Here is a 135140-nt window from a genome sequence, read left to right on the forward strand (position 1 = left end):
ATTAGGAGAAGGAGAGATTAATTTCTACAGTATTTCCGACCAGGGCATTTCAGAGCTATGCCCCATTCGATATACCAGTCTTCTTTATTCATGGTCTCAAGATTCTGAATTGCAATTCCCATTATCCCTTTTTAAAGAAGAATCTTGACAACCACCTCTTGAACATGGTTTAATTGGTTCTCCTGCACATTTGACTAGATGATTCTTGTGGTCCTTTCCAATTCCCCAGTTGTTGGATTCTGTGATTCTATGTCAGCTTATGATGATGGAATTTGTAATTCAATATCAGGGGACCAAAGTTGAGGAAAATTTGTATATTCTAATCATAAACTCATTCTCTGATGTGGATCTTTTTGTAACTAAAGATATACTTCTATGCACAACAGGTATTAGGTAGGCTAAGGAAATGCTGACATTTGCAATACAAGACAAGGTCCTTGGGGAAAAATATTTAGGTCCTTGGAATGCTCACTCCGGTCCAGGGAAGATTAACCAAAAGGAAATTGAACCCTTTTGGGAATGGAATACTCCGAATATGCAAAAATCTGCAGGTATTTGTTCTGCTAACGGGTGGATTGGGTGGAGTGGAGATATTGAATTTTGAAATAATCCATTGGGAGTACTGAAGCAAAGCTGTTTCCAGGTTTATTTAATCCACTGTTTCTACAATTTATACAATTATTTGTCATTATTTCTTCTGCATATCTAAAAACAAATTACTATTCCTTTGCCTCATCCTCTTTTCCTAATCCATTTGAATCATAAAAAAAATATAAGCACCTCTTTTCGTTTTTCTCAGCTTGGTTTTCATTGCAGTGTGGAATATTCTTCTTTAGGATTTCAGCTAGGCAGCCTTATCCAATCCAATCCAGTCCAGTCCAGTCCAGTCCAGTCCAGTCCAATCCAGTCAAATCCCTCTTTCACACTGCAAGTGTCACTCACCATTGGTTGTTCTAGTTTCATTTTGCAACCCAAGGTTTTTGCAAATCTGAGGGTTCCCTCAAGCCATTTGATATCTTCCTTCCACATCTAGGAACTAGACGTGTAAAGTGTGTCCATGCATCTAATGTCACATATAGTTTGGCTATGACAAAGTTACATTTATACTTTGTTTTCCCAATCAGTAAAATGAGACGAATAGTGACCTGCCTCAGAAATTAGTAGTTAGGACAAATAGACACACGCATACAGAGTACAAAGTAAACTTAGGGATGGATAATAGTTCAATGACAGGAGATTGAACTGCTGCAAATGAATGAAAGTGACAATGGGAATTTGTGCTGTTCAAGCAGTGAAATTAGGACTTACTTGCTCAAACAACAAAGCAATGAATATCTTGTACATATAATCTTCTGGCAGAGGTAGCTTATCCTAGGATGATTTGTGAGCTGTTTGAAATGTGATATTTGCCATGTTATTTTATTCTTCTTTGAAGAATAATTATTAGGGTTTTGCTTATACATTTAAGTACAGAAGATCTGCAGCTCAGTCAAAGCATTATACTATAATGAATCAAGCAAACACATAACCTTTTTTCAGTCTTTGCATCAGTTTTGATTTATCTTGTCAGCGATGTCATCTTGAGTATATCACTTTATAATGGATCCAAGTCCTGTGGATTACGGGTGTGGTTTTCACAGGGATGTTCTTTGATTGGTATTGAGGTAGGAAGCTAAAGAATCTGAAACAATCCTTTTTTATAGAATTAGATAGTTATTCATGGCTGCGAAAGTGTTTTCTTTGGCTTCTCTGTACAGATCAATTGAACAAAGGCTTTTTCAAAAGAAAACTTGGTATATTTTTGTATTTTATTGGGGAAAACCTGCATATACGTGTGTACATATATTCTGCATATATATGTCTCCCTCCCTCTCTCCCTCTCTCTGTGTATATCTATATATTTATATCTATTTCTATATACTAACAGAAGAAAATCTGTGTTAGCTGAAGCAGAATAATTAGAAAAGAGTCCCAGAGACACTTGGCCTGAGTATAACCTGGACAGAGCAAAGAAGCAAACTGCGCATTAATGTATAATGTGCAGTGCTGTCTGTTAAAATGGACCTTACGATGTGAATTTACCACAGTGCTCTGAGCCGCTATGGAAAGTTAAATGGCTGCTCATAGCACTCTTTGCTCCTGCCTCAACTCCTAGCAGGTAATCCTGAGGGGAGCCATCAACCTACAAGTCCAGCAGAAGCCACTTTATGCAGCTCCCCTCTCAAATTTTGGATCCATCTCCCGTTGCCTGAAGCCTGCTCCTTTCTCCAGTTCTGCTTAGTTTCCATTCAGTTCCTCCAGTTGCTTCTTGTCTACTTTTCCTTTTCTTCAGTTGTATTTCCAACACTCTTTGTTAATGTTTATGGGTGACCAGGCAATAATTATTTTAAATTCATATATTAGCCTTCCCCTAACTTCCTCAGCTACTTATCTTTTTTCTTTGTGACCTGTCCCTTTTTCTATCTCTTATCTGTGTGGTTTTTCATTTTTAAAATTTTAATACATTTTACTTTTTATGTAGCTTCTTCTGTCCTCCATTTTTTCCTCACCGGAATTATTTGCAATTGTGTTTTTAATATCTATTTCTTTAGGAACTCTCATGCATCCTGAGCGTCTTTTCGCATCAGCTTTTCCTACCATGGTTTCTTACTTATCAGGGCAATGAGTTTATTAAAATCCATTTTTTAAAGCATAAGATATGCATTTCAGGAAACCCTGCTTTGATTATGTGCCATCAAGTCGGTTCTGACTCTTAGAGACCACATAGTTTCTTTTAAAATGAAGAGCTCCAGAATTACATGATCATTTTCCCAAAGTTCCTCCTACTTCTATTTCCTTGACTAAAGTGGGCTATGGATAAGAATTTAGGTAAGTATCAAGTCAAGGATAGCATGATGCATGAACCCAGTCAATATCTAGCCAGTAAGTCAAATCAACATTTTAGGATTCTTCTATGGCAAAACAATTCTTTTCTTAATTAAAAAAGAAAGCAGATTTCTACAGCTCATTTTTGCCAATTCAGGTTTTTATGCTTGTTGAGTTCAGTGCTTTTTGTAATTCATATTTGCCTCTCTAGCTGGACAACAGCCCTGTTTATTTACTTCCAACATATTAATTGGCCTAACATTCTTATTCATGTTATCTCTTCTGTCCCCAGAAAGATAAGCAGAGTTGTAATTGCTAATCAAGTAAATTTATGTTTCCCTGATTTACAGATTTTTTAAAAATTAAAATACAATCATTACTATTTTGACATATAGTTTTTTTTCCACTTTAGAATTTAAAATCATATATTGCAGGAAGAAGACAGGGTCAAACAAAATGCTTTTTAGAGCTACATCATTTACAGAAAAACAAGTAATAGGAACCATCCATCATATTAACTGATGCTGACATGTTTTATAGAATCATATTTTAAAAATAGTCCTTTTTTTTTTCTATTTAAAGCTTTCTCCACAATCTAAGGCCCAGGTGTTTACTAACACTTACCTCTATTTAGTACCAAGGATTTTGGAATGCCAAATTTTAATATGGATGACTGATTAAGCAGTTGGGTTGGAACCAGTTTTATGCTGGAACTTATTTTGATTAATAAATCTGAGTTTGAACTTTCCATTAATTTCACGGAATTTCCATCAAAATTAAGAGAACATGAATCATGAGTGACTTATCAAATGGCACAAAATTCCACTACCACTCAATCCAATATACTTCCTCAGACAGGAATGGTCAATTTGTAGTCCATGGTCTGCCCGCAGTTCCCAGAAGCTGTCTGTGAATAGTGATGTGAATCCTTCCATTTTCCCTGTGAAACCAGCCTTAGTCCTGGAATGAAGTAGATCCTTCACTGGGAAGAGGGGGGAACCAATGGATTCAGAGCAGCAAGAATGCAGTAATAGTAACATATCCCTTTGCTGGGAAGAAAGTGTCATGGCTTCCCTTTTGTCGTATTTAATTTTTAAAACTAAGGAGTGTGCATGACTATAGGACGAAGCATGTGCCAAATGTCATGGATTGGACATGTGCTAAGTGCTTTGTGTGCACAGTGCTGTGTATGCTCAAGGGCATATCTGAGAGGATTTGCTTGATGTCTGGGGCAGTTCTCTGGACCAAAACCTCTGCCCATCCCTTGCCTCAGGGAACCGAAACCCTGGGGAAATCATTCAATGGGGCAAATGGCTTTAACACAACAAGCACACAGTTATGCAGCCAGTGAGGAAACAAAGACTTTCTGTTCTTGTAACTAAATTACAAAATAAGAAATTATATATAAATAACATGATTCAAATCATTCTTTTAGAGCAGATTTCTCTTTCTAAATCAACCTTTTCTGCCTTCCAGTTATGGTAGACATTTGGAGAACACTGGATTGGGGAATGCTAATTTTAAGTTGACAGCAAAGCATTTTCTCATCTTTCAGGAAGACAATTTTTGAAATCTTTTTTTTTTTTTTGCCATTACAAACATAACATGCAATTAATTTCATGGTTGACTCTACATCTTCTCTTCCCTCTCGTTAACTTGGGAGGATACTACTTTCCCATCCACCATCTCTTCAACCACAGTCTTGATCCTCAGAACTTTATTCTTTTCTGGAAATAAAGGTAGATAAACTGTTTCAGTCAGCAAACAATAACATGATATCATTGTTGGCATGACTAATGTAGCATCATTTTTTTTTAACTTGTCCTTCAGAAGATTTCTGTTAATGTCATATCGTTATTATGGTTGGAATATAAAGGAATTGAAAGATGAGCCTCTGGAACAATGAGGTTCATGGCTAAATACAGATAATGGTCTGGGTATCCTACCTCTAAAACAGAGTTTTTCAACCTCAGCAACTTTAAAATGTGTGGACTTCAGCTGCCAGAATTCCCCAGCCAGAATTCTAGGAGTTGACATCCACACATCATAAAGTTGCTGAGGTTGAGAAACACTGCTGTAGAACATTCTTTCCACATTCATCTATGCTGTAGCTTCCTTGAAGCTATGCATGCTCTATTTCTCATCAAGTGAAGAATAATCTAATGTCAGTTTGATGCCTCCACATTTCAGTGCTCAGATAATTTGGCTGCTCACGTAAACAGATATTTCCAGAAATAACAACTTATTTACGATTGAACCATTGAGACCTTTCCTCTGAAGACCTGTGCTACATATCTGTCTCTTATATTTTTTGTGGGCTTCATATAAAGCAGAAGTGACCTTATGGTGGCTGGCAGTGAGCAGGATACACTTAACCACTTTGGGGAAGCCAGTATCACACATGATGGCAGGACTGTGATATTTTCAAGGTTCCTTAATTTTTATTCTTAATATGATACTATTTTAGAGTTTATGCTGCAGTTGTTTCATAGAACAGGATCCACCATCAAGACAGTATTATTCCTTCCAGTGAAATGTTCCTTCTGGTGGAAAAAACACAAAAGTGGTGAATCTTTCAATGAGGAAAGCAGGGTGGGGAGCATACCCTTACCTTTTTCAATTTCTTCTTTGCTCGTCTCTAAATCTGTAACAATCATTCTGTTAAAAAACAAAACAAAACAATATATATTGTCAGTCTCCTGGTCTAGTTTTAAGATAGCCTTTCCCAACCTGGTACTGTTCAGATATCTTGGACTACAGCTCCCAGAATGCCTGAGCATTATAGCACAATTCAAGAGGACATCAATTCAGCACAGATCATTTAAAGGAATTAAATGCCATATTTATTTGCTACATCCTAGTTCTTTGCTTCCATTTGCCTAGGAGTTTGACAGAGCAAATGCCACTGAACAAGTCAAGGTACACCATATTGCTTTTGGGATGAGCTATATGAGTTTCTTCAGTGGCCTGAAAATTGCTCACATAGAAAAGATGGCCTAGCATCATTTTCTAGCATATTGCAAATTGCTTTGTGACTGGCCACCTTAAACTTACCAGGTAGACCAGACAAGAAACATGGCCAGATAAACTAATTCTATTTTATTGTAAAGCTACATTAACAGAATCTTGCAAGTCTGAAAGTACAACTCTCCCACCATCACCTTTACAGCCTGAGAACCTCCTGAGCCTCTTGCTCTGCCCACTATGCAGCCGTGGGCTGTGTTCCCTCTTATCTGCCCGTTCCCTAGGCAGCAACTCTTCACCCAGTCTCACAGGGTAATTCCCACATACCATTACATAAATGTCTTTGGACTACCTTGTTGGAAACCAGCTTTCCCCATTCTGTTTGTAGCATCCTTTTCCCTGGATAATGGCCATCTGCTAACTTTCCCACTTAAGCTTCTTTGAACTGAATTATTTACCTCCAATCCTCCCCTTCCAGTAGACGGCGATAAGTGGCAATCTCTGCTTCTAGCTTGACTTTAACGTCCAAGAGGCTGCAGTATTCCATACTTTGTTGCTCCATGTCATTCCGCAGCTGCGTTAGTTGTGCCTCAAGATTTCCAATGGCCATTTGAATTTGAATCAATATTGTCTTGTAACGAGCTTCAGTTTCTGCCACCGCATTCTCTTGTTCAGTTTTCTAGAGGAAGGTATCAGATGTATAGTTGGGTTAATGGACAGGTACTGGTGCAAGCTAGAATTTGGCCTCCAGACTGAAAGATGTCAATTTGTGAAAAGCTTCATTAGAAGTTGCTTCCTCCTACCTGCTCAGCAACTATCCATGATCAAGGTAGATTTAACAATGCTACTCATTTTAAAATGAGTGGCAGTAAAAGTGTTGGACTCTGTTTCTTTGATCAGTACAAGCAGCATTACTCTCAGTCTAATAGGCTTTATTCAATCTTACTAATATCAGCATATCGCTAAATCTGGTTGCCTTAGTATATAATCCCTGATTCTCTGAAACTACTGAATAATCTAATAACAGTTTTTAACTTGCTTGCTGTTTTACCAGCTAACTTCAAATCAAGTAAACACTGGGGGAACCTACCTTTGTAGAAAGCTTCAGAAATCTGTGGTCTGCCCTAAATTATTACATAATGAATCAAATACATTTTTTAATACAAGGGGCACACAGCTTACAGACTTCCCAGTAGTTCTATGCTTTCCAAAAATTACCATTGAATAAATATAAAAGTTATAATTAGCTACCTGGGGAGAAATATATTGTTTTAAATTACACTTTACATTAAATTCAGAGGTCAAGTGTAACAACCAGCAAAAGGATCTGCAATCTTGTGTACTTTAATTATCAGGTTTTACCCAGCTCAGTTGAGATTGGAGTTCAATCTCCAGGCCTTGGAGTATACGCTTCCGGTCTGTAATCTCACTTCTGTGTGTTTCAAGTTGATGGGTAGTTGTGGTGACTTCCACGTTCAATTGTTCAATCTGAAGTGCAAAGAAATTTTTTTAAAAATCTAGGGAATAAGAGGTGAATGATATTGTAATACAGTATAAAAGGTTAAGCTGATTGATTAAATTATAGATTTAAAATACTTCAATTGATTTAGAAAGATGCTCCTGATTAAATATAATCTGAAATATACCTTGACTATATCTGCACACAAAATCTGTGTGTACACCACTGTAAGTACAGTAGGAGCTAGGGGCATATAAATTTAATAAATATTGCAGCTGCTACTACTATTACTATCACTTATAAGAACTGAAAGGGGCTATTCTAGTATTAGATTGTTAGTTTACCTCAGAATTCACAAAATTCAAATATTTCAAATGCCTCTAGTTTTAACATCACTATTCTAACCTTATTCTGAAATATATCTATGGATACAAGCAAATGCTATGATCACAGACATATTTTTGCTCCTCCACTCATTCCTTAAACCTGAAGAAAAATGCTGTATAAATAAAAAATATTGTATCTGAATTTCAAATGTGTTGGTCCAAATAAAGAAGCTGGTCTGCATTTTTCTGTGTGGGGCCAATGTGCCTAATAAGGCTTCAGGGGTTCTTAGCTTGAATTTCCAGTTTGTGGAGTAGAACAGTTAACGGCTTCTTTTACAGTGTTGCAGGAAGAAACACAAACAAAATTGTAATATAGTTTTTGCAGTTTGTAAAGTAATATAATAACAAACATCACCAGTTTATCAAACCGATTCTTAGCCTCTTGACGGTTCTTTTCAGCCATGACTTCATATTGCTGGCGCATGTTTTCCATCAGCTGGGCCAGATCAACGCCTGGAGCAGCATCTACCTCTACAGACACATTCCCGCTTAGCTGTCGGTTTAATCTTCCTGTTTCCTGTAAATGTTAACAATAATGATTAATTAAGTCTATTGTCAATTCAAGAAATACATTCTTATCAGTTCCTATATTCCATTAAAATGTCCTGGGCTGTAAATTTAGCCTATTAATCAAATAAGTATGCCTTTGATTTGTGGCAATTCAGCCATCACATAGAATTCCTAAAGAAACTGGGATTGATATAAACCTTAGATTCCTTCTTAATCTCAACAGCTTGGTTAAAAGAAATAATGAAATAAGCAAAGAAGAGAAGAAATAGAGGCAATATAATTGAATTATGAATGTAAAGCAGATTTCAGAACCTGCTCCCTTCCAGATGTTGGAACCTTAACTCTCACATCCTAGGTCATTAGCCATGCTGGCTGGAGGAAGATGAAAATTGAGGACTTCTCAGAAACACAAGGAAGTTAATCCTGTTATAAGGTATCCCAATTTTAAGGAGGACAGTCCTTTTTTGAAGGGCATTCAGTCCTGTATATGCTTTATTTGAAGGGATGTCCAGTCCAAGATGAAGAACCATGTAAAAAGAGAGGCAAGGCTTTGAAATCTAAAGTTGGTCCATCTAGAGTTAGTCTATGAAGAGCAGGCTGAGGAAACTCAAAGGTCACCTAGTCTGAATCAAAGTTCCCCATTATTGTGAGAGAATATTATTTCTGATGGCTAAATACTGTTTTTTATTCCAATATGTTTTCCTGTCTGTGGCCTATAAAAGCTAGCGGTTCCTATCTGCATCTACAACCCTTCTTCATCCATTGGGCCAGGCTAGTATATTAGGCTAGTTTGGGCTGCAAAAATTCAGACACCAACTAGCTCATAGCAAAGTTTTTATATCATTCTGCTGTCATCTGGATTTGATCATCTCGATTTTTGCAGCTCAGATCTGATAGTCCTCATGCATGGAATGGTGCTTTCTGGTGATTCTGGTTAACATAGCTCTGTGTCTGTGTGTGCTTTTTCTTTTTTCCTGGCTTAGTTCTGCAATGTCTATTACAACAGAGAAATTTGTGGCTTCTACAGATCTGTAGTTCATAATAAACATTTGGTTCAGTAGGAAAATTCATAAGTTTGATTCAATGGGTGATGTTTCCTTACCTCCTCATGATTTTTCTTGAGGTAAGCCAGTTCCTCTTTCAGACCTTCAATTTGCTGCTCCAAATCAGTCCTAACTAGTGTGAGCTCATCAATTAGTCTCTGCAGTCCTGTGATGTCATTTTCCACATTTAGTCGCAGCCCCAGCTCACATTCATATCTATTCATTTTTAGAAAAATGTATAACAAGTCAGGATTATTACAAAGGAATCAATTCCTTCACCATTTCCACTTTATGTTTTACATACTACTGGTTTCTTAATGATAGGTTAGCTCTAAATTCTGTTTTCTGATGACTTTGAAATAGATTCTCCCAAACACCTGCCACTTCCTAAAGAGGAATTCTTTGTGTAAGACTGTATAATCTTGTAATCAATTTGTAGTCATTAAGGAGCCACAAAATACATTATTTTAATTGTCACTAAGTTTTGGTCAAGAGCCGGTTTTTGTGTAGTGGTTAAGGCATCAGGCTAGAAGCTGGGCGACTGTGAGCTCTAATCCTGCCTAGGCACAAAGTCAGCTGGGTGACCTTGGGCCAATGAATTTCTCTCAGCCCTAGGAAGGAGGCAGTGGCAAACCACTTCTGAAAAACCTTGCCAAGAAAATTGCAGGGACTTGTCCAGGCAGTCTCCAAGAATCAGACACGAATGAATGGATAGGAAAAAAAAAGTTTTGGCCATGGGCTTCAGAAGCAGCAGTCACTAACATAAAAATGGTGGGTGTGACTAGGCAGTTAAAGCCCTGTTCCTTTTAACAACAATCACCTGGTCACACCTGCCATTTTGATGTTGTTGATCAACTTTGCAGATGCTCCTGCTTACAGTGCAGTTAATCTGTTGCAGGAGAGCGTTACCACATATTCCAATGTGAACTCAGCTTTGGAGCCTTTGTTAAGTTCTTTCCCAAATGACCAAGCTAGATTGAGCAAGACACAAAAAACTCCAAGCATATAACTTATTTTAACATTGGACCACACCCATGGCAATATCTAGAGCAGTGTTTCTCAACCTTGGCAACTTTAAGATGTGTGGACTTCAACTCCCAGAATTCCCCAGCCAGCCATGCTGGCTGGGGAATTCTGAGAGCTGAAGTCCACACATCTTAAAGTTGCCAAGGTTGAGAAACACTGATCTAGATGCACTTTGCTGAAAGGCAGCATTGGTAAAACCTGTCATAATGTGTTTTCTTTAGACTGTTCTTTGGGCACATCAAGTCTTGAGTTCATTTCAGATTCATTTTTTAAAATATTCTTCAAAGTCTGGAAGGCAAACTTTGTGACATCTTTGAAGCTAGGAGATACAAGGACAACAATTCCCACAATACACTATGGTACATTTTGGGCAGAAATAACAAAGCCTGCAAAACTAGCTTTGTTTGTTAAGTCATACCAGAAGACAATGATTTGGATTTGAAAAAATATTGAGTAGTTGACTTGGAGTGCTTTATCCTTCCACACTAATCGTTGAAGGCCCTTTCCCCATGACCTACTTAAAGTACTCTCCACCCATCCTTAAAGAGGAAGAAAGCTATATTGGCATACTATCTGCTGCTGCTTCCTATCCTGCCTCTATAACCTCTGTTCTAGTATGCTGCTGAATGGTAGTGACCCAATCTGTGCTGTGCTGCACTTGTTAAACACAGTCATTGATTTAAACCAGTGTTTTTCAAACTTGGCAACTTTAAGATGTTGGCTGGCTGGGGAATTCTGGGAGTTGAAGTCCATGCATCTTAAAGTTTGAAAAACACTGGTTTAAACTTTCTGGCTTTGTTGCCCTTTTCCTTATGAATGTCACCAGCTAGCAGGAAATCATCTACTGACCCCATCACTACTGTGATTGGAGGACGATTTCCACAGATGGCTGGACCTGCAAATTTAGCCATCTGTCAAAACCCTTGTTTCCCCAAGCCCTGCTTAGCTACTGGGATGCCTGGAGAACTGGGAAAGCCTGCCTCTTTCAAACCTGCCATCTCCTGGAGCCCATGGACCAGCTGTACGGTAACCTTATTTTGAGCCCAGGTAACCTGCTGTTAATAGAAGCCTGCTGGACAGCTGAGGACCTGGGGGAGGAGCGGTCTGATGAAGTGGAAGTAGTTCTCTCGAAACTGTGTGAAGCGTTCCAGCTTTACTGCATGTTTGGCACACTTCCAAATACAGTGGCAGCTGTGCCCTATTCTTTCCCTCCTGGGAAAAAGAAGGAGGGGCAAAGACTGGATGAAATAGATGTGTACATGGCAGCACAAAGTGACCAACAAGGGCCAGGCTCATCTTGCCCCCTTTTGGTCATCTCATTGTGCTGCTACCAACGCTGGCAGTGATGCTCAGCAGATTGTACACACTAAAACTGTCACTGGTTGTTGTTGGGTTGAGAAGAAAACTACTGGAATACCAGCACAGTTCACCATGACTGAAATTATCTGCTCCATGGGCTGAGTATGAGATGAAGGCAATGGCATGGGAATGTTTGTAGCATCCTAAGAAAGGCTCTGAGACACTATCCCTCTGTACTGGTTTTTAGTTACTCTTCTACCTTTATAGCTTTAGGGAAAGGAGAGCTGCAGTTATATAGAACAGCTGAAGAAAAAGGGAAGAACCGATTGTCATTCCTAAATGCTCCTTCCAATGGTGCTCCTGTTTAAAGTTTTTGTATGAAACATAGCTTCCACTTGCTTTCATGATAGCATTTGGTAATTAAATCTTGCTGAAGATATTGAATGCTTTCTGTAGTTTTTGTTTTGTTTTTTTAATTTTTAGAGTACGTACTTTACTCTGAAATCGTCAGCAGCCAGCTTGGAATTGTCAATCTGCAAGATGATCTTGGTGTTGTCTAGTCGGGCTTTAGTAATCTGAGGAACAACAAAATATAAACAAAAAGCAAGGCATTACTCTTTGGCTTGGAGTCTGCAGAATAAACTCAGAAGTTAAATGCTTGAGAATAATACTTGAATAGGAAAACTGTGTGTTAGGAACCCAGCCACTTTTCCAAATGGTATTTGAGACTGGGGTTTCAAGCTTTATCCAAAAAGCAGCAGCTTCCATTTCAAGTTGAGTGCTTGGACACTCAGTTGGAAATAGATGGAAGTATCCTTAAATACCATGGTTTTGAAGATGTACTATTACTTGACCATTGATCTTATGTACCCAGTTCATGGAGTAAAATGAAATGGAGAAAGTCTTACAGGCCATCTAATCTAGCTCAATATTCAGTGCAAGAACTGAGATGTCAGAAAATGATTTGCTACCTAAGGTGAAAAGCAAGATAGTACCCTGTCAAATTCTGTATGCATTTGTGATGGAACAATATTTTCCACTGCACTTGAAGGCAATAGTTTAGCTTAAGAGGCACAAAGCTAGCACTGTTTGCTGCCTGAGGTAAATGCTGAATGGTGCCTAATTGTAGGACGGGTCCTGACAGCTGGAGTATCTGAAGTAAAAGCTTGTTCAGCATTTGTCTGAAGTCACCTACCTAGTTCCCAGCTCTCAGAGGGCCCAGAGCCCAATATAATATCCCACATATATGTAAAATAACAGTCCCCATTGAAACAAAGCCTTTGGTAGTGCTCACATATTTAACAGTCAGTGAAAGAAGGTTTCTTAAATTATGTTGTTGTAATTGGGGTGCCCTCTTATTCAATCCATTCCACTCTGATTAAAATGTATAATATGTATATTGTGCCATCGCTGTAAACCAGGAGTGATGAACTTCTGATAGCATGCCGCGCTTGTTATTCCCCACCTAGTCATCCTCATGTCAGAAAAATGTCATGGGCCATCCCTGTGAATGGAACATCCATCCATCCATCCATCCATCCATCCATCCATCCATCCATCCATCCATCCATCCTCCATTAAGCATACCTATCTGTGTACTGTAAATCTCAAAGCAGTTTGTAACACATACTATAAATTATTTCTATAAAATAGGACAATCTAATAAAAGGATTTAAAAAGTCTAAGAGGGATGAAGGAGAGATGATAGGATCTTCCAGCTTAGGTACCAGCTTCACCTACCCCTGGTTTCTGGCAATAAATCTCTCTAGCTCTTTAGAGGTCTTTGGCTGGGTTCTCTTCCTGTCTGCACAAAACTTTGAACCAGTGTGTCTCTTCTACTCCACTACCTCTTTCTTGTTTCAAATATTTCTTGCTCTAGATAGCCAAACTGCAGATTTAAAGTAAATTTGATCTTCCATTTCTTAGCATCTTGACAGGAATTCTACTTTCCTTGCTGAAAGTAGTGCAAGAGTGTGTATGCTAAAGGTCAAATCAGATTTGTTATTTCAACTAGTTTCTCCCAATAGTGATGAAATCATCATGGCTGTAGAAACTGTAGTAATACATAACTACCCCTCCCACCACATCACTAAATGGCACCCACCCAGGTAGCTACCTACAATATGTTTACTTTTATTCAAATATAATGTCATGACGGAGATTAGAATAGCTGCAGACTGATAATAAGAAAGGTGGAATGAATTAATTAAAAATCTCACACGTAAGGTATTTCTCATCAGCTTTTGGACTTTCAAAACCATTTGATGGGTGAAAAGAAACACGAGAAGAACAAGTGTCATGGGAGTACTATAGAACAACAACAGAACAATTGTCAGGCCCAGCGCAAGAACAACGATGAAACAGTCCAGCCGAGTATAGTTCCTTTATTTGCTTACACCTCAAAGACAGAATCTTGCCAAATCTATACTACTGCAACTTATGATATAACCTGGGAGATTCTAGGGAGTGGCGACCCTGAACCTCTTACCCTTCCCACGCTCCCTCTGCGGACTGTGTGTCTTTTGTCTCCTTTCCCCTGCTGAAATGCACCCCCTCCTTCCTGATAGCCTTGATCTCCCACATCAATTATGGTAGGCAATAATATACAGGTAGTCCCCAGTTTAAGAACGAGTTCCATTCCCAAGGTCTGTCCTTAAGTCGAATTTGTATGTAAGCCGGAACAGTAATGTATATGGTATTTTTTCCTGAAATTAATATATATAGGATTATACAAGGAACTGTATGAGTTTCTGGAATGACACATAGATTTTCAACATTTCTCACTCTGGATTTTGACCTAGTTATGGGGCCAAGATTATATTTAGAAAAGCTAACGTAGTGAAATAAAAAGTCTTCCACACAATATTTAATATAGTGCTATATTATCATATGATGTTATCCTTGATCAAGGATGTTTTTCTTGCTCAGTAATATCCCGTCCAGTGTTGAATTGTAACAAGTAACTTGCATTGTAATGCTAGCTTCACTCTTTATTATAATGGAGTATCTGCTATTGCCTGTTGAATAATCAGGTGCCGCTTAATATGAGTTCCTGGCATTATTTTTTGTTATCCTAATACATTATTTTTCTAATTATCACTAATAATTTCATTTTTAGATCAGTATTTTTCCCTTAAAAGTATATATTAATTACAGCATCTCTGCAAAAATGTTCTTGCCAACCCGCTGATGGATTGGCACTGCAAATGGATTTAATTTTTTTTGAAAAGATAACACTGAGAATAATGTAATAGCCTGGCAAAAATGTCTGGATGGGCCACAAAGCAAGCAAGCAAGCAAAATGGTTCCATGTCAAGGTTGATCAACAGCAACTAAGAATAGAAGAGTTGCGAATGTGCTGAATGCCCTCACCCACATCTCAGCAGTTCACCATCTTTAGAAAGACTTTGAGATGGTGATAATGCCAGATAATTAGAAAATGAAATGTTTGATATTTGCCAGGACTAGGTCAGCCCTAGTATAACTAGATGCTAAACTACTTGGGTGCCAGACCCTCTGCTCCCTTTGCTTTTTTCTGCACAATTGGTAGGCAACTGACAACTCTACAGTATTCAGTTCCAGAAAGGCACTTATCGTAGCTTCGTGATGTCAACCGTGTATGTGACAACTCCTGAAAAATTTTGTAATGTTATTGTTAGAAGAAAATGATTTTATTAACTGACCAGTTCTTGATCAGGGTTAAACAACTTTAGAAACAGTACATTGTCCACTCTTAACGGCCTCCTACAGTAAGTTGTTCAGAAACGAAAGAGAATCTTACCTCATTTTGGAGTTCTTCAATTTTTCTAAAGTAGGCACTGTAGTCTTGCTTAGCAACAGGGGAACTGTTTTCGTACCACTCCCGGATCTGGTTTTCAAGAACAGAGTTTGAATTTTCTAAGGCGCGCACCTTTTCCAGGTATGCAGCCAAACGGTCATTCAGATTCTGCATGGTACTTTTCTCATTGGTGGCAAACAGCAGTTCATTTATGGAAGTGCTGCGTTGCAAACCACTGCCAAAGGAGCTGCCGTGGTTACTGCCAAATGAAATTCGGGTGCCAGAGCCACCAGCTCCTCCATGGACGCTGGGTGTCCGGTATTTTTTGAGGGATGACTTCCTATAGATGGAAGTACCTCCAGCTGATCCAGTACTTTCGAAAAAGGCATTTTTTAAGTTGATACTGCCAGGTCGAGACATTGGTAGTGGGTATGTGTGTCTAAAGGATGAAATATCTGAACCACTTTTGCAGAGACTGTTGCAGAGAATGCCGCATAGGGCAGTCTTGGACCTTTATATTTGTGTGTAAAAAGGAGGAGGGTTGACAGGGCTGAACTTCACCTCTCCTGATAACAGTTAAGGGAATATTGGCATTCTTATTATTTTATCCCATCCCATGGCTTGGCAGTGAAAGAGACTTTAATCAGCACTTGTGTTTCAGTCCAAAGTCCAGAGAAGATCTTTGTGTTTATTTCATTATATTTGTCCCTTACGCCTGCCATAGTTTGTATAATGGGGCCTCTCCCTCAAGACAAACTAAGGAAAGTGTCAGTAGGAAGGCTAAAGTTTCTGTCATGCTCCTATTTAAACAAAAGTTGCTTTGAATTCCTGCCTAGTTCTATCCTTAATTTTCACATGACCTCCATAGGAATAGAATTCTTCTGAAGTAGTGAATCCGCCTCATTCATTTGCAAGGAAAGCAAATGTCAGTAAGTACAACTAAGGTAAGTTGGGCAAAATACATTTTTCATAAGGATGCAAGTTTGTGGGTCATTGATCAGCTCCATTATTAATTGACATTGGTACAGTAATTCATTGCTCATTAGATTTTGCATTCATATTTATATAGGAAAAATTAGCAATGGACTCATATGGTAGGCTAATATAACTTTCTCCCAGACCCTAGACAATATTAAAAAAGCATTGCTCTTAAAATATTTTTGGCTGAAACATTCCTGGTTTACAGAATGATTCCATTTCACAAAGTCATAGACTTGGGGGGGAAAAACCCTCAAAGATCATTAAGCTTAACTCTCTCCCAATGGAGGAATTGTGGCCTGCATCTTGCATGTACAGTAGTCCCTAATCCTTTCCTTCTGGCCTTCACCCATCCCTCTGCTGAGATGTAATACCATTTTATTTTTTAAAAAATTCCCCCATATGCCAAAATAGAAAAAAGAAGAAAATGCCAGATCCATCTCTTAAGTGACATTAACCTAATGCTAAACTATGTTTAATCCACTTGACAATGTTAAACTCTGTGGTCTGTATCCATAATAGTTTTGCAATTCTCCTTAGTGCTAATCCTCTCCTTGCTGCATCATCACAGTGTTCCAGAAAATTCTTTAATTCCCAGAAAGACTGCAGTGGGAAAAGAGGGATTGGTGAAAACCAGGGATTGCTCTATTGAAAAATTGCCTTTACATGCAATCATTTAAACAATTTGCTTTGCTTTGCTTTGCTTTGCTTTGCTTTCCTTTCTGACTGCTGCCAGACTTTTCTTGAGATTGAGTGCCAACCCTATAAGGTAGACCAGATCAGGAAACTGACTCCGCAAGAAGACTAGAACTATATTTTATTGACGCAGGCTGCAAGTCTGTCTGTATTTTCCCTTCCCTCTCTCTTATACCTAGGGCAGTATTTCTCAACCTCAGCAACTTTTAAGAGGTATGGACTTCAACTCCCAGAATTCCCTAGCCAGCATGCTGGCTGGGGAATTCTGGGAGTTGAAGTCCACATATCTTAAAGCAGGCTGGCTGGGGAATTCTGGGAATTGAAGACTACATGTCTAAAAAAGAGTTGAAGGAAAAAAAGAGAAGCTCTATCTGGAGAGAAGAAGTTGGGTTTCACCCCTTCTACTTCTCCAGGCAGTCACCAGGAATCAAGACTGACCTGAAGGCATGCAACAAACATTCTCACTAGATTTTAATTATAGATTTTTGTATTTATTTGTATTCGTTTAATCAAGACTGGAGAGAGTGAGAGATTGTGTGTTTATGTCTTTACTAAGTACTATTTTAAAGGAGGAACCAAAATGTACTCTCAGTGAGGATTTACAATGATCATATATTAAACAGTGGCATCTTATCTCCATTGATCTGTTTTACTCAGGAGAGTAGGTCTTTCCCCACTCTGAGCTAAAGTGCTATCCACCCATCTTTGGCTTGGCAGAAAATTTTACTGGCAGAAAATGTGTGGTCATGCTTGCAAATCCGTATCTTTAAGCATTGCTTCTGTTTTGGCTTTTAGCTGCATGGTTCCTTCTGGATTCTGAATGTACAGAGTGCGTGGAGCAAAACGAGTGGCAAAACCTCCTGGCTTTGCTGCCCTTCTGCATTCTGAATGTCACCTGCTAGAAGGAAATCATCTGCCAGTCAGGACAGTGATGTGGGGGTGGGGTGGGGGCTTGGGGAGATGCCAAGTTTTGAAAGATGGCTGACTCTCCTCCCCTGCTTTACCATGCACATCAGAACAGGAGAATGCACCTATCAAAATGGGGGAGATGCTCATTAAAGCAAGAGAGCAAACCCGAGCAGCTGCTAAACCTTCACTTGGCCATTTGGCAAGCTGGGGAAGTTGTATGATAAACTGGGAGTTGTCCTCCTGCTTTACTGGGCAGCTCCCCAGTCTATTAAACAGCTGCTTAATAGGCTGTGGGAAACCATCACGTAGAGCTGGGCTGGCAGCTGGCCCAGCTTGTCTCTTTTTTTTTTAGATTTTTTATCTCGCATTTTATTATTTTACAACTCAAGGTGGCGAACCTACCAAATACTTCTTCCTCCTCCTATTTTCCCCACCACAACAGCCCTGTGAGGTGAGCTGAGCTGGGCTGAGAGAGCGTGACCGACCCAAGTCACCCAACCGGCTTTCACGCCTAAGGTGGGACTGGAACTCCCAGTGTCCTGCTTTCTAGCCTGGAGCCTGAACCACTAGACCAGACTGCCTCTCTTTCTCCATGAGGGGAGGAGGGGAAGAATGGCAGCTGAGGACAATGTCCAGGGCCTGAAAAGAAGGGTGTGCCTGGGCTAGTCCATGTTTGCCAAGAGGCACCAGGCTGTTCCTGTCCCCTGTGAATCATCTGACAGAGCCACCAACAGAAGTCAGGAAAGCCTGTCAGCTTTTACATGCCTGGAAACTGCCATGGTGTGAGAGGCTGTGGGGAGAGAATGTCGGCCCTAAACAACCAGTGGAGTGAAGAAGAGTTCATGAGCAGCTCCTCTAATAAATAGCAGCTAGCTCCAGATGCCCCCCCCAAAAAAAAATCAGGAAAAAAGATTCAAAATGTACAAAGAAACTCTCTCTTAGCAAACTCATTAATAAATGATAGCTGGCAGTTCCTATGGCACTTTCCAAGATTCTGTACTTCACACCAATCCTTGAAAGAAAACACCTTATGGTAGTTTGTAGAATTTTTGTTTCCTTGATTGTGCTCTGTGGTGAGGGGCTTGGGAAAATATATATATAGGATAGCGGCTGGATAGCGTAGTGGTTAGAACACTGCCTTTGATGCAGGAGACTGGGGTTCAAATCCTGGCTGGTACCTACCTTACCAGTAGGGGTCCTTGGGCAAAGACCCCCTAACGCTTCACCTGCCTACCTCAAAAATATGAGAGTGACACAAACTAAGAGAGTCATGCCGGCTCAGACGTCGCCCAGATTAACAAGGTCTGCGTCAGATGTTGGGGAACCAGGACAATCTGATGTTAAGTGGGCTACTGGAACAAACTATACATGGACGAGACAAGAGAACTTGGAAATGATGGAATGCTACTACAACAGCAGACCTAATGAGAGGGGACATATGAAATGTATGAGGGAACTATGGATAGACAGAAGGCCTACATCCACACTAACTGAGAAACAACTAGTTACCCAGCGCTTCAACATAGTGAAGAGGAAGCTGCTTTCACAACTTGAGATAGACCAACTCCACATTACAACCCGGACTCAAGCAGACCTGGAAGAACAAGCAGATGTGCAGCCAACACCTGAAGCTGGAATGTCACTGCCACCCCTTCCATTACAGAGCACAGCAGCTGATATGAGGCATAAAATCATGGATAAACTAGCTACAGTCAACCTTCGAGTCCGATTACCAAGGCTCAGTGGAGAAGTACCATCAGATAGTATGCTAGAAGATGCCAACAGAGCCCTCCAGACAATCCCTACTACCACCATAACTGAAACCAATGAATTGGTATATGCTACAGCCGCTGTAATCCTGGAAATGCTTGGCTACACGATCAAGAAGAACAGCAGTACATACCCACCCTGGAAAATGAGATTGGAGGCTAAGATCAAGGCAACTCGGAGAGAAGTCAGTCAGCTGGTGGAACTACAGAAGCGTGTGGAGATTAAGGATAAGACTTGGCTACTGAAAAAATACATGGGCCTGACTCCATCTGAAGCCCTAGAGACTGCTAAACAAAGGCTCACAGCACTGGCTACCAGGCTAAGGAGATACACTAGAGAAGCAGAGGCCAAGAAGATAAATGCCCTGTTCTCCAAAGAACCATCCAAAGTGTACTCCCAACTGCAGTGCAACCACAGAGTAACAGCTGAGCCCCCAGCAGCGGAAACTGAACAGTACTGGAAGAACATATGGGAGAAAGAGAAGATACATAACACCAGTGCAAAGTGGCTGCAGGACCTGAAAGCAGACCACAGCAATCTCCCAGAACAGGAACCAGTCACCATCACAGTAGCAGACATCCAACAGCGGGTCAAGAACATGAAAAGCTGGACAGCACCTGGCCCGGACATGATCCACACCTACTGGCTAAAGAAACTAACAGCAGTACATGAATGCCTGGCAGCACAGATGAACCAACTGCTAGCAGCAGGCTCCCACCCAGACTGGCTAAGACAAGACCATATGGGCCAGTACATGAGCACAGCTCAGAAGGGCATTGGGAACAACACCAGAGGCTCAAAACACCAGTTACTCATAGATAGGGCAGTCACCCGAGACTCAAGGTCTAGGCAGACCAATCTGAGCACAGCCTGGATTGACTACAGGAAAGCCTATGACTCAATGCCACACACATGGATCTGTGAATGCCTGGCACTATACAAAGTCAACAGGACACTAAGGACCTTCCTCAAGAACTCAATGGGACTGTGGAAGACAACACTGGAAGTGAACTCAAGACAGCTCGCACAAGTGGCCATCAAGTGCGGCATATACCCAGGTGATGCACTGTCCCCACTGCTGTTCTGCATAGGCTTAAACCCCCTCAGCCAGATAATCACAAGGTCTGGATATGGGTACAAGTTCAAGAGTGGAATCACCATCAGCCACCTCCTCTACATGGATGACATCAAGCTGTATGCTAAGAGTGAACGAGACATCGACTCACTGATCCACCTGACACGGATCTACAGTGAGGACATTGGGATGTCATTCAGATTGGAGAAGTGTGGCAGGATGATAGTAAAGAGAGGGAAGGCAGTTAAGACCGATGGAGTGGAACTACCAGTGGGCCACATAGCAGACATAGAGACCAGCTATAAATACCTTGGTGTCCCACAGTCACACGGGAACCATGAGGAGGAGGCAAGGAAGACAGCAACATCCAAGTACCACCAAAGGATAAGACAGGTCCTGAAGAGCCAGCTCAATGGGAAGAACAAGATCCATGCCATCAACATGAATGCCCTGCCAGTCATCAGATACCCTGCCGGTATAGTGAGCTGGCCAAAGGAAGACATGGAGGCTGCCGATGTGAAGACCCAGAAGCTCCTCACAATGTACGGAGGTTTCCACCCCAAGTCCAACACGGGAACCATGTAGACTGTACACTCCCAGAGACTGTACAGCAGCCGCAAAGAGGGCAGGCAGGGTCTGATGAGTGTCAAAGCCACTGTCCTGGACGAAACCCGGAGTGTCCAGGAGTACATCAGTAAGATGGCACCCAAAGATGAGCTGCTGAGCGAATGCCTCAGGCAGCAGCAGACAAGGCAGGAGGTTCAAGCAGAGGAAGTACCATGGCAAGACAAGCCCCTGCATGGGATGTACCATAGACAGATAGCTGAGGTGGCTGACATTGGGAAATCCTATCAGTGGCTGGAAAGGGCCGGACTAAAAGACAGCACTGAGGCACTGATCATACCAGCACAAGAACAGGCACTAAGCACCAGATCCATAGAAGCAGGGGTCTACCACACTAGACAGGACCCAAGGTACAGCTTGTGCAAAGAGGCCTCAGAGACAGTCCAACACATAGTGGCAGAGTGTAAGATGCAGGCAGGAACAGCATACACTGAACGGCACAACCAAGTAGCTGGCATTGTGTACAGGAACATCTGCACAGCATATGGGCTAGACCCCCCCAAGTCCAGATGGGAGATTCCACAGAAGGTCGTGGAGAATAACAGGGCTAAGATCCTGTGGGACTTCCAGATCCAGACGGACAGGCAGGTACTGGCTAATCAACCAGACATCGTGGTAGTAGACAAAGACCAGACAGCGGTAGTGATAGATGTAGCAGTGCCAAGTGACAGCAACATCAGGAAGAAGGAGCATGAGAAGCTGGAGAAGTACCAGGGCCTGAAGGAGGAAATAGAGAGGATGTGGAAAGTAAAGGCCAAAGTGGTCCCAGTGGTGGTAGGAGCACTCGGGGCCGTGACTCCTAAGCTGGGAGAATCGCTCCAACAGATCCCAGGAACAACATCAGAGCTCTCTGTGCAGAAGTGTGCAGTGCTAGGAACAGCTAAGATACTGCGCAGAACCCTCAAACTCCCAGGCCTCTGGTAGAGGACCCGAGATTGAGGAAGACACGTACCACCCATAGGTGTGAGAGGGGATTTTTTTTTTTATATATATAATTTTATTAAAGAAGTTTTCATTAATAAAAAAAATTGGCACAGATGACACCAAAACAAGCAGCCACTTGTTAACCCAAACCCCACACCCCCCACACACCCCCACACGCCCCACACACCCCCTAACCCTACCACCACACCCCCCATTCCCCGCCCCTTCAGATCTCTATAAATACCCACAAAGGGTCACATCATCCTGGGCACAAAGAGAACTTCTCCTGTCTGTGCTCCTGCTCTCTGAACATGCGGGTCACAGATGCTGGCGAAACGTTAGGAAACAAAACTTCCAGAACACGGCCACTCAGCCCGGAAGACCCACACCAGCCATCGTATTCCGGCTGTGAAAGCCTTCGACAATACAGAGCTTGGATTGTTTCTGATGGCACGTCATAGCTAGGTTTGCTTTGTACACTCCATAAACCCTAAATCTGAATTCTAAAATTGTGGGGAACGGCAGCTGCAGCTGCTTGTTTACAAAGGAAAAGATTTATTTGCAAAATCTTTGAGGCACTCTAATATTATCTGACTTTCATTGCTACTCAAGAATGATCTCCTATGACTGTATGGACTTGAGTGAGTTAGTTACAGTATTGCTGCACTTAGCATTCTTCCTTTGCAAAAAAAGTCAGTGTCATCTAAGTAGTGTCAAGGTCACTGCTATACATGCAACGTCAGGGAGGGAATTTGACTGGGGCATTGCACCTGTCAAACCATAATGGAGGTGTGTCCTAAGGCAGGTTCAGGGAGGACAGAACCCTCCCACTGAGCAGAAGGACAAAAGCTTGCTTGATCTTGATTTTTACTATATGCATATTGGATTTGCCATTTAATTTATAGCTTGTCTCAGAGCTTACTCTTACTCTTAGCAGAAGTAACCTTTTTTCTTGGACTTCCTGTTTTCCAAAAACTGAATTTTATCAGGCAAGATGCCAAATATACAATTTATACCTTGATTATTCAGAAGTTAACAAGTACCTGAATTCTGATAACATCAACAGACTATCTTGCCACTATTATCATTATCATATCAATCCTTGTCAAGCGGCATGTATGAGATATTTTATAAACTGAATTTGGTTAATCCTAACTACTATAAAATCATAATCATTGCAATGAAGATGGTATCTAGACAGTATATTACTTCTTCACTTTCTATTCTTCATTCACATATAAATTCAACACAACTGAAATGCTGCATTTGATTTCCAAGTAATCACTGAGATTTTTTCACATTTTTGTTTTTTTCAAGGTTTGTGTTATGGTTTCTGCAGCCAACAATTTATTAATTCAACAGAACACCTGATATTTTCAGTAATTTAATTTGCTTCTTGTTTTGGACCAAAGCTTTCATAAAACTGAATAATTCCAGCAAATATTCTACCTTCACTCCTGTTTTGTTATCCTTACTTCCTCCTTACATTTGGTTTGTACTGGGCCTACTGTTGTCCAGCATGCTATTCTTGCTGGGTTTACAGACTCTATACCTAGTTCTATGGGATAAATATAGATAGATAGATAGATAGATAGATAGATAGATAGATAGATAGATAGATAGATAGACAGACAGACAGACAGACAGACAGACAGACAGACAGACAGACAGACAGACAGACTTTTTTCCTTTTAGCATTCAATTGTCATTTGTAGCAACTGGGCATGCTTAGACCTCATTACATTGTTTTGGGATTACGCATTTACTTTTTTTTCCCCACAGAAAGATATTTTGTTCTTTATGTGAGTTCATCACTGCTATCAAGCGAGGTGTTATTTCTTTCTTCTATGTGGGTGGCATTCTTCTGATTACATATATTCTGGCTCTCAGTTAAGTACAGAGATATTCAAATGCCAGGATGTAGCTATGCCTATAAAGATCAGAATCATGCAGACAATGGATTTCCCTGTGACACCCAATGGAAATGGAAGTTGGACTTTGAAGAACCAGAATGGAAAGACTGTAATGCTTTTCGTGTTGGAGAAGACTCCTGAGAATACCATGGAGAGCCAAGAAAACAAATAGATCAAACAAATCAACTCAGAGTTCTCACTCAAGGCACAAATGACCAGGCTTAAATTATCATACTTTGGACACATTGTGCAAAGACATCTCTGGAGCAGTCTATAATGCTGGGAAAAATGGAAGGAAAGTGAAGAAAAGGGCAACGATGGCAACATGAATGGACACAGTGGTGATGTGTGCCAATGCCACCAACACCCAAACAAACATCCCACAAGGGGTCCATCAGGAGGACCTGAAGGACCAAGTTGGAGTCAGATCCTCCTGAAGATAAATCTATGTGGTTATTGCGAGTTGACACCAATGTGGTGACACATAATCAATCAATCTGAAGCACAGATATTTATATGATATGGCCTTTTAACTATAGCTAGCAATTTAGTACAAGCCTGAGTTCCATACTTGTATTCAAAATCATGTATCTATGTTGAAACCTACTGTACTTGTGACAGAGGACACAAGGACAGGACATGTCCTCCTTTTGCTGGATATTTGATAACCCTAATTACACTGGCAATAGCATGCTCCACTACCTCAAATAATAAAATAAGATCAAAAATACCTCCAAGAGAAATATGAAAAAAAACCCTGAAGAACCTTAAAACTAAGAGGAGAGAGTGGGAAGGGGGAGGAGGAGACAATTTCTAAGAAACTGTAAAGCAGATTTCTGCATGACATTAGTCCATCAAACCCATTTAAGTTGGACTTGGAAGTTGTGGAGTTGGAATAATTTACCTGGGTCGGTGAAAGTTCAGTCATGGGAGGTCTTGGAATGTGGGTGTAACTGGTTGATGGATGTGATAGTCAAATCTCTTAGATAAGGTAGGAAGCCAGCAATATGTCTTTTATTTGTTTATGAATAAACTTTGATATTGGGCAAAAGTGAAGGGAAAGTAGGTGAGGCCTTTCCATTTAGATTACTAATGCAGCTTTACATTAAGGTTGTTAGGAACCATTTTATGGTACTGAATCTAGTCCTTAAATGGTAATGCTCAAAGATCCTACCATCAGGAATGTGTTCAATGTACCATTTCAATGTGCTATGGTTTCTGTCATTGTTATGTACATGACAGACTGCACGTCAGCTTTCTTTGTGAGACTGCAGTTCTCCGAATCTTGCTAGTATTTGAAATCTGTGTTTGTACAAAAAGCCCCACATTCACACAGTCGTGGTCTACCTTAGATAGATAGATAGAATTACAGATATAATTTCCTAATGAAGATTGGCTATTTCCCAGATGTAATGGAAGTAATTTGTCTTAATCATATTTTATTTCTATCCCATTAAGGTGCTGCTCTCACAATTGTAAACTGTCTCCTTTTTACAAAGGCAGAGATAATTGACAGATCAGTCTATTTCCAAGCCGTGTATTCACTCATCAGCCAATTCAATTTTTTCCTCATTACAAAAAAGTCCATCTCCAATTTGCATTTAAATACATATTGGGCTGTACGTTCACTCACAAAAAAACACTTGTTTAAATCTGTTTTCTCCGAAAACACTAATTTTAAATGCATTTTTAGAGTTCTCTAAGAAATTATTGCAAAACGTTCAATATTCACCTTGCCTTTCCATTAAAAATAATGTGTAGGGTGTTATTTCATACATTAATGTTGATATGGGATCAGCTCAGTTAATACCACAAAGATCAGATTCCCACACTATTTCTATCCACATCCATCCTCGACCGTTCCAGTCACAGTTCTCTGAAAATCTTCATTTTAGGGAGTGAACCTAAGAGGTGTGATCTTGGGAGACTGAGGGAACTGCAAAAACAGTCTGAAGGTAATGTCGCTTCGTTTGTAAGAGTGTTCAGTCCTAGGAATTGGTTTTGTTGCTGACAGCAGACAAGGTACTTCTTGCAGCAGTCGGCTTTAACACACACACATACTGTACAAACATCCAAAACAAACAGCAAAATCTCAACCACCTCATATTTCAAGTTAAGATCGTCTCTCAGCATTGTCAGAATTCACCCCAGGATTATCACCCTGAAGTATAATGCAGAAAGAAAGGAAGAAAAAAGGATTCAGTGTTAGAATTAAAAAAAATAAAATAAAAAGCATTCCTGAAAGTTAGGGGTTTGGATATGGAAGAATGGAATCTAATTGCAAGCTCCAGAAATTCAGACTTTCAGTTCAGCGCAATTGGCAATAAAGAAACAGCTTCACCTTTGTGGCTGTACATGCTCTGACTTCCACATGGGCTAGGTAGCAAAAGACACACATATTTTTGGAGGACTCAGCATGGACTTAACTGAGCCCAATATTCCTACAGTAGCCTTTTTCAGGTAAGGGAAATATTGTTTGTTGTAGTAGTTGTTGTTTTGTTATTACTGTTTGATTTAAAAGGATGTCTATCATTTAGGTCAGAGAGGTTCTCCAGATGAAGCACAGTCCTGCTAGTGGCATGAGATGAGCACTCCTGTTGATCACAAGATGCAATCAGAGAACTTGCGGTCCAACATGCCCCTGTGCCAATCATATTTTATCTGTAGATGAGGAAATGCACTTCCAGGTGGAAGATCCTGCTCCAATTATGGCTGTGGGTTTCTGCCTGATGCCTGAAGGAATGTTCTGTGCTCACTAAAAGGGATTCTTGTTTCAGCCTGTCTCCCAGCTCCTAGGGCATTCTTGTAAATCAATATCATGATAGAAGTTAGAACTTCTCTTTCCCACATGCCAATTTTCCTTTATTTTTAAATTAAAAGGATCTAGAAAATAATTAAAGTTAGGTGGATGGGAAGCTTCCAAAGGTCTTTAGAAATTTCAGTGTTACTCTTCGTATCCATTTTTATTAATTTTATTAGAGAATCTTCCATCTGCTCTAATCTTGTATGTTGAATACACGTCTAAATCTACAGATTTATCTTTGGAGCCCATGATTATGAGAGTGTGAGCCACATGCCTACAAGGTGACAAGGACCAAGGGAGATGTCTGTAGGGTTATAATGATATTTGGAATCGATTAGGAACTGGAGGAAAGGTAATAATGATTTTTGGGAAGCCACAAAGGACTTGATTAAAGTTTCAGACCCAGAAAACAACATTGTCTACTTTTGCTAGGCTTGACATTAAGACAAAATGTAGTCTTAATGGAGAATTTATGAAGGATTATACAAATGGTTACCTATGTTTCCAGCATAGATGCCATGCACCTTAAGTCATAGGTATGTGCTCTTCCTATTAAGTGTTCTTAACCCAGCATTGTTTACTTTTTCCTGCACAGTGTATATCTGTGTGCATTCTCCTTTTTCACTAGAGGTCGCCATCTCCCTGCTTTTTGCTTGCACATTGACTAATGCAAACCTTTCCTGCAGAAAGAATTTCATCCATTTTTTTCCTCTGTCTCTGCCTTTGTTATTAACTTTGATATTACTGCCTTTGATATTAACTTCTGGCTGCTTTATTGCTGTTAAAGAGAAAATTGGTAGAAAAGCATTTGAAATGTGAAATATGCCTGGCTCTCCACTCCCCAAATCAACAAAAGGCCCACAATTTTTATTTTAAGAATACCTTGATTTCATAATTGCCAACATTTCAGAGACACAGTCAGGGACATGGTAATTTAAATGTCCCTCAAATTGCACAATACTCAACATGCTTTTGCTCCTCCCTCCTTCTTCTAAGCTGGCATTCTATCTCTCCAGCCAAAAAGGGATGGTCAAGTCAATCAGAACAGACATCCAAACAATTATGTTTTTATTTTTGTTTAATTATGTTTGTACCAGAAGTAGAGAACATTTTACAATCCAATTCTGGGAAAGGTTTTGAGGGCCACATTCCAGGTTTGACAGAGCCAAAGTTAAAATGGATAGAAAAGGGAAGGGAAGGGAGACTTCTGAAATAAGCAAAGACATTTTTGTACACACCTTTATCCTGATGGCCCAAAGAGCCTGCCCTAAACTGAGATGGGAGGAAATTGGCTGAACTTAACATAAATAGACTACTTTTGTTCTCAGCTGGTTGCAAAGATCACCCTTCCAGCAATAGGAGGAAGATAAACCCTCCATTGATAACATGGGCATCAGGTGAGCATGCCCAGAGAAAGTAGGCTGGCAAAGGCAACAGCCTGGAAGGAACAATGTGAAGCAATGAAATATAACATGTTGATTTCAGCTGTTTGGGGTCCAATTTTTTCTGAGGTAGGGCTTTATTGCAGGACAACACTTTGGAAAATGGTGATCTTCAGCACTTCCTGAGGGAGTAAATATGGGATCTGCAGCAGCTGGGCAGTTCTTTCACATCCATTATGCTTAGGCAACCTGGGGAGGCCCCTGAAGCAGTTTTGTCAAGCGTTTGGGAGGACGTGGCTGCCTCTTGGTTTTGAGGAAAAATATTTCACTTGCACCTTTGAATGCAGTGCCTATCAGATGTCAGAAGTAGAAGTGAAAAATGCCTTATTAAGGTACCTCTGGAAGCTTGTCAAATTAGTTGGTATCTAATTTCCTTCCAGCCTTGGCTAATATAGCCAACTTAGGTAGAAGTGAAGTACAGTCGTAACACCTCTTAAGCTCAAGAGTCAGCATTATGTGGGGGGAAAATAATGTTCCTGATAGTCAATGATGGGAGTTATCAGCAAAATGCAGATGGCTACTTCCACACTGCATCTCCTGAGAGGCAAGGCTGGCGTTTTAGCCCAACTGCTGCCAAGGAAGGAGAGGGTAGACCTTGAGGTGAGGCTGCTGGCAATTCTTTATTGGATCATTTGGGCCATAGCAACATGCTGGCCTGTTTCTTCCTCTTGGGGTGGAAGACGATGATGGGTTTGTAAGCATTAGCGTTGGGGGAGTAGGATTCTAAGACTGGAGGCTCATTTGTTGTGTGTTATTTGTTATGTGTTTGTTCCTTAGACCTCATTGTTGACTGAATTCTTATTTTCCTCCTCTGGCATGTCTTCTGATACCTACTTTCTGTGTAATATAATCATACACAGTCACATCTCTTCTTGACTCATCACAGCCAGTCCCCACACAGCCAGGATTAGAGAGGTCAGATGATGTGTCTTCCTTCTAAGAAAATTCACCCTCTGGCATCTCTGTTTTGTAAAATTACAATACAACCACCAGGATATGTTAGGAGCTATTCTTGGCACTGAAGTGTTACTGTCTGATTTACAGTGAACAGTTTTGGGGGTCAAATGGTAATGAATATATGACTTTGGTTAGTTTTTCAATTACAGTGGTAACTCTAGTTACGAACGCCCCTCCTTATGAATTTTTTGAGATACGACCAGCTCTGGCCCCAAAAATTTACCTCGACTTGCGAACCGGATCCGTGGCCATTTTCCGCCCATTCCACATGGTCCGTGGCCATTTTTCCGCCCGTGCCACGTGGTCCGTGGCCATTTTCTGCCCATTCCACATGGTCCGCAGCCATTTTTCTGCCCATTCCACGTGGTCCGCAGCCATTTTTCCGCCCGTTCCACGTGGTCCGCGGCCATTTTTCCGCCCTGCCGCGTGGTCCGCGGCCATTTTCCGCCCCTGACACGTGGTCTGGGACCATTTTTCTGCCCCTGACACGTGGTCCGCAGCCATTTTTCCACCCTGCCGCGTGGTCCGTGGCCATTTTTCCGCCCCTGCCGCGTGGTCCACGGACGCTGGAATGGATTAATGGTAATTACATTGAACCTTATGGGAAAATTTGCCTCGTGTTGCGACCAATTCGAGTTGCAACCAGAGTCACGGAATGGATTAAATTCGTAACTTGAGGTTCCACTGTATCTTATGACCCGATTCTCTGCTGTCCTGTCTCTCACATTGTTAGGGTTGCTAGGTTACAAAGCAATCCCCAGAGTATCCAGATTTCTCTGGGTCCCAGGATGGAGAGAGGAGCAAGACAAGTGTATTTACAGTCCCATCATTTGCCTTTGCCTTCCACCTCTTAACGAGTAGTTTATAGAAACTGGGAGAAGGAGCAACTGAGAGGAGACAAAACGGCTCTGTTTCTACTAGCTCAGGGAATCAAATTAAGATTGACAGAGATACTGTGCCAGTGTTGACAGTTGAAAGAATTTTAGGGCATGTTTGCACACACAAGTTTTCACAGCAGCAATTGTGAAATGTGAAAGTAGGTTCTTACTGGCTATGTCTCCATCAGTCCCTCTGCTGCACCATCTATACCAGGGGTCTATCTTCAGAGAGGACCTTGCTGTACACCAAAGGCCGCCTCCCTTGTACTTTGGAATGGAAGGGCTTACAACTGTCTCTCCTTCACAGGCATAATTCCTCTTAACAAACACATTGTGGTAGGGTTGGCCAAGGAAGAGATAGTGAGTCCTATTTGTCCCCTCCATACAGTGGTATCATCAGGACAGTATTTTGAGGCAGAAGGTAAGGGCCACACGCACAGAATGAGCAACACAGCACACAGTTTCAAGTTAATCAAGTTGTGTCCCAGAGAGGGGAGAGGGTTACCTAACTGTAGCACAGCCTCCATACAATCAATTTTGTGAAATCAGAAATAAACTAATGAGAACTATAGCTGCTAGCTACCAGTGGGTTGACTGGAATATAAAAAGGTGCTTTGCAATATGCCGGAAAGGATTACATATGAAGCACCTCTTCATGAATCATTAAAATAGCTGCATCTTTTTCCAAGTTCATTCTATAGTACCACTTGTCTTGGAAATGGACTGATCAGCCTGTTCCTAAATCAAAAATTCATATGAATATTACCTATATGGATTCTCTTGACAGCAAGAGCTGGTATTGTAAGTAATCTGTTTCAGTCTTTTGAGTACAGGGCTGGCTTTTGCCCAGTGAATAATTACATTATGACTTCCTGAATTTGCTTTTCATTCAAATAAGCTTGAATCAATATTTACATTTTAATGTAATATTGACAATTATCTGAAAGTGTGAGAAAACAACATAACTTGTTAGAAAAAGAATGTTAAGTTTCTTTCCTTGGAGATAAAAGTGGCTAAGGACAGAGGATGTTTTTTTAGGAAATTAGTTGTCATCTGCAAGAAAAATTGTGATGTGTGATGTACACACATTCTAAAATACAGGTTGTTCACAGGTTTTACAGGTATTTGCAAAACTTGTTTAACTAGACACAACAGTAAGCAGAAAAACAAAGTGCCCACCCTTGGAAACAATGCTTTTATCAGATCTTTTTATGAGAGCTCATTCAGCATGCTTTATCTTTTTCTTGTGAGAAAATGTGAAAGAAAAAAGAAAATGATATTAGTGACTTGTATATAGACCCCATTTCTTATAGTATACAGTGGGGCAAAAAAGTATTTAGTCAGCCACCAATTGTGCAAGTTCTCCCACTTAAAAAGATGAGAGAGGCCTGTAATTTTCATCATAGGTATACCTCAACTATGAGAGACAAAATGGGGAAAAAAATCCAGAAAATCACATTGTCTGATTTTTAAAGAATTTATTTGCAAATCATGGTGGAAAATAAGTATTTGGTCAATATCAAAAGTTCATCTCAATACTTTGTTATATATCCTTTGTTGGCAATGACAGAGGTCAAACATTTTCTGTAAGTCTTCACAAGGTTTTCACACACTGTTGCTGGTATTTTGGCCCATTCCTCCATCTCCTCTAGAGCAGTGATGTTTTGGGGCTGTCGCTGGGCAACACAGACTTTCAACTCCCTCCAAAGGTTTTCCATGGGGTTGAGATCTGGAGACTGGCTAGGCCGCTCCAGGACCTTGAAATGCTTCTTACGAAGCCACTCCTTCGTTGCCCGGGCGGTGTGTTTGGGATCATTGTCATGCTGAAAGACCCAGCCATGTTTCATCTTCAATGCCCTTGCTGATGGAAGGAGGTGTTCACTCAAAATCTCACGATACATGGCCCCATTCATTCTTTCCTTTACACGGATCAGTCGTCCTGGTCCCTTTGCAGAAAAACAGCCCCAAAGCATGATGTTTCCACCCCCATGCTTCACAGTAGGTATGGTATTCTTTGGATGCAACTCAGCATTCTCTCTCCTCCAAACACAACGAGTTGAGTTTAGACCAAAACGTTCTACTTTGGTTTCATCTGACCATATGACATTTTCCCAATCCTCTTCTGGATCATCCAAATGCTCTCTAGCAAACTTCAGATGGGCCCAGACATGTACTGGCTTAAGCAGGGGGACACATCTGGCACTGCAGGATTTGAGTCCCTGGCAGCATAGTGTGTTACTGATGGTAGCCTTCGTTACTTTGGTCCCAGCTCTCTGCAGGTCATTCACTAGGTCACCCCGTGTGGTTCTGGGATTTTTGCTCACCATTCTTGTGATCATTTTGACCCCACGGGAGATCTTGCATGGAGCCCCAGATCGAGGGAGATTATCAATGGTCTTGTATGTCTTCCATTTTCTAATTATTGCTCCCACAGTTGATTTCTTCACACCAAGCTGCTTGCCTATTGCAGATTCAGTCTTCCCAGCCTGGTGCAGGTCTACAATTTTGTTTCTGGTGTCCTTCAACAGCTCTTTGGTCTTGGCCATAGTGGAGTTTGGAGTGTGACTTTGAGGTTGTGGACAGGTGTCTTTTATACTGATAACAAGGTCACACAGGTCCCATTACTACAGGTAACGAGTGGAGGACAGAGGAGCCTCTTAAAGAAGTAGTTACAGGTCTGTGAGAGCCAGACATCTTGCTTGTTTGTAGGTGATCAAATACTTATTTTCCACCATGATTTGCAAATAAATTCTTTAAAAATCAGACAATGTGATTTTCTGGATTTTTTTTTTCTCATTTTGTCTCTCATAGTAGAGGTATACCTATGATGAAAATTACAGGCCTCTCTCACCTTTTTAAGTGGGAGAACTTGCACAATTGGTGGCTGACTAAATACTTTTTTGCCCCACTGTAAATCAATCATCTCCAGCCTGGTTTTATCCAGATGTGTTAGGACTGCAACTTCCAGAATTCCCAAGTAAGATTAACCAGCCAGGTTTTGGGAGTTAAAATCTCAGTGTAACTGGAGGTCACTAGGCTAGGGAAAACTGCCATACGGGAGGCAATAATTGGTCTCTTTCTGGATTAATTTATTGTGATAACCCCTGTCCCAAACCTCTTTTGGCCTTTTCAGTGTTCTTGTGTCTGTGTGTTTTCACATCCCTTCCATTTCCTATGCAACTAATGAAACAAGCTATGATCCACAAAGGCTTAGGTGATAATAAATGTGCTAATCTTTAAGGTGCTGCAAATTATTAATCTTTTTAATAACTGGATTGCCTTGCCTAACTCAGAATGTATCAGCATTTTCAAAATTCTATTGTGTCTTCAGTATTTCATCTTCTTCACATTTTGCAGTTGATAAAACCCCCAGGACCATCTCATCAGCGCCACTGAAACTGAGAAAGGTGTCAAGCAAGGCTATCCATTGGACCCACTCTTATTCAACTTCTATATCAACTCCATGGTGGGCCATCTCCTCAACATGAACGTTCACTCCCCAAAACTTGCTAGGAGACACATCTCTATTCTACTCTATACAGACAATGCAGCAATACTTTCAAGTATGCCAATTGACCTTAAAAGAGCACTGAGAGCATTAACACAGTACTACAAGAAAGACCAGTTACAACTCAATGATCAAAACACTAAAATCATGGCATTTGCCAAAAGGCCCAAGAGTCACTCCTGGAGCATAGATGGCCACAAGACAGAGCAGGTCTCCTATTTCAAATACCTGGGAGTAGTCCTTCATTCTGCCAGCAGTAGGAAAGCCCATGGGGACTACATTGCTGAAAATGCACAGAGGACCTCATCTGCCATCCTTAAATTCCTCAAGATAAGAGGTGGTCATTATGTTCCTGCAGCACTCAAATTATTTGAAGCCAAGCCAATAGCACAACTTCTTTATGGTGCCCAGCTGGGCCTCTCCTCCAATTTTGCACCATTAGAACTTGTACAATCCAAATTCAGCCCTTCAAGTCCCAAAATGTGTCTCTAATGCTACCCTGCAACTACAGACAGACCTCATGAAAGCGGAGGCTAGAGTGTGGGTAATCATACTCAACTATTGGCTCAGACTATTCTTTTTTCCCCTTGGCCTCCCCCATTAACTCTGATGATTTTCAATCCACATGGAAACAGGCAGTGGCAACTAAAATCTCATCCTTGGGCTTCTCTCCAGGTCTTCCACTCAGCATGGGATGTGATCAGCCCAAAGTACTTATTAAACAGCATGTAGCAGACCCAGAGCACCAGTTGGATCGAGCCAGGACCTCAACCTTTATTGCCAGTGAATCCAACAAGTACTCTGCCTCTCCTATGGCATACTTAACTAAACTGAAGTACCTAAACACCAGAGGGCCTTCACTCTGGCATGATGTCATGCCCTCCCCTCAGCTGTCCTTGAAGGCCGATACAGGAAGAATCCTTACCCGGAGAAACAATGCCCCTGTGACTCTGGACACACAGAAACAACAGAGTGTGTGCCTGTATCACAGAGACATTTATACTAGCCTCATCTCACCATTACTGCATCAACACCCAGAGCGCACAGGACAATTCTACACCTCCCTGCTGCTTTCAGATACCAACCCTGCTACAACATATAGTGTTGCCAGGTTCTGTGCAGCAGCGATTAAAATTCGTCAGATGATGACTTGTGCCATAAACCAGTCTTAATGAGCATCTAGTTCATCATACTAGACTGGTCTGTAATTTGTAATTTGCTATATACTAACCACCCCTACACCCATCTAACGCTCCTACCCTTCCATTTAGATTCCTTTTAGATATATATTTTCTATTTTATAACTTTTGGCTTTTTATAATAATAATAATAGTAATAGTTATATTAACTATTACTAAATATTTATTAACTAGCTACTAAATAATAATTATTATTATTTAGACTCTGATGTATTTTCAATTGACTGTTGCTTTTTAATTGACTGTACCTCACCCTCCTTATTCTGGTCTTTAACTGTAATAAAGATCTGATCTGATTTGATTTGATTTGATTCAGTTGATACATCCCAAAGTCGTCTTTGTGAGTCATCCATATGATTTACACATGTGAGCAGAACCTGGCCAAAAAAAAAAGATTTGGAGCCTGATATGTCAGATTCTTGAGAGGGATTACAAAAGAAGCAAATCATGATGCAGTGAATATTGGGTTCAATGAACATTGCGTTAGTATGTTGCATTCCACAAACTGTTTTGGGGGGAGGGTGTTGAAAGAAACTCGTGACTCAGTAATTGAACCTGAAACCTACAGTATATTATTGTTGTTTTTTTTAATTCTACCTTAACTGCTTCCGGTCCTATAGTGTTATTAAGAAACTCAATGATTGTTTTGTTCCTTCCATTTCCATCCATTCTCATATAAACAGGCACACCCTCTGTATTTCTTTAGCTCTTGTTAATTTGATGTCTCGTTTCTGAGTACCTGTCTCCCTCCATTACATTGGTGTCTTAACAACTAATGAAAGCTGGTAACTGGCTGAATTGTTGTACCAGGTTCTTTCCTACTCCATCACTGAGAAATTGCCTTTATTAAAAAACAAAACAAAACCTTGTTATTTTGCCCTGTCCATTAGAATCTCTCTATCATTATCTAATGATAATGTCTAGAGAATGCCAAAATGTTGTTGCAGGTCAGTAAGGGATTGTATAGTTTGCTGCATAGACCAATATGGATGTTACTGTATAGTGTTTTTAACTTAATAATTTTAAGAGTCATGTATTATATGTTTCATGCCTGGCCATAAATAAGAGTTGCTGGGAGTCGGGCGGCATATAAATCTCTGCTTTTTGTGAAGTCTCTCTGTGTGCACATGTGTGTGTGCGCTGTAGGCAGCCAGGCGTTGTCTCAAAATTTCATAGAATGTTTTTGTGTGTGCTCGTGCATCTTTTCCTTGTTGCAATTTAGACCAATGCTCTTTTAAAATCCAACTCTTTATATCCTTTTTGTTTCACTTTTGCTTACATCTATCTGGATTCGAATGTGTGTTTTTTAATTGTTAGTTTGGTCACCTTCTTCTGTATCTACCCCCATCATGGCCCTAGTAGAATTCAATTTAATTTTAGTAAAGACAGTCAATTTCATTAGTAGGGAGAGTCATGCACCTCTGCTTGTCCCCACCATACACAGAACGTAATAATGGATACATCAAATGGTCTTTCATATATCAGTGAAGTGTTACACCCCATCCTCCTGCTTCATCAAGCTCAAGTGTTTTTTATTCATAAACCCTAGCCCCTTCATCTGCTTCTTAAGTTTTATTGGGGATATACTCAAGCACATCTCCATATTGAATTTCTTCATATTAATTTTAAGTAGGTAATACATTTAGTTTTCCCTTCCAGATCTTGCCCCTGAAATGTGGTGATGTTTTAGTGTGAAAATTATAAGCAAAATAATTGCATTGAGCCACCACTGGGCTTAAGGCACATATTCTGCTTAAAAACAAATGCTCCTGAAGCCATACCCTCAAAAATGTCCCACATTTCAACATTGTCCCCCCAGTAATTTCCTTGCATGATTGCAACAGTCTACAATTCTAGTCCCAAAGCAGTCTGGGGTCCATGCTTCAATTAGGAAACGTTTCCCATGAGACTGTATAGCTCTCTCTGCAATTAATTGTTGCATTATTTCCTGGGAACAGAGCAGCCATCTGCTTGCACAAGTCTCTTGAGAGCTTTGTTTGTGAATGAGCCCTATATTGTGATTAGGACACAGGGAGATCCTTAGCAACTGCTTTGAATGATGAACCAGCCAGCACAGAAAGATTAGCGAATCGAACCAAAGCTGCAGCGCACATGTGTTTTTGTAATAGGATGAAAGACCTGCTTATGAATCCATTGTCACTTCAAACAAATAAGCTTTACTTATTTAGTACACCAACTGGTTAGTAATTAGTTACTTAGGGTCTTAATTATTTGAGCATATAGAACTTGGTAGACTGTACTTCACTGTGCTAAGTGTGCTATGCTACCCTATTGCTAAGTATCAAAATATAGGTCAAGAGTTCAAACGTGTGTTGCTTTCTGCTTCCTATTTTGGAGATCAAATTATATAAGCATTTGGTGAGAGGAACGATCAGAATCTGTCAGGCCTAGCCCAAGGAACTCCAAGAGACCGTGTAAATTCAGTCCAGCAATGTTTATTAGCTACAAGCTCTAGCAAGAATCTTCCCAGACTGAACCCCCAGCTCCCAAGCAATGCCAGCCACAACATTGTGAATTCCTCAGGGAGGTGCCAGCCTCATCCTCTTATCTCTCCCCCGCGACTCAGGAGATGAAAGAAAATGTTTTTCTCCCTGAGTCTGGCCTTCATGCTTCCATTCCATCACAGAATCTATGTTCTAAAGATACAAGTCTCCTTCTCACCAAGAGCATTGTTAGTAATAGGCTGGTGTGAGGGAGCTGCATTTTGCTTCTATTGTTGTTGTTGTTCCATTGTTAAGTCGTGCCCGACTCTTCGTGACCCTGTGGACCGTATCGCGCCAGGCCTTCCTGTCCTTCACCGCCTCCCTGAGTTTGCTCAGTTTCATGCTCAATTTTGCTTCTATAGACCACTTTATACCTCAGACTTGATTCATCTCAGTGAACACAGTGAGTTGTAAGGCACAGCAGAAACCTCTTCTAGCTACTAGACAGGCCAGAGAAGGCCTCAAAAGCAGTGTGAAACAGCACAGTAGCAGCTGCATTTAGTTCTTTATAAGATGAGACTGTGTTGCTTCATGAAGCGGCTTTGAGAGAGATGCTTCACGGGAAGCTTCATCAGAGCAAAGCATCTGTTTGTAACTGATCGGAGTACTTTTGCTGGTAGCTATTTCCCATAGCTGACACACAACAATAATGCAACATGTAGGCAAGTAGTCAGATTGTGTCCTCTCCTACATAGGCGTTTGTTCCAAAGGGGATGTTCAGGGTAAAAGGAACATGGTCTTGAAACTGGAGTCAGGTTGTAATTCAGTGGTAGAGCACTTGTTTCGCATTTCAGGATTGTACTCCCAATGCTAAAGGATAATGTCCAGGGGCCTCTTTTGTAGGACTGGATTATACCATTGAGAACTCCAGATCTGGCCTAAACATACCAGTTCTGGACTCCCAATATAGAAGAGAGTTTGCCTGTCATTTTAGGTAAATCACATTACCTTCTACTTCCCTGTGGAAATATGAATATATCAGGCTTTTTGCTGAAATTCTGTCTTGATGTTTAATCCTAGCTTGAGCTGAAAAGGATTGAGATCCATTAAGGAGACATAAAAGGTCTCAACTTAGATGCCTCTCATATGGAAACATACATTATGTTATTATGTGGCTTCCCCTCCTGTCCTTTTGGTAATTGTTTTGCTGATGGTGGTTAACTCCTAATAAATGCAGGTTAGCTGGGAATTAATGTATGGACAGCAGCTTGTTGAAGTTTCATAATGCCTGCAATGCTTTAACTACAGCAGAGCAGAAATTTAAATACACATAAAAAAGGGTTGGAAGTGCATTCCCAGTCTCAAGGAGACCATAGAAACCATAGGGGAGATTTTTGTTTTTTCAGAAAGCGGGTAAGTTCTTTGATACCAATTTTGAAGTATTTATAATCCTGTTAACATTGGGGATACAGTGCTAGGCAGAGTGGAGGTGTGAGTATATTCCACACCAAAAATACACACCAGCGTTAGAGAGATTTAAAGAATGCAATGTCTTTATCTTGTTCTCCAAATAAATCCAGCCAGAAGTTATAAAACATATCTGGTTGTTTATTGAGAAAAATAAAACTACATAAAACACAAGTTTCATGCAAAATATATAAAAATCACTTCTTCTGTTTTATGTGACATCCAAGACTTAAAAAAATTTATCCAATACCCAAGTTCAACTCCAAAGTCTTTAGCCAAAAACTCTCAGAGAAGAGGTACACTACTTAGTTATTAGTTACAACTACATAACCTGTAAAATGATTACATGATGACTAAAACCTACTAGTACTGAAGCATACAATCACCCACAAATTATTGAAACTATGCACCTCCCCTTAGGTAACTAGCATGAAGACGCCAATAGGTGGTAGTAAATAGCAGTATACGTGCAAACTAGAAGGCCAATACAGGTGGCGTGATTTCTGTAGCCATAACCATTTGTTTGAAGATAAGCGATTTGCTCTTCTTCCCATGAGAACATCCTAACATACAAATGTGAAATCATTTGTTATCCATGCAACATGTTTTCTGCTACTGAACTACAGCCTGACTTTCAATATAAGAAACCATCAAATAGTTTCCTATATCCTGAACATTTCCTTTGAAACAACAGCCTAGATGGTAGAACCCACAACTTCCTTAGGGGCTTGCATTATTGTTATATATCAGTCAAATGCACTGCAATATCACCCTGTTGGATCATGACAGCCAAGTAATCACAGTTAGTTAGTTTTCTCTAACTAGCAAGAGTCTTCCACACCAGAACTGGGGAAAAAGAAAAAAAAAGTTGTAGCAAAATAAACTAATGGAAATGCATGGAAAATATGTGCTTGGAAGTTTCTGATTTAAATCTCATATCAGTCATGAATTAACTGTGGTTTCAGTAATGTGCTATTTCTCGGGTTTAGGGTTTCCCTTCCCACAAAAGGGGTAATAATCCTGGCTTAATGTACAGGGGTTTTGTAATGATTACTCAGACAATCTACTTGTTGGCAGACCTTAAATTCCTCAAGTATAAACGGTTTGTCATCTCAAGCATTTGCTCTGAGGTCTGTAAAAAACTTGGGGCTTTCCACGTAATACAAAATGAGCATGTAAATTCCCTCCCTGATCAACTGTTTGTAGAACACAGGCATGGATACTATCAGGGCTAAGCATGAGTAAGGTGTGAGGTATGAGAGTCAATTAATTGCAGTTCTTCTGCAAGGCACGGGGGTTGTTGAAACTGCTCTGGGTGAGACTGAGAAAGTTTTGCATTCACAGTAGGGAGGTAAAATCATTTTAGATCTAGATTTGATGGTTTTACTGATTTCATCCCTCCTGAAATGATAATCCATATTAGTCTACATATTTCTGATTGTGTTAAACCAGTGTTCCTGCATTTGTAGCATGCCTCTTAACTGTACTGTATGGTGCCCAAATGCCTACCTTGGAGTCCTGCCATGATAGCACTACTCTGTTCCTGCTAGATGTTATGTAATTATTGGAGCAAAGTAGACTCTGCAACAATTAATTGAACTGTAAATGGGTATCCAGAAAACAGCCACGAGTATCTGTTCTCTAGCTGGAGAATTAAAGGGAGTTGTTCATTCCTAGTTCTATGTTTATTCTTCGGTTTCTCCAATTAAGGCAAATTAAATTGAGGTATCAGGCTAGGGAAAGTTGAGGTGGATTGCATTGGAGTGGATAATTGATTTGACTAATGTTGGACTCTGTAATTCAAGAATATATATCAGTTCCCCACCAGTCGTTGCACTGGAAACAGAATTTGCTATTCAACAGCTTCTGCTTTGTTATAAAATATATACAGTATATATAACCTTTGAACATTGTACAAAGTCTTTATCTCACAACTAACATGTCAACACATCAGATACCCCAGTAAAGCACGGTGAAACATCATATAAAGATTTGGTCACTGTGTAAATATCTTACCTCAGTTCCCTCAAAACAGTTTCTGATGAGTAGTGAATTTTGTTGTGGGAAGAATGAAAATAAGAAGTAGATAATGAGTGATATTGTTCCATCTCTGGAAGTTTTAGTTCTGTTAGGGCTAGACAGAGCTGGGAATATTAATTTTCAGGATTCAGTATACTCCCCAAAAACAGTAATGCTTAAATGAGGGCAAACTCTGGATTACCTATTTCTGTGACTGATCCTTTTTTACTATCAGCTTGGTAATACTTTCTCACCTTCCTGCACACCTGATCCCTTTTCTTTAGAGTATAGCTACTTTGAAAACTCATAAAATATAGACTGAGGGTCATGGCATGATTTGTTGATTTGGTTTAAGAAATACATAACAGTTATCTATTAACATGGAGACATCTTAAGGTGAGGAATTAACCAAGAGCTGATTATTTCTGGTATATGAAGGTTTCATTTTATTTATTTTTAAGTCCATTCCACCCTATTTTCATATCAATTGGAGTAAACGTGTTATTTATTTATTTAAACCATTTGCATGGCCGCCCGTCTTGCTGTAATGACTCTAGGCAGTTAACAGTCAATAAAACCCAAAACTCCAAACTGATTTACAACAATGGTCAATGTACAATGAACCAGAAGTCCAAATAAATCACTTCCATCTTACGGATCAGTAACAGACTGACGACCACAGGCAGCTAATCAAGACTCACCCAATAAGTCCCTGCGCCCCTCCAATCCCAATGCATGAGGGAAAAGCTAGCTTTTTAACACCTTACAGAAGGCACACAGGGTCAGGACCATGTGGATTTTTGCGGGGCAGAGGGGCAGGAGACCTTGCTCCAGAAGACAGGCACTGTGACAGAGAGGGCACTGCTTAATAGAAGGGACCTGGAGAACGCTCATCCTGTTGGATCTGGTGGGGTGAGCAGAAACAATTGGAGACAGGCAGCCCTGCGCTGTGTAGGGCATTGTAGCTGCTAACCAGCACCTTGAATTGTACCCAGAAGGCCAATGGGACCCAGTGTAGCTTGCCAAGGAGTAATGTTACATGAATGTATCACAACATGCTCAACACTGCCTGCATTGCCACATTCTGGACCAGTTACACTGATTAATTTTCCAATGCAGTTTACCAATTTTAAATTGTAAAGAGTCATTTGTTATATATATATATATATATATATATAACAAATATATATATATATTTGTACAAAGCTTACATATACATACATACATACATACATACATGTACATATGAGTAAGATCTGTACAAAAATGCACATATTCATAAAAAATTATGTAACCTGTGTTATATTAGGGGGAATCGTTTTCAAAGCCTATTTAGGGAAAATTACAAACAAGATGTGTATGTTTGGAGGAATTCACACCCAAATTCATTAAAAAAAAAAAAAAAGAACAAAGTGATTTGAAAAGAAAAATCTCTAGCTTGATAAACCAGATTTGCAAAAATCAGAAACTGGAGAAAATAAAAAATAAGTTTGACAATCTCTCCTTAAGATAACTTTCTGTAGCCTAATCACTCCATATGTCATCACTCCAGTATTATAGCCAATATAAAGTTGTTGGGTCACCCTTCCTCGATTTGGGTTCTCTCCAGAAGTGTGGACTTCATCTCCCAGAATTATTGGCAATGGCCAGCTTTGACTTTTTTTTTAGATTTTTTTTTATCCTGCCTTTATTATTTTTATAAATAACTCAAAGTGGCGAACTTACCTAATATTCTTTCCTCCTCCTGTTTTCTCCACAACAACAACCCTGTGAGGTGGGTTGGGCTGAGACAGAGTGACTGGCCCAAAGTCACCCAGCCAGCTTTCATGCCTAAAGTGGGACTAGAACTCACAGTCTCTTGGTTTCTAGCCTGATGCCTTAACCACTAGACCAAACGGGCTCTCAATTCTGGGAGGTGAAGTACATACACCTAGAGGTGCTAAGGTTGGGAACGGCTGTGGTAGGCAATCTAACTCTGTGATCATTTGCCTTGTACTTTCATGTCCTTTCTCTGCCGTTATTATTTCCTTAAATAGTATGTGTATAGGTGTATGAATAATGTTACAGCTTTAGGAAGCCAGGCCCATTTTAATTTATCAAGGAGCACTGAGTGCCAGATGGACCTGAATGGGTTGGCTCTGGATGTTAATCTGAAAGAATACATCAATTCATGCAGTGTTATCTATCTGGTATTACCAGTTCTCCCCAGAAAACATTAGGTAATCCATTCAAGGCTTTTTGGAATCTTCCTTATGCAACCAGAAGTTGCAGTCATGAACTGGTCTTGACATGCTCAGTGAAAGAACTGGTTTATGGAAATACATTATGCTGTCCTTTTATGGGCAGCTTTAAAAAACATAAACCAGCTTTCATGGAACCCTGGTTTTCTCCCTTCCAAACTCTGGGAGGGCACAAAGATGATTTCACTCTATAGCATGTTAAAACTGGAAGGAACGAAAAAGACACATTTCCCAAACCAACACTAGAAAAGGTGATCTGTTTTCACACTAGGCTCACCAAAGATCAAGCTAGGCATGTATCAGTTCATGGGTCAGGGTAGTTTCTCTCCCAAGTAGGACTTTGTGCTGATACTTGGGAAAATAAAATTTGTTTTGGCTATTCAGAAGTCCTCTAAAATGTTATTAAAAACATTTATGATAAGAAGTATTTGAGAGAGGGCCTTAGAAAGTCCTCTTTTGCTGGAAGTTGGATGGCCATTGTCAGGAATGTCATATTTGCCTCCTACATTATAGATCCTGCATTCAGCAGGACTGAATGACCTCCATGTTCTCTCCCATCTGTAAAATTCTCTGATTCCACATGTAGGATATTTTTAAGGATGTAAAGAAACTCTGATATAAAGGGAATATGAAGTCACACCGGAATCTACGAAGCAAGGTATTTGAATTGTGAAATGTTCTCCCCTATGGAGCCTATGGGTGTGCACTAGTTCCCCACTGATCTCCTGGGGAAGAACATCAAAAGCTCTTCTCTTTCCAGTGCCAGTTCCTGTTACTCAAGTTTCTGTGTAATGTGCAATTAAGCAAATGGAAGCAACACAAGGGAAGAAAAATGACCATCAAAATGTTGTTATAGAGGCACCATTTATTGTTCTTTGGGTATAGAGGCCCAGCCATTATTAATGTACCACTAGTGGACAGTTCTTACCTCCACATAATGTACGGATGTGCCAGAATTAGTTTCAGCCATAGTTCAATCAATTTGCCTTTACCACATTTTAACATTTTTGTCATATAAAGACAGACCTACCTCCAGAATTCTCCCAATTTTTTTTCAAATTTTCTCTCTTGAATCTGTTTGAAAACTTTAATCATGATTTATGGCCAGAAGCCTTTTGGACAAGTAATACATCTCTTATTTTTCTATGGAGATCCTATATCATGAGTAACTTGCCAGGCACTCTTTTAAAGGCACAACTGTGCAGCATTTGCTTCTGGGATGAGCAAACGTCTTTGCTAATTGATTGTCAGACTTAGCAACTCCAATTACTGGGAACCAGAATAAATTAATGATATTCTTATTTATCTAGAGGTTTTAAAGAAGTAAGCTACAACAGAAGATGCTAAAATATTTGCATTCATATTAAATTAAATTACATATGGATGAAAGATTGAGAAAAAGAATTCAGGATCCTCAAGGAATGTATGCATACACCGCCAATAAGGAATAGAACTGTCCTCATTAAATAGTCAGATCTGTATATGCTCCACAGAGAAGTGATTCTTCCTTCACATTGGAAATCATGCCTGTCGTTTGATCTCAGTGGTATGTGTAGAGACTACCTCTCCGTCCACAGTCTCTTGCACAATTTTCTTTAGGTTTTGATTGCTTGATCTGTGTCCTGGAAGAAATTTGATCATGCATTAGTAGAGAAGCAGCATCGTACAATTAACTATATAAATATCCGTGAGACTAAACTGTGGTGTGATGGGATTAACAGTTGGATGCTTCTCCAGTTCTAGAAACTTAACACTGAAATGCACACACCCAGCCGAAATGTCTGGAATAAACTGAAAATGCAACATGTTTGACGTAAATGACTTATCTACCCATCCAAGTAACTTAACTGAGCCATAACCCAAGCTTTTCTAGTTCACATTTAGAGCTTGGCAATAGCCAGTTTGATTTACATCATGAAGGTACAGTCCATACATTTGTTATGGAACTTTCCTCAAACTTCTGTTTTACCCGATTGTGACCATGAAGAGATTGGCAAAGACAATACTAAGATAATGCCATAAGAAAGAACCATGATGGATTGGTGCAAAGACATATTGATCAGCATCCTGTTTCCACAGTGGCTTAGCAGCTACCTCTAGGAATACTTTCAGACTTGCAAGATTCTCTTAATGTAACCTTACAATAAAGATAGAGCTTGTATTCATTGCTGTGCTTCTTGTCCGGACTACCTTGAAGGGCTAACATCAATTTTGCAATTCTGAAAGTATTCCTCCCCTCCTTTCCTTTTACTCTCCAGAAAACTAGGGAGGGTCCCTTCTGAGACGCTTCCTGTGCCCCTTTTCCTTTTGCAGGCTGAGATACCTTTTACTTGATGATTGTCTACAGTGCAGCTTTTCCTCCTGTCTCCCAAGGTCGTTCCCACATACCATCACACTTGGCTTCCAGCAACTGGTATTTTGCAGCTTGCTACTTTTGATCCTGAAATAGCTATACTCATCATGATTGGCAGCTGTTGATAGCTTTGATAGCTGTTGATAGCTATATTAATCCTCTTCCAAAGCTGTCTGACCCTTTTTCCACCAAAATAGAATCTAGATTATATTTACCTCTAAAGTTTGCGCCGGTCTTCCTGTGAAGTGAGAAAGGCAATATCAGTAAGAATGCTCTGTGCAAATCTGCTCCATATCACTTCTAAGATAGCTAGAACACTAGCTTGCTAGAACTCTAGCTGTCATAAGAATTTTGTTTTGTATGCAGCAAGATGTAATAAAAATAATGATTAATAATAATAATTTGTTTTCTTCCATTTATATGACTGCCCATGTCATCATAGTGACTCTGGGCAGCTAACAGCCAATAAGAACACAAACAACAACAAAATAAACTACGTAACTGGCAGCCAAGGTAAAAACCAAACAACCAGCAATTAGCATAGCTTTCTCACGGGTTCTAACTGACAATCTGACCCCCACACCAGGGAGCACAACCGTGTCTTCAGGGCCCTATAAAAGGCTAGCAGGGTCAGAGCCAATCTAATCTCTGGGGAATGATGCAGGCCCTACGACAGAAAGGCTTACTTCCTGGGTGCCACCAGATGACACTCCTTGATTGACTGGGCCTGTAACATGCCTCTTCTGCTGTGTCTGATGGAATCAGTGCACACAATTGAAATGACATACTATGGTGCTGCTTTCATGCCCCCACCTGTGTTGCCTCAAAGAACCTTTTTGCCTTCCAATCCAAAGTACTGTAGAGCCCTAATTTCTTATCCTTAATGGCTGCATAGCTAATCAAACAACACGATCCTCTCCAGGCTGGAAATAGCTCCTATGCTATTTCCAAAATGTCTGCATTTCTTAATAAAAGGAGTGAAAATCCCTTTAAAAGAAATAGATCAAATGTGACAGGAAGAAAGCCTTAAAATCTCATGAGAACTCCCTCATCCTGCCAAAATCTTGTGATAGAACTTTTCTTGGGCAATTCTTTGGGAGCTTGGTCATTACACAAGTGTCTGTGATGGCACCAGGTGTCCAAAAGAGGTTGTGGTCATCCAGACTGCATTTTACTTGGAACAGACAGCCATTGCCCACTTTTGCATTTTGATCTGAAACTTGCTTTCAGAATTGTTCCTTCACTAACCTCAATTTTTAGATTAGATTCCAGTTACAAGTTTGCTCTTTCCTCTTTGTGCCTGAGGTTGACTGTGCCTTACCCATCAACATCCCCGTCCAGAAGCTGGCGATAAGTAGAAATTTCCCTCTCCAGGCGTGTTTTTATTCCAAAGAGGATCTTGTACTGATTATTTTGACACTTGATATCATGCCGAAACTTGCTGAGCTCTTCTTCACATTTAGAGATGAGGTTTTGGATACTTTGAAGCTGAAAAGCATAGTGAGACTTGCCTTCTTCCAAATTGTTTTCTAGGGCAAATTTCTGAAAGAACAAAACATGCCAACAATGTTGTGTTCTCAAACTGCATAAGTACATAGCAGAAATCAAGAAACACACTCATTTACTGGATAGGTGTAAATGATAGCTTCTGTCTATAAGCAGTTGTTGAAATCATATCTTTAAATTTTGTCTATAACTTTATTATTGTTTATGTGGAGTGGAGAGGTATTTACTTTTCTCTTCCTATCCTGGCTTCCTCTCCTCTCTATTTAAATTTAGAAAGTAAAGTGCTTGGAGCAACAACTTGTCTTTTCAAACTGCCATGTTAATTAGTGTTAGTATGATTTAATCATTGCCCGATTGCACAATTTTTTGCTTATGGAGGATGATTATCTTTTCATTTTTTCAGTGGCCTACAATTGCCCCAGGCCAGTATTTGCAATATGAGTTCCTTCATGACAGTTCAGTTTCTCAGAAGGAATTAATGTATAATAAGTTTCAGTATTAAACAATGAAGGAAAATAGAAATAACAACCTGTAGGACCATGTACAGAGTCCCTTTTACTTCCCCACTATTTAATCACAACCATATTCTCTGTGTTTAACATAGACAGGCACAATTCCTCCTTGTCTAGGGTACTATCTCTTTCAAGGAGACTCAAACCTCAAAACAATTCTCTCTTTAAAATCATACAATCTTAAAATGGCTTGGGGCTCTTTAAAAACTTATACTTGTTTCAGCTGTAAAACTTTGACAGCAGAAATCTGAATCCCATAATAGTAGAAGCATTTCCAGTGAGACTTCTGCCTGCCATACAACAATGAAACTGCAGAAGTAAAAGCCCATATCAGACTTTCTTGCTTCTTGGTCTGTTGGACTTTCAGAACCAGTCCCCCCCGCCCCAAAAATGTACTATGCTATTCAAAAGTCTATTTCAACAAGAATTAGCAACCATGCTGCCACTCTCCACCCCCTGCTCCCCCAATTTGTTGAAGCAGACCCCCTCTATGCGTTAGCATTGGTGGATGAGGAAGGGGTCACTCAAAGTAAGCTTCCTAGAATGAGAGCTGCGCACCTATTTTAGAGCTTAAATTTTTATAAGGATAACAATAATGCCACAAATCAGAATCTTGAGAGCTGCAAATTATCCATCCCTGATCTAGAGTGGCACTGAGACCCTGTCTTTGTACCAGAACATTGGATTATCCTGTAAATTGTATTCTATTTTTTTTTTCCTCCATGAAGGAGATGGATTAGCTCTAAGATTGTTATTTAGGCTCTGAAATGACATTCCTATGTTATTTATTTATTTGCTACACTTATATTCTTCCTTACATTCAATAGGTCAAGGTGGCATACATAGCTCTCCCTCCTCCCATTTTTTCCCATAATAACAATCTTGTGAAATAGGTTGGGCTGAAAGAGACTGTCTAGCCAAAGTCATCTAGCGAACTTCCACGGTGGCTGAGGATGGACTTAGTCACTACACCATATTGGCTGTCCATGTTCATAGCCAGTGCATCTGTTCCTATCAAATGCTGAGAACAAATACGGGAATGCTTTCATTTGCCTGTCTTACTTCTCAGCTTCTAAAGGCATCTGGCTGGCTGTAAACTGTTAGATGGTCTTTGATAGGATTTAGCAAAGCCATTTTTACTTGTCTTGCAATTAAATTTAAAAAAAAAGAGCATACCACCTGGATATAAAGCCAATTGAAGGCATTCATATGGATCCCCAGGCAATTGTAATGCATTCTACTGAAATATTTCTGCTCTTCTTTGAATTAGAAGATCAGAAAAAAATAATGTCCTTGGGAGTCACCTTATTTAGTTCTGTCTGGAAGTTAATTTCCAGGGTTTGCAGTGTGCGATTCAGCTCAGTGATTTCTTTCTGGCTGTTTTGTAGTTCTTCCTGGTTGTGTTGTCCCTCTGAAGATTCATTTCCAATCTGTGCAAACATAAATAAAAATAGATGAAATAATTGTTTAGACCTAGCCAAAAATGAAATTCTCCACACAAATTTAGAGCAAGACACCGAGTGTGTAATTCCTATGAATTTCTCCAGAAGAAGGAGAAATTGTCAATAATTTCTCAAGAGCAAGTCTCTTCTTTAGTGGTGATGGCAGCATTGCTACAGAAAAACTCCATGAGAAGAGTTTCTGCAAGACGTCTTCCTTTAAATGAAAACGTGAGAATTCAGAGAGACTGCCAACTGCCACAGAAATGGTTTATAAGCCTCTGGAAAAAAATTCAGTTACATAAGTGTAGGAGCACCATATTCCACCATGAGAAATTTGTCCTAAATCTCTTCTTTGAAATAAATTTTGAAAGCAAATTATCTTTCATCAAATTCAAGAACTAGTAGTAAAAAAGCAAAATAATTTCTCTGTACCACAGTCATTTTTATGCAATATAGAGGTGGAATTAATTAAATTTGGACACTAGCATATTGTTAATTGCCAGTTTAAGTTAAGATACAGAGGAAGCTTTAAATGTTAGGAAGGTCAGATGTCATTGGGGGGGGGGGCTTCATTTCAGATCAAGAGGTGAATGTTTCTTAACTCTCCATATCTAATCAGGCATCTTGTCTGTATGTTTCAAACGGGTGTGAAACCATTGCACCCTGAGATCTACTCCTGTAGATAACTACGGTATCAAAGCTGCAACCCTACAGAATTTTGCCATCTTGTTTTCTGAAAGAATACCTGTTGCTGGAACCAAGAATCAAGACTTTGGCGGTTTTTTTCAATTATTGCTTCATAATCTGCTCTTATCCCTGCCAGGATCTTGGCCAAATCTTCTTGAGGAGTTTTGTTCACCTTCACGTTCACTTTGAAGTCTTTGGATGAACCATATGCGTGCATATCCTGTATATGACAAAAGAAAGAAGGACCTCAGCAAAACCTCTTCAAAACACAGATGACAAAAAGTATGCTGCTATCTGAGGCAAGGAGCAAAATGATGCTTCGTGCTACTCTTCTGCAAAAGACAATCGGAAGGGGGTTTGAACTGTCCTTGACACAGAGTTCGATTGCACTGTATATTTGTAAAAAGATTTTTTTGATACTAGCAGTTTATTTTGTCCAATCCTAACAGAATTTGCTTCTTTTTCTCATAGCTGTTACACCCTGGACTGACATTTGCATGGAGTGATCCATCCCACCTCCAGTGTGTCTTTTCTGATTACTCCATTTAACCTCACCAGGATTTCTTCTTTTGTAATTGTTGCCCTAATTGTGTATGTTTATATACTCTCTATATATCACACCCCAAACTGTGGAGGTACAGACAGAATCCAGGGGAGGTATGAAGAATCTTTTAGTTGTACATTGTTATAATAAATCTACCTTTCTCAAAGTTTTCTTGTATTGTTTTCATTGTTCATTTGTGTTCATTTTAGTGTTTGGATTTTTAGGGGAGGTATATACGTTAAGATTACACTAAAAGGAGGTATGATGGCAAAATGTTTAGGAACCCCTGCTCTAGAACTTCAGTACAAAGATTATTTAACATGAACTATTGGATAGCTCAACCATTTCCCTGGAAACTGTCTGAGTTAAAAAGCTAGAAATGTACTTTGGATCAAGCATGACACACAATTTCTCTTTAAGGTCAAATAGTGTTTCCCCTTTAGAAAAAAATAGTTGTCGCAGGCATGATAGTTTATATTGGCATGATAAACTGATTATATTGGCGGAAATGTGGAAGATCATGAAGATATAGTATGAAATGATGAACACAAGTTAGGATGCAGTAGATGCAAATCAAAGTCTTATGAATATTATATATATATATGCACCAGATCCATAGAAGCAGGGTCTACCACACTAGACAGGACCCAAGGTGCAGATTGTGCAAAGAGGCCTCAGAGACAGTCCAATACATAGTGGCAGGGTGTAGGATGCAGGCAAGAACAGCATACACTGAACGGCACAACCAAGTAGCTGGCATTGTATACGGCATTGGTTCTCAACGGGGGCGGTACTGCCCCCCGGGGGGCAGTGGGAGGATGCTGAGGGGCGGTGAACTTGTTTTGGGCGGTAGGGGGGCGGTGGGCATGTTTTGGCATTCGAACTTAATTTTAAAACTCCCAAAAGAATTTATTAAATCGATTATCCAGTTTACACCATTTGTACCAGCAATAAAACGAACTTACGCGACGGTTGCCCTCACGCACTTCTAAGAATGGTGAGACGAATTTGTATTCTAGGTAGGATGACCTTGAAGAACTCGACATTACAATTCTTCTCCGATCCCAACCAGCACAGCGCATGCGTCAGCTGTCTTCCCACGCAATTAATCCCCCCCCATACCCTAAATTACAGGATTTTCACAAAGGGTGGCGTTGAAAATTTTCCCGCTCCTTAGGGGGGCAGCAGCTTCAAAAAGGTTGAGAATCACTGGTATACAGGAACATCTGCACAGCATATGGGCTAGAGCCCCCCAAGTCCAGATGGGAGATTCCACAGAAGGTCATGGAGAATAACAGGGCTAAGATCCTGTGGGACTTCCAGATCCAGACGGACAGGCAGGTACTGGTCAATCAACCAGACATCGTGGTAATAGACAAGGACCAGAAGACAGTGGTAGTGATAGTTGTAGCAGTGCCAAGTGACAGCAACATCAGGAAGAAGGAGCATGAGAAGCTGGAGAAGTACCAGGGCCTGATGGAAGAACTAGAGAGGATGTGGAAAGTCAAGGCCAAAGTGGTCCCAGTGGTGGTAAGAGCACTTGGGGCTGTGACTCTTAAGCTGGGAGAGCAGCTCCAACAGATCCCAGGAGCAACATCAGAGCTCTCTGTCCAGAAGAGTGCAGTGTGAGGAACAGCTAAGATACTGCACAGAACCCTCAAACTCCCAGACCTCTGGCAGAGGACCAGGTTTGAGGAAGACATGTACCACCCACAGGGGTGAGAGGGGAATTTTTTATATATATAATATGTATTAAGAAAAGCCCCTTGAATCCAAGGAAGTTCATAAAATAAATTGTTAAGAAGAAAACTGTACATGACCTATTGCTGAAATACATGTAAATTCAGAAAGAACAACAAGAAGAAACAGCCAGGCTAGTTTGCAGCCTCCACTTTTTCTTACCGATTTATATTCTGCCAAGAGAACTAGCCTTGCTTCAGATGTTCCTGGAAAATCTGAAATATTGTAACAACTAGTTTAACTGAAACTTGTCTAGTTTCCTCAGATTCCTTAGAGGGATCTGAGTAAGTGTGAAAGGAAAATATTATATTGATCTGGTCTTTTATGAATACTAGGAGCACCATATTAAATATACCAGACTGTGTAAACTCTGGAAGTTATTCCAAGCTTCTATTCTAAGCAATTTTGGCAGATGTAATTCTGATATTCTGGGAAGGTACCAAGTTGGAGAAGACTCCACTATCTGAAAGGCCAATTAATGGGAAGTGTTTCTCCAATCTTCTTTCACTTCTGTGGTTTTTCCTGAATTTTAAGATGAAACTGCTGGTTCTACACCCATACTATGAATCAAGAGAAAGACCAAGGGGATATTTTCTTTCAGAATCAGAATGGTGGGATGATGTCATCCCCAATGACCCACTGTCTATGGTAGCCACTGTTGTCTAGTTCCTAGAGTGTACTGTCACATCTCAGCATAGCACGAAGGCTTCCCAGAGCTAATAAGGTTCAATTAATAAGATTAAACATGGAAAACTTGCTTTCATAGGTTGGCAAAAACACAAGTGGGGATGACAGTGGAAAAGCAGATGATATTGGAACCAGGGTGGTTCAGCATAAACTCACACCTATGTCTCTGGATTATACTCCCACCTATTACAAAGTTATTATGTAAACCCAGAATATTAGCCTGGAGAAAGATCCCAACAAACTATTCCAGATCTGTGTGGCCAAGGCTGGTTAAACAGGATTCTGATCTTCATTTAAAGATGACATAAGACTTACTTTGCTTGCTTATTTATCTTCCAAGCTGTCTCTAGAGTTGACTAGACTTAGCTAGAGAAGAAAGAATGGACTCAGGCTTAACTAAGGATGGAAATGTTTTCTTCCTTATTTCCTTAACATTCCCTCCCTCAAATAAGGAAATCATTTTTAAATCCCCTCTATTTTGATTTGGCATGATATGTTTAATATTTTTGCATAAGATATTTAAAAACAATTTGCTTAGCCTTCATAGGTTCAGATCAGTCCTTGTTCTTGCTGATGTGTATGAAGAGAATGTTTGCTGTTTATTATTATTATTGTTGTTGTTGTATGTAACAGTTAAGATAAATTCTATCCTCCGCCCCTCAAATAAGGTTGTCAGGGTGGTTTCCAAAGAGAATGCTGAAATAATTACATACATACCTAGATGCTATTTCTTGGTTTCCTTTGTTGACCAGGAAAAAAAAAAGCAAGGTTAAGACATCAAAATAGCCCATACTGTGCAAATAAAAAGGGGGAAAACTGAAGCAAACTGCCTTGTTTTTATAGGGTTGGACTTAGAGATATATCAAAAAAGGGATGTAAAGGAAAAGGAAATGTGGCCTAGTTTTTTACAGGAGCAGGTTTGTGTTTTATAGTAAATTAGACTTTACTGTGGCATGGTAGGCAGTACATAATCAACACCATAAGATCTGTGGTGAAATTTGTGTAAAGAAAGTAGCATGGAGTGTTTTATTTAAAAAACACAATACGCATTAAGGCAGTGTTGTCCAAACTTGGCCACTTTAAGATGAGTGGACTTCAACTCCCAGAATTCCCCAGCCAGCCATGCTGGCTAGGGAATTCTGGGAGTTGAAGTCCACTCATCTTAAAGTGGCCAAGTTTGGACAACACTGCATTAAGGGAACTTGCCTGTAAACATTCCATTTATTAGAGAAGGTTGTGAATGGGTAAACGGATGAAGATTTATTTTTTTTAAGGACAGACTGCAATATTGTCTTAAAAAAGGAGAGAGTAAAAAGAACTGCCTTAAAACTGATGTGGAGAAGACCAACGCCAGAAGCTCAGAAACAATAGGCCTGAGATCAGACTGGTCCATTACCGTAAATGCCCACATGCCAGCCACATCTCAATCTGAGAAGCATGTACCATGTTACGATGTAAAGGCAGGAGAAAGAGAGGTAGGTTCTAAAGCTTGGAACTGCTATATACAGTATATGGTAGCTTGAGCCCTAGAGTCTGGTTTTCTTTGTTATTAAAGGCTTTTCTAGTATCTGCAATGAAGACCTTAATGAGCTAAGTCCTTGACACTTTGTAAGCAAGCCTTCTAGTTCAAGTATGGGTCTAAATGAAGCCTGGTTCATATATCTCTTAGAGCAGTGTGTCTCAGTCTCAGCAGCTTTAAGATGTGCGCCCTTCAACTCCTAGAATTCCCCAGTTAGTCATCCTTAGAGGAGACTATTGAAATTAATCAGGCCTAAATTAGGGATAACTTAGCTGTCCTGTTGATTTCAGTGGGTCTATTCCACGCACAGCTAAATTTGGATCTGAGTCAGGCTGTTTGTTTTCAAGGGTGAGGTTTCAAAAATGTCAGTCACAAAACTGAAGCGAAGGGATGACATGAAGGTATGTGATTTGGCACACAAAAAAGACATTAACTGGAGATGCTTGTGAGGGTGAGGATGACGCACATACCAATTACATGCCGAGCCATTGTGCCAGAGCTTGTACAAGGAAGGCAGTTGGATGGGAAGGTCTGAAACAGAGAGAGTGTAGGATGTGAGTGCACTACTTTCTGCTGGATATATTTCTGTTTGTGAAAGAATACTAGGGTTGGCCCAGAAGGATGCTATGTTAATTGCTTGATGCATAGTTAAGTCATGCTTTGGAAGTCCTGAATTCTTACTGAAATCTCATTCGAACCTTCTTTTTTTGGAGGAAGGAAGACTTCCTCTTCTCAACCCCAAAAGTGTTACTTTCATTTCAATCACCCATCTTACAAAAGGCTATGTTTCCATGAAGAAGATGTAAAGGTTCTATATAATTCCCAAAGGAGCAGCTGGATGAAAACACCTAATTACTATGTAAACAGCCTAATTATGAGGCAAGCCAAACTGGTTTGGTGAAGTTCTCGTCATTGCAGTATCTTCCTATGCTTTGCCTACTACTCAGGAAATGATGCTGTAATCAGTCAGTTTTCAGAGTGCCCCCAAACTTAGAGGCACTGTATTAATGGCTTGGCGAGAGGAAGCAACTGCAATACGTCTTTCTAAAGTTATTTTTGAAGCACCAAATAGCATCAGCTGATGCAACACTATCTCATATTGCTTTTATGATTTACATGTATATAACTGGTGCTTCCTTTGAAATTTAGCTATGGGATCTAGCATTAGAGTTGCAACAGGGCAACTGATGTATTTCATCTGTGGTTGTTTATATCAGATACTGTTGCATTTGAAAGAAATGGTTCCTCCCACTATTAAAGGGACATTAATATTAATGTTAAAATTCTGTCATTTAGATGAGAGCTTCCTAGTAGTATGAGTTAGCTAAAGTACATTTTTGAAATATGCAGCAATGATCTCTTGAGAATGAAAGAGCCAACTGCACTGTGTATATATGTGAGCCCAGCTTAAGTTGGTCATTGTTTGTAAGTTAAAAGGAAATTAAATACAGTAATATGGTAACAACAATAAGTATGTGTAAAGCTACACCCTCCTAACTTCCAAATTCTGTGTGGTTTAACGAAAATGGATAGGGATAAGTTTTTTTGCTCCTCACATTTTTAAACATTTTTCTGTCAACAAATATCCTGTGAATCTGATCCATGGAAGATTGTAGACCAACAAAAGGAAGTAATTCTCATAGTACATGGTTGTGCTATGGAATTCTCTGTAACAATATCTCATGATTGCTGATAACAGGTCTAATTTTAAAAGGAGTTTAGACAAAGTTTTAATGAGTCCAGATTATTTATGATATCAGAGATAGTTGCTGAGGAACCTAAACAGAAGAGCACTATTGGATTCATGCCTGTTTGGCTAGTGTGGGGAAGAGAAGATTGAATGAGATGGGCCTTTGGTGTGATTCATCAAGACTTTTAGCCTACACAGACTAAAGGAATGCTGTGCTGGCTTATACAAGCAGAGTGAAAATTCAGAGTGTCAGGTTTTAATTGGCAGGATTTAAATATATTAAGCATTTGTCTGCTCAGATGTGGTTAGAGTTACAAAACTAAGTAGTTTTAATCCTTGCCATTTTAAGTAAACACTTTATTTCATTGGCAACCTATATATATTTAGATCAGCTTAAGAAGTCTCAAAACTGCAGTGATGTTTTTTGGACTTGATGGGCAAAATTCACAAACAGAAACTATATTGATTCAGAAGCTTCAGTCCTCACCTCAAAACAGCTTATATTAGCATCCTCTGACACACTTCACTAGATTCATTCAACATTTATTATTGTAGCTTTTTGTTAAAATAAGCATGATCTATCATATTGGGTTTCTGTACAGATCATGAGCTGATGAGGATTTTGGTAAAGTATGTAGGTGACTGGAGGAAAGGGAAGAAGCTTCTCTTACCGCCTCATGTTCTTTTTTTTTAAGTATGTGATCTTCTCGCAGAGCTTCAATTTCCATTTCCAGGTCAGTTATTATGATGGTCATGTTGTCCAGCTCCTTACGTATGTTTTCAACATCACTTTGCACACTTTGCCGTAGGGCTTTTTCAGCCTCATATCTTAACCAAAGAGAAAAGTGATATGGTTGAATGAGGGAGACAACAACCCCATCTTGGGCTTGAACCTACAACTTCTAGAACTATTGCTTGCTAGTACTTCTGTGCTCCATTTTATGTCCTGGAAGCATCACAACTCAGCCCAATCTTCCATATTCTACGAATATGTTGAGATTCAGTGAAAGCCAGCCCATTTGTGGAGAAGCTTGCTAATCAGCTTTGAAAGCTCTGCTGTTTTTCAGCACACAACAGCCCCAAAAGATTGCTTCTGTAACTAATTTGAAATGCAAATTTAATGGGAAATTGGTGAAGAAATAAGGGGAGAGTGTTGGCTGTATTACACATTTATTTTGGACATTTGGGGAATCATGATTTCGAAAGTATTATAAGAGTTGCTTTCCAGACTAATAATGATACAGGAGACCATTATATAAATAGTTTCTCTGTTATCAGTGAAGATACCAGCTTCCTCCCCAGATCATAGGAAGGCTGATAGAAAGAAAATCAGAAAGTCTCCACATGAGGTGGAGGTACCTGAAGGTACAGTATATTGATTCTAAACTGAAAATAGTTCAGTTACTAGAATCCTTGTAACCCCACCTCCATTTATCTCAACAAATCTTTTAAAGAGAACTCTGAGAATCGTGCTTAGAAAAAAATCACTTTCAATGTTAGGTAGCTGCCAAACAGCCTGACAAGTATTGTGTGTCATGCTATGATAAATTTCCATTGTATATATAGAACATGAAGTGCACTTCTTAAGACAGATTAAAATTATACACTGCAGCAAGTGGATATACTGAAAGACATTGCCAGTCAAAACAGATTAGCCTTTGATGGCATGGTGCCCTCCAAATGTGTTTTATTTCCCGTGCAAATAAATTGGGAATTATGGAAATTATGGGAACTGAAGTACAACACAATTGGACTACACAAGGCAGAAAAACTTTGGTGTACATAGTACTGAACTAGATGAGCCAATGTTCTGCATAGGCATAAGACAGAATTCTGTCTTCCTATAGTTTTGATCTGGGCAGGTCATCACAGACTTATATGACTAGATAGTGCAAAATCACTGCACTGGAATTACATAAATTGTGTAGCTCAGGTTAAACTGATTGCACACTGAGAAATTGTCCCAAGGAAAATTTAAGAGAAATTTTTTGATAGCTCCATCAAAGAAGCTGCTTGAGGTCCATTTTCCCATAGAGGTGATGATGACCACACAAAGAGGTTCACTCAGAATATGGGTCTCGAAGAATGCATGTAATTAATGACAGATTTTATCTTGAAATCAAATGTTGGCTGAACATCCAGAGAAATCCTATTCAAGTATTTGGCAGCACAACAGAATTCCTTAGGAGATTATGGGCTTTTGTAAACTAGAGAGCAGGGCTGGAGGACCATTTCTCAAAGATGTTGTAGCAACATCCTGAATCTGAGAACTTTCACGGACAGGGAATTGGACTAGATATCTCCAAAATTTCTTCCAAATTTATGACCATATTGCATAACCTGCTTACTTTGATGACTGGGTTCACATAATGCATTTAATCATAAACCAACCAAAAGGGCTTTACTTGCATATCAGGCCAAGCCAGGAAAAAAAGAAAAAAAAGAACAAAACAGAAACAAAACAAAAAAAAATTAGCCAGGCACGCTATGCAATGGCAACCACAATGTTTTTAATTGACCTGGCTAAGCATATTGGGTAAGCGTAGCCTATGATTGTATGATTCTCAAATATATCCTCTTAATACCATCAACATTGGTTAGAATGATGTTTCACCTTAAGCAAGCTCTCCTTAATTTGTTTTAAGAGGAGAGGAAATGAGAAAAGCAGGCAGTTTGGGTTGCCTGTATAATTCCTGACATCTCCCCTGGCATCTAGGAAAGATGGCCCAACAGCCTAAAACATCCATATTCTCCACCGATAAATTCACTAGCTAGTGAGTAAGAGGCAGAGAGGAAAGCAACTGCAGTTCCCCCCAACCCAAGTGCTTGTTTCAGAGCAGCATAGTTGCTGGCCATTAATCTTCTATCTCTTGGAATGTCCTAGTGAACAACAGATGGTGTAACTTATACTGTCCATTATGATTTTAATCAAATTCAATCAGAAACATAATATTGAAACATAGATTGATCTTTTTACCAATACTTGGATTGTTAAGAATCAGAGTCAAGTTTTACACCTTTGTCTGCATCTGTTTCCAAGAATAGATGAGGAGCTCAAGGAAAAACTTACTTGAGCCTGAAGTCCTCTGTGGCCATCTTGGCATTGTCAATCTGTAGAACAAGGCCTGCGTTGGTAACCCGTCCAGTCTCAATCTGAAAATAACAGAACATTAATCTCACTGTGGAGGTAGAATGAAAGTCTCATGATTTGGTCTTTTGGTAGGCTAAGAGAACTGTACTTTCTTTTTCACCTCTGGAATGCACTCATGGGTTAATCTAGTGACTGAATTACCCCAAACCCTGGTTTTGCAAAATACACTGAACCAAAATGTAACCAAACCAGCTGGATATGCCCAACACAGCCAAAAAATAAGAATGCTAAAATTAACGAAACTGCGCATTGTGCCAATGCAGCCACTGGGTTTTTAATTGATCAGATGAAGTGCATTATCTGCACATACCCATATTAATGCTAAAATGTAATTTAAGATGTTGTCATTTTTCTATTTGTATATTTAATAAGAAATCTCAAAATCCAAAGTAAAAAAAAACAGCTTGCCTAGAATTTGAAACTCAAAATGGAAAACTGGAATGTGTTAACTTTTCAGCACCTCTTGTTTTGATTTTGGTTGGCTTCAGAAATGAATGTTCTTCTTCAAGCTGTCAAATATTCATTATCATTGCAAAGTAAACATGTTAATTACAATTACATAATATTATATTCCACCATAAGAACAGATGAAAGAAAGCTTGCAAGGAACTGCTGATGTTCTGTTGTTATTGGAATGTGGTGAACATTAATACATTAAGAGTGTTCATGTTTTTGTGAGTACTTCTCCCCCCCCTTTTTTTAATTTGTTCAATCATGTCCAATTCTCAGAGTCTGCCTGGACAAGTCCCTGCAGTTTTCTTGGCAAGGCTTTTCAGAAGTGGTTTGCCATTGCCTCCTTCCTAGGGCTGAGAGAAAGTGAGGCACTAGAACTCGTGGTCTCCTGGTTTCTAGACCGGTGACTTAACCACTACACCAAACTGGCTCTCACTTCTTCTAACACATACTTTTATTCGTTACCCTACATTTCCTGCAGGTAATACACGCTTTTCAGTAACTTACACATTTTCCATTGAAGAACTTTGTCACAAAATTCAGGAAAGTACAAATAGTGAAGTATAACTACATTCATATGCCAGTCAGTATGTCAGAACCTTCAGCAATCAGAATATTAGTTTAGTAGTTGCTTGCTTCGTTTCTGCCATTTGTTAGAAGGAGGGAGGGGGGAGAAGGAAAGTAGAAGGAATTGGTGTGATTTCAAAGGCCAGGAAGATGGACCTTTATCTGGAGATAAGAATGTGCAAGGTTGCACCTTGGTGGGAAAGAGCCTCGGCGGGAAAGAGAACTGGCGGCTAGGAGGAGGGGAGTGAGCATTTGGGGTAAAAGCAAAGAGGAGAAAAAACAGGCGTTAGTTTCAGCAATGCTTTGCTTAGTGTTACATGTACTGTTCCAATAAATGAAATCTTTTTTGAGCCTAATCTGGGTTGCACAAGATTTTTCTTCATTGGGATCTGAGCATCGTAAACCTGACACAGTGATTGTAATAAGGATATAGTATTTCAAATGTGTTCAAACTGATGTACTGATTTGAGAAACACACGTTTCATAAATTCATATTAAAATGGAAACTGATATAAGATTTGAGAAGAGTTTTGTGAAGGATAGAAAGGTGGAGTGTTCTTGGCCTACTGGTGAGAGGAGAAATTAGGGAAAATTATACCCCTCCAATTTTAGTCAAACCGTAACCCTGTAAGCTATCAGTAACCCACAGGACTATCAGAAATTATAAGAAACTGCAGGTGAAGCCCAGCACTGGGAGGCATTTGCAGGGTGTGAGAGTACCAAGATGGGACAAATGAGAAAAGTAGTATTGTGTTGTCACAACACAAGCTCCATCCCTTTTATAGGTGCACTGTGATGTTGCATGCAACTGGGAAAGGGTCATGACATTTTGATAAAAGCATCAGATCCTGTCTCAAATTTATATACAGCAAAGGTTCCTGAATGCCAGTAACCATAATGTGAGTGCCAAACTAACCATGGAAATGAAAAATATTTTTTAAATGATGAAAAGCTCAGGAGATCACCAGGAAATCAGGAGATTTACTAGTTTTAAAACTCAACATTTTGCAAGATTTCAGATGGGACACAAACATTTCATAACATTTGATGATCTTCTGAGATTTTAGAACCCTTTTTTTAATGTTTAAATTTAATTTTAGGATCCCATGAATGCTTCCTGGCAGAATAGCAAATGCCATGCCAGGGCTGCATTAGCCATGCCTATTAATGCCACGCCTACAGGGCCTGCATTAGCAACCTCTGCCATACAGTGGTTCTCAAAAGCTTTCAATAATTATGTATCATTCTACACAAGGAAAAAGCTGTGAATTTCTAGTTATATAAATTATGGGCAGGAGTGTAAGATACCCTTGACCTGAAGCATCCCCAAAAGACCACTAGAATCTCTACTGGAAATACATTCACTGAACAAGAGAGACACTTTCCTAGACAGGCAACGTAGGCCTCAGGTGTTAACTGAAGACACAATACAGGAGCCCCTAATGATCAGCATTAATTCAGAAATGCAATTAATAATCTTTCATTCAAAACTGATATATTACAGGACAAGAAAAGGGCAGTAACTGTAATCTTAAAACCAGTGATCTATATTTTTTAGATCCCAGTTTGAGGGAGCATCTAAAAAAATCTGCTTAGGCTTCTGGAGGCCTGGCATATAGCAAATTACACTAGATGAAATTACTTAACCTAAATATCAAGTTCTTATGTTTGTTGCACTGGCATACAAATTACATTAAAGGCCCACCTCGTCTATTCATCTCTTCCTCTCAGCCTAATGCCATGCATATTGCCATAAGCAAAAGAAAGAAAGAAAGAAAGAAAGAAAGAAAGAAAGAAAGAAAGAAAGAAAGAAAGAAAGAAAGAAAGAAAGAAAGAAAGAAAGAAAGGAATATTTGCAGTGGAATTAAGCAAAACCAAGAGTTTTAGGAGTCTTTCCTCCTGCCTTCCCCCCACCCCTGGCCAATGCAGGGTCTTTAACCATTTTGGCCTGGGGAAAATTCTTTCAGATACCCAGATGGAAACAAAACTCAGCATGAATCATGCCAAAAGGAAATTGGGTGGTGTTATGACTATGGGTGGTTTGGAGTGATGTTGAGACAATATCTTGCCAAACACCTATTATGTAAATCCTCTGTGATGTGCCAGAGGAAGCTGAAAATCCCTCCAAGAGTATATTGAAAGGTGAATATCTTTTTAAGCCCAAATGAGTCACTAAAATGGAAATCTTGATTCACAGAACTCTGTCCTGGATGAACTAAATTCCTTGCTTCCATTAGTGTATTTGTGATGGGCTGTTTATCCATTAATTCAGATTCCCCTCCCAGATACACAGGAGAATAAGGGATGGTACATTGTCATCTCACAGAGTCTATCTACAACCCTGCCAAACACAAACATGCTAATATTTGAAAAAGATGATGTGCGATTGTTTCTTGCACCTGTCATATCAGCAGATGTAAGCCTAAGTGTAGGCCTCAGGCCAAGAAACGGGTCAAGTCTTGGGCGTGAGTGTCTAATTTTCTGGAATTGTTTCTAAGTATTTCCTCCAGGAAATCCAGCAGTGGCGACCAAACAGGAAGGGTCTATATTGACATTCAGTCAAGGAAAGACAGGAGTTGCAGGAAGTGTCTACCCTATTTAAGCAGTGTGATTAAGTCTACAAGGAAATGAAGAGGAGTTTTTACTGTTAGGGTGCCGAGAACATATATTTACTGGCTCATGACAGAAAGAGTGGTAAGTCCGGAATGAAGGCAAACTGATGTCTGAGAATAGCAAACCTCTACATCAAGCATATGCATCATTTTCTTTGTTTGCAGATGTGTACAGAAGCAATAAAGCACACCTACATAATTAATTCAGTATGTTCCATCAAGTCATTATTTACTCTTAGTGACCACATAGATAGTTTTTCTTCATGACAGTCTGTCCCTAAGCTGGTCTTTCAGGTCTTCCAATGGTGCACCCATTGCCACTGTAACTGAGTCCATCCACCTTGCTGCTGGTCGTCCTCTTCTCTTTCCTTCCACTACAGAAAAATAGTCACCATTTATAACTGTATGGCTTATTATCTCGCATGAAATGTTAGCATGGGCCTGGAGGAGAACTCCATCTAACAGTGCAAGTTGATGGGTCAAAACCGGAGGAGTTTAAGGGCAAACAAAGCCACAAGGACCAAGCAAGGAATGACAAGGAAGGGAGATTTACAGCTGGAAATGTTTCTTTTCTTGGTGCTGGTCCTTTATGCTGGATTTGTTTGTTGGGTCCTGAAAATTACTCTGTAGCTGTCCAAGTTGAGACTTGTAAGCTGAAAAGACGTCCAGCCTTCTTTCTTGAGATCAGAATCATATCACTCCAATCCAACATTAGACAACCTTTTTGAACCAGTGAGCACACTGAAATGTTTAGATGAGATTGTGGGCATGCTCACAAAATGAGTGCCATGATGGGCATAGCCATTCACAAAGTTTCATTTATCGGATGGAACACTGTAAGATTGTTTTCTACCATCCTCTCTAGTTTTCTTGCTATAGCCTTGACTTATTTTCTGTTTTCTCAGCACAGGAGTACTTTTCCAGATAAAGCACTGCGTTGCTTCAATTTTATGAATGCCTATGGGACCAACCAGGAACCCAGGGCATTTTTGGAAATTATGATGATCTAATTATGATGAGATTATGATGGCAAGAGAGAGAGATCCACACCGCCTCAGTATGTATGGGCACTACTTTGCCTACCCTGTTTTAATCCCATAAAATAGGAAAACGCTAAGAGGATATCACTGTGCAGTTTGAATTATCTAGTCCTGGGAGCAGTGTTGCTGAAACTCAGGTTTTCAAATGATCTCTATTCTGCCAAACTACTCCTCATAAACTAAACTGCAACTTTATGCAAAGACGAGCTCCTCATCAGACATAACAAAGTGAAGTTAAAAGTCATTAGTCTAATTAATTATAGAGGCTATTGTTTAGCTGAAGAAAGTTTTATTACAAGTCCATCTTGTTATTAGACCTGAGCGTGGAGATATGTGAGTGTGTAGGGAACATTCTTGTACGTTCCCTATCAAATTCTTTGTGAGAACAAGAACTCCTTTTTAATTATAGGAATGTCAAATATTTGCAGGAAATGTACATGTGCCTGTGTGTGTCTTAAGGATTATTGTTATAATTAGAATCTATTGGCCTCTGCATTCACAAACATCCATTTTGGGAATTCCATCTTCCTGTGTTAAGAACGGCAGACAGATGCTCTGAAAGCATTTTCAAAAAGAATCTTCTTGCTACCACCTTGCTACAAGTTGCCTATTTCTGTGTAACAAAACATATTAAGAACAAAGTATATAGCACATTTAAAATGGTGGCCCCCCCCCCCCAAAAGGAAGCTTACAGTATGCTCCTTTGTCACAGTCTTGGCAATCTTTAATACTATTTTTCAAAACTCCTGCCGCAAAGGAATGGACAAATTTCATTTTTGCTAAGGTTCTCATTTCTTCAGCATAAAGTTCATGTCCACATAAGCTAAAGTTTGTTTTCACCAAAGTGTGCAAAAACATTTGTATGTATTTTCATGTGCTTCCCCTCCCCAATTATACACATTTTGCACACCCTTTTCTTAATGTTTGCAAGCGATCTCCTCTAACATTACATTTTTGAACCACATTCTTCCAAATATTTTAACTCATTTGCTGGAGAACTGAATCTCAACATTTAAGAAAACATAGATTTTGAAGTACAGCTTTGTTCTAGTCTGCATATAGATCCAAGAAGTGTGAAGTATGTTGGTTGGTATTACAATGTAAACCAACCTCATTTCTTCCCTTTGCCCTAATGCTGAGTGGATTGAAGGTTACATGAAAGACGTTGCATCTTAAACACTTCATTTAAGCCATGTCTCCTTCAGCTGTTCCCACATTATAAAGCAGCAGTGTGCTGAGAAGGACAGACACATCTATACATATGTATATAAACACAGAGAGACACCAGCCCTAAAGCAAAGAGAGACAAAGCGACTACTAAAAACAAAAAAGGATATCCCAGGGTCAATGAATATGGGCAAGCTATAATGACAATCCTCTGATTCTTGTTACCTACCACAGAAGAAGTGATTTATTTTTATCAGTGGGGTACCGTTCAGATTAGGTTGGGGCTCACAGGATGGAGTGTCTTGCTATTCTAACATTCCTAATATAGAAAGGTGAACATCTCAAGAGATTACTGCTCTGGCAATTTCACACTGACATTTAGTCTCCAGTGAACAAGGATTATTATTTTTTTAATAGAGGAGTATTTAGTTTCAAAGTATGCAGCAGTCTACTTCAGATGTAAGTTTGTGCTGCATTGAGAATGAGGCAAGAATAGTGCAAGGGAATAAATGAGCTGAGGCAAAGGCAGGGATGTCTACAGAGAAGGGGTTTAAAAACATCAAGAAGGTGGCCATAATCATACAATAGACACCCTGCTCTTTTTTACATGCATCGCAACATCCTTGGGTAAAAGACAAGATGCACCTCATCCTGTTCCATATACCAAAGCTGACCAGAACTGCAGTTGTATCTCATGTCAACAATAGTGATGGACTAGGATTTTCCACTTCACCACAGAGGCACTAATTAGTTTAGGGATGCAGAGATAGTTTAGGGATGCACACACACACAGTTCTACCCTCCAACCATCATCTCCGCTTCCTGTTCACTCTGGCCTCTGGCACCTGACACAGCCAACTCACCCTACCTAATCATTACACCAGTCTTGTGATGAGACCTGTAAAACAATGATGAACTTTCCAGAGATAATTTAAAGAATCAGCTTTCCTCAGGAGCGTTTAACAACACAGCTTGCTAATATAATGAAATGAGCAAGATCATTTTCAGTGTAATATATTTCACCCACTGGATTGCTTTTTAATTTTCCTGGAATGTTTCAGTAGTATTTATCATACATGTCATTTGCTCAAGAGCTCTATTCAGGCATTACGTGTATTTCAATGTGGCTAATACAGATGTGGCTGCATTATTCCACCCCGGCTTTCACAAACACCTTACACCGAATGAAGAGATCGGCAGTGGGCTTCTACTTGTATTGTGTATAAGCCAAAGACAGGAAGCAGGGCTCATGAGCCATAAGCCCTCAGCTATAAAACGCCATGGAGCTCACCTGCCTTTGCCACCAATCAACCAACAAATCAGCATAATCGACTGACCAGTGGGAAACAAACTATTTTTTCCCCATGCCTTATGGTTCATGTTACTCAGAAGCATTGGCTTCTCACAGCAGGAAACAAGCAATTTTCAAGGAGGATCGCTGGGAACCAGGAGAAGCTTCACTGCTTTTCCTGTCATCTCAGGGAGTCTGCTTCAAATCATTAATTTGGGAAATGGTCAATCTTTTTCTCCCAGTAGCTCTATTTAAGATTGCTAGGAGGGGAGGGGATAAAAGATTAATGGATGAGTACATACTGAGATTTCACTAGTCCTGACCCTGTCACCTTCAAGAAGGCTTTGAGGACCCAGATGTCCCCTGTTGGGCCCAGGAAATTAGCTGGGCTCATCTTAGGAGGTTGAGTTTATGTGATTGTGCCCCAACTGTGTGATTTATTTTGATGAATGGGGCTTTTTGTTGCTGTTGGATATTGTAATTTGTTTTATGGTTGTATGCTGCCTGGAGTCTCATTTTTGTGAGCTGGAAAAATGTATACAACTTTAAATTAATTAATTAAATACATTTGCATGTATATATGTATTGGCATACATGTATGTCTATATTTACAAAGTCTGACCCATTAACTGATGTGAGTCTCAGAGGCCAAAACATTTGCCTAGGTAGCCCTGACCTAAACACAAGCAGAAATCTCTATGCAGTTGAAACCTTGCTTTAATCAGTGTTCCTGATTATACAAAGGAAGAATATTTAAATGAATGAAAATAAATCCACCTGAGATTTCCTCCATTCACTGCAGGGTATATTGGGGATAAGGGGGCACAGGGTCAATCTGCATGCCTCATTCCTCTTATTTGTTTTACAAAATCCTCTTCTAGTGTAACATCCAAAGGTCAGTGGCTGCTCCATTAACTGGTTTTAACAAGAATTAATTCATAAATCTAGTCTCAGTGTTTTCTAAGAGAGGCTATGCTCTAAACCATGACACAAATGGGTCACCTGATGATTATGTTTTAAAATAGGTACATTGTACATCAATAACAGAAAAACAAGAAAAAATGGTAATATTATCTTCCATTTAGAATTCAGTAAATATTTTGAGTGCACTAGAAATGCAGTGGTTCAATCTAAAATGCAGAATTTTCTTTCTTTGCTCCCATTATTATTTTAGAGAAGGATGTATAAAATTAAGTGTTACAACCAAACATTAAAAAAAAAAAGTTAAATATGAACATGCCGTATTTGCTGCCCCAGAGCCTAACATCCACAAGTGGAATATTATATGAAAAGTTAAAAGTCTCTCTGTCCCCAGGAAAAAATAGTAATTAGATGAATAGATTTCAGTCTGTGCCTACGCATTTAAAAACAATAGTAAGGCTCCTTCTCCTTCACCTTTTGCTACTCTCTGAATCCACATTTTTTCATGGGATATTTCATCGGCATAATTTCAGCAAAAATAATTTTTGGCAGCAATATTTCAGAGGTTTCTAATGCAGCCAGCTGGGCTGAATCAATCCTTGGATTCCCTCTGGAGAGGAATGTAGAACAGTTGGCATCTCTGCTGACTTACCAGCTCGTGCATGTCTAAGATGTTTTGCTCGTAATCCTTGAAGTCCTGCTTGGTGCCGTGAGACCTCTTCTGGTGCCACTCCCGGATGCAGCCCTCCAGCTGTGTGTTGGCTTCCTCCAAAGATCGTACTTTTTCCAAGTAGGCAGCCAAGCGGTCATTCAGGTCCTGCATGGTCCGCTTTTCGTTCCCCCCCATGAAGAGGTTTCCCTGGCTCCCACTGAAGGATCCCCAGCTTGTCCCAGCATCAGAGACCAGCCAGATGGGGCTTACAAAGGACACAGGCGTGGGAATGCTGCTGCTTGCTCCATGGAAGCTGGAAGTTCTGTAGGGATCACCTACAGGTTGGAAGATGCATCCTGCAGCTCCTCCGAGGGAGCCAGAGGAAAAGTGGTAGAAGCCATGGCTAGAATTCATCCTGACCTGGTTGTATCACCAACTCTTCTCTCTCTTTCCCTCTCTCCTTTTTGACTCACCGTCACTGCCTGAGAAATGTCTCAACCTTCCTGAAGTGCTTTTAAGCCTTTCCCTGTGGGAGTTTCCCTGTTAAGTGACTATGCCAACAAGGATTGTGTCATCACCAGCTATGTGCTTCCTCTTGGTCAATTCTGAAAAGCCTGATTAGCCGGCAAATACGATTGTTGTCATTCTTTGAAAAAGGGACCTAGTAAAAGCTTTTCTTCTTTCTCTTTCTCTTTCTCTCTCTCTTGCTTCTTTTTCTCCTTCTTCTTCTTCCTTTGGCAGTGTATCACTGAGGTGTGGACAGCGAAGGGAGGGGTACAGTGTGGAGCTGAAACAATCCAGCCTCTGCCTCAGGTTTCTTTAAATCACAAGAACTCTGTGTTAAGTTAAGCTGTTTGCAGTAGCAGAAATTACACACAGTCCTGAAGACTGGAAAAGCATTAGGTTTCCTGCTGTCATGCTTTAAGGGGCAGCAGCAGTGGGTTCTGTTTCTAAACAGCTGCATTTCACAACATTCTGCAACTTCTCACAACCCCTCGAAGCACTATACGTGCTTATCAAATTATTATGTAAGCTCTGACAAGAATAGGTGATTATATAATAAATCCTTCATGAATATAGACCCATTCTCTACAGAAATCTACACAAACACCCTCTCGGTTTGTCGCACACTACAAGGCCAGTTCCAGGTCTGAGAAGGCAATGAGTGAAATGCCGATTGATAGACTCTTTCCCTCTGTTGGCATCTCCTGCCAAGATTTCCAGTCAGCGCAAGGAAACTTTTTAATTTCTCCCAGAATAATGCTATGGCCAGATTCACACAACACACTACCAAAATGCAGTCGCTGTGTTCACAAAGCATATTTTGTCTAAACCAGTCAACCATATTATGGCTTGGCATGATGGTTCATCCAACATGCTGAAATAATGACTGGCTTCCCACATCATGATGTACCACAAAGCCCATTTTAGCCTGTCTTGCATGTTGTGTGAATCCAGCCTCTGTGTGAAAAGTTAAATCACTCACATTTTCTTCTATTTTCACCCATTGCTTTTCTTTGTATACTATGTTTTTTTAGACTTCGGCCTTAAGAGCAGGGATTGTCACATCAGGAATATTTGCAAGCTACTTTGAGAGTCTTTTGGGGATAAGAACAGTTTTTAAAAATATTTTTTTTAAAAAAAGTGAAGTAGCTCCAGCCGGCAACTTTCTCCCTGTATGTAGGGCTGAGATTAACTAACTAACTAACTAGGAGTGGAAATGAGCAATGGCTATGTGCAAAGTGCTGCAAATGAAATTATTAACAGTATAGATAGATCAGAATCTAACATCATCTCCAAGTTTCTCTCTCTCTTTTTTTTTCTCTCTCTCTCTAGCATAGGCTTCCCTGACCTGACACCCTCCAAGTATATTGGACTACAACTCCCATCATCCTCAACCTGCATAGCCATCTGGAGGGACCCAGGTTATGGGTATAATCCAAACACAGAATCTAGGAATGGAACTAACTAAGCCAAAGAATCTGTATAGTTGGTTTCATTTTCAGGGCCAAATTGGCTGTAACGCTGAAGCTGTTTGGAGTCCATAGCAGATTATTTTGGTTAGGGACACTGTGTGTAGACTGGGAGTTTACTTATGAGGAACATTGCCCATAACCTATATAGATCATTTGTGGAGGTCTTTATGGCTCTGGTCTGGACATTTCCCCACCCTGGCTTACAGAAACTAGTACTACTGGTATTTATTTACACTTAGATATGAGTCCAGCCAAATTCCACCTGATGAAGGTGTTGGACTACGACTCCCATTATCACTTCTTCCAGTGTTTCATTTAAAATATCAACCTGGCAAAGTCTCCCAGCTTAGCTCGTTAGCTGAGAGAACACTAAAGTAAACATTACTTCCCCCTTCTCAAAATGTCTTCTGAGGAGGTTCATAAATACTCTGCTGATTTTAAGGTAGTTTGCTCACAGTATAAGCAAGCAAGCAGATGCAGGAGAAAAATGACTGCAAATTCACTGATGTCAAGCCAGCGAGTCAAACACAGGACAGCTGTAGCACCTGCAGAAACTTTTCTGAGATGGCAAAACATTGAAGCTTTCATTCCAGGAGTCTGTTCTATGATGCCTTCTTCCTGCGCTTTCAAGTATAAGAGCCCTGTAATTTTACTTTCCAGCCCTTTTCTTTTTGGAAGTGTTATCTCTGTGACAGAGCCACTAAGAACAGTTAGGAGAAAAACCCGCTGTGGTTTCTAATTATAAAATAGAGAGAATGGCAGGCTGTGTAACACCTTGTCCAAACAAATCCTAACTTGTCTTGTCCCATGGTTACAACCGGTCTCTGTTACTGGGAAAGATTGCCAAATCAGTTGACTCTCATGCCATTTTTAGGCAGGCAGACCCATCAAGTTTACAAATTGTGGCCTCAACAAATCTGTTTAGTGTTGTAGGATCTAATTGCCAATTAGTGATTTTCCACAGAGGAAATGTAGCCCAAATCCCTTTCTGGCTTGAGCACAATTGGGCAACTTGCCTTTCACACCTGCCTAATAGACTAAACTAGGTAGTGCTGACAGAGTTGTTGGGAGAGAGTGTGAAAACTGGCTTACAGAATTCACCTCTCACATGATGAATGTCCTAGGAGGTTGCTAGGTGTTGTTGTCAAGTATGCTAGAATTAAGTCTCTTTGAGCGCAACATGTTTTCTTGATAGTTGGGAGACTATCTAGGGACCCAATCCATCCTTTTTCCTTTGCCAGGAAAAGCCTATCAAGTTTGTTCCCTGGCTTCTGCATCAGGTAGAACAAGCAAGCTGCATTCTTATGAAGAAAATGATTGTGTTGGTGCTTTCTGAGTTCCTCTGATGCCTATCGCTGTGGTTCCTTCTTCCACAGGCAACCCTTGCTTGGACAGCAAAAATGAGGAAACCACAGGGAGAATTCTAAGTCAGCAGCAGACAGAGAAGGCTGGAAAAAGGGGTTCAGAGATTCTCTAGTTACCTTAATTAATACTTTATTTATTTGTGGCCCAGTCCAAGGTCCTATGGATGGCAGCTCCTCTTGAGATAATCTTTGGAATCCTACCTGTCTGCCAAATTGGAGTAAACCCACTTTCAGCCAACAATTAAACAAGCCTGTGTACACTGGCCTTTTACTTTAGGTGATGCCTATTCTCTCTTGGCACTTGCTCTCTCTCCCAACTTTCTTTAGCAACAGTCTGCATAGCATTGGCTTATGCTTATAAGCTGTCAGGCCTTTGTTTTGTAGTTTGCCCTCCTTACCCCTTTCTCTTTCCCCTTCTGTTCCTGCTGTGTAATAAAGGAGGGAAGCTTCCATGGGGTCTCTATAAATCTCTTCTACCTCACTAGGATTCTTACCCCCATCAGCCCCGAATCCATTGACTCTGCCATTTGCCTCTGGCCCATGTCATCTGTTCCCCATTGCTGATGAATCCAGGCACATTCAAAGAAATCAACAGTCACAGACCATTTCCCCACTAGTGACCCAATGAAAGTTTTTAGGATCACCCAACCTGTCATCATTAGTGCTAGATTGCTCAAAAATGCTTGCGACTTCAAAACGTATCACTTAGGCCAGCCTAGCCTGAGTTCAAAGATCTGTTTTTGCTCTTTATATTTGCATGGGCCTTTTTGTGCTGATTATTCTCTATTCTGTGCAGATTGGCCCAAATAAAAGAATCAGAAATTGTCTTCAGGCTCTCTGTGCTATTCCCTGAAGAAATCACTGAAATGCCTCCTGCGTACTTGTCATTAAAAAGCTCTTCTAATTGGAAGAGACTATTATAGGAGTGCTCACTGGCCCTGAAGGTGGGGCATTCTATACTGCCAGTGTTTTCATCCCTCATTCTGCTCAGAAGCAGTCACAGAATGGGCCACCATTGTTCTCATGCAGCTGTGACAAGATAGGCCTCCCTCCCCTGACCAGCGATGCCACCCGTGTCACCTCCCTGCTCACCTCTATATTTGTGTCAGCTCATGGTTGCTTTGGGAGTGGTTTTCAAAAGGCTTGATTAGCCACTGTGCAGGTGAATGGCAAAGGAATCCCTTGACTGTCCTCTGGTAAACAGGGGCATGGTGCTATGGAGACCTGGTGTTGTTGGGAAAGGAGAGAGCCCAGAAGTCAGAAGGCAGCCATTAATGGGAGTTCCTTGCCCTTGAGCTATGCAGAGCCAAAACTTCTCCAGTCACAAAACAGAACTTTTGCCATCGAGATTGGAGGTGATCTAACTGGAAGAAAATCAGCTCAGCTGCCCAGGGATGACACCAACACAAGAACAAAGAAGGGTGGCACTGCTGCAGGAGCAGTGCCAAAGCCTTGGGTGGAAATGCCCCAGTACACACTTTGGGGCCTCATCTAAAGAGCCCTTGATGGATGTGTATTAGGATGTGTACAGTCTCAGGACTGAGCCATGCTCCTCAAGCATATCAAGCAATCCGCTTTTTGTTCTCAAGGCCTTTTAAGGGAGAATGCTTTGCTTTGTTTTTGATATTTTTATTGAAGCGGTTAAGTAAACTGTTCTCCACATCTTTTGTAAGAAAGGGTAGCACATAAATTCCCTGAATGAATGATGTATCCTCCTTTGAAAACGTGGGCTTTCAAACAGCTTCTCTGGATGCTTTTGGCTTTTCAGGCAAGGATGGGAGGAGGAATTTATGGAAGGGGAGTTTGTGGAAGTTTATGGAGCATATGGAAGGGGCGGGCTTAAATCCAGGAGCCAGCTTTGCCTCTCTTTCCTGGAAGGTAAGTCTGAGAGATCCCACCTGAAAGCTGAGCTTAGCGCCAGCTTGCAGGAATGTATGACAACTCTTTCCTCAATAAACAGTTGTCAAGGAAGTGCTAGAAATGAATTGGTCAGAGCTTGGTTAACATGATCTATGCTGTTGCCACTTCCAAAGCATGAAACCTTAGTCATCTGTATAAAGTATGTTTTTGAATAGGCAGCTAAACCTAGGAAGCATGACCGTATAAGGTACTGATGGTAGTTTGCCAAGACCCATCCCTGTCATTGTTTATTGCTGCCACCCTGTTCCTTGTGTTTGCAGGAGCACCAAGCATCGTATTACAAAAACAGTGTGAGTTCGGAATTGGGATATCTGTAGCTACCATGTGGTCACCGTGTGGCTCAGCAAGACTATATAAAATAAATCAAATCTTGATTTTGGCTTGCATGATTCTGATCTTAGATTAGCATTTCCCAATCTGATGCCTTCCAGATGCATTGGATTTCAGCTGCCATAGTTCCCAGGAAAAAGAAGTATTAATGATGACGGAATTCTTCTCTCTTCACTGTAATAGTTCTGCATAACATTTTTTTTTTTAATGTGGAATCTTTCTAGGTTTTTCCTGTAAAAAACTGATAGAACTGATGTCAACCCTTCCTGCTGCCTCCCAGCACTTAACCACCATGTCCAAGCTATGTTGAATTGACACTAGCACTGGGTGGCTGTTTCATTCTATTACAAGCCACCTTTGCTCAGAGGAAATCTGTTGGAAGCCACATGGTGGCCAGGGTGAGGATGGAGATGACAGAATGAAATTCTTTGATCTAGCCTTTTAAATTTCTTGGACACTTGCTCCCTTCCCTTCCCTTTTCTCCCCCTTCATTTCCAAGCAATGGGTTGCAGAGAGGAGAGAAAGAGCTCTGACAAAGACCTTTTAAAATTGTGGCTGCAAAAATAAATTAGGGCCGCAGGTTGCTAACCCCTATTCTAGAGATAGTTGTTATTGCTCCCCATACTTCTTAGTGTAATATATTCACTCAGATAATGCGAGGAACTAATAATAGGGGTTGTATTTCCCATGGTCGGATGGGGAATTCTGTGAGTTGAAGTCCACCTATCTTAAAGTGGCCAAGGTTGAGGAACACTGCTCTAGAGGAGAGAATTCACCCCTGGCTCTTCCTGTCTGTTTTCCCTAAATGTTTTCTCAGAACATGTAGGAACCCCATTTGGTAGAACAGAACAAAGACAAGTGGCGTGTAGAGAAGCAGGCATCACAATTAGTACCCAAAAGCGGTTCTGAGTTAGTGGCTAGATGCAATGGGACTTTCTGCTATGGTGGTCCAGCATCCAGTATTTCATCTTGGCACTGATAATACTATGCCCATATGATGTTTTAAGAGCAGATGGTCGATACTTGCCATTGTTCTGGTGAGCACGTCTGGTCTTAAAACACACATTTAGCAGAAGGCAAGCTGGTGAGGTTGGTCCTTGCCACCCACTCAAGCCCCTGGAGGTGTCCCCATCCCCACACACCATTTGCCTTTGTTTCTTGTTCTGAGTAGATTGATAACATGTCCAAACAGAGCACTGCACTGCACTGCAGCTGCCCACCATTTTTGTTTTATAACAGTGCCAAGGGGGCCAGAGGGGCCCTAGACATTTCTGGAAGTAACATCATGCTAGAAGCTGGTGCTGTGCTTTGCAGCACGCCAGCTTTTTTAGTTTTTTCCCTTAATTAAAATAAACTTTTACCACTTTTGAACATCCTGGTGGTGCAAAGGAAGATAACACATTACTTACTTCTAGCTATTACTGTATCTTAAGAGAAAAAAGGAGCAGCTACTTTTTCTCATGCAATAAAATGCAGAAAGAGGGAGCTAAATCAGTTGCAGGGCAGAGGACTTAAGAGACGATAACTTTGATGAATGGGAGTGTGCAATGCTTACCTATTTTTGAGTGTGTTTGATTATGCCATTTTTATTTTATTTTATTTATCACATTTAAATAGCTGCCCATCTCACGTAGCGACTCTGTCTGGTGTAGTGGTTAGGGTGCTGGACTAGAATGTAGGAGCCCCCAAGTTCTAATTCTCCTTAGGCATGAAAGCCAACTGGGTGACTTTGAGCTAGTCACTCTTCCTCAGCCCAACACACCTCACAGGGTGGTTGTTGTGGGGAAAATAGGAGGCGGGAGTATTATATATTCTACCTTGAGTTGATTCAAAGTAAAGGTGGGGAAAAAAATCAAATAAATAATAAATAAGCATGAATCCTTGAAACTGAGATCATTTACTGTGCTGTTTCCCAAGCCAAAAGCATTTTGTGTCAACTCAAAATAAAAAAGATGAGACCGGGACAGGGAATTCAAGCATAAACACTAGCCCTTGGTGGACCAGTTTTTCCAGGCACGTTCCAGAAGTGATCTTAAAAATGGTAGCTGTGGTAAAAATGGCAGTTTTGTGGTAAAGGCGAAAACAAGAGCTCAGGACTCACTGTCTCTCTATGTATTTCATTTCTCTCCCAGCTTTCACTACAAATACTCAAAATGGATTAGAAACATACATACTAGATTAAAAAAAACCACAATTTAATTAAAACTTGTTATATTTATCTGAAAGTAAGATGGCCCTGGAAGGAATTTGGCTATTCTCAGTGAATTTAAGATGACTCATTTAAAAACAAAATTGTGGGGTGTGTGTGTGTGGGGGGGGGGAACCCTAGTTGTTGTTGTTTTTTTCAGGGAAATATAGTACAAACAAATCAGTAACAAACGTGTCAGTCCCATTAAGAAATAAATAAACGGCATCTGTCAGTTAAAGGCAACTTAAGCAAAGAAGTTGTCTTAAAAGACGAACGCTGTCTGAATAAAAATGACTTCACCTGCCAATGAAGGGGCACAAAGATTTAGCTATTGGCTGAGACTAGCTTTAAAACTCAAATATAGACATTTAAAGGAGATAACTGACCTTATTCTCACCCGTCAATATTTTTCCTCCCCTCGGCTTCTAAGTAGGTTGTTTGCCCCTTTTCATAGCTGGATGTGAAGTTTTATGCATTTTCAAAAATTCAGCTGTGGTCTTAGTAGCATTGTTATTATGGACACTTTTAAAAAAGTGCATAATTGTTTCAAGGTGCCAAGGAGGGGATTTCTTGGTGATGTCACAGAGAACAGCCATCGGCCGTATGCCCAACTGGCTGTTGCTGCTCCAAAGTAAAAAAAAGACAGCTGAGAGAGATGTATGTCTTTAGATTGAATGGAATGAGATCCCTTCCATATCAGACATACACCCCTTTGGCCTTTGTGTTCGTTCAGAAACCTGGCGTTGGTATCTACAGAGCAATGTTTCTCAACCTTGGCAGCTTTAAGATGGTGGACTTCAACTCCCAGAATTCCCCAGCCAGCATGCTGGCTGGGGAATTCTGGGAGTTGAAGTCCACCCATCTCAAATTTGCCAAGATTGAGAAACACTGCTGTAGAGAGTTAGCTGCAGTTATGCCATGAGGTCCTGAGAGCTGGACAGGACTGGGCACGGAGCCAGACCATTTCTGTCCTTTGCTACCTATGGTGCCAGGTAGGTGGCTAAGCAGAGGAGAGGATGGGAATATGATGAAGAAGTGAGTATAAATAGCTCAATATAAACCTTAGTTATTATGGGGGGGGGGATGTTGTATACCTTGGTGTTTTTATCTGATTCTTCATGATGTGCAAGTATTCATATTTTGAATGTAGAGTGGCCATCAGGGGCCCCTTAGAAAGATTGTGTAGAGCACCCTAGGCGTCCTCAGTATACTGGGAAGGTTGGCATTTTTGTTTGGCTTCTGAGGGACATAAGGATTATGGCACTCAGTGGGTTGCCTGAATATAGGCAGAATGGGTACCCTAATTCTTGTAAGGCTTCTAATATCAGTTTCATTCTTTAAACCCTCAAAGACTTTTCCCCAGGTCTTAAGGCATTCATTTCTGTACCCAGTGCCTCTCTGGCCATTTCTCCGTGGCTACATTCTTTAGATCAGTGTCTTTCAAACTTGGCAAATTTAAGGTGTGTGGACTTCAGCTCCCAGAATTCCCCAGCCAGCATGGTCCTCATAGGGCTGTTTCTATCTCCCATCAGACGTCTTTCCCCTAAGTATTATTTTACTTTTGAAAATCTCAGGGTTCCCCAAACCAGATGTCCCTTCCCTGTTGTGCCTGGATGGTGACATTTTGGCTATATCAACACGAGCATTCATGCCTAAATGTCAGAAGGGGAAATGTTACATGGCTTGGGGGAGAGCGACCTGAGGACATGAACAGGTTTTTCTTGGTGTTTCATGGCTGCTTAACATATTACTGATTCAGAGTGAGAGATTACAGAACAGTCATGCCAATGGAGATAAGAGCTTGGGGGCGGACTGGTCTATTACGATCAATACGGGGCTACTGCCAAAAAGGAGCAGCCCCAGGTCAAATTCTCCCCCATCATTACATGTCATAAACTTACCTGAATCCTGACGTTATAACATTCCAGATCACTGACTGGCAAAGTAGGAAAACAAACCAGTGCTTGACATCAAAACACAGGTAAATATTATTACACAAAAGAATGAGAACGTGTTCTAAGGCAGTGGCATTTTGTTGTGCCCTGATATTTATTGCAATGTGTGATTCCACCCTAATTTTGGTCTAATTTGCACCAGTAGGAGTGAAACCTGTTAATAAACATGACTTTATTCCTCCACAGGTCTGACATGTGGCAGGAAGTATTAACTGGTGTGTCTCCGAGTGCACCAAACAGGAGGTGAGAAACCTCCTGGGGACTTCATGCAGTTCTCAGCCTAATTTTGTCAGCCTAATTCAGATCTCCTGTTTGAGATTTGATCACTTCAGCTCTCTGATAAGAATTCTCTCTTCCTTCCCCATCAAGCAGCTGTTTAGGAGGGATTCGTATTTCAGCATGTTGTAGGGACCCAGCCATTGTCCTGGCATCTGGCGCAGATCAGACCATCATTTTAAGCCATGGGTTATTTGTTTGAACATAGCTTGTTGTATGAACACAGGAATTCTTGTTGTTAACTTGATTTAGTTTTAAGCATATTTAGTGAATTCAACCATTGAGCCTAATGAGAGTTGCATCCTGGGAAATGCACTTGGGAATGTTTCTTCAATAAAACAATGCCTGTGTATCATCTGTCATAAAAGCCTTGCAGAAATTCACAATATTTAGACTAGTAGCTCTTATAACACATGAAGCCACATGTTCCCTGATCCAACAATTCATCTGACAACAGATTCTTGCTTTTCACTAGGAATGTAACTTAGGTTATAACAAGGCCAACATTCTGTTAGGTGGACTGATTCATATCTTTCATGGGGCTATGCTGGTGATGATACACCATGTCCCTGCTGACCACACTCAGGTTTTGTGATCACTTCAATAAGAGTTGATTTTCATCACATACGTATGTGACACTGGCCAGTCTAAGTAATGGCAGTCTTGGATTTGTAAAATTGGCCACTTGCCAATTGAAAAAAACTGGATTTAGAGTGAAGCTATTGCAAAATAGCTTTACTCCTGATAGGATATGTCTCAAGAACTGGGCATGTGTTTCTATCAGCACAGATTGTTACTGTGGTTGCTGGTTACTGTGGGTCAAGTAAATTGGCCTAACCAATGGAGGATTGTGTGGTTAAAAAAGTAACCAAGCAAACACCTGCAAAATGGAAACCTGTCCCAAATAATTATCCTGGGCTGGAAAAAGCTAACGCTTGCAGAATTTGGTAGGCCTATTTTCTTTCCAAGAAGTTTAGTGGTGGGTGTTTGTTAAGATAAAACAATCACATTATTTCATTTTATTTAGAATGTTTAGCAATTGCTTTTTTGGCTAACAGCAAATTCCCACGGTAATCCATGATGTGGAGATGACCAACAGGATTGTGTGAAGCTTTGATTCAGATTCAGTTGAAAAACAATTCAATCAAATTACTCCAAAAAAAAATCTTCAATTTGCCTAATTGAGTCAATGGGATCAAATCAACTTGGGTGCCTTTAAATTGATTCAAAGATTCAATGGACTTTTGAGCATGCACACACACACATTTTATTGAATCAAATCTTTGAATTGACTCAATTCTTTGAATTAAATTGCAAATTAGTAATGAATTGAATTGTAAATTCTAATTAAATCCTGGAAAATTTATATACCACCAATGAATATGCTATTAATCATAACATAATTCTTTAAAAAGAACATTTGATCCACAAAGGTTCTAGATAGATAGGGATGGAAAATATAGACTCCTCAGACTTCAGATCAGCTTTTGCTTACACTTCCCCAAATTTCCAGCCAATATATCCATTATTAACAAAAACTACTGCTAAGGGAAGGGTGTGTGGCTGCTAATTAAAAGTTCCATGGAGACCATGGGAGAATAATTCATACCCTTCATGTGTATTAGACATTTTTGTCCCTGGAACGATGGGGTGCCACATGTTTTAATTGCTAGGAGGATGGAGCATCTCCTGTTATGGGCAGTTGGCTCTTACCAATGGCTGGAGGTAGGTTGATGAAAACTCTGGGATGATGGTTAGGTGACTAGAAATGCTTCTTTAGAAGCATTCCTGGACTTTCCTGTAGTAATTACTAAGTCTCCATTTAATAAGAAAATTGCCTTGTAGAAGCCTCCCTTCCTGTTTACGATCTTACTACCCCTCAGGCTTTTGTGGCAATTACTTCCATGGGAGGTTAAAAAGAGAAGACAAAGTCTAAGGAGAGAATGCTAATGGGATACATTTCCAGTTGCTTTAATAAAATGTAGTGATTAGAGCAGACTTTCCCAACCTGATGCTCTTGTGCTGTGATAGATTTTAACTCATGCAATTACCAATCAGGTGACTGCAATTCAAAGAGCTGGGAAGCATCAGACTGGGGCATGCTAGTTAAGACTGAAGCTGCAAATTAAGGAGATCCAGGTTCATCTCTCTTTTACATATAAACCATTTTAGGTGACCTTGGGCCGCCTACAATGTTTCATCCTAATCTAGCCTGATAGACTTGTTGGGAGAATAAAACATTGTAAGAGTCTTAGTATCTCTCACCTTGAATTCTTTGCAAGAAGAATACAATGAAAATGTAATTTAAAATTGCAGAGTTGTTTTCAAAGCCTGGAACTGGGTCAGCTGGGAAAGGAGAATTTCAAAGCAGATCTATTAACTGAATTCATGCAGATTGTATTTGGGCAGTAAAATAACAGGCTAGACTAGAGAATATTTTCAGAGCTCTGTTAATTGCAATTATCACGTGATAACCTAGATTATTTCTCTAATTGCATGAGAGCTTTTTCAGCTATAACTGCTAGGCATTTGGCAAAAAGAAGATACTAATTAACGTTAGCATTTATGACATAGTAACATACGATTATCTAATATCTGTGCAATGAAATTATAGAATAACATTCCTCCTCAAATTTAACCCTTTTTGCCACATAGGAACAGACAAACTCATTTATTTTAATCTCTGTAACTTTTGAATACATTCATCCAAATTTCAGTTTTATTTCTGCTTTAATTGGTTACCCCTGCGAAATACATGTATATGAATGTTGGTATTTAAATCCAAATTTTATACACACACACACACAGGTTCCCCAGATAAGTATTTCCAAAGTGGTATTTTATTTATCTATATATCTATATAACTATATCTATCTATATCTATATCCCCTGTCACCCCTGTGGGTGGTATGTGTCTTCCTCATTCTTCTGGACAGAGAGCTCTGATGTTGCTCCTGGGATCTGTTGGAGCCACTCTCCCAGCTTAGGAGTCACAGCCCTGAGTGCTCCTACCACCACTGGGACCACTTTGGCCTTGGCTTTCCACATCCTCTCTAGTTCTTCCTTCAGGGCCTGGTCCTTCTCCAGCTTCTCATACTCCTTCTTCCTGATGTTGATGTTACTTGGCACTGCTACATCTATCACCATCGCTGTCTTCTGGTCCTTGTCTACTACCAGGATTTCTAGTCGAATGGCCAGTACCTGCCTGTTTGTCTGGATCTGGAAGTCCCACAGGATCTTAGCCCTGTTATTCTCCATGTCCTTCTGTGGAATCTCCCATCTGGACTTGGGAGGGCCTAGCCCATACGCTGTGCAGATGTTCCTGTACACAATGCCAGCTACCTGGTTGTTCCGTTCAGTGTATGTTGTTCCTGCCTGCATCTTACACCCTGCCAATATGTGTTGGACTGTCTCTGAGGCCTTTCTGCACAATCTGCACCTTGGGTTCTGTCTAGTGTGGTAAACCCTGCTTCTGTTGATCTGGTGCTTTGTGCCTGTTCTTGTGCTGCTATGATCAGTGCCTCAGTGCCTTTTAGTCCAGCCCTTTCCAGCCACTGATAGGATTTCCCAACATCAGCCACCTCAGCTATCTGTTGATGGTACATCCCATCCAAGGGCTTGTTTTGCCATGGGACTTCCTCTGCTTGAACTTTCTCCCATGTCTGCTGCTGTCTCAGGCATTCTCTCAGCAGCTCATCTTTGGTGCCATCTTACTGATGGGCTCCTGGATGCTCTGGGTTTTGTCCAGAACAGTGACTTTGACACCAGACCCCACCCACTCTCTTTCCGGCTGGTGTACAGTTTCTGGGTGTTGGACTTGGGGTGGAAACCTCCATACATAGTGAGGAGCTTCCAGGTCTTCACATCAGCAGCCCCCACGCCCTGTCTTACTTATACTTTGGTGATACTTGGATGTTGCTGTCTTCCTTGCCTTCTCACTGTGGTTCCATGTGACTGTGGGATTCCAAGGTCTCTGTGTCTGCTATGTGGCCCACTGGAAGTTCCACTCCATCAATCTTAACTACCTTCCCTCTCTTTACTACCATCTGGCCACACTTCTCCAGTCTGAATGACATCCCAATATCCTCTCTGTAGATCCATTTTCAGGTGGATCAGTAAGTTGATGTCTCATTCCTTCTTAGTATACAGCTTGATGTCATCCATGTAGAGGAGGTGGCTTTGTGATTATCTGACTGAGAGGGTTCCAGCCTATGCAGAACAGCAGCGCGGACAGTGCATCACTTTGGTATATGCTGCACTTGATGGCCACTTGTGTGAGCTGTCTTGAGTTGACTTCCAGTGTTGTCTTCCACAGTCCCACTGAGTTCTTGAGGAAGGTCCTTAGTGTTCTGTTGACTTTGTATACTGCCAGGTATCCACAGATCCATGTATGTGGCATTGAGTCATAAGCTTTCCTGTAATCAATCCAGTCTGTGTTCAGATTGGTCTGTCTAGACCTTGAGTCCTGACTGCTGTATCTATGAGTAACTGGTGTTTTGAGCCTCTGGTGGTATTCCCAATACCCTTCTGAGCGGTGCTCTACTCATGCAGTGGCCCCTATGACCCTATAGCTTGGTGGCTATGATATCTGATAGGACTTTCCATGTTGTGGGGAGACAGATTATTGGCTGGTAGTTGGATGGTGCTGTTCATTTGTGGGGGTCTTTCATGATCAGCACTGTCCTTCCCTGTGTTAGCCAGTCTTGATAGGAGCCTGCTGCTAGCACCTGGTTCATCTGTGCTGCTAGGTGTTCATGCACTGCTGTTAGTTCCTTTAGCCAGTAGGTGTGGATCGTATCTGGGCCAGGTGCTGTCCAGCTCTTCATGTTCTTGACCCACTGTTGGATGCCTGCGACTATGATGGTGATTGGTTCCTGTTCTGGGAGATTGCTACAATCTGCTTTCAGGTCCTGCAGCCACTTTGCATTGGTGTTCTGTGTCTTCTTTTTCTCCCATATGTTCTTCCAGTACTGTTCAGTTTCTGCTGTTGGTGGCTCTGCTGTTACTGTGTTGTTGCATTGCAGTTGGGAGTACCACCTTGGATGGTTCTTTGGAGAACAGGGCATTTAATTTCTTGGCCTCTGCTTCTGTAGTATATCTCTTTAGCCTGGTAGCCAGTGCTGTGAGCCTTTGTTTAGCAGTCTCTAGGGCTTTGAATGGAGTCAGGCCCTTGTATTTTTTCAGTAGCTGGGTCTTATTGTTAATCTCCACACCTTCTGTAGTTCTACCAGCTGACTAACTGCTCTCCAAGTTGCCTTGATCTTAGCCCCCAACCTCATTTTCTGGGGGAGGGGGGGATATGTACTGCTGTATTGTTTGTGTAGCCAAGTATCTCCAGGATTACAGTGTCTGTAGCTTATACCAGTTCATTGGTCTGAGTTATGGTGGTAGTAGGGATTGCTGTAAGGATTCTATTGTAATCTTCTAGCATGCTGTCTGATGGTACTTCTCCACTGACCCTTGGTAATAGGTCTTGAGGGTTGACTGTAGCTATCTTATCCATGATCTTTTGCCTCATATCAGGTGCTGTGCTCTGTAATGGGGTGGCAGTGATGTTCTAGCTGCACATCCAGTTGTTCTTCTGGGTCTCCTTGTGTCCAGGAGGTAATGTGTAGTTGGTCTATCTCAAGTTGTGAGAGCAGCTTCTTCTTCACTACGTTGAAGTGTGGGTAACTAGCTGTTTCTCAGCTAGTGTGAATGTAGGTATTCTGCCATCTATGGTTCCCTCATGTGTTTCATACTGTATATCCCCTCTCATTAGGTCTATTGTCATAGTAGCATTCCATCAATCCCAGGTTCTCTTGTCTCGTCCATGTATGGTTTGTTCCAGTAGCCCACTTAACATCAGATTGTCCTGGTTTCCCAACATCGGACGCAGACCTTGTTAATCCGGGTGACATCCAAGCTGGCATGATTCTCTTAGTTTGTGTCACTCTCATATCTGAGGTAGGCAGGTGAAGTGTTAAGGGGTCTTTGCCCAAGGACCCCTACTGATAAGGTAGGTACCAGCTGGGATTTGAACCCCGGTTTCTGGGTCAAAGGTGGTAGTCTAACCACTATGGTATCCAGCCGCTATTCATATTCAGATGAAAGACTATACTGGAAAATTTAGAAAGTGAAAATATATATAATCAAGGTTTGATTAGCAAAAAGGAGATGCAAATCAGTTTGTAATCGAATTCATAAAGTTTGAACTTCTCACATGATAATTCAGTGTTATATACCCTGTGTAATATATCCCTGAACTGCATCCATCAATTTTATGTGTTTTTTTCACCCTGTTTTTTCACACTTTTCTCTAGCCTCTCTCTAACCAATGCACTTCCTGGATTGCCTGTGGGAGGACATTGTTAATGCAACATTCTTCTATAGACACTCTTTAAAGAATGCTAGCGATACAGAGTTGCACAGATTTTTATTTTTTAAACTTCAGATGAAGAATGCTGCTTGGTCTGCTCATAATCATAATTATTGTGGTAGAAATTACCAAATATCTTATCCCTTCAAATATTTTGCCATAATATTGCTACTTCTTCCCAATGTTGCAATCCCCTCTTGCAAATGATCAAAACCAATTCCACTTGAAGACATTTAGTGAGCACTCGAGCTAGATTTCAGATGGGTCATAAATGAAATGAGACCAGTGGGCAAATCATCCCATCAAAGAAAAAGAGAGAAGGAGGGGAGGAGGAGAAGGAGATGGGGGATGAGATTGCCACTGAATGAAATTCAACACTTCAAGCAAAAAGCTTTCCAAGGCTCAGAACAATTATTCTATAGAGTAGCTGAATCTGTAGTGAGCTTTTCAGCTTCTTACTCAGATCTCTTCTGAGAATTTGTTTCAAGCTTTTTACATAACTTGTATAATTGGGACATGGTTCACATCTGAGAGAGAGAGTGAATGAATGAATGAATGAATGAATGAATGAATGAATGAATGAATGAATGAATGAATGATGTCCAAAGGATGCAGAATATTTGAATGTTGCCACCTCTCGTGGTAGGGATTCTTCCATTATTTTTATTTAATTAAGTAAATTAGATATATTTGTAAAATTGTTTCACAGATTCTCAGAACTTGAAAGCAATTACATCAAAATCTGAAACTCCATGAGGATGATATGCAATGTTTAAAGTTAAATTTTGTAGGATATAAATTCACATATAATGAATTTTTCTAGATCTTTAAAACATGGCTATTTAATAATGCTTTTAGGGGATGTTAGTTTGGGCTTGCCCCTGATAAATGCCACCTTTACTGTAATATGGTTTTTTGTTTTCTGTCTCTGACTTCTTTTTTAATAAATTTATTTTCATATATGCCACTTGGGAATGGAGTAGCATAAAAATGTAATGTAATATATAATATATAACCATAAACCTCAGCTGCATAATTTCCTAAGAATAAACCCTCCAGTTGCATTTTAACCTAATCCCCTCTTTTCTTGAAATTCTCCATCAACAGATGAAATAGACTCACAAACTACTGGCCACAGACTTCTTTGCAGTGTTGAGATGGATTTATTTTCACTTAAAAATCATAATTATTTCCACATAGGCATTCATATTGTATGTCTATAGATATCCTCTTTTGTCCTCAGTTTTGGTAATGCATTTTCTCTTATTTGATCCTGCATAAATGGCCCCACTAGGGAGCTCACAGTCAATCCCTAAAGAAGTGAGAAATGTGTGACCTTTCAGATCATTCAACTTCCAGCATCCCTCACTTGCTCATGAAACCTGGGTTTGCTAGAGCTGTACAGCAATGTTTGGTGGATCCACATATTCTTGAGTTTTTAAGCCTGGGACCTCTCCTCCTTTGTAGTTTCTCCTGATGACCTGTCCTTCTATAATGCAGCAGGAAGACTAAAAAGGAGTAGTCAGCAATTCATTAACATTACATCAGTAATAAAATGCATTCTGGGACAGATAATTTAGTGAAGGGGGGGGGAAATGTTGCCACATTTGGAACATACTCAGAATGTAATTTTAGCTCCATTCTGATTGCATTGTTAATTGTTGTCTTTGAAGTGTTACACATTCTTACAAAGTTGTATGTAAGAGGTATGTATAATGTGAGTGGAATGCATTATAGTAGTTCATGGATTGATGTCACCGCCAAGAAACCTGCCCTGTTCCTAAATAAATGTTGAATGTTAGTGTGCATGTGCTTATTTAAAAAGTTTTGTTAGCTAGGACTTTCAAGGTTTAATCAAGTTTGAGCGACATCACTGAAGAGAAAGCTCAATGCCTCTGGAAGAGGGAAGGGCATTTATGCTTGTGTTCCCTCCAAAGGTGTTGTCTCCCTACAAGATAAACACAGATAAAGTCAAAGGAGATTTGAACTACTTCCCAGCAAGTCGAAACAACCAACACTGTGTATGATTTGAGATAAGTCAATAATTACCCTAAAATAATGATATCATCAGAATTTCGTAACAAGTAAATGATGCAAAGATCTTAGTGTCAAAGAGAAAAATATGCTTGCCAATGGCAATGGATATGAAGAAATCTAGGTTTTGTTCAAAGACTGAATACTGAGGATTTGTTTTGCATTAATGCAGACCTATGGTTAGGGGACTTTTGAGGCCTATATGCAGCTGACCTCCAGGAGCATCTTTCTATGGGGTCTATTTCGCAGCATTACTTTCTCCCCCTTCCTCCCCAGTCTCCCTTCAGTATGCAGTCTTACTGAATTACATATAATAACTTATTGCTATAGATGTGGTGGCCACCTGTGTCCTAAGATTAAAGTTCTTCTATCCTGAAAATGTTATCGAAGCTATGAGTAGAAAGCTGCTGCCTCTGCTCATAGAGGCAATAGAGAAAAGATTTTGTGAAGTGTATATAAATGTGGAGTAACATGGTGAGATAGAGTGGGGGAGAATAGGAAAAATGCCAGCATTTTTGGCAGAAAAGTATATTTGGAAAAATTGGAGCAACTCCATTTGAATCACTTCGTGGTTTGGGGACAGCAAGCCAAAAGGCCCTGTGCCTCAACATGCTTGTTGCTTAAAATTTTCAGCAGAGGCCATCTTCAACATCTATTCTTCTGTTGTCTGATTCTGAAAGTCTTCTCCTGGGAAGCTCACCTAATTTTTAGTTTGCTGTCATTTTGGAGCTAAGGGAGATGATATCATCATCATCTTCTTCTTCTTCTTCTTCTTCTTCTTCTTCTTCTTCTTCTTCTTCTTCTTCTTCTTCTTCTTCTTCTTCTTCTTCTTCTTCTTCTTCTTCTTCTTCTCACAACCAGATGTTTAGACTGGATTTGGCATTTTTATTTATTTATCGAATTTATATAGCCACCCATCTCACACAAAGTGACTCTGGATGGCGTACAAAGGACTCTTATCTATCTATCTATCGAGTCCTTCCCAAGGACCTGGGATAGGCAGATGTTGTTTGATGGTGTTAAAGGTATTATTATTATGGTTGGTTGCACAGTCAGCCAGATATTTAGACTGGATTTGGCATTTTTATCCATCTATCAAGTCCTTCCCAAGGACCTGGGATAGGCAGATGGTGTTTGATGGTGTTAAAGGCATCGTCACAGGATATAAGCTGTTCCAAGTAAAGCTGCCTTTTGCAACTGACTGATGGTGATTTTGTCAATGCCGATTGTGTTCAAGCGGTGCGCCAGATGTTTTGGGATTGCACCTAAGGTGCCTATAACTATTGGTCCTATTTTTGCTTTCTTTTGCCATAGTCGTTCTACTTCTATTTGCAGGTCTTTGTATGTTGTGATTTTCTCCAGTTCTTTCTCTTCTATTCTGCTGTCTCCAGGTATTGCAATGTCCACTATCCAGACTTTTTTGTCTTTCTTATCCACAGTTGTTAAGTCTGGGGTGTTATGAGGCAGGTGCTTGTCTGTTTGAATTCTAAAGTCCCAGAGCACTTTAGCTTCTTCATTTTCTATTACTTTGTCTGTTCTGTGGTCCCACCAGTTTTTGCTTGCAGGCAAGTTGTATTTCTTGCAGATATTCCAATGCACCATTGTTGCTACTTTGTCATGCCATTGTTTGTAGTCAGTCTGTGCAATCTTCTTGCAGCAGCTGAGTAGGTGGTCCACTGTTTCTTCAGGTTCTTTGCAGAGGCGGCATTTGCTGTCTGTTGCTGTCTTCTCGATTCTGGCTGTGTATGCATTTGTTCTTAAGGCTTGGTCTTGCACCTGCCTCATAACACCCCTCTGTCTCTTTCTTCAACTTTGCTGCTTTTAGCCATTGCCAGGTCTTGTTGTTATCTGCTTTGCCTGCTAGTTATTTTTGTGTACTGGCCATGTAATGCTTTGCCTTGCCATGTCTCTTTTCTGTTCTTCATTTGGTCTTTCTTGTAGGCCAGTTTGGTCTCTTCAGTATTCAGTAAGCCTTCATGGTGTACTAGCTTCAGTGCATCTTCTTCACTGTCCTTTAGATATTCTTCCAATGCCCTTTTTCCTTTTTCAACTGTCTGGTGTACTTGCAACATTCCACGCCCACCTATGCTCCTTGGTAAGTAGAGTCTGTCAATGTCACTGCGTGATGAAGGGCATGATTCATTGTCATTATTTTTCTGGTCTTCCTATCCAGGGCTTTTAGTTCAGCTTGAGTCCAGTCCACTATTCCAGCTGCATATCTATTATTATTATTTCCTCAGGCCTTCTATTTCAAAAGTACCTCAGATATTTTAAAATATATTTTGATATATTCTTTTTATAGTTTCTCTTACCTCTGATATACTATAGTGCAATTGTCCCAACTTAGAGCTCTCCACTTGTATTTGGTTTCAGTTTCCAGAATTCCCAGTTAGTCTGGTCACGCTGGGCTGAGAATTCTGAGAGCGGAAGTCCAACAATTCTAGAAGACACCAAGTTGGAGAAAGTTAGTTTCGCATATTTGTAATGTGTTGCTGTGTTTACAAGTATTATACATAACCTATAAGATTCTGTCTGAAGGGCAAGGTGTATATTTCTTTATGATAAAGAAAATGAGAACCCAGACAGGGGGAGGGGGTTGTGTAACAATTAACAAAACACCACTCTGCCAAGCATGTTTGAGATCTATCAGTAGCTTAGCTCACATGCTACTATGTCTTCTTCAGAAAGAGGTGCAGTTTCTTTTGCAGAGCACGAATGTGGCTTCAAAGTTGCATTCCAAAGTGTTTGAGTTTGATGAATGTAAATCAATTACATCTGAGATTTTGGATCTGAAATTCAAAAGAGCTGGAAATGCTTGTCGTTGCAAGGTAAGACTTCTTCTTTACACAACAGTGTTCTGCCAAATATGGTGCCATGGCATGGGCAGAACCTCCATGTTATGGAATAAGCATTATTACCCTAAAACCTGCTACTTGTTGTGTGTTTAGTTAAGAAATGTACTGTCCTCTCCTACTTTTAAAAAATCTTTTTTGTTTTGTTTTGTTTCCCTCAAGAGCTTTTCTGTAAGTTTCCTTTTAAAACCATTATAATTACCACTGGCCTCTGGTGACAAGTACTCTAACCACAAATTGTGCCTGAAATGAAAACAAACATGCTGTAAATGGGTAGAACAGAAAAACAAACCACAATCCAGCCATTGGGCATGCAAAGGCTACTTGTTCCTGCCTGGTTTTGCCGAGCTGTGCCTGTGGAGCAGGCTTGAGTGTGTGTGTGTGTGTGTGTGTGAAAGAGAGAGAGGGAGAGGTGGCTCCTGTATTGCGCAAGCTCTACTCATCTGACAAAAGACTGCCTGACTGCTAACATTTTCAGATCCAGCCCAAATATGTAAAAGGATAAATTGTGTGCTGAGGGATGCAGGAGCATGACAGAATCAGCAAGTGAGGTCACTGTCCTGCCTCTCTGCCACTGGCATGAAAACCACACAGCAGACTGTAGAACGATTATCTCTGTGGCTTTTTCGCTTTAGCAAAAGGTGAAAACTAACCAAACCTACCCGCTGGAAAGGTCGCTTCTGTTTCATATATACGCTGAAGCTTTGGGGTAGATATCAGCTCCTCCCTGCCATCTCTGCAGGGCTGTTCCGCTGGGAAAACAGAGACGGTTGCTTTCTTTGGCCAAGGGGCTGATTTTCGGTTGCTGGTGATGGTGATACCTGCATCAGGCAGAACAGTCTAATGCCAGTACCCTCTTCACTTTTTGAACAGATGTTCAAAAGAATTACTTCACAAATCCTGCTGAGAATGAATTTGGGTATTTCTCTACTGGTGGATCATGGCATGATATACATAAGTGGCAAGAAATTTGGCTAGTCTTTCTCCTACTCTAATGTCAGGAACCCTTGTGGGAACAGATGGGGGAGTTGCACTTATTTTCTTATGAGTGGGGTTTCTTTTTCCTTTCTTTAACTTTCTAAAAAGTCTAGCATGCTTTTTGGAACCAAGTAGACCTATCAAGGTTGACTAATCTATACTCATCACACAGCATTTTCTCTAGCTCCTTGCAGGGCACTTTGTTAAGGCAACAGGGGAATTTTCTGGCATGAAACTGTTCAGTGGAAGTTGTTAGCTAGGATTATCATAGCTGAATTTTCTAAAAAGAGAACAGTCTGGGGGAAAAAAATGTTTGTTTGTTCCTATCCTCTGAGATAGACTGGGCTGAGGAAAGGATTGGCCTGAAATCACTCAGTCCTTTGGTCAGATAGAAATTTGAACCTGAGGTCTCCAAAATCACTGTCCAGCACTTCATACATTCCTATGTATAGACATATACACAATCTTCAAATACACCATCATTCACAAAGACATATATTTTCTCACTCCTTACTGTGCTCTTCCTAAACTGCATCCTTTTCATTGTCTATCTCAGTTAAAGAAGTGACAAGAACAATAGTATAAGGAAGCGTGGATCCTGTACTAGGGACAAGGAATCAGGATGAAAGTTTGGATCCAGGATGGTGGAGCATGGAAGAAGAGAGGGAAGCTGGATCCTGGGCTGGAGGGCAAAAATCCTAGGTGGGGTAGAGAAGAGGGAGAAAGGGCTGAACCCTGACAATAGGGAGAGTAGTAGGGATGTGGTGGGTAGACAGCAAAGAGGATTGTATTGAGAAGGAGCACAATGGCTTGATAGAGACAGAGGAGAGGGTGGAAATGAAAAGCAGAGTTGATCAAGGAAGTGGAGAGGAACAGAGGAGAGTGGGCATATAAGAGAAGGAAGCTGGTAGTGATGAGAATAAAGGAAAGAATGATGGGATAGTACACAAAATGAGAAAGAAGTTTGGGGCATGTAGGAGGGGATATTGCCTAGAGGTTCTCCCAGCCTCTGAAACCAAATGATCAATCCAAGACATTTAACTTCTTTTTCGAACCCCTTCTGGCTAGGATGTTCTCAGTTAAAAATTAGACTTGTCTGGGAAACGCCAGATATACAGTCATCCTATGTTAGCAGCCTCTAGTAAACTGCTGCTGTCTAGTTGCCTTAATAAAACACATTGGGGATGTCAGGGCTTCAAAAAGAGATCCAGAAGTTGTTCTAAAGCAGAACTGTACAAGATGAGGTTCCAAGGTTGCACGTTGCCCCAAAATGCTTAGACATGATTAAAAAATTAATGTGTGGCTAAAAAGTATTGATAGTATCATTATCTTATTTAAATTAAATATAAATGTGCAGCCAGCACACCATGCAAAAACTAAATATAGCCTTTGCCCCGGAAAAGGTTGCCTGTCCCTCTTCTACAGTTAGGTACAAGTGCTGTAAAGTTCAAAAAAAAAAATGGATACTGTGAATGAATAGACCTCATTACAAATATGGCTTTTACTTCTGTGCAATATTCCTGGGTTCAGCTGTACGGTTGGATAATTTTAGCCTATGGATTTACTGATTGATTGGGAGGTGGTTTTAGATTATCATGTGTATTATTTCAGTTATGAAGCATATAGCTAACTTGGAAGCAAAAACAACTTTGTTGTAGGAAAAGTTCATGTATTTTTTAAATATTAGAAAACAACACCTGTGGTTGTGCATATGCCTAGTCAATCAGCACCTCAGAAAATAATTTTTCAGACTAAGAAGAAAGAAAGGATGCTTCTGCAACCAGCATCCACTTTGGTATATCTATGCCAGTCAGGTATGGATTCTGCTGCTGCCTCTGTCACATATTAAATTGGGGAGCGCATAAATTGCTGGCTCTTGACTTTGACTCTGTTTCTCTAGTTCATGCTGGCTCTACTTTCTACTATGATTTATTCCTTTCCATATTCCAGACATTGTTCATTTGTAGTTGTTCCTGCTGGTGTGATCTAGTTTCTCCATTGTCTAAAATGCTTTAGAGCAGTGTGTTCCCAATCTTGGTACCTTGTAAATATATGGACTTCAGTTCCCAGAATTCTCAGCAAGGTAGGTAGGTAGGTAGGTAGGTAGGTAGGTAGGTAGATAGATAGATAGATAGATAGATAGATAGATAGATAGATAGATAGATAGATAGATAGATAGATAGATGCTGGCTGGAGAATGCTGGGAGATGAAGTCCACACATTAGAATGGCACATTAGAATGGCACCCAATCTAAAGAATTGGATCATGGCTGCTTTAAAGTTTAAATCAGATATCTACATATCTTGGTCATCAATGCAACTAGGAGTAATTCTCACATCTTGGAGCTATTGATGCAACAAAGCTTTTATTTGCATATACTGTACCTCCCAGTGATATTTCAATTCTTGATTAAAGAGCTGGATCATGTTCAGCATTACTTCACATCCCCATTAAGATGTTCTGATAGTACATAGTTTCTCTTAGGAGACCTTGGCTCAGAAGAATGCTGCTTTTCTTTCTATCTGAGCTTAGCTGCATCACCTCAATTTTTTTTTTCCAGAGTAGTGGAGAGAACTAACATCAGTTTTTCACTCTTCCCAGTGATGAGAAATGTTCAAGACACATGTTATTGTAAACAGAGACATGACTGTGTCCATCTATGACACCTGCAATTATCAAATAGTCTATATTGTCTTCTAAGCATGCAGTCATGGGCAGTGCCAGTTATGTGAATTTGACAACACATGAAGAACATGAACTAAAATATGGATCTAGATTTATTCAGAGCTATAGACCCCTTTGAATGGGACTAACTAAAATCTCAAAGACATTAAAATGGTATTTTTAAAACTATAATTACATATGGATCTATATATGGCTCTAGCCCAAGGATTGTTGTTATTACTTGGTTCACTCATAGCACTAAGCCATAATGTAATTTGTAAACCATGGTTTATGACTTAGCATATTATGTGGGCCCAGATAGTAGTGGTTTATTAATAAATTATAATTAAACAAATCATGGCTTAGTGCAATGCACACGTTCACTCTATGAATGCTTTTATAGGAAGTTTTCTTGGAAGGAGAGAACATTTGAGGATTAATATCTTGTTTAGTCTCAAGTATTTGCATCATGATGGAGACAACTGGGGTGTCATAGCAAAGTGGCCATGCAGAAAAAGTGCATATCTCCAAATTTAAAGACCAGGTTTGATCATTAAGGCATTGCACTAAAGGAGAATTTTACCTTTTTAGGTATTCTGTGACTTAAATTACTGTTAAATATTAAAGGGAAAAACCTTTTGGTGAGGTAGGCAAAGCATCCACGACCATTTTTTAAAATCAAAGTGGCTCCAGAAATCTTGACAGCTAAATATTAGACTTTGATCAGAAACATTTAGAATTAATGTTCTCATTCAGCTATAGCCACTGGGACCTTTTCTGTCTGCTGCCAGATTATCTATTCTGAAACAGGAGTAGCTGTCATTTGAATCTGCTCAAGCTGAACAATACTTGACCTCCCTCTTGTGGCTGTACAGAATTTCTGAACATTGGCTTTGGAACAGTGTTTTTTCAGTCGTATTTCTTTAGCCAGCTTCTAATTCCAGTAGGCTATACTTTATTCCTCTGAAAGATATTCATTATCATATGAGTTTTAAAAGTTCATGAGGTGTTCCTTTTTGAATGGGACACGAAGTGACAGTCGTGGGTGGGAGGGGATTTGATTATGATCATCTTTTGTCATTCCAAGTGCAAACCTGTGGTCCTTGGGAGGATGAACATCCCTCTTCACAAGCAAAAAGAGATTTTATTTAGTTATATGTCAATTTTGTATACTGTCTTGATCACATAGTAGACTCTCAGTGATTAATGTCATTAAGACCTAAAATTGTGATAAACATAACAAGAAGCGAGAAGCATAAAAACTCATAAATAACAAAAAATTAAACATCCACAATTAAAGAATTCCCATTCCTCAAAATTCCTCTGAAACAATTCCATTTTAAGCAGCTTCCAGAATACTCTCAAGGTTGGTGTTAATCCGGCTTCTGGAAGAAGGCTACTCCATGGAACTGAGACCATCACTGTGAAGCACTGCTTCTGGGCTTTGCCCCTCTCACTTTCCATGTACAAGAGACTAATAATAATTTCTTGCATGAGGAGTGTATTGGGTGGGTGAGAAGAAGAGGAAATCCATCTGTGGAGATCTTCCCCATGGGGGACTTTTCTTCCATAGGTGGCCACGCCCAAAGATCTTCCTTTCAAACATTCCCTGGAAAAGGAGAAAGGTAGGTAGATCTAAAGCAGACACAGGCAACATTCCCACTAGTGGAAGTAATGAGAGGGAAATTCTTGACAAAGCTGTTTCTTTTCCCCTATTGCCCTGGCCCATTCAAGCTATAAAGGGCTAAAGAAGTGGTGATTTTTCTAGGATGCATGCTCTTTCTTCCCTTGTCATAGCCATGTGCTGCCTATGATATATCTAGGGCTTAGACAGCTTTTGGCTGTGATGGAGAACAAAAGTATATTCCACTTTTTCTTGGCTTCTCAGAGTTCTAAAACTGGGAGAAATCTTATAATCATATTGACAAGGTAAATCATCTTTGCTGTTATACGTTCATGACATTGGCAGATCAGGTGGTTGTCAAAGAGACATATTCTTCCTCATGCTGTGAAAATTCTGCAGAAATCTTTGAATGAGATGACCAAGGAACACAGAAACTTCTCATTATCTTTCCCTCATACCTGTCTCTTCTACAAGGGATTTCACTAAGAAAGATGTCATGGCTGTTATGGCTAATTTTCTTTCACTGGATTCTGTATCCTCCCAACCTGAAGCCATCTAGATATACTGAGATCAGCATTCTCAGAATTCTGAACCAGCAGGAGATTCTAGGGATCCAGACACATCTAGAGGTCACCAAGCTGGGAAGGCTCTATGCGTTTATTAACTAAATCATGTGTCTATTATTTTCAGGAAGAGCATTGTTCCTCCAAAAGCTTTTTATAACAGCAGATGGCACTAACACCTAAGGGGAGATTACTTCATTGTGAGAGGTTTTAAAATGTGTGGATTGGATCCAGATTGTTAGTTAACAGTGTTTTCCATCAGTTTAGTGTGAAAAGTAAGATCTTTGTGTATCCAAGATAGAGCAGATTGCCCTAACCAACCCTGCTACAAATTAACATCTCCACAAGTACCATGGCAGCTATGATTTGCAAAAAAGACAAATAAGAAGAAAAAAATAGTATTTGCATATCTGTATGGTGGGGAGGAAAAGGAGGAGGAGGAGGAGGAGGATTTGACTCGACAGTTGATCATTAAATCAGAGTATCCCATCAAGTTACCATTGATCACCCCAGTCACAACCTGTTGAACAGATGGCAAGTTCATGGGTACAGAGACTGTAGAGCAGTGTTTTTCAAACTAGGCAACTTTAAGATGTGTGGACTTCATTTTACCCCAAATGAAGATGACTCTCAATTTAAGATGGCCTCTCCAAAGAAGGAAGAGTAGGCAGAAGAGCATAAGGACAACATTTCCAGCTTCCCCACCTTATCATAGTAAGGTTGCCAACATAATTTGGAGATTTACTCCTTCCTCTAATAAATGGATGTTCATGATATACTTTGGCATCTATATGCATATATGTGTTGTGGGTTTATTTCACCTGAAGTCACACTCCAAAAAGAGTATAACCTGGACTCTCCCCCCATGTTAATTGAGTAAATAATGACTATTAAAATTAATTGCCTGTAAATTTAGATTATTTAGAAAATTAATTGATCCCAGGCTACATGTACCAACCATTTTGTCCCTTGCAGACAGAAACATAGAAGAGCGTAAAGAGATACATTCTCTTCCTTTCTTTCAGCAGAATAATAATAAAGTGTGTGGGGTGGGGTGGGGTGGGGAAGCAGAATAGAGTTGGACTAACAGGTACCTATACTGGGAGGGGAAAGAAAGAGAAATGAGCAGAACAAAGCAGAATAGAGACTAGTTAAGTGGAATAGGTGTCACAAAAAGAAGAGGTGGCTCTATTCTTAAAAGACTAATCCGCTAAGTCACAGTAATTATTTGGGGGGGGAAATCATCTTCCTGTTGGATAACTGCAGTATTATTAAATACAATAAATCAAATGTCCCAATCCCATCCACTTTGGGGACTGCAGGTTCTGACAGCAAGTATGACACTTGGTCTGAAAAAGATTGCCCGTCCAAATTATAAGGAACTCAGGTTTTTGGGCACACAGGTTTTTGCTACATTAGAAAGCAAAGGTTTATTAAAAATCAGCCAGAGAGTCCTTTGATTATCCCATAATTCTTGAAAGGATCAGGGCAAGGAGGTTTGATTGCACCATGAAGGACACTTTGGAAGAAGAGTTGGAGGCAAAACACTTAACTTTAGTAGATTCCTTACAGAAATGTTCTAAGCACAGAACAAGAGACCGCTTTGCTTTGCTTTTCCCTTTTCTTTGAATTCAGGGCCCAGTGTGTTCCTGGATGTTGTTCCATTTTCTTCCTGGGCATTGAGATTTCACATGTGGCAGATCTTTTCAATGTCAGTTAGGATACATGAAGTAGAAGCGGTCAAAGAGGAGGCCAAAGGGCATAAGACTACCAGCCAATTAGCTACTGAGTGAAGTCCAAGATTTTGCTTATGGTGTAACTTGGGACAGAAGCCTTGGATTGCCCTTACTGTATTGTTACAGCTTTGATCAATCACTGGTATTTGGGCAGTCCTGTTGCAGGTACCTTGAACTGCAGAGTGTCATCTTGCATTCACCTGGGGGTGGACTTTAAAACTTTCCCCCTCCTGAAGTTTGTGACGTGCCTTCTGCCGCACTTTTAAGTGTCTGTGAAAATCAGATCTCCTCCTCCAAGCGTTCTTGGTATGAATGGTAGATGAATGACTTTTGTTTCTACTCTTGTTGTCTTCCTACAACCTGCTCCTTTTTACAAGGTTAATATATTATTTTAATTTGTTTTTATTATTTTTTAAATGCTTTGAGCCACTAGGAAACAACATAAAATATACTAAATATCATCATCATCATGAAAACCAAAAACATCTAAGTTGTATAATTGGTAGCCTTTGGATCCTCATGCAGGTCTCTCCTAAATTTGCCACAAAATTATAATATGACAGAAAGGATACAAGGAGAAATAAAGAATATGAGCTGCCTTTCATCAGTTTAACTTTGATTAGATATTGTCTTAAATTGAATCAAATTACAGTTGAATCAAAATGGCCTCCGCCTACCTTTTGATGTGTGCACAAGTGTCAGAGTCTGTATGCTCAATTTCCAAGACCAGTAAATCCTCTGGATTCTATTTGTTTCCAGCAAAGATTTCTTTATTAAGAAGCAGCATACAGCATCCATAGAAAAATTGCTGAGACTGACCCTCCCCGGCCAGAGCTCTCTTTTTAACCCCCCTCTATTCTACTTTTCCCGCTTAAATTCTTCACGCCTCTTCCCGGGTCTCACGGCCATTTGACCTTGCTGGCGCCTCTAATCAAGATAACGGTTGCATCTGGCACTTGTTGTTTTATTATTCTCCCTCCCTCTGACTTTTATGGCAGGAACCAGCAAGCGGGCATACAAATCATGGTTCTTGTCTTAACTAACATTTTAACCTATTAGCTATTCATCACAATTCTACATTTTAAGCATACTTTCTAATAGCCTTTAATTGGTAGCTTGCGCAGATCCTTACACAGGCATGGTATGGATAAGCCAAGGGTGCATAACTTTGATTTCACTGATTACATACTTAGCTGTAATCTGAGCAGTGAGCTCGCTGAGGAAGTACATTCACACTGCTTGGTCAGGTATATCATTTTCTAAGTGTGGGCATGTTTTGTATGACTCTCTCAGTGAGGCTTTTCATCTTGAAGAGGCCCATTGCTCCATCTTAGTGGGTCGAACCATTTCACAGACCTGTGACATTCAAGCTCATTGAAGAATTAAGATGGGCCTTAGTTGGCTGACCTGCTTTGCTCACAGTGGCTTCTGTCACGTACTTGGGAAGTAGAACATAAAGCACAAGGAAATACAGTCAAATTAAAACGTTTAGCTTTGTGGCAGCTTATTTTGTGAGGAAACCAGTGGTGCCTCCTAGGAAAGACTTTGAAGTAAAAGTCCAGATCCTACTTAGTAAAATGAGCAAGACAGGCCCCAAACTCAGCAGGTCTGGTTGACTGTGTATTGAAGTAAATTCAGTAATACACAGCAACACATTGTTCCCCAGGGGGGGCTTGTACAAAGCCATAATGTCTAAAATCTCCAATGACCTGCCTGCATTACTGAATGAACACTTGCTGTTCAAAGTCTTGAGGGCAGTGCTAAAATAAACAAGTTGAGGATGAACTAGAATTTCTGAGTTTTCCTGTAAAGATCTAAATCCGTGTTGCTCAACCTTAGCAACTTTAAGATATGTGGACTTCAACTCCCAGAATTCCTCAGTCAGCCATGCTGGCTGGAGAATTCTGGGAGTTGAAGTCCACTCATCTTAGTTGTTAAGGTTGAGAAACACTGGTCTAAATATACACATATTTTGTTGTGCGAGCTGGCAACAAATCTTAACATCATCTACTTCCTGGCAATATTCCTGTATCATCTCTCAGATTACAGATAAAGGGATTGGAGTTTCACTAGTCTGACTTTACAGGGCAATTCTTATATTTGTGTGGGACAAGAAATTAGCTTTTTGTAACATGGAGAATGCACAACCTGAGGCCTTGGCTGTATGGGTCCTCCAAAGCATCATGTCAAAAGTTGTCCTGTTGTTTTTAATGTGGCAGAGGAGGAAAATTATTACAAATATGTGGTACAATCATATCCCTGCTTTTAACTAAGTGAATTAAATTTCAATTACATTTCAAATTTGGGGTAGGGTTGTGGGTTGTCCTGATTTCTCCTTGCCTACTTTTTGGAGCACAGTCCCCACTTCATCTCTTAAAAGTCAACTCTGGCCCTTGGATTGAACAATGTTGTACAGCTCTAAGCAACCCTTAGAAAGTTGTATCAAATGGTAAGCTGAAAAAACACCAGGGATCCTCACAAATGTCTCTCCAAGTCAAGAAATCAAAATCCTGGGAGTAAAAAAAAAAAAAGAGAGACAGACAGACAGACAGACTTTGGACTTCCTCATTATCACAAGTGGAACACACTGATTTTGTAAGTCCCCTGTGTTGGATTCATTACCTGCTTCTGGAGCTCATCAACGGTGCAGTAAAAAGCTTTGAAATCAATGCATACATACGGATTCTCAGACTCAAACCACTCCTGGATCTTGCATTCCAGATCAGTATTCTCATATTCCATATTGGGTAGTTGCTCAAGTGGCTATTCAAGAACTCCATCATTTCTTTTTCATTGCAACTGAAGATCCCTTCCTCATGGCAAGCAAAAGAGTAGTTGAGAGGGTGGGCCAGAGGCCAGGTGAAGAGTGATGGGACACAAGAAGAAGCCAGGCTTGGGGGGAAGATACGCATAGAACACATGTAGCTCCTTGGCCAGCCTGGAAGAGGCAGGCAAATACTAGATCTGTGAGGAAGGTGGTTTCAAGACTATTTCCAGGCTGACAATTGTGGACAAAGAAGTATTTAGGTGGGATTTGGTTGTGAGTCTGCAAGAGCCCCTGAGAGAGTCAGTGGTCTTAGTGGAAGAAGTAGACATAGGGGGGAAATGATAGTCATGATAATAATAGTAATACAGGTAGTCCCCAAGTTAAAAATGCCCAAGTTACAGATGACCCATAGTTAAGAACAGAGACTGTTGTAGCAAAATTTGAGTTAAGTACACAATGATTTGAGTTAGATACACAACGGTTTGAGTTAAATACACAATACTACTTATACACTATTATACAATAATACTGTTCTGGCTTACATACAAATTCAACTTAAGGAGCGACCTTGGGAAGGGAACTAGTTCTTAAATTGGGGAGCACCTATAATAAAAATCTGGCTTTCAGAGTGAGCTAGAAGACCCGAAGGCTTTGGAAGGCTGTTTTGTAGGCTGCTAGAATCTTTTTTACGGCTGAATCCTTGGGTGTGAACTCCTTTATGAGGCTTTATCCTTGTGGTGTTTGGCTTCTCATTTGTCCTGTTCCTGATATGTTTTATAAAGTACTGCATTCCTTATAAAAAAAAAAATCCCCATGCCTCCCCCTTTGATTGCAATGTCAGGAGTCCTCTCAGTGTCTGTCCCTGGAATTATTGTTTTATGGGGCATCATCACAGCAACCTATCATCATCCAACCTCAGCTCTCAGTGCCTAGGTGTGGATCATATGAGTAACACTGTAAGCTTGGCTTTTCATAGGGGGAATTGTCCCCTCCCTCTTTCTGTGTTCCTTTGGCCAGCCCAAGTAAAGGCAGTGCCAACTATTCCCTTAGATTGCCAAGTGTAGCAGTGATTTTGCATAGGGATGATGTTACCCTACCTGGGGGCTCCAGGATCCAACTAATTTTGGAAAATATATTTGAAGGTTTCTTATATTCCAAGTTGTGACTCATTGACATTAGATTCCACTGGGAGATCAGAGATGAATACTAAGCATTCCCATCTACTCAATACCTATATTAATTGGAGATCTTATCTACAAATATTGACTCACACTTTTAGGGCATCACAACTGATTTCCAAAAATGAAGACAGGAGAAAAAAAATTCATTTGGGGATAAATTGCCTGAGTGGGTTGGTTTTCTCTTTAATGTCTTGTTCTCTCTGGATTTCCAGTTGCAGGTAGATATGAAGCTGTGGGCAGGGGCATCTCTGCATGGGATGGTGGTGAAGGAGATCAAGAGGGCAGCCGTGACCAGGAAATTGCAGCCCCACTTATGTGATGCATGCAAAAAAGAGACAGGATTTCAGCACTGCAGTTGCAGCTGCAAGGTCACTTCTTTGACAGCCCCCCAATGCCTCTGTTGGGAGCCGGTTTGGTGTCTTGGTTAAGGCCTCAGGGTAGAAACCAGGAGGTTGCGTGAGTTCTAGCCCCTCCTTAGGCACAAAGCCAACTGGGTGACCTTGGGCCAGTCACTCTCTCTCAGCCCTAGGAAGGAGGCAAGGGCAAACCACTTCTGAAAAACCTTGCCAAGAAAACTGCAGGGACATGAAGGCTGACTTGAAGGCCAAAAAAAAAAAAGCCTCTCTCAGTGGGTGAACTAGTATGTTTGCCTTCTAGGTTCAACTAGTAACTTGGATAATGCCATTCCCTTTTGTTAACTCCTATTGGAGCTGAGTCCTTGTTAGGCTGTTTTTGGCTTTTCCTATTTCCATTTCCATTTTTGTGGGGTTATCCCTAGTCTGTTATCTTCCTCAGTACACAACAATGATGTTGTTACTTAGGCAATAGCCTGGACACTTGCAGATTTGAACACTGATATTCTATACACGCACACACACACACGCATGGCCTTTGGCTTTCTGTATCATTGCCCTGTCCTCAGTAAAGTACTATTGATTTTTCTCTGTATATTTCAAGCAATAATACTGTCCCTGCTTTGACAAAAGGTTTTGCTGCAAACTCAGCAAGCTTGTAATGAAAAATGCAGCTCATGTCAGCCCTCTCAGAGGGTGGAGAGGGAAAGGCATTAAAGTGAAATACAATATAAAGTGAGGTACAGCAAAGGAATGCTTGATTAAACCACTTTATATGTGCTTAAACTTTAATGGGGCAATTACACATCAAACAATTATGCAAGCCGAAAAAGCATCAGCTCCAGCATTCTACCTTGCAAATATATCTAAAATGGTAGGAAGAGTTATTTTACAACTCACATCCCCAGTCCTGGTCCTTCTAAGGTTGTGTTGGACTTCAACTTGAATTATCTATGATCTCCACAGTTTGAGAATGTTGGGAGATGGTCCAATATGTCTATAGAGCCCCAAGTTGGGAAAAGCTGCATTGGAACTTGTGTAATGCCTAAAGCTTTGTTTTTCCTCTCCATTTTCCACTGTGAAACAGCTGAAGCATCATTCTGAAGGTCAGATGTTCTCTTGGAGAAGAATTTTGTATTCAGAATACAGGGAGTCTCTGGGTTAAGAACACCCAGTTTACAGATGATCCATAGTTAAGATCAGAGCCTATTGTAGCAAAATTTGAGTTAAACACAATGATTCGAGTTAAATACACCATGGTTCGAGTTAATTACACAATACCACTTATACAGTATTATACAATAACACTGTTCCAGCTTACATACAAATTCGACTTAAGGACAGACCTTGGGAATAGAACTTGTTCTTAAACTGGGGACTACCTGTATACCAAATATGATTTTCATCAGAAATTGTGTCAGAAATTGATTGTGATCAAGTCTCATGCATTGGACTGTACAGTTATATTCCCAGCAGCATCCTGTATGCTGACCTGTTGATTTATTGGACAGCAAAAGCAAGACTTCCTCACCTGTGTTTTAATGGCATTTCTTTCTATGTCCTTTACTAGATTTCCACACACTGGAAGACGTCTGGAAGTGGTCAGACAAAGCAAAAAAGGAAAGTAGTCATTTTTTCAGTGTATCATTCTAGGAGAAAACCTGTCTAGTTTAGACCAGCATGCATCACAGTGGTTAACTGAGTCAGCACTGGTTCTTCTCAAACAGAAATCCTCTAGACATCTCCATTATCATATCTTGCAGGAAGTGGTGGCTCTTACCTCTTTTGTGCTGATACAGAAAGATCAGAAACTAGATATGCAGGTCCGCTTACAGTTCTGTGAACATGTCAACAACATAGTTTGGCTACTTACAAAGTAATCTGCTGATTGTAGTTTAGTTGTTTAGTTCAGTTCAGTTTAGTTTTTTATTTTCACAAGTTCAAGCTGCTTGAAGCCTCTAGAAAGCAGACCACACTGAAAGTGCTTGTGAAAGTCGTCCAGGAAATGGCTGCACTTTCCTGTACAATATGCTACTTGTCTCATCATGGATATTTATTTAGAGCATATAATTATGCAGTGCCTAGAGGCTATAGGGGCCTGGATGGGGGACAACAGGCTTCAACTGAACCCTGGTAAGACGGAGTGGCTGTGGATACAGGGAACCTCAAGACCTAGGAGCTTATCATCCTTGGTTCTTGATGGGGTTGCACTACCCCTGACAGACCCAGTCGTAATCTGGGGGTCCTCCTAGACTCACGACTCCTGTTCGAAGAGCAGGTGGCAGTCGTGGCTAGGAGGGGCTTTGCGCAACTTCATGTTGCACATCAGTTATGCCCCTTCCTGGATCAGGAGGCCCTCCACGCAGTAACTCATGCCCGGTCACCTCCCAGGTGGGTTTCTGCAATGCGTTCTACATGGGGCTACACTTGAAGAGTATCTGGAAGCTGCAGCTGGCACAAAATACAGTGGTGTGGAAAGTTTTGAATGCCCCCAGGGGGGTACATATAACACCTCTGTTACACGAGCTGCATTGGTTGTTGGTTTGCTTCCGGGTCCAATTCAAGGTGTTGGTTATTACCTGGCACAGGACCAGGTTATCTGAGGAGCCATCTTGCTCCCGTTATATCAGCCCGCCCCACTTGGTCCAGCAGAAGAGGCATGTTGTGGACCCCACCAGTCGAGGAATTTCAGCTGGTGGGGTCTAGGAAGAGGGACTTTTCTGCTGTGCCCCCCACCCTGTGGAACAACTTACCACCTGAGGTGCGGTGTGCCCCCACTCTCATGGCCTTCTGGAAGAGTGTGAAATCTTAGCTATGCCAGATGGCCTGGGGGCCTGATGCGGGCTGGCATTGTTGGAATTGGCTGGTGGGGTAATTGATTCTGCCCCCCCCCATCATCTTGAATTGTATATTGTCTTTTTATATAGTATTTTTTTTAACTAATTTAATATGGATATTTATATTCTTACTGTTTTTACTGTTTGATTTTAATTGTGAGCCACCCAGAGTCACCCTCTGGGGGAGATGGGCAGCATATAAATTTAATAAATAAATAAATACATATTTGGAGCATTTTCACAGCCCACGGGAGGCATGGCACTGCTCTTTCTAGAGGTTAAAAACAAAGGAGATTACCAAAAAAAGCAGAAAGAGAAATGAAGGGCTGGCCTCTTACTTAAACACTTGGTTTCAGTTTGCTGCGAATTGGTAAAGGATTTCTCTTTCCGGATCCCTGATGGGATGGATTAGATCTCTTCTGTCTGAGCCTTGTTTCAACTGTCCTGCACAAAGAGCTCAACTGTTGTAGATGTTTTTCCAGATGGAGGTGGGAATGGGAATGAGGAATCTATTAAATTCACCACTGTTACCGAGGGTCATACATAAGTTTGCATTCTTCATGTGCGGCAAATGTGATTCCAGAGCCACCCACAAGGGGAGGGGACAAATGATGACACACACATAATAATATAGCAAGTGCTATGACTTATGTACTTGCATTATATGTTTAAAAACCATGGTTTCAAAACTCCTAGGTAGTGTTATATTGGAATGCAATTGTTGTAAGTAGTCCTGTCAGAACCTTGCAATTAATTAACCTGTATTGTAAATGTTAGCTTGCTCAGTTCTGCCATGATTGTAGTCGGGGGGGGGGGCAGTTAGGTGAATAACGGTTAGGGCAGATGGCCTGTTGTTATCTAGTATTCAGGAATGACATGTCGTACCAATGTGAGAGCAGAAAAAGGTGCCAGAAGAAATGAGGGGGAAAAGGGGGGCAAGGAAAAAGAGTTAAGAAAGCGTTGCTATGCACGGGCTTTTCAGTTTCAGCAATTTCTACTATGGACTGTATGTTAACCCTCAATAAACTGATTTTCTTTTGGACTTGCTGAGTTTCCAGAGAAGGTTTATTTTTATTGGGAATTAAGAACTGCAGTGTCTGACAGGTCCCTGACTTTTCCCACATCCCTATTCCAAATGCTCTGAATGCAAGTCTGCAACATTCCTTTTCAGTGTCTTCCATTATTCATTCTTCAAATCTTTTCCCTCCAACAGAGACTGGTATGTTGCCGTCTCTGAGTCTAGCTGATTCTTGATATCCAGAAGAGTCGTGGACTTGCGGCCTTGTTGTTCCGTTTCATTTTGCAGGTCAGCTAACTGCACATCTGCATTACTGATCAGGCATGAGAGCTATGCTTGCTGGGTGCTAAAGTGGGTTTCAGTTTCTGGAAGGATAGATTTCAGAGAAGTTTTCTGATAGAGACAGAAGATAATTGGAACTGGGTTAGATTAAAAGAAGTTACAAAATGTGTCAAGATATACAGTAGCATGCATGCTGGTTTAAGAAGCTATTTATGTACACACAGCATTGAATGTGACTGCAACATATAGAACAGTGTTTGTTTGTTTTATTTTGACACCTTCTTGATAGAGTTCATAATTCTCTGGCTGGCAGAAGCCTACAATGGAACATGTAAAAATGTTGCCCCAGCCAAAAAAATGTTGCCCACCCCAATACAGGAAGAATTCCACCCTCAGTAGATTATGGGCATTGCAAGACCTGATTGGTAAATTCCCTGCTTCTTGATCTTCCCATCTATTTCTAGAAGGCATCAAGTTGAATACTCTAATGGGAATTATAGAAACTGTAGATCAAAATATCAGGAGAATGCCAGGTTGGAGAAGGAATAGTAATGGGTTTTGGCTAGAAATCTTTATAACGTGAACTTATTATGGAGCTTAGAATGGGTGGATGGATGGATGGATGGATGGATGGATAGATGTAGGTAGGTAGGTAGGTAGGTAGGTAGGTAGATAGATAGATAGATAGATAGATAGATAGATAGATAGATAGATAGATAGATAGATAGATAGATAGATGATAGATACAATAGATATCAAAATATCCATATCAGACTCTTAGGAGTCTGAGTCAATATTTTCCAACAGATGCCAGTGAAGAAACTATAAGCCTGGGCAACCTGGGTATTGCTTTCTCCTGTATCCATCTGTTCAAATGGTCCACTAACCTTTATAGGCATTTTAATGAGATATGTTTTCTTACAATATTTTTAATACAGTATGCTGCTTTTTTTCTATTTCATCTAACAAAACAAATAAGACCATTCACCATCCATGTTTTTACAATAATTGATCTTTTGGATCTTTTTATTATAGGATCTCTGCAAAGGGCCAAGAAATGTTAAATTATTTCCCACTTACACCTTTTTAAGAAATCATGTATCAAAAATATTCCAGCCTTAAGGGGAAAATACAGGGAAAACCAGTTCAACTGTTGGAAATGTTTTAGTCTGTTCCATGCAGGTACTGCCCTGTATTTCTCTGGATTCAAATTCTGATCTGAAAAGGGGAATAGAATGGAAGTAAGGAGTAGAAAGAGTTTTGCCACAAATTTCTCTTGAAGCAGGTTTTAGAACCAGATGGTGCCCTGCACACAAAGAGCCAACAGTGGGATGAATTCTAGTCATTCGTCCTTCTGTCAACAACAACCAAATCACAGAGGGGGGATTTTTTTTTTTAAAATGCTTATAATAGGCTAAATATCTTTTACTGAATTTGTTTAGCCTTTAAGAAGCATAGTGCCTTTCTCGTAGATTACCTCCCAGAGCTTCTGTGGGAGCTTCCTGAATGAGCAGGTGGTATGTACTGTGGTGTAGTCACATGGTCACTCCAGGAAGCATTAAGGATGGAGGAAGTTAAACCAAGGTGGGATAGCTTTCGTAGCTTGTTGTATGGTTTAGAAAAAGCAAGCACAATATCCACCTTCTTCACTGAATCTGGTGAATATTTCTTCAGATTTCTTTTAATCCTTAAAACTAAAAATCTTGAGTCCAAAAATGGAAGCAATGAAGCAATTTTTTGATGATCATAACTTCCCTAAAGGAAAGTTCTTTCCATGTTCCTTTTTTTTTTTTTTTTGGTCTGCTTGCTGCTTTTCCATATACAGTTTTCTATTCAACAAACATGCCTGTGTCAAACTCCAAAGAGTGCTCGACGTTTGTGGAGCAAACAAGAAAGAGGCGAAGCCGTTTTTATTTGCAAAATCAAGCCCAAAGAGGATTTTTATTATCATGAGCAATACAGAACAAGCACTTGCTGGGATGAGTCAGGCAAAGCTTGAAAGGGAACGCTGTGAAGAAAGTAGCCAAGCCGAGGCATACTTGTGCAAAAGGAAGGATTTTGTGGCTGTGCTGAAACTGCTCCTCCTTTCTCTTTAAGGAAGGAAGCCCATCCTATAGGCGTGTGCACTTTTCAGGAGATTCAGAAGTTTCCAGAACGCACTTTGCCGGTAGTGATGGTAGTGCCACCACTGCTGTAGCTGCTGCCACTGCCACCGCCGCCACCACCACCACCACTAGTGTAGGTGATGGTGGTGCTACCTCCTCCGTAGGATGCTGTTGCAAAGAGAGGAAGCCGATGTGAAATAAAGCACATTGGAAGGCCTCTAGATCTCCCACATTGCAATGACAGTGGCCCATAGCAATTCACATTCTTCGTTCCTTGATGTGTTTCTCATTCCCTAAACAGGCTGTTGCAGTTTGGAAGGAACCATCTGCAACTGATAGCTAATAGTCCAACGGTGCAATCCTGTGTTTGTGTGTGTGCGCCCTGAATTGTGCCTATCCCTTAACCAAGGTGAATACCAACCAAGCTTAGCCCATTGTACAAATGCAATTGCTAAGTCTTTGCCTGATTTGATCAACAAGGTTATAAGAATAAAGCCATAGTAATCTATGGGACTAGTCCAGTGTTGTCCAAACTTGGCCATTTTAAGATGAGTGGACTTCAACTCCCAGAATTCCCCAGCCAGCCATGCTGGCTGGGGAATTCTGGGAGTTGAAGTCCATTCATCTTAAAATGGCCAAGTTTGGACAACACTGGACTAGATCATGTTTACCATGTTCAGTACTTGTCCTCTAAATATGAAAGACCAACTGGAATTGACAGGATTTAAGTCTGTCAATGAGTGCACTCTAAATCGAGACTCAGCTCCATGATTTCAACAATTGCTCTGAGGACATTTCACAATACATCAGCAAGGAGGCGAGGCAATTTTCCTTGACGAGGAGTTTTGCATTACTCTGAAGCTTCATCCAACAGTTTCAGTAACTGGAAGAGGCTCCTGCACACGAGTCACCTTTGTGCGGAACCCACTTTTGCCACTTGTGGTGCAAGTAAGTGCAACACAACTTCCAAGGAAAGCTTCACCCAGACTGTAGTCAGTGTGAAGCACTCCTTTGAACCTTTCCACCACCACCCTAATGTTTGTGACTTCAACTAAAGTTTTTCTTACCATCTTTTGGAGACCATACTGGTAATCTGTAGAGGGGAAAACAGAAGAAACAGGATGGTTAGTGGTGATGGGATAGAGCAAAGGCAGCTCTGGATTAACCATTAAGCAAAATGAGCACCTGCTTAGGGCACCAAGAGAAGGGGATACCACAGATTTCCGCCCCCTCCTCCCACTAGCTATCATGCCATGAACTCTTTCACAGCCACACTTGACTTTTGTTTTCAGCACTTACTGAGTCTTAATGTCTGGTCAATTAAGCAACGGGAGGGCTGAGGAGCATGGTTGCCAGGCTGTGTTTAGGGCCTCAGTTGGCCTCAGTCCTGCCCTGAGCAAAGGGCTTCATTGTCCTAGGAACTTCTGACCTTAGGAGTAGCGTTGAACTGCTGCTGACACTGCTGACCTTGTAACCCTGCTAATCTTTCTGTTCTGTCATTCTAAGCAACATGGCAAGTGGAGGGGGCTGTTTATAGATTGTCTGGGTGCCTCTGAATCAGTGTTGACTCCTGGTGACTGCCTGGATAAGTCTGCTTTGTTTTCTTGGTAGCATTTTCAGAAGTGATTTGTCCTGGCCTTCTTCCAAGGGGCGAGAGAGAGGGACTGGCCCAGCTGGCTTTGTGCCTGGCAAGACTTGACCTTATAGTCTCCCAGTTTCTAGTCTGGTGCCTTAAACTACTACACCAAACTGGCTTGTTTTTAGATTAGCTATCTATATTTTCAAAGTTATTAACTGAAGCGGATTCTTCATACTGCAGTCCTCAGCACTATCTGTCCTGATTATCTTGAATTAAACCCCTAATTGAATGAAACTTGTTAAAATGAGAGATCAGTTGCATCAGTCTCAGCCAAAATGGAAATTTGCTCTCAAAAAGTGGCTTTTACCATATTTGACTGAAACACAGAATTCTACATAACAAAACAGATGCACCAAACCAGATAGAGATTTTACACGTGGAACATTTTAAATTCCATTTTTCCGTAGCTACTTGTATCCAAGGAACATGTGGAGTGAAGTAGGTAAGGGATGAATAGTAAAATCTGTGTTCAAAAAGGTATTGGAGCTCTCAGTTCATATATAAAAGTGTACTTTTTTATTCTTGCAGTATAAAGTTGAAAACTAAATTGTAGAACTTTTAGAGAATAAAGAAATGTATCTAAACTCTGGCACTCTCTGGTTCAGAAGGACAGGCTGGCACTCTCATTCAGCTATGGTCAAGATTTTCTGATTGATTATTTCATCTTTTATTTATGCCAACTACTAAGGTCTTCCAGTTGTTTGCACGGAAAATCTAAACATCTTTGGAAAGGAATCTATTGCCCGAGTGATGTAAATTTTATATAAATAAGCTATAAATCCACTGGTATTAACTAATATTCTGTTTAAAAAAATTGTTTTCCTCCAATAGTCACTGATCTTTTATAATTATATGTGTGATTGGATGTTAAATTTTCAATTTTACTTGGATAAATCATTGTCCACAGTTCACTAACCTGGAAGGGAATTCAAGGAGGCATTTTTCTCGAGGGCATTTTTAACTGCAGACTGAGCCTATAGTTTCGGTACTCAACCAAGAAACCCACAAGATATGCTATTGAAAGCCTCATCATGCCCAAGAACTCTTTTTGCCTTGCTAAGTTATTTTCACTGTGGACCAATTACATACTTTGAGTCCTGGCCCTCCAACAGGTTGCGGTAGGTGGCAATCTCCTGTTCCAGACGTGTTTTGATATCCATGAGCATCTTGTATTCATGATTCTGGCGCTCCATGTCATTCCTCAATTCAGCCAGCTGTTCTTCCACGCCTGTGATCAGGTTCTGGATTTGCGCCAGCTGAGCACAGTACCGTCCTTCTGTCTCTGCTAAACTGGTTTCCAATCCAGCTTTCTAATAAGGGAGAAAAATAAGAGGATCCAGCAATCTGAATGGCTACCAACACTGAACTGCAGAATCCAATCTCCATCATAAAGCAGTATGATTCCAGCTCTGAGAACTTGAATAATACTTATTGCTACCAGTAGTTATAAATTGGGGAGGGATAGTACCATCTTGCCCTGTTGCAAATATTTCCGTCTAACCAATAATGCTTCATAAGCTAGTTGTTTTATTGGACAGACTCCAGTAGGGCAATTCCTATATTTTTACCTGTTGAAGGATGGATGAATCTTGCAATTTTACTGTCCCTCAATTTCTCATTTTTCTGAACCTACCGATTTTTGTTTCTTTCAGTTTCCTGCTTTTCTATTAGGATCATCCCATTTCTATACTAGTTTGAGACTGTTGCTTTTAAAATTCACAGTAAAATTTGTATATGTTTTAGCATATTTATCCTAACATTATTTGTTACATTATTTTCAGGAATATGTATTTTGTGCACATTTTCTTTGATATATACCATTTTAAATTTTGCATTGCAAAATTCAGAGAAATGTGAATTTCAGTGAATAGCTGAATTTTGATTGACTTACTGTTTGGAAATGAAAAATTAGAAAATAGAAACTACAAAAAAATCCTTCCTAATCTGACCACTTCCATTCAAAGACTGGGCAAAGCAACATACCATGCTCAGCTGTGATTGCAGCTCAATTTCCAAGCTCTGTATCGTACGTCTTAGTTCTGAAATCTCAGTCTTGCTTGTCTGTAGTTGTTCACTGTGGGTGGCAACTTCACGATTCAGTTCTTCGGTCTGGGTGCAGGAAGAATTAAAAACAAAACAAAACAAAAAATATGCTGAGTAAGTCCCCAGGCTTTGGCTAGTGCATGCCTAGTAGATTCCTAGTGGATCAAATATATGTAATTAGGGACATTCCTAGACTTACAGTAGAATCTTAAACATGTTTGTACAGGGATATAGAAATAATTTCAACCCTTACATGTGGCCATGGATGCAGTAACCCAATACATATCTGGAATAATATAAAGAAGGGGATATCCTGAATTGCCCCACTACTCCTACCTGCTTGTTTTGCAGAAAAAAAAGGAGAGGGAAGGATGAATTAACATTCTGTGTTTTTTGATTGGAAGCACCCAGGATACCATTAGAAGACTGACAATTTCTGGGAAGGGAGTGTACCTTGGTAAAGAACCAGGCTTCAGCATCTCTGCGGTTCTTCTCAGCCAGTTGTTCATACTGTTCTCGCATGTCAGCCAAAATTTTGGTGAGGTCAACTCCAGGTGCAGCGTCCATCTCAACGCTGACCTTTCCAGTCAGTTGAGTGCTGTATTCTTTCATTAACTTTGGAGGGCAAAATAGGGACAAACAATTAGTTTTCCCTCCACATAGTACCTCTTTTCAGGTATCTGCAAGCAGCAGCTGTGTCCCTGAAGACTTTAATGTTTTGAAGAGTCTTCTGATGAGCAATGATAATCAACATTATGCAAAGTAAAAGCTGTTCTACACATTTTTGGTAAGCTTGAAGGCTAACTGGAATTTCTAGTAGCCATCAAGAGCTGGCTTTCCTACTTCCAGCTCTACAAAGACGAAGTGATAATATTCCGTTCCCTGCCCCCACCTTTCCCAGTGAAGAGAATTTCTTTTGGAGAGAAATGGCAGGCAGGCTGTACCTTTATGTGAATGTTGGTTTACAGCAGCCCCTCCCTGCAATCCACATTGGTGCTATATCTTACCATAAGATGGAACCTGGTGCCATTTGGAAAAGGCACAATTTCTGTCTTTGTAGAGATGCCCAACCTTTAGTTCACTGCAGTATGTAGCCTCCCCACCTCAAGCTCCAAAACTGTAATTTACTGACTGTGTTGAATTACGTAATTAAAATATTTTTAAAATGTTGATCTGATTTCATTTCTGCCTTGGTCCCACCCGTATTGTTGTCTTGGTCCCATCCAGTTTTTTAGAATGCAGCCATCAGCAATATGTTGATCAATCTTTTTTATACAGAACTCATGAAAAAGTAAGAGTCTACCTATGGATGTCCCAGTGATGGATAATTTTAAGCTGAATTCTCAATGTAGCTGAGTCTTCCCCATCTTCCTTTCCCTCCTTACTCACCTCCTCATGGTTCTTTTTGAGGTAGGCCAGATCTTCCTTCTTCTCTTCGATCTGCATTTCCATGTCAGATTTAAACAGAGTTAGCTCATCCAGGACTCTGCGGAGACCATTGATGTCACTCTCAACACCCTGGCGGAGATGCAGCTCATTCTCATACCTGCCAGCATTCAAGGAAAAAGTTCAACAACTCCAAACAGGAAGAAAATACCTTGTAGCTAAGCACTCTTTTATATGTTTTTCTACCTATATGTATTGAGACATACAACTTTTCAAGCATTTTTCCTTTTTTCCCCCATTCCTTCACCTAGACTGTTTTTATTTAAGGAGGCCATGTATCTACTTTACAAAAAACAGTCTTCTGTTTGAAGGTCTATCCAGTCTGACTCCAGTTTAAAGATCAAGAAGGCTGTGAAATTGCTGATCAGCAGCTAGAACGTGGATAACATACTTAGCAGACACACAAATCACCGCCATCGATCCCATTAAGATGAAATAGCTTCAACTACCATTTAAGTTACAATCATTTTAACTAAATTTGCATCAAACATATAACTCAGCATGTGCATGTTTTATGCAGATTAGTATTTCTATTTGTACACTTTCCCCTTTATTTTTGATAGTATATGAGAAGCTATCCTCCTTTTATTCAGTTCATATTTTAAGCACAAGCTCAACCAAGCTCATTAACCGTATACTGTATATCTTAGGTTTGAGGGGCAATGTTCTTTTCAAGGGCCCCAGCATGCTTGATTAGCCTGGACTTGCATTCCCATGTTGCCATCTTCCTTTGCTGCTATCCCTGTGCTTTTTTCACATAGCTGGCAATGAGCAAGACTCTTCTCTCCTTTTCTTCCTATCCATCATTGCTTTCTCATGGCCTTCAGCCTGCTTGTATCTATTCCAGTCTTTGACAGGGCTAAACTACGGAGCCTTAGACCTGCATATACAGCTTTAGAGGGGCCCAAGTCCTCTCATATCTGAATTTTTCCATGATTCTTTTCCTTCCTTTCTTGACCTCAGAAAGAGTCTTGGGGAACAGATAGTGAAGAAACTTACTTCAGTCTGAAGTCATCAGCAGCCAGTCTAGCATTGTCAATCTCCAAAACATTCCTAGAGTTGTCAATTGTAGCATCATGAATCTACCAAAGGGAGAGAGAAGACAGGAAATAAACATGAATATAGGCAAGGTTTTTAGTCCTTGAAGATGCTTAGCCATTAAGACATTTGGAGGGCAATTTGCCTACACTTTCTCCTTTAATTGTCTAGTGTAGGAGGCATCGAGATGACTGGAGAAAGCATCCGGAAGCTGTTAGGACAACAAAAGGTGTTGAAGCATGTGTTAAGCTATGACTCCTGGATTATAAGCAGGAGGGAAGATAAAACACAAGCAGACTTGCAAGATTCTGTTACTATTGTCTATCTCAATAAAGTATAGTTCTAGTCTTCCTGTGGAGCCAGTTTCATGATCTGGTCTACCTTGTAGGGCTGACATCTAGGATATTTCTGAGGAATATTAGTCAATCCATTTTTTTTTCTTGGATAGCTGCAAGTTTTAGGGTAGTATAATCAGCCTTTGCACTGCATTATGGTTTTGCCCAGGAATCAGAGTGAGTCAGCCAGTGGAGGCTCTCTTTCCTCTGCCCCCATCATCATTGTATATGAAGTGTTTTGTAGCAACTCTCTCCCAATCTTTTCTTGACATACTGCTAAAGAGAGTTCTCTATTCTATACCAGTATATTTAGGTGAGCAATAAATCAACCATGATTATTAAAATTAAAAAAAAAAGTCAACTTTACTAGGTAAACCTGACAGGAAATACGATCAGATCTGCTAATACTATTTTATTGTAAGGCTACATAAACAGAATTTTGCAAGTCTGAAAGTACAAATCTCCCACTGACTCCCTTACAGCCTGAGAAGTTAGGGAGGATCCCTTCTAAGCCTCTTTCTCCACTCATTATGCAGCTGTGGGCTATGCCCTTTCTTATCTGACCATTCCCTAGGCATCATCTTTTCCTCCCATCTCCCAAGGCCATTTCCACACACCATTACAAAAATAGACAAGCATGACTGGAATAATTTAGGTGGTGCTGGAGAACTGACTGGAATATTCCTTAACATCACTTCCAGTCATCCAGTTATATGTATTGGGTAGGATCCTGCTCTTGGTAAGAAGTTAAGCAATCCTCCAAGTAACTTTGACATATATTATTCTGTGATTACAAGATACTGCAGCTTAATTAGTGTAAACATATTATCAAAATGTGTCCTTCCTGCCTGATATAGTCATCTCTTATAAACTTATTTTAATTGATTTTTTATGTGTAGCTTGTTACATATTTATGCTAGACATTAATTATGAATTTGGTCCTGTAAGACTTTTTACTTGGATCTAGAAGATACAGGTTTGGCTTCTTCACTGAAATCTAGGATGGACTAAGTGGGGGAATAAAATGTAATGGCTTAACATTTTAAAGACAAGCTACAGTATGAGTTGCATGAACTATGCATCAGCTTTGGCTTTCGTGCTCCAGTTATCCTACTCTATCAGAGTGATGTGAAAAAGACCAGAGGCTTCCATGCTTTAAATCAGTGTTTCTCAAACTTGGAAACTTTAAGATGTGTGGGCTTCAACTCCCAGAATTCTGGGAGTTGAAGCCCACACATCTTAAAGTTTCCAAGTTTGAGAAATATTGCTTTAGATTATTCTCAATTCAGTATTTTATAGAACCTTCACAAATTGGTTAATCTTAGTTCTGTTTGGCAAAAACAAGTCAGCTTACTAAATATTGGCTTGAATTGTTTTAACAAATTGTAGTTACGTTCAGCCATCATTTGCCAAATTTTACTGACATAGTTGGCTAATTTACCTAAAATAGGAATGAACACTTCCAAACCTTTCTTTGTAGGCAAGGAGGAGGAGGAGGAGGAGGAGGAGGAGGAGGAGGAGGAGGAGGAGGAGGAGGAGGAGGAGGAGGAGGAGGAGGAGGAGGAGGAGGAGGAGAAGAAGAAGAAGAAGAAGAAGAAGAAGAAGAAGAAGAAGAAGAAGAAGAAGAAGAAGAAGAAGAAGAAGAAGAAGAAGAGAGACATGTGATTCTTAATGCTGTCCTGTGGCTCAGCATTACACTGAATCAGCTTACATGTGATCAGTGGCATGTTTGGCTTCTCCAAAAAATATCTGACTGGTCCACTGAAATCAATTGGGACTTAGCATTTTGATTCCAGGGAAGTCAGTTGAAGATAAGGACGTCTACATTTTGTTTCTGGTGGATTCATTATGCCCAATATTTTTCAGTTCCCTCACTTCTAAATGGACAGAAAATACCACAGAAATATTGATTGAGGACGAATGATAATGGGTTTAGACATTTCTTCACACAGCAAAGATCTATGTGGTTGCTAAATAACAAAGTGCAAACTTTTTGCATCAAGGTGGGCTGTATTGACTTTAGTGGAATTTAATCCTTAGGCAAAATAGAGAAGATACGAGCCCTAATTTCTTTGCCTTAAGAAGGGTTGAATGGTGCAAGAAGTAGCATCAATCATGGACATTTGGGAGAAATGAGATCCAGTTTGGGGCAAATCTGAATTGCTTCCAAACAACAAATATTGTTGATAGAAATACAGTGCTCTAGTTTAATCATTTGGTCATTCTTAACATGTATTATTTTAATAGCCTAGGGAAATTACAGAAAAGCAATGCAAAACGATCAATATATCACTTAAAAAGAGCTTAATGAGGAATAAAGAATACTGTAGTGGGGAATGGCTGTAGCATGCACAAGGTTTCAAGTCTGCTTTTAACATCTCCAAGAATAGTCTTGTCCAAAGCCCTGAAAATCCACTGCCAATTATATATATAATACTGACTCGCAATGGAGCAATGGTTAGATGCATTATAAGGCAGCTTCTCATATAATGTGATTGTGAGAATATACTAAGATATTTGTTGCTTCACCCATTTATGTTAATCAGCCAATAACTGCAAGTTACCTGCTATGCTGACATGAATGTGTGAATGAGCCACCAAGCCAGCAGAGTTTTCATTCCAACTTGCTTTTTATTCCATTACAGTCTATGTTCACATATACAGCTGCATTTCATCAAGAACAATCTCATTATTTTTTAATCCATTCAATCATGTCTGATTTTCAAAGACTGCCTACTGCCTGGACAAGTCCTTGCAGTTTTCTTGGCAAGGCTTTTCAGAAGTGGTTTGCCATTGCCTCCTTCCTAGGGCTGAGAGAGAGTGACTGGCTCAAGATCACTCAGCTGGCCTTGTGCCTGAGGCAGGATTAGAACTCATGGTCTCAATTTCTAGCCTGATGCCTTAACCACTACACCAAACTGGTTCTCTCTCTCTCTTTATATTAGTTGGTTTTAATTTCATCCACTTTTAATTTTCTATTGCTAAATCTTTGTTACATATAATTCCACTAAAAAGGCTATCATCTGTTTGTCTGTCTGTCTGTCTGTCCACACACACACATTCATACATACACGCTTAATTCCACTAAAAAAGACTATACTGTATATATTTTGGTCTCTGCTTGATCTAATTTTTTAAAAGTCCACAATTTGAAATTAGACAACATCTGATTATTCATATGCCACAGATTAGACAATCTAGTGTCTGATATTTTGGACTCCAGTTTCCATTTTCTCCAGCCATCATAGCCAATGGGAAGAAAGCATGAGAGTTATAGTCCAGAAGATGAGAATAACAATAGTGGCACTTTTGAATAATGGATAAAAGGACCAATGAGGAGAAAGAGGAGGAGGAGGAGGAGGAGGGAGAAGAAATTTCCAAAACCTGATCTCTTAACATCAACATAATTCCTTCTTCAGGGTCTTACCTTGTCACGGAGGTCCGCAATTATCTTGTAATAATGGCTATAGTCCTTGGCTGGGCTGGTGGGTGCCTGCTTTTGATGCCAGTCTCGGATCTTGATCTCTAACTCGGTGTTTGCCTCCTCTAGAGCTCGCACCTTATCCAAGTAATTGGCCAAGCGGTCATTGAGATTTTGCATGGTGATCTTCTCATTTCCAGTAAGAAGGCCTCCATCACCACCACCACCACCACCAACCACAAAGTCATAACCACTACCGTAGCCTCCTCCAACTCCACCACCGTAGCCTCCTCCAACTCCACCACCAAAGCCACTTCCATAGCCAATGCCACCACCAGAAACATATCCGACACCACAGCCACCTCCTAAGCCACCTCCAAATCCATAACCGCCTCCATATCCTGACCCAGAGGATACAAACCTAGCTGAAGAGGCAGATATACGGCCACCAGTTCCCCCATGGACACTGGATGGTCCAAGGCGGACAGAAGCAACACGGCCAGAGCCGCCGCCACCACCACCACCATAAGAAGAAGAAGAACCTTGGTAATAGTATGTAGACATTGTGAAAGAAAGTTCAGGTGCAAGACTGTTACTCGGCTTGGTTTAGCATGAAGAAGCTAGCATTTGCAGTGTTGCCTGGTTCCATTTATAGTCCTCACAGGGTGTGCTCTGTTCCATTACCCAGAGCATATTCTGCCAAGACACACCCTGATGGGAGAGGCTTAGTGGAATAATCTGCTTGCTTTGAAATGTAACGGCTCCAACTCCGGTGGGCTGTATTTATGTGTACTTCTAAAGCCAGCAAGGCAAAAGTTTTCATCCAGGAGAGCCTGATTTCTTTTTTTCTCCTGATGCTGGAGCACTGTTATGGTGATTACATTCTTCTTTCCTTTAAACATTTGAACAAAGTCAGAGTGAGGGAATTGGTTCCTCAACTCTTTTTTAGCTAAAAAGCCATGGGTAAATGATCAAGGGGCAACACTCTAAATAGAAAAGCAAGTTTCTTCTGTCTAAGGATCCTCTTTCACTTAATTCTATCTTTTCCTACCACAACATTGAGCAATTAGCTAATTGAGCAATCCATACTGCCATCCCTTCCCATCAGGATTCTCCCATTCCTGTTTTTACCCAGAACTGCCAGGCACAGCCCTCTAAGGGTGCCCTGAGCAAAGAAGCCTCACTGCAAAGACTGAGAACTGGTCAGGCCAACAGTCCATCACTGACCATCCCACCTTCTTGTTCCTTTCATTTCTTCTATATTTGTCTCTTCTCTCCAAGGCATATGAAGATGACAAATTGGAGCTGACATGTTAAAAACATAGTGAATAAGTGTGCAAAGCAGCCATGTTTTAAAACCTAAGGGTAGTCGGGAGAGCAAAATGTAAGAGTGTGGATCCATTTAGGTTTCTCACACCTTTTGACTTTCTCTTCTACGTTCCCCTTGCTAACAATACATCAAACATTTCTTCCATGGATGAATGTATGAAGATCCTTGTCCACATATGGACTAAAATAAAAGGACTCAAGGAACCTAGAAAGAAGCTGACTTTTATCAACATGAGCTATTGGTCCAGTTAAACAGTGGCTAGCAGCCCCCCCCCCCCAGGATCCTCTACACATGTTCTACCACTGGGTCATGTTCTCCACAAAAATGCTTTAAAGAATTATTTGTGCTATCTCTCTTCCATCACTGCCCTGTTCTTGTCCACCTTTCATTTCATTTATAAGCCCCTCAGATGCCATTTAGGAAGAAGGTGTCAAGCAGACTGCCTAGAGTTGCTGTTGGTCTACCCAGCAGACAATCGTGCTGTCTCGTTAGGAGGGCCTGTCATTCCTGAACCCTAACCCTAATCCCACTTATACCCCACAAACAAGCACCCCTAAACCCCCATACACACACAAACACACAGAGCAACACACCACAGGTGCATCGCTGTATCTTCCAAGAGGTTTTATCCTATAGATCAAGAACCTAAGATTACTGTATATAGAAACTGAAATGTGGAGATGCTATCAGAGCATTGTACAGTTTCTCTGTAGATTACCTCTGATGCAAAACACGGAGGGAGATCTGATATGTATGTATGCATGCACAGAACATGCACTACACAGTTTTTGGGAATGCTCCTATTTGTATTGTATTTCAAAGTCTGGATTCCCTTTCTTTCAAGCCCTAAGCTCTTTCGGGCTTGAATGTTCTTGCATTTTCCCACAGGGATAAACTAACATTACGCCTTAATCCAGAATTCATACCTGTAGTTATTCCCATATCCAAACCAAGGAGTTCATATAGATGGGCCCCGCTGATAGAGAAAATGAGTGGGCATCCAAAGCGGTCCCCCATAAAGGGGTCTGAAACGAGAAAGCTTTTGGAGATCACTTCTTGCACTGGCTGGAATAAAATGTTCCTTTGGAAGTATAAAATAGTAAAAATCCTAGACAGACCTACCTAAGAATAATAGTGAATTAAATATGTAGATTATTTGGCTGAATGCTCGCCTTTGAGAAATTTTCTTTAAACATGATTTTGAGCATGTGCTGAGTATTTTTCCTTCCTCCCTGAAAGATTCTTCAGGAACTTTGCAACCATCAGATTCTGAGGTATCCAAGAGTGCCTTACCCCTGCAACCCATTTTAATTATTATTTATAAATTAAATTTGGACATTAATGTTAATATTGGGCAGGTTTAAAAAAAAAAAAAGAATTTATTTGTTTTCTCTTGGGACAATAAATTACCTTACTTATGAATGTATTTTTCCGTGCAGTTTGCATAGATAGAGAGGGTGACAAAACTTAGGGAGTTTTCCTATTAGTCAAGAGCTATATATGCTGACAGAGCAACATTTCTTAATAACTGGAGTGAAGATTGAATTGGACGTATGCTGTTTCACCCAGCCAAAAGAAAAGATGGAAGTACCGGGTCCTGAGACTACAAACTTAAGCTCAGACTTTCTTTCTTAGGAATTCACACTTCAATTATTTTATTGGAAAAAAAATACAATCGGTTGGATCTGTACAACAGACTGAGTCATAAACCATCATTTACAAATCACAATCTTTGGGTTTTCAAAACACCCTAAGCCAAAATTGGCTCTGGTTGGTTTTTTGCCCACCAAAATCTTTTCCCCCACTAGTGAATTTCACACACCAATCAATTATATCCACTTAGTTTGGTTGTCCCGTGCTTTCTTTCCCCACCAAATGGGTTAGGATTATCAGTTGATGGTTAAGAGTTACCTCTTTAAATTTATGTTCATGCCATAATCACAACAAAGATAGTGCCCCAACTGATTACATCCGCAGCAGGCAAAAACTTTTTTGGCCATGAGATTTTAACATTAGTGGTGGGCAAAAAAGAACAAGAGTTCTTTTGGACTCCAATAGCCTCTCTGCATGAAGGGAAAGGTAGTCCCTGCAGCCTCAGAAAGAAGTTACTGTATTGTATTGTCAGGTTGGAAAAACATGTCTCAAATGGAGTTTGGCTTTTAGCCATGGAATAGCAGCAGACGTGCCAGGGGAATGATTGATATTTACAAGCATCTTGCCACATCTGTATATCACTAAGGATCTGGAACTGGAATAAGCAAGTTTAGACAAGTCCTGGCTAATTATGAAAAATTTTCCAAGAAGTTTATTGGATGTGATTAATGGTTAATCCTAAACTCCATCTGATTGCTAGCCAATTCTTCATTGTGTTGTTTGGCCTATTTTGAAACTAGCTAGGGATATTATGACTGGATTCATACATCAGTTATTTTACTGAAAAAATACAATTGGTTGGATTTGTACAAAAGACTGAGCCATAAGCCATCATTTATAAATCTTTGGGTTTGCAAAACACTCTAAACCAAAATTGGCTCTTGTTGGTTTTTTGTGCACCAAAAAGTTTTTGCCTGCTAATGAATTTTGCATACCAATCAATTGCATCCACTTATTTTGGTTGTCTTGTGCTTTCTTTCCCCGCCAAATGGATTAGGGTTATCAGCTGACGGTTAAGAGTTACCTCTGTAAATCTATGTACCCACACTGTAATCACAACAAGGATACTGCCCCAACTGATTACATCTGCAGCAGGCAAAAACTTTCTGGCCATGAGATTTTAACATTAGTGGTGGGTAAAAAAGAAGAAGAGTCCCAAAATCAAAAAAATTGTAAAATAGGGTACCTGATAGGTGAATCATTCTATGTGTTAGCACTTGGTCTGATTACATCTAAACTAAGTAAATGTATGGGATAAGTAACTGACTAGATTGTGGGTCAACGGGATGGGAAAATTGCCTTTCACTAGGTGGTTATGGAAAATGCAAAGGCCAGCTGGGAGATAAGTGAAGACTCTTGAATCACAAGATCAGGAAGCAAACACTGCTGCTTCTTTTCTTGTTTGTGATGTCACAATGAAATGCATATTATGAAATCATTATGCTTAGGAACTGAGGCTATGAGTCTAATTTTCATCAATCAGGTGGTCTGCAGATGTGCTGGACTATAATCCTTATCATTCCAAGCCAGCATAACCAGCCAAGATGATATTTTGCCCAAGTGTTTTTGCACCTATTTCCATTTTAGCAGGCATGATTAAAGTGAGTATTTTATGATGCTTCTATCTAACAAAAAGTGAGAAGTGAATTCTCCATAACAGCTCTTCCTCCCTTCAAAGAAGGGGCCTTCCTTGAGGAGACAGGTGGTGCAAGAGAGAGTGTGTGTGCGCGTGTGTGCAAAGCTGAACTGTTATACCGGACAATTAACTACTATTTTGCAATTCAATCTTTTTTAATCATGTCAACAGTTAACTTCATGCCAAGCTGATCATTAGTGCTACATTCAGAAGCATTCTTCTATTGAAAGAATGGTCTTCCCTGGTGTAAAGTTCAAGCACTTTTAGAAGGTGGGAGCAACAGAGGTATTGAAATTTCCATCAACTGTCAGCATTTGAGCAGCAGACCAAGGGATCTTGTATTTAAAGTACAGCACCGCTTTCTGGGAATGCCTTAATACATATCCATTAACAAATGTACATTTCAATCTAAAGCCGGATTCTCTTTTGTCTTCTCTTTGATGATTTACTTCTTTTTTTAAAACAACAGCAGCAGCAATAATGAGTGTTCTTAGCCTTTAAGGAACCAGAAAACACTTTGTTGTTTTTGCTGCAAGAGACAAAATAGTCTACTCCATCAGTGCCTTTTTGACATGTACAGTAGCTGTCCACTTTGCATCACATTGATGAAAACGTATCGTTTAAGATGCAACATCTTTCATCAAGAGAGGGCCTGTTGTGAATCTCCACCTCTTTGAGAGCTACATAGGGCATAAACCAGGCAACAGGTTTTCTCAGTGGGCAGCCATGTTGTTCCACAAACAGAAGTTGACTGGATTCCCAGTTTAATCTTATTTCAGGACTGCATCAAGTTAGCTTGGGGGATTCAAGACAGGAAATAGGAAATAGCAGAATCTGTTTTCCAACAGAGAGGAATGGTTGCATAAAGGGCATGAACAGATCCTGATTCTGCTTTATGGTAGCACTGGTCCTTTAATAAATTTTCAGCCAATGAGTTAAGCTGTGATTTGTTGAAGAATAATTGCTATTCCTTAGAAAAATGATGAAAACATTCTTAGTCTGGTACGTAACAGACTATATAGGTCAGACAGGAGATCAGGCTTTAATATTTCTTTCCCTCTTTGTGCATTACAGTATTAGTAGAATGATGGCAAAGTCTTCATAGTGTATTTTAAAATTGCATCATGAGTTTTAGGGGGCAGATTTAAGGAAGTTCCATATGTAAAATGGCAATGTCCTTGTGGCTCTGGAGTAATAGAAACATTATAGAAAGATTCACCAACTTCAAGTTAGCCCCTATACGTTGTTTTTAGACTGTACAGATTCATTTTACGTTCACCTTCTTTCCATGTGATAGCTAATAGATTGCGACACCAGAGATTTAATCTAAACCTAAACATCTTTTTCTCTGAATTGATTAGATAGTAAAGTTACTCAGCCTCTTAATTACAACATCAGTGTCTCAGACTCTGTTGTGCAACTTTTGCTGGGTGGTGATCATAATAAAATTTGATTTATTGATTTAGTGTCTGGTTTGAAAAATGACTATTGTAAAATAACCCCCACTCTATTTGAATGAATATTATTAATATTAAATATAAGAAACTTCTTTCAGCACTGTGACAATGTTTCCAATGCCCTTGATCCTTGGAGCACCAGAATGATTCCACTCCAGCCCCAGATTAAAATTGGAAGCAATCTTTATTGTTCCAGTCAAAATATACAGTACATATAGTTCAGCCTTCCCAATCTGGTGTCTCAAAATATGTTAAATGATACATTCTATAATTTCCTGGCATTGTGGCACAGATTTTCCCTAATAAAAGTACTCTGAAAGTGAAAACTAGATTATAAAGCCATACAGGATGGAAATGATAAATTTGTAATCAAACATAACTGGAAGTTACCATGTCAGAAAAGGCAGATGAATTTTCCTCTCAGCCTTGAAAACAGTGGCCAGTTAACTCATGGCTATTCACTCCCAGTATCCCAAGTTCCCCTTTATCTACTCTCTGGTTGGAACTGGACTTTCTAAAAATAATTTTGCTTCCAGGATGCTGGATCAGAATAGGATAGGCAGTCCTTGGCCTTACAGAGCAAAGGGATTCAACTGAGAGTTAAGCAAACTACCCATGTTGGTTCTGTGTCTATGCCTTGCAGGTGAGAGGCAGGATTTGAAAGGTGGTCACTGACAGGTCTGTACAGATCATCCTGAATTCAGTCCAGGTCAGCATGTCAGGCCTTCAAGTACTTATACTGTCCTGATAAATTGTCTGTGGGTTATTTAAAACAAACAAAAAATCCATCATTGTTTGTATGAGTCATCTTCCCTCACGTGTGCATTTTTGGTTCCCCTGGGCAGAAAGGATTAAAGCTGAATAAGTAGTAGTAGTAGTAGTAGTAATAGTAGAAATATACATCTGATCAAATGCAACTTTTATATACAATTATCCCCCATATATACTTTTTAATATGAATGTTCTCAGATGTCGTGAGAGAAAAATCTGAATCTGAGTAGATATCATTAACATTTGCTTGGTGATAGATTTCATTTCAGGAATACTGTATGTGTTATTTCATTTGAAAATAAATCTGTGACAGATTTCTTTTACATTCCTAGACACTGGAAAAGGAAGGGGGCTAGAGTGAAAGGGACAGGAGATAGGGAACCTAGAGCTAATTTAATTTCCCTGAATTGTTCTCCCTTTTGAGTGTGCAAGAAGCATTTCCAGTAAGTGCCACTGATAAAGTTGCCACACCCTTCTTGACTTCTATACTGGACATTTAGTTTTCTCTCCAGGGTTTCTGTTTGTGTTTTCACCATCTTGCTACATTTAGGTGCAATCCCTGTCTCCGTTCTCCAGATGCAATCCCTGTCTCCATTCTCCAGATGCAATCCCTGTCTCCATTCTCCCCATATCTTTTTCTAGCACCAGCTAGATTGCATTTTATGTTGCATTGTATCGTACTTCTGGTAAGTGGATGTGCCAGGGCATGACTTCACTGTTGCTAGATGATTGTCCAGGTTTTGCTAGCGTTGTTTTTAAAAAATGCACCTCCTTTCCTAACTTTGATGAGCCCATATAAAGAACATTCATGATTTTATTCAAAGCTCTTGGCCTTGATCAACTTTTGATTTTGCCAAAGTGGGCCTAAACTGCTCATTTCATTGATGGAGTTTCACAAGCTTTGGAGAAGAGAGGAAAAGCAGGGTTTGGCTTGTTCTGGTGCTCAGCCCTCAAATCTTTCTTGGTGCCAGAGGACAGCCCTGGAATGCATGAAATGATTAGTCAAGGAAAAGCTCTCACGGAAGGGATGGGCAGTTCTGTCAATTTTGCCTGATTTCTCACCTATCAACCACAGGTCTTGTTGGTTGTTCTGTTTAAGAGTTCAAGGGGACAAACTGTAATATTATTCATGCACACATTCCTGTTTTTTTCTAAAGGTGCATTGAAGAAGAACATGTAAGCACTTTTCCTAGTATGCATAGTTCTTGAAAGCAATGTTTACATAGGAAAATGCACGTTGATCTATTCTTGGTTCTAATGTATGCCTCCTCCTCCTCCTCCTCCTCCTCCTCCTCCTCCTCCTCCCCCTCCTCCTCCCCCTCCTCTCTTCCCTGCGCATATACATTTGCAATATATATGACATAGTGTTCTGAAAAGCATGGTTGGAGATACGCACAGGCATCCAAGGTTCTTCTGGATACGTTCAGGAAGTCTGAAACTACTATAGTCACATAGCAATTCTGATAAACCCAATTTCTTATTCATCTTTATTCACAAATTTTCAACTCAGCTTACTTAATATTCAGGTTAGACTTTCAGAGTTTTCTTGGAGAACTTTTAGGGAAAGTCCACAGAGTGAGAGTCTAGTCTCTCTGAAGGATTTTTTTCCTGGTTTTAATATTGGTACATGCACACTAATGAGGATACCTTCTTGGGTATGTGCATTATTGCATTGTTTTATGGCAGGGGTGACAATCTTTTTATATGGGCAGCCATATAAATTGAATGAAAGAATAACATAAATAAAAAAATAACAGTAACAAATGTTTATTTATTTATTTATTTATTAAATTTGTCCCCACCCATCTCCCCCCAGTATTTTGCTCCTTAAAGGCTGATTCTGGACAGGGATGAACATACTAGGCCATTCTTTTGTGGGGGCTTGTAGTTTAAAGATGAAAACAATTAAATTTGGCTATGTCAAGACTGATCACATTCACATTCTGTTATTTAATTCAACAAAAATAGCACCATGATACTGCTGAAAAATGGGCATTTTGCCACTGCATTTCAGTAGCACAATCTGGAGGTGCTCTGGTTGCTGCAAAATTATATCTGGGGGAATCATGTGTGGTCTGCAAATGGTGGCTTTCTTTCTTTCTGGAACAAAATTTAATGGAAAAGATATTTCTGGGGACCTTGAAAAAGTCCGTTTTGATATACATGAAAGAAATGTTCAAACAAGCACTTACTGTAGCTTAAGCTCATACTGGTCCGTAAAAGTTGCAAGTTAGTAACTGTTCATTGAGAAGTATGTCAACAGTTTTATATCAGTGAGTCAAAATCCCTTGCTGAGTTTGATTTTCTGTGGTGTGTGTGTGTGTCAGTATCCCCAATTCCATTGCCAACCCAAAATAAAACAATATTGTTCAAGTGAAAGCCTTTTCTCTGATTTTGCATTCTTTATCTGCTACAATCTCACCGCTCCCAATCCCAAGGACTCCATCAACCATGTCTGGGCAGCTCATCCAAATATATCTTCCATTCTTTAAGTACACTCCCCAACAGCTTTCATGTTTTGATCAATCCTTTTGTTTAATCATATTCACTGTATCTTTTGAGGTAATAAATTAAACAATGGGCTAGACCTAATGGCCTTCTTTGGCAGGATAAGCAAATTGTTCTCATTTGCTGCAGTCAATTTACATCAAAGAAACTGTCCCAATAACAGCTCAACCTATGACTGAATCATGATTCACAGGATCTTAAAAAAATATTTAGAAAGTGGCTTGAAGTATTCTATTGTGTACTGAAATTGGGATAAGCACTCGTGATGGAAGATTTAAGATCATTCTTGTATGTGGAACTTAACAAATGCTGGTTTTGAGAGTACATGTAGACATGTTGAACTGGTCTTGAAACTGGTTCTATGTAAGTCTGGATTATTTTGCGCTGGAAAAATATATCTTCCAAAGAAGTGGTTTCAGCAGAGGTCTAAGGAGAAGGAATCTGGCCACGTGTTGAATTGTTTTCAAGATTGCCAAGATCTCCAGAGTACTGGTATGTCAAAACCTATCTTCTCCATTTACTGAGTACAAATTCATGCTGTGACCCACTTGACTGAAAAGATACACGCTGAAACTCTTTAGATTCTTTGCCTGGAGATTCTCCAGCAAGGGAAGCAATGTAACTTACAAGATACTTTTTAAACATAAGGTTAAGTCTTATCTAGGCTTCCTGCTCTTTTCAAGCTAGCAACTTTCTTCTTGCCTTCATAGCTGATAAGCCAGTTTATATCCCCAACATTAGCACAAACGTATAGGTGCCTCTTTCACAAGCTGTCTTATTTCTACTCTGTTCACTCTCTGGTCAGTCTAATTTCATGTGGCTCTAGCTGGACACCTTGAATTTCTCGCATCCATTTTTACTAGAACCTCTCCTGCATTTTTCTCTATCAGTTTTCCTTAGGTTTGATAGCAGAAAGTTTCCTTTTGAAGTTCTTAACACATTTTCACAGAGTGGTGTTCTTACTTTCATTTTGTTACTGAGCGGCCAAGAGGTGGTATGGAGGTTTTTGGTTATTCCCTTTTCTCTCCAGCAGTTTGCAGTCTCCTGGTTTTCCAGGCTCACGCTGAGCCCCAAAGGAAGGCAATAAGAGGGAAGCTTCTCACTTGGCTATTTCAGTTCTGTTGCTACGGTCATGACTAAGAGGGAGTCCTACCTGTGAGGAATTGCTGCAGCATTTATCCTTCCCCTGGAAAGACTGAGAGTCAGTTTCCCTGCCACAAATTTGGTGGAGCATTTATGCCCAGCCTCCTGCTTCTTCCCCCCTCCCCCTCCCCCTCCCCCTCCCCTTCTTACTTTCTTCCCTTTCAGTTCTACCCACTTGCATATTCTTGGTGCTTTGCCTCACCCAGATAACCTTCTTCCTGTTTCCTCCTTTTTCTTTCTACTAACTTCTACTTTGGGAGAGTAAGTAAAAGTAAAAAGCACCAAACACTCCCCCCCACCCACACCCACACACCTTTGCCTATTGAAAAACTGTTCAGACCAGCACTACTGCTACAAAGCAGGCTACACAAATCAAATGCTGTTGAATACTATCACATGCAGGAGCACATGCGGGAGCTGGGAAGTCGGTTGGTGTCAAATCAACATAGTGTCTATAACTGTGTGGTTGGTGCTGCCCTCTTGGCTTTCTGGACACACACACACCCAGCACACCCATCTGGATGCATGAAGCAGCCATAAGCACTTGGGATTTAAATCTATCACACAAAAAGCGAGGTACCAAAGTTCGGTATCTCCCATGAATTAGCTGCCCTCTGATATAATAGCAGACTGATAGCATATATTTGCTGTTTATATAGCATATATGCCATAGTCAGATTTTTTAAAAAAGTGGTAAAGACTGACTATAATTTTCAGAACAAGTTAGCATACAATGCTAAACTATAATGTGATTTGTTAGTTTTGGCATACACTCAACACAATTCACTGACTTCGAGTAAATATGCAGATGATTCAGTAAGAGTAATAAAAGCATAATTGCTTGACCTTTGCAATTTTTAGGATTTGAGATATTTATACTGAGTTCTCAGACTATGGAAAGCATTCCCATTAGTTTTGAACATGTCCAGGTTAGCGCTTCTCACACTCTTTCAGCACATCCCAGATCTGAATTTAGTGTACTATATCACACTAATCTGTTTGCCTCACAGGGCAGTCAAAAGCTTCCTTTGATGATTCATTATTTGCTACCAGCCCAGATCATCATTTGGCAAACAGATTGTATGAATTCAACATGTTGTGATACTTAATTGGTCTGTCCATCTTTTGCAGGACTCCTATGATAATTGTTTGTTATTGCTAATTTTCTAATGGTCTACATATCACTAAATATTCCTCTTACATTTTTAAGCTATCACCCAGCTTGTCCCTATGCATGACAGCATATTACATCTTCACATATCATGGCACCTGAAAGTTTGTTTTCAATTAAAACAATCCATCACATGATCATCAAGACTGATACAATATTCTTTATACGTGTCTACCCATGCAAAGTGTTCAGAAATTGCAAAATGTGGCAGCCAGGCTGCTGACCACACATGACATAAAGATTATATGATGTCTGTACTAAAACATATGCACTGGCTACTGGTTGCCTGTTGGGCACAATTTAACAATTTGGTGTTGACCTTTAAAACCTTAAACAGCTTTGGGCCTGTTTATCAGCAGTCTCTCTCACTATGAAACTGCCCTGTTATTCAGATCAGCAGAAAGGACCTGTGCTGCTGCTAGAAGGCTGAATATCTAAAACATGGGAAACAGCATGCAGGAAAGATCTGTTGTAGAGGAGTACAGAGATGGCCTTGAAGAAGATACTTAACAGCTATTATGTAAGCACCAGCTTAGCCCTGGAAGGGAGGAGAGAGTGAGAAAAAAGCTCAAGGTTGCGCTCCTTGATTCTCTTTGGTATCAAAGAGGAACAGAGAGAATCTCTGTCAGACTTTCAAGATTCTGTTATTATGCCCTAAAGTAGTGTTCCAGTAGTTCTTGCGATGCCTGTTTCTGACCTGCCTACCTTAAAGGGCTGATATCTGGCTCCCAAACTCTGGAATATACTCGCTAAGGATGCAGCTTTGGCTCCTACTCTCCCAGTGTTATAGAAGATGGTAAAATCACACACAAAGAGAATAATGTGTCATTAAAATATATCTTTATAATGTCCTAAATTATTATGTTCTTGGAAGAAATACTAACAAATATTAATTTGACTCTGAGGTAAGATGTATTATTTAGAGACGTCTGTATTCTTTTGAACTACATACCTATTATATGAAAATTGACAACATGATAACAGAAGTGGATTCTCTGTACCCTTCATATTTCACCAGTGGAAGCATACATGTTTGCTACCAATTACTTGTGACTTATGAATGAGTTGCTTACAGATGTAGACTCTGTATGGACAAATACAATGGAATATGACAACCCTTTATAGAAACTGTTGCATAAAACTTGTGTGTGTGAAAAACCATTGTATATAATTTTTGTTGTTGTATTGCTTTTTTTTTCTTTTTGCTATTTTCGTTTTTCTTTCTTCTGATTTATTAAATAAAACAAAATAATTTTTAAAATATGTTGCTTTTTCCACCTTTTATATGGTTAATTTTTTAAATGATTGATTTTAATTTTGGTTTTGACTGTATCAATTTTGTTGTGTTTTGTATCTGTTTTTTTAATTGAATATTGGAAGGAAGGAAGGAAGGAAGGAAGGAAGGAAGGAAGGAAGGAAGGAAGGAAGGAAGGAAGGAAGGAAGGAAGGACATAGATTCCACAAACAAATCTATAAATAAAGCAGTGAATCTTAGCAAAGTGTGTAAGATTGAAGATGCTGAGTGTGCTGAAATCAGGGGCAAATTGATTACTTCATCCTCATGCAAATCCTATCCTAGGTTGTTGGTGTGGTTGGATTATGTTGATGTTGTTACTTTGGTTGGATTTTATCTTACTGTGGGAGATAATGGACTGGATCATACCTAGAATAGGCACATTGGAATTATGAATGTCTTAAATCCTATGGACCTCAGCAGAACTATAAGTGTAACTGAAGCTAGAGGTAATTTTCTCTCAGAAATTATGATTTATGCTTTCCAGATGTTTTGTTTCATCCCAAAGCCCTCTTCTAAGTGTTCATCCTGACTTCCCATACACTCCAAACTATATAATTGTCCCTGAAACTACATTCCTGAACACTCCCTAATCAAAGTATGGAAACAATTTCAAAAATTTCATATTTCCATGATGTATGGGGTACCACAACACTCACATGACCCCCCAAGAACAGCAAGTGACCTTCTAGTTGGCCCACCCAATAGTTATTAACTGTGTGAAAACCATTACACATGAGGAAAAAGTACATATGCCACAGTCATTTATGTGTCCTGCTTGTACTCACAGTACTTTCTTGAGGTTAAGATAAAGATGACAACATTTTATAATTAAGGGAACATTAAGTTAGAACAGTGCAGTTGCTTTAGAAATATTCAAAGGGTAGTTCCATCACGGAATAGCCTATTGAGCATTTTCCCACTCAGAGATTCAAAAAAGAAAATTTTGAAAAGAAAAAGAATCTGATAGAATTTAGGTAATTTTGCCTAAACTACAAATACCACTTCACAGTCACAGTTTAGTTGTAGATATCGTAAATCTTTCACTGCTGCTGGTAAATGCATTTTTTTTCCTTCAGATTTTTTGCTGGCTGGGGTAAAGAACATGTCAGTGCCCACACCACTCCATGCCATGTCCACAGGCTGTCTGAGCTGGCAGTTTACTTCTTTATCAATACCAAGAGTAGGACAGTATCTTGCACTGCAGCCCGTGGCTGCAGGTTAACATGCAGAGAAAGTCCTATTTTACATAAGAATAATCTCTAGCACTTTACAGTGCAAATGGTGATAACACTGACAATTCTGTGCCTATATAGAGATGGATAGTGTCCAGATCAAGCATGATGTAATAATCCCAATGGGCTGCAGAGGCTATTCCAGGCCCCAGGTAGCTCCTAGTCTGCCCCATCATGAATTGAGACTGCCACCAACTACCCTTGGGCCTTGCTTGGCAGGTGGGGCTAGGAGGCGTACAACCCTCTTGAATACTTTTTGTGTTTGTGTTGGTATGTGGGAATGACCTTGGGAGACAGGAGGGAGAGCTGCAGACTGGACAACCAGCCTGTAAAAGATGTCTCAGCCCACAGAAGGAAGGATGGCATGGGGAACATTTCAAAAGGGACCCTCCCTAGCTTTCCAGAGAGTAAAGGGAAAGCAAGGGAGAAATACTTTCAGTCTTGCAAGATTCTGTTAATGTAACCTTACAATAAAGGTAGAGCTAATATTCCTGGTTGTGCTTCTTATCTGGACTATCTCACAGGGCTAACAGTGTTTGCCATTGAATTCCTCTTCTTGTGAGCTGGTTCAATAGATGAATACCAAACATTGATTTTTTCCTAGTGGTTATATGGACAGGGGGGGAACAATCCAGTGTGTATTCATGTGTATATATCAGTTATGGGAATATAGACTGTTTTCTGCCCAAAATGCTCATCTCTAATAACATGAATCATGCTAGAGATCATAATACAATACCTGGATGAGAATGGGTTGGGAAAGCTGAGGTTCTACATGGTGCATGTAAGAACCTATCCAGCTAGTCTCTCTCTCTCTCTCTCTCTTTCTATATATATATATATATGTATGTATGTATGTATGTATGTATGTATGTATGTATGTATGTATGTATCATTGAATCAATAACACATTAGGATTGTGCAGTACTTTGAATCCAGTCTGTCTGGAAAATGTGTCATGTAGGAGTATCTTCAACTTTTTAAAACAGCTGCATTCCCCCACTCCCTGGATTTTAAAGAGTTTTAAATGGGTGCTAAATTTGTGATATACACATGCATTTCTAGTAGTGGAAATTTCATCTGCTTGATAGCTTTTTTAAGTGCCCATCAGTGCTTGCAATATTTAACAGCCAGGTTAATTTCTAGAAACAAGCCTCCATTTAGAATTTGCAAGACCCAAAAGGAACTTTATTAGACAGCAGAAACCCAACAAAGAAAAGTAAAAGCAAGAACAACTAAGTCAAATTGTTATATGACCTCCAGCCACCCAGTATATGTGCTCAAGGAACTACTGCTGAGTGAAACACCAAATTTCCATCTCTTGGTGATGGCAACTACCCATCGAAGTCTGGTGATGATTTAATTTGTATATTGTGTGAAGGATGTTCTTCAAGGCTTCTTACCAGCAACCACTTTGTCTATAGCAAAACAAGGAACAAGGAAGAAATGAAGAATTATTAGGCCCAAATCATATGTTAAGAAAGCAATTTTACTTTAAGGAAAGAAAAAGGTGTACTGGGGTATCTCTCAGAAGCTGCTTCTGTTCTGAAGCACTTCCTGGAATGATCAGTGAATGTGCAACATCCTTCTCATGATACTTCCTGGGCTTTCTGTAAATAGGTCTGCCTCTATGCCACTCTAGCTAGAGGACCGCAATTTACCTGTCACTCATTTCTGGCTCTGACCGACTGTATGGACTCTTAATGGAACTTGTGCTTTTATTGCATAATCTATTATTGTTGTCATCCAATGCAAAAGAAAGAACTGGCATTGGAACTGGCCCCATATGGACAAGAGATCATGATCCAATGTATCTGGAAAATGCCTAGCTTCTAGATGAGTGTTTTTCAAACTTGGCACTTTAAGATGTGTGGACTTCAACTGCCTGAATTCCCCAGTCAGCATGCTAGGAGTTGAAGTCCACACATTTTAAAGTTGCCAAGTTTGAAAAATGCTGTTCTAGATCATCTCCTTTTAACTTTGGCTGTCATTCCTTTGAAAGTTGAAATGACAGTAGCAGTATAGGAAATGGTAAGTATCTTGATACCTTTCTGAGGATTGTAGACTACAACTCCCACAGTCCCTTGACATTAACCATCTGGCTTCAACTGATAGAAAGTGAAGTCCAAAATTACATTCCTAATGTAAGTGATGTCATACCTCTGTTTGAAGGATGTATATAGTATCTTAGGCATTATCAATGTATCAGGCAAGGAAAAAGAACTCAGGGGTTAGCAAGTAAGGAGTGAAGGTGGAGTAAGAGTAAATCAAGGGAGATGGAGACACTGACATATAACAACTATAGTAGTTCAGGAAAGGTCTTCCATAAAATCTCACATTCCAATGAAAATCCAGGCTCAAAATATTTACAGAATCAGGATTTAGGGAGCAGAAGATGCCAAGTAGTGTATTTTGTAACATAATTCATTACTCCTGCTTTTCTTCTATCATGGAACTCAAGGAGGAGAATTCACAAATGACAGTCTTGGCATAGACCAGTTATCTGGATTTGATTAGCTTTAGCAAAATGGCTCTCCATCATGTACCTTCAAGCCTATATCTGGCAAACTGCATTAAAGTTTGCTTCCTCTCACTTCCCCTCCCTCATAATAACAAAACCTTACCATACGTTCCTGAGGCAATACCTGCAAAGCTGTAGGGGGAGAAAAAGAAAGAACACTTACACTCAAAATCACAGTGAACAAATGAACAAGTAACACTAACCCAGCTGACTGGGGCTGTTTTTCAAAAGCAAGTTGAAGAGAACATGTCATCTTTGTCAGTTTAAGTATTAAAGGTTTAAGAACAGCTTAAAGGATCGTGTTTTTTTAAAAAAAAACAAAAAAAAAACCTGTTCAGAATTAGCCTGACTGACAGGAAGCAGGCCCAAAGAAAGGGTTGTGAAGAGAATCAGGAGGTATTCCTCCCCCCACAATTAATCCTCCCCCCCCCCCCATTGCCTGCAATCTGTAGATTGAGCAACTTGACTGGTGGTAAACCCAGCATTCGATGCATCCTTCTAAAGCAGTGTTTCTCAAACTTGGCAACTTTAAGATGTGTAGACTTCAGCTCCCAGAATTCCCCAGCCAGCCATGCTGGCTGGGGAATTCTGGGAGTTGAAGTCCACACATCTTAAAGCTGCCAAGTTTGAGAAACACTGTTCTAAACTGACCCTATCCTGCTCCATCCCATATTAGGGAGAGTGCTTGGTCATTGTTTCCCAATGCTTGGTGGGAAGAGAAACAAAGCCAGAGGAATCTACCAGTCCCTTTCCTTAATTTGGTTTGCAATATGTAATAATGTAATATGTAATATTACACATTTACATATGTTATATTACATATTTACATATGCAATATCTAATATGTAATAAGGACAGCACCATTTGCCAGCCTCATTATTTTAGCAAAACAGGGATCAGATATTGGCCAGCACACTTTATGCCAGCATAATTTTTACCAGATGAAGGACTGGTGGAAGAGAATTACTTATCTCTCCATCCCATTTCAATATAGCTGCTTTTTTTTTTCTTTTCCGGGGGGGGGCAAGGGGGAAAGATACAGGTATGTGTATCTTTTCCAACTGGAAGTAATTATGAAAAAACAGCCACCAGGGAGAGACCAAAGTCTACATCATCCAGCTGCATCAATATTTCGTTCAAATTGCAGTCTCCTATAGCTGCTTGGATAAAGTGACCACTGCAATAAAATTTGGAGAGAAATCTTTGTGCAGTTGGAGGCCCTACATAAAAGGAAAGGTTTATAATTAATATGTGAACTATTGCGACTATGTGATGAAATGGATAGAACAAGGGGTTTGGAGGAGATATATACCAGATCAATGCCTTACTTGAGAAACTATGCTAGTTGGCCTGGGACAAACTTCTGTCTCTCCTAACTCAGGGGTAAGCATGATTAAACTATTTGATCACAATAGAAAGTCCAATGG

At 40.2% G+C, this 135140-nt stretch overlaps 3 protein-coding genes and 1 long non-coding RNA gene across 4 annotated transcripts; 1 reads left to right on the forward strand and 3 right to left on the reverse strand.

The window, feature by feature from the left end:
• Positions 1 to 3171: 3171 nt before the first annotated feature.
• On the reverse strand, positions 3172 to 15829 carry LOC103062009 (keratin, type I cytoskeletal 19-like). The gene is made up of 8 exons (XM_007440237.4): positions 15334 to 15829; positions 12045 to 12127; positions 9287 to 9443; positions 8030 to 8191; positions 7192 to 7317; positions 6288 to 6508; positions 5477 to 5523; positions 3172 to 4592 (listed from the first exon to the last, which is right to left on the reverse strand). The coding sequence occupies exons 1-8, from the start codon at positions 15748 to 15750 to the stop codon at positions 4495 to 4497; spliced, it is 1311 nt and encodes a 436-aa protein (XP_007440299.2). The 5' UTR covers positions 15751 to 15829; the 3' UTR covers positions 3172 to 4494.
• A 230-nt stretch (positions 15830 to 16059) lies between these two features.
• On the forward strand, positions 16060 to 35678 carry LOC148215446 (uncharacterized). The gene is made up of 3 exons (XR_015796620.1): positions 16060 to 16274; positions 24089 to 26679; positions 33657 to 35678. It is a non-coding gene; the product is annotated as an uncharacterized LOC148215446 (long non-coding RNA).
• Positions 35679 to 43952: 8274 nt separating this feature from the next.
• Positions 43953 to 68324, reverse strand: LOC103059432 (keratin, type I cytoskeletal 23-like). The gene is made up of 8 exons (XM_007433447.4): positions 67711 to 68324; positions 58927 to 59009; positions 56528 to 56684; positions 49735 to 49896; positions 48852 to 48977; positions 46851 to 47071; positions 45745 to 45767; positions 43953 to 44798 (listed from the first exon to the last, which is right to left on the reverse strand). The coding sequence occupies exons 1-8, from the start codon at positions 68122 to 68124 to the stop codon at positions 44698 to 44700; spliced, it is 1287 nt and encodes a 428-aa protein (XP_007433509.1). The 5' UTR covers positions 68125 to 68324; the 3' UTR covers positions 43953 to 44697.
• Positions 68325 to 106899: 38575 nt separating this feature from the next.
• On the reverse strand, positions 106900 to 117593 carry LOC103059193 (keratin, type I cytoskeletal 19). The gene is made up of 8 exons (XM_007433446.4): positions 117001 to 117593; positions 113200 to 113282; positions 112144 to 112300; positions 111208 to 111369; positions 110695 to 110820; positions 109801 to 110021; positions 108140 to 108165; positions 106900 to 107240 (listed from the first exon to the last, which is right to left on the reverse strand). Exons 1-8 carry the CDS (start codon positions 117556 to 117558, stop codon positions 107107 to 107109), a joined length of 1467 nt encoding a protein of 488 aa, XP_007433508.1. The 5' UTR covers positions 117559 to 117593; the 3' UTR covers positions 106900 to 107106.
• Positions 117594 to 135140: the final 17547 nt, after the last annotated feature.

This window comes from Python bivittatus, unplaced genomic scaffold (genome assembly GCF_059951505.1).
Source record: "Python bivittatus isolate LINGU-HERP-01145 unplaced genomic scaffold, Pbiv_v1 ctg000410_np1212, whole genome shotgun sequence".
In the NCBI taxonomy this organism is placed as follows: domain Eukaryota; kingdom Metazoa; phylum Chordata; class Lepidosauria; order Squamata; family Pythonidae; genus Python; species Python bivittatus.

Bases quoted from the DNA above. Each gene is read 5' to 3' on its own strand.
- LOC103062009 (XM_007440237.4), bottom strand. From the start codon at position 15,750: ATGTCTCGACCTGGCAGTATCAACTTAAAAAATGCCTTTTTCGAAAGT. The intron at 12,128-15,333 runs GTAAGATTCTCT...GTTGTTCCTCAG, and splicing joins TTGAAGAACTCCAAAATGAG to ATTACTAAAGCCCGACTAGA. The intron at 8,192-9,286 runs GTAAGGAAACAT...TAACATTTACAG, and splicing joins TCAAGAAAAATCATGAGGAG to GAAACAGGAAGATTAAACCG.
- LOC103059432 (XM_007433447.4), bottom strand. From the start codon at position 68,124: ATGAATTCTAGCCATGGCTTCTACCACTTTTCCTCTGGCTCCCTCGGA. The intron at 59,010-67,710 runs GTAAGTCAGCAG...TGTTATTTTCAG, and splicing joins TCTTAGACATGCACGAGCTG to ATTGAGACTGGACGGGTTAC. The intron at 44,799-45,744 runs GTAAATATAATC...AATTTCTTCCAG, and splicing joins GACCGGCGCAAACTTTAGAG to GACACAGATCAAGCAATCAA.
- LOC103059193 (XM_007433446.4), bottom strand. From the start codon at position 117,558: ATGTCTACATACTATTACCAAGGTTCTTCTTCTTCTTATGGTGGTGGT. The intron at 113,283-117,000 runs GTAAGACCCTGA...TCCCTTTGGTAG, and splicing joins TTGCGGACCTCCGTGACAAG to ATTCATGATGCTACAATTGA. The intron at 110,821-111,207 runs GTACACTCCCTT...TCCTGCACCCAG, and splicing joins AAGCCTGGTTCTTTACCAAG to ACCGAAGAACTGAATCGTGA.